Source organism: Papio anubis, chromosome 2 (assembly GCF_008728515.1).
Source record: "Papio anubis isolate 15944 chromosome 2, Panubis1.0, whole genome shotgun sequence".
NCBI classification, from domain to species: domain Eukaryota; kingdom Metazoa; phylum Chordata; class Mammalia; order Primates; family Cercopithecidae; genus Papio; species Papio anubis.
The window spans coordinates 143968142-144112320 of record NC_044977.1 but is presented as its reverse complement, the minus strand read 5'-3'; the positions used below and the strand labels follow the sequence as shown (position 1 = coordinate 144112320).

The 144179-nt window shown below is 36.2% G+C and overlaps 2 long non-coding RNA genes across 3 annotated transcripts; one reads left to right on the top strand and one right to left on the bottom strand.

Moving 5' to 3' along the window:
* Positions 1–27180: 27180 nt before the first annotated feature.
* On the bottom strand, positions 27181–142029 carry LOC103882295. Of its 2 annotated transcripts, XR_001900041.3 has the most exons (7): positions 139436–142029; positions 109924–110014; positions 67838–67977; positions 54863–54954; positions 41205–41332; positions 40247–40307; positions 27181–30935 (listed from the first exon to the last, which is right to left on the bottom strand). It is a non-coding gene; the product is annotated as an uncharacterized LOC103882295 (long non-coding RNA). The 2 variants fall into 2 exon arrangements; XR_004182261.1 differs by having other exon boundaries at positions 27181–40307.
* On the top strand, positions 120088–121602 carry LOC101004862. The gene is made up of 2 exons (XR_160152.5): positions 120088–120217; positions 120638–121602. It is a non-coding gene; the product is annotated as an uncharacterized LOC101004862 (long non-coding RNA).
* Positions 142030–144179: the final 2150 nt, after the last annotated feature.

Sequence of the window (144179 nt, the reverse complement as noted above, 5' to 3'; positions counted from 1 at the left end):
TCCCCACAGCATTAATTCCCCCAGACACACACACATGCACGCGCGCGCGCACACACACGCGCACACACACAATTCAGGATCCCACAACGGCCACCTGCTTTCCATTTTTCTAAATTTACCACTAACAAGATCTGTAAGGTTAGCTATTTTATAAACCCCCTAATATTCCATTTTAAAAGGTTGTAAGCCCCCTACTATTGTATATTAAGTTCTTACCATTTAAAAAAAAATGTAATGTAAACAAACTGCAATAACCACCACTATGTATATACCATCACACAATCATCTAATTACTTACATAGGATAACTAATTTAGCAACATCTAATTATATTACTAAATTGACATCTAGAAAGGTGTCAGTATATAATCTGCACCCACATTGATATGGAAAATGTTAAAGTCCTAACCAGTTTCATAGCTGAAAAATATCTGCTTAAATAGTTCTTAACAGGACTTTTTAGTATTTAAATACTCTTTATATATGATCCTGCCCATCACTACAGTGTCCATGGCTTTATTGTGCATTACAAATTTTTATGTAAATCAACATGTCAATCTTTTCTATAGAAAGTTGTTCCCACCTTAAAATTATAAAAATTATTTCCCAAATTTTCTTTTGTCATATGATCCTTTGCAATTAAATCATCAACTCTTTTGACACTTTTGGTTTATGGTATGAGAAAAAAATACAATGTTTGTAAACTGGAATAAAATGGTCCCAATATCATTTATTCTTTAATTTGTCCTCTCTTCACTCCTAAAGAAATTCAGTTTTATTATATATTAAATACTCATACATGCTTGAATCTGTTTCTGGAGGCTTGAGTGTATTCCATTTTCTTATTATTCCTGAATCAATGACAGTTTAATTAATTATATTCTTATGTCTCTTATACTTGATAGACCAATCTTTCCCATTTTCTTTTATTTTAAATTATTTTCTGGTTATACTCACGCACTTAGTGTTCCAATTAATTTAAAATAATCTTGTACTTTTTTTCTGCAGTTTAATTGGGGAATTAATTAGTATTCATTATATTTATAGGCCCACTTTTAGAAAATTTGTATCTGTACAATACATGATACCATCCAAGAACATGACATGTGACTACACATTCATGTTCTAACTCTTAAATTAAATTTTTGAAGTTTAAGAAATCTGTGCATCTGTACAACTTTTAAAGCTTTACAACTGTAAAACTATACAATTGTATGTTTTATAGAACATCATTACTGCCTGCTTTTATAGATTTATTCCAAAGTGGGGTTTTTCCCATTTTTTTAAAATTTTGTGATATTGCTATTGTGGATAAATTTATTCTTCTAATATATTTACAAAATAATTTTACAAATTAATTTGAAATTCACTATCCTACTGAATTCTTGGTGTTTCTGAATACGTAATTTTTTTTTTAGATTTACCTTGTATCAGATAACTTGTAAATTATACCAAATTCACTCTATCCTTTCAATATATATAAGTTCTATTACAGGATTTGTTTTCTGAAGCAAAATTAAAACTAGTAGTGTTACTATGTAAGCTCATTTGATCCTTGACTTTAATGGGATTGTCTGCTGTAATCTGCTACTGGGCATAAAGTTTGCTATACATACACACACATACACACCCAATGATGAATTTTATAATAAATTGTTTTCTGTAATCAATTGATGTGAGACTTTTTTCAATTCATTGATATGATGAACACCATAGATAACATATTCTCATGTCTCCTATAATAATTATAAAATTCCTGTGCATTCTCTAGAACAATTTTGATCATTTTTTGTCTAACTCAGTGATCTCCAAATTGGGATCATACACTCAGGTAAGTGAGAAAAAATACATTAAAACTGTGAATTCAATTATCTATGTCTTTTTAAAACTACTGCCTCGATTTATGTAGAGCATTACATCTATTTTCATATTAAATAATTTAAAATTTTATTTTAAATTGACTGATATATTAGTCTGTTCTCACACTGCTATAAAGATACTACTGGAGACTGGGTAATTTCTTTTTAAAAAGGAGGTTTAATTGACTCACAATTTGGCATGGCTGGGGATGGGGAAGCAAGATGTGTCTTACATGGTGGCAGGAGAGAGAGAACATGGGAAAACCTGCTACTCTTGAAACCATCAGTTCTTGTAAGAACTCCCTCACTATCACAAGAACAGCATGGGGGAAAACCACCTCCATGATTCAATTACCTTCTACCAGGTCCCTCCCTGGGCATGTGAAGATTACAGTTTGATATGAGATTTGGCAGGCGGGCGGGGCTGAGGGGCGGCAGGGACACATAGCCAAACCATATCAACTAACAACTATAAATATTTAGGTGGTACAATGTGATGATTTGATATATGTTTACATTGTGAAATGTTTTTTAACTAAATAAGCAAATATTAGATTTGCACACTCAATATTTTTATCTTGCACTGGTTCCAGATAAGAAGAGATGTTGAACTTTCACTGTTTTCCTGAACAATGGAGAAATTATCTCCCTTCTTGAAATATTACTTTCTGAGGTCAGTCATCTCAACCTATAGCTGATTTTTACAATTATAATGTTTTTGTTTCAATCACATTGATTACATTGGTGCTATGACATTTGCTACATGAATATCTGTTCATAAAATTGAATTTCATAAGACCTGTAAAGAATAAAAATGCCCATATTTCAACTTAATGTTTTGACATTACATATTTTCTGATATTAATACTGTGTATATTACTTTCATTTTTTAAATTTGCCTGTTTGGGTTTTTTTGTTTGTTTGTTTTTTGAGACAGAGTCTTGCTCTGTCACCCAGGCTGGAGTTCAGTGGCATGCCACCTTGACCGCTGCAGCCTCTGCCTCCAGGTTTCAAGCAATTCTCCTGCCTCAGCCTCTTGAGTAGCTAGGACTGCAGGCACACCCACCCATACCCAGCTATTTTTTGTATTTTTAGTAGACATGGGGTTTCTCCATGTGGCCAGGCTGGTCTCAAACTCCTGATCTCGGGTGATCCGCCAGCCTAGGCCTCCCAAAATACTAAGATTATAGGCATGAGCCACCACACTCAGCTGTCTGTTGTATTTTTTACCCAGTCATTTTTGAGGTACTTTAAGTTCTGCATTATGCTTAACAAAAAAATACTAAACATAATCCCAATATAAGTGTATATACCGTCACAACTATTTTAAATATTATTTGAGAAGAGATACCCAATAATAGAATCAATAAATCTGAACAGGGTAAGGCACAATAATATTTACAGATTTTATGATTTATAAAGTCCATCTTCTCAAATTTGCTTAAGGCCCCAGAGACACTTTTTTCTAAATGTTCCTTTTGTATTTTGGAGTAAGCATTCCAAATATCCTCTTCATTTTTCTTTTATATGTAATGTTGCTTTCTCCCCTTGGGTGATATTTTTCATTGACTCCATGGGCATTTTATTTCCTGCTTCTTCCTCATGGCTATAGTGGATCTGGGCATTTGGCTAGGATTTGGGTGGGTGGACCCTCATTGAACTGCCTCCCTGTTAACCCAGTTCACCCTTAGACTTTCAGCTGGAAGACTGGATGCAGTTTATTATTTGTGTTTAGTCATTTAGCTGTCACATGTGCTGAAGGAACATGTGCTGGGAGGTGGGGCCACTTGAGTAGAACAGCAGCAGGTCATGTTTTCTCTGATCACCCTCCTCTGTCTTTGACTGTGGGATTCCATCTGCACCTATGCCAGGTTAGGATTCTTTCTGACCTCTGTAGTTTGACAAGAACACCTCAGTCTGACTAGAAGCAGTGGGTGCAAAACTTGTGGCTCAAATCCTTTTGTTCATTGTTTCATTTGCTTGCATATTAATGATTTTTTTGTTTTCCCAAAAAAATTGTCTGGGCAAGAAGAAGCTACGTAGTCTATCAATTCTTCTAAAACCTTCTCTTTTAGCAGGATGTGTCTCAATTATTTAATTTTAGCTAGGGGAATTAATTTGAATTAAATTAAATTAATTTTCCTCAAAAAATTGTTTGAGGAAAAGATCTTAGCCTGAAATGACTATAGTCAATACTAAAAAGGTCTCACATACAGTTTCAGCACTTGTTTCCTAGAAAGTATGAGATATGTGGGCTGTCATTGTAAAAAATCTTTTAATACTTGTAAGTTAACCTCAGAAAGCAATAAAGAAGAAAAGAAGAAAGCAATTGAGTAAATAGTTACCTTTACAAATTGTAAATATAAGCCTACATATAAAAAGAATAAGAAAATAGTGACTGTTTTGGGAAGTCAAGGACCTCAAACAGAGGGACCAGCTGAAGCCATGGCAGAAGAACATAAATTGTGAAGATTTCATGGACATTTATTAGTTCCCCAAATTAATACTTTTATAATTTTTATGCCTGTCTTTACTGCAATCTCTGAACATAAATTGTGAAGATTTCATGGACACATATCACTTCCCCAATCAATACTCTTGTGATTTCCTGTTCCTGTATTTACTTTAATCTCTTAATCCCCTCATCTTCTTAAGCTGAGGAGGATGTATGTCACCTCAGGACCCTGTGATGATTGCATTAACTGCACAAATTGTTTGTAAAGCATGTGTGTTTGAACAATATGAAATCTGGGCACCTTGAAAAAAGAACAGGATAACAGCAATGTTCAGGGAACAAGGGAGATAACCTTAAACTCTGACTGCCTGTGAGCCGGGTGAAACAGAGCCGTATTTTTCTTTCAAAAGCAAATAGGAGCAATATTGCTGAATTCTTTTTCTCAGCAAGGAACATCCCTGAGAAAGAGAATGCGCCCCTGAAGGTAGGCCTCTGAAATGGCCGCTTTGGGGGTGGCTTTCTTTTACGGTCAAAGACGAAGGGATGAAATAAGCCCTGATCTCCTGTAGTGCTCTCAGGCTTATTAGAATGAGGAAATTCCTGCCTAATAAGTTTTGGTCAGACAGGTTGTCTGCTCTCAAACTCTGTCTCCTGATAAGATGTTATCAATGACAATGCATGCCGAAACTTCATTAGCAATTATAATTTCACCCCATTCTGTGGTCCTGTGATCTCTCTCTGCCTCTATTTGCTTTGTGATATTTTATTACCTTGTGAAGCATGTGATCTCTGTGACCCAAACCCTATTTGTATACTCCCTCCCCTTTTGAAAATCGCTAATGAAAACTTGCTGATTTTATGGCTCAGGGAGCATCACGGAACCTGACGACATGTGATGTCTCACCTGGACACCCAGGTTTAAAATTTCTCTCCTTTGTACTCTTTCCCTTTATTTCTCAGATCAGCTGATGCTCAGGAAAATAGAAAAGAACCCACATTGAATATTGGGGGTGACGTTTCCCCTGATAAGTGACTACCCTAATGATACTTGAATGGGTTCTAGTAACAAGACAAATTTTCCACTGGTAATAACTTAAATAGATTTAAAATGTTCTGTCTCAATTAAAAAAAATATGGAAGTAGAGATTATATTACTTGGAAAGTAGGCGGCTTAAAACTATTAATAGCTCAGTGATGAAAACATTGTTGATAATGTGAAAAGCTTGAAAATAATTAAGTTAAGATTTTAAAATATTTTTAAGTCACCATTTGCTCATCATTTCTGCATGTATTCATGGAATTAACTCTACAGGGAAATTAAAGTAGACATTCAACATTCTATTCATATATCTAAAAATTTCTGAAATCAAGTTGGCTAGGAATTTTTGAATCTTCTGTTTTGGCTAGGAAAATACAAATGGCTTTGCTGAAATCTCCCTTGAGGACTCTACTTTGTTATTTCTTGAAACAGAGTAAGCAGCCCAGCTTCTAATATTGGTGGAACCCAATGGAAGAGAACAAATGGAGCCCCGCTACCATATATAGTAATTATCTAAATTTATTTTTAAAAATCTGACAATTAAATAAAATATGTTACTGTCATTTTATGTTGAAAATATACCTTCACCCATTGCGATGGCTCATGCCTGTAATCCCAGTACTTTGGGAGGCTGAGGCAGGAAGATCACATGAGTTCAGGAGCTCAAGACTAGTCTGGGCAACATGATGAAATCCAGTCTCCACCAAAAATACAAAACAATTAGCCAGGTATGGTGGCACACCCCTGTACAGGTCCCAGCTACTCAGGCAGCTGAAGTGGGAGGATCGCTTGAGCCCAGGAGGTGGAGGCTGCAGTCAGCCGAGATTGAGCCACTGCGCTTCATCCTAAGTGACAGAGTGAGATCCTGTCTCAAAAAAAAAAAAAAAAAAGCACAAAACCCCACCAAAAATATACCTTCATAAAAACAAAAGTTAAAAAAATACTGCAAAGCAATTGTTTCCATGTGCCTGGAAAGTCAGCAAAACACTAACAAATTATGGTACTTTAATACTGTGCATATTTGAGTGATCCGGTAGCAGGTCAGGAATGTTTAAATGAGTAATAAAATAAAGGCCAGCAAGTTAATAAATTCTTATTGCTCTTATTTCAGCACAATTCCCAGTTACTGTGTTATTATAATTGAGATATTTTATGTAATTGTGTTGTGCGTACAATGTTAAATTTGACAATCTTTCTGAAAGCCTGGGAGGCCCTAGTTTTCATTAATTTTTTAATTTTGTTTTTGACATGGAATCTGGCTCTATTGTCCAGGCTGGCTCTATTGTCCAGGCTGCTCTATCTGGCTCTATTGTCCAGGCTGGAGTGCAGTGGTGAGATCTTAGCTCACTGCAACCTCTGCCTCCTGGGTACAAGTGATTATTTTACCTCAGCTTCAGCCTGCCTAGTAACTGGTATTAAAAGCACATGCCACCATGCCTGGTTTATTTTGTGTATTTAGTAAAGATGGGGTTTCACCATGTTGGCCAGGTGGGTCTTGAACTCCTGACCTCAAGTGACCCACCTGCCTCAGCCTACCAAAGTGCTAGCATTACAGGTATGAGCCAACAGGCCTGGTCTTAATTTTGAAGAAACTTCACTTTGCTAAGCTTTACATACCATGTATTATAGGTTGAATCAAACTATAGTTTGTAGTACTTTGTTACAGCAGCCTTAGCAAACTAATACAGCATGTTTAAGCTCTGTAATGAAGCCACATATAACTTGATTCACTGATAAAATTTAAATGTATTATAATGCTTTCTCCTAATAATTCACTCTATTTATTTCATGCTTTTACCATCTCTTAAAATAAATTCACAAATCATATAATTCTTCCTTAAAATACTTCAATATTGAGATATTTTAAAGTAAATAAAAAATAGTAATGTGCTGTTCAATTCTTTCAAGTTGCCTTTCAAATGAGAAAAAAACTTGATCTAGTGTGGCCAGCAACTTTTGTCTATAGAAATTAAACCTTGGTAAATATTTTAATAAAATAAAGCTATTCACAATTCTAGCATTCAATATCCACACAGCTGCCAATGCAAGGATCTGTATTTAGTTTCAGACATGTTACATATAGACCTACATTTATATAAATATAAGATGAATGTGAGTTTTTTAATATTGTGAACATTTTCTCAGCCACTGGGTGCAACTGTTATAAATACTGCAACTGTATTGTGAATACCTCTGGGTCCAATAATTAGAACATGAAGAAAAGCAAAACAAAAAATTAATGGTTGACATTATTGAGGAGTAAATCTTCATTGAGCACAAAATATTACATTCATACTATGTATGATGAAAGATTGTACTAGTTAACTAATTTGTATTTTTCTCTTCTCTATATGCTTCAACTACAAAAATCTTCCTTGAACTGTGAAGCAGTACCCATCTCTAATGGCACAACCTGCAATTCCTGAAGATGTTCAAATGAATTCAGCGAGAGCTGTGGATGAGAGTTCCCTTGGAGTCTGAATGCTGCTAGCCCCAAGAGCCAGTGGAGTTATTTGATACCAATGCTGAGCTTTGAATTCTTTGTGACTTAGGGACCCATGTGTGTTTTAGTGAATTTACTTTTGTTTGCTTCTGATAGACAAGATATACAAGACCCTTTAAAATGTGGAGCCCAGTACAGGAATCCCTTTTCCCTGAGTTTTTACTGCTCTTTATTGAAGTGGGGATAAGATCCTATAGAGTCTTTCTACTTTTCTCACGATGTTTTTCATGTCCCTTTCTAGGTCCTCACCTCGTCAACATATTTGTAATGGAGCCATTGAGGATTGTTTCACTTGTTATCTTCTAGACACAGAAAGATAAAAGAGAAAAAAGAGGAAAAAAAATCACATAATGAAACTCTATGTGCTCGAATTGTTTTGCTTCAGAGTTTATGTCTGGCACTCATTGCTCAGAGGGTGTGTGTGTGTGTGTGTGTCTGCAATTACTGTCATTTTCAGCTTTTGTTAAAGATGAAATAATGGAGAATACTCTATTTTTAGTTTTATTTATTTATTTATTTTTGAGATGGAGTCTCACTCTGTTGCCCAGGCTGGAATGCAGTGATGTGATCTCAGCTCAATGCAACCTCCACCTCCTGGGTTCAAGTGATCTCCTGCCTCAGCCTCTCGAGTAGCTGGGATGACAGGCATGTGCCACTACACTGGGCTAATTTTTTGTATTTTTAGTAGAGACAGAGTTTCATCATTTTGGCCAGGCTGGTCTCAAACTCTGGACCTCAGGTGATCTACCTGCTTTGGCCTCCCAAAGTGCTGGGATTACAGGCATGAGCCGCCAAGCCTGGCCTATTTTGGTATGTTTTTGAGAGAAGAAAGAGAAAAGCACTCAATCTTTCTGCTGCCTGCTTTAACATTGCTGATAATTTTTAAACCTAGAAATAATTATGGCTACATTTATAAAATTCAGTACGTTCAACATAAAAACACATATTCAAGTACCATAACTGGATTATAAAACTTTACATAATAATGAAAAATAATAATGCATTCAGATTTTTCATGGAAAATTTATTTGAGGTTCCTATGTTTATTTTTTGTATGTTAGATTATGTTCTAAAGCATTTATGTAATTATTAAAAATTAATAATGTAGTTAGAACTAGAGAAAATAAACTGGAAATGAAAGTGCGTATCTTTGTCTATCACCTGGAAAGTCCTACTCAGAAACTGTTCAGATGCAATAATGGCACCATTATGACAGAACACAACAGTGTCATCACACACAGAGTATTTCCTCAGGTTGAGGAGTAATAGTGTGCAAGTGACATATTAACAAAGACAAACTTGTTTCATTTAGGTAGTGTTAATTAGTGCCTCGTGTAATTATCGACATCTGGTCTGGTTTTCACCTGCTTTCCTTTTGCTGATAAATCCCATCTCCATTTAGGTGAAGTCAGCAGATTAGGCTTCAACATAAAGGAAAATGTATCCGGGAAAATATACAGGCTTTAAGGGAAATATCAAAAATAATTGTTAGATACTGAATAGAAACCCAAAAATGAGAATAATTAATGTAGGAAAAAACAATACATGTGTATTTATATCCAGCAAAATCTTTGTAAACCAGTAGTTCAGATAAGATTCTGAAGACTGTACCTACAGATTCATCCTGTTTCAATACAGAAAATATTAATTATAACTTGCTTAATTGGAAACAAAAGAAGTATAACAATACTTGGAAAGCTGATAACAAGTTGATGGAATTTTCTGATTGGTTAAAAATTACTTTGAAATAGATTCTTCTTTCAATACTTATTGGTATTGAAAATGTATTTAGAAAGCCTTCTAAAACATGCAGTTAGTGACTTCCACTCTATTAAATAGCAAGCAAATACTTTCCGAAGATTGAGGATTGTGCAATGCTTCAAAATTATGCTATAAAGTAAAAAATGTGGTACTGTACAGGCATATTCAATGGATTGAAATTTAATCCAGAGGGACTATAGCGCAAACTCCAGAAATTATTCTCTTGCACAAACTCCTCCTTGTTTTGCTGTCATTTACATGTTTTTTTTTTCTAAATGTGGTGCAGACAGTTGAAATATGCATTTTTCTAGTGAGTGATTTTGCTGGTAATTCCATTTTGTTTCACCTTATTAAGAAAATCTCGGCCGGGCGCGGTGGCTCAAGCCTGTAATCCCAGCACTTTGGGAGGCCGAGACGGGCGGATCACGAGGTCAGGAGATCGAGACCATCCTGGCTAACACGATGAAACCCCGTCTCTACTAAAAAATACAAAAAACTAGCCGGGCGAAGTGGCGGGCGCCTGTGGTCCCAGCTACTCGGGAGGCTGAGGCAGGAGAATGGCGTGAACCCGGGAGGCGGAGCTTGCAGTGAGCTGAGATCCGGCCACGGCACTCCAGCCTGGGCGACAGAGCCAGACTCAGTCTCAAAAAAAAAAAAAAAAAAAAAATTAAAAAAAAAAAAAAAATTAAAAAATTAAAAATTAAAGAAAATCTCTCTGACAGTTCTTATTCTGTTTATACAATCATTCATTTTTCCCTCTACTGGGTCATTTCCAGTAATATACAAACATGCTATTATGTCTTTCATTTACAAATATTTTATCTAACTGAATTTTTTGCCAGTTGCTTCTCCAAGTCTCTGAATCTTTTCCACAAGTCACCCTGAAATAATGGTACATATCTGCTGCCTTCTATCTCTTTTCTCCCATTTCCCTTTATTCGCTTTCCAGTCATGCTTTTGTGTCCACTACATGACCAAAACTTAACTTTTCAGGCTCGCATTCATGTTGCTAACTCCAGTAGTTACATTCTCAGTCCTCTTCTTCTAGACCCATATCAGCATCTGTCCAACTGATCCTCGCCATCTCCTTGCTGTGCTTTCTTTCCTTGGTTTTCTGAACACCATACTTTCTTGGTTTTCATCCTGCCTCAGTGCTCACTCTTTCTCAATCGTCCTCTTTTTTTTTTTTTTTGAGATGTAATCTTGCTCTGTTGCCCAGGCTGGAGTGCAGAGGCATGATCTCAGCTCACTGAAACCTCCACCTCCCAGGTTCAAGCGATTCTCCTGTCTCAACCTCCTGAGTATCTGGGATTACAGGCCTGTGCCACCACGTCCAGCTACTTTTTGTATTTTTAGTAGAGATGGGGGTTCACCATGTTGGCCAGGCATGGTTTTGAACTCCTGACCTCATGATCCGCCTGCTTTGGCCTCCCAAAGTGCTGGGATTACAGGCCTGAGACACCACGCCCAGCCAATCTTCTTTTGTTCAATTATTTTCTCCTCTGAAACTCTAAATATTGGGATTTTCCCCTATCTACATTTATTTTCTTGATGACTTCATTCAGACTCAGGATACTAAACAATATTTTTAGGCAAAGAAATTCGAAATATATATCTCCAGTCCGGACCACTCTCCTGAACTCAACATGTACATTCAACTACCTGCTTAGAATCTCCACTAATAGATAGAAACTCTATAGATAACTCAAACTTAATATGTCCAGAATGAATTCCTGGTCTTCCTTTAAAAATCTTACAGCCTTACTTACAACAATGCCTTTCTTTCAGTTTCAAGGGTGGCCAACCATCCTAGTTAACCAGGAACTGAGTAAGTTCTCAAGATGAAGAATTTTCATTGTTAAAACTGGGAAAGAAAATTCTGAGCAAAATACAATAAATTGGTCACCCTACCAGTTGATCATGACAAATATCTTAGTGTCATCCTTGGTCTTTCTCTCACATCTCATATCTGGTATATTAAAACATCCTGTTGTCTTTACCTATTAACTGACTGATTCCCACCACCTCCATTACTAGCATCTGGTCAAACCACCATCTTCTCTCAGCTGAATTACTGAAGAATCCTCCTGATTTTCCTACTTCCTCCCTTCTATCTTTTATCATGAATTCTCAACAGAGCCACCAGAGTAATCTTTTAAAAGTATAAGCCAGGTCATGATATTCCTTATTTTCCAAACCTTATAATCTCCTCGTATTTCAAAGTAAAAACCAAAATATCTACAATGGCATATAAACCCTATATGATGTAACCCTAACTCCTGCTCCATATATAGTCCCACCAAGAGTTGATCATTTACCTCAAGTCCTACAATTATTTTCCTTGCTCACTTTGTTTTGCCACATTAGTTCCCATGATATTTCTTTTTCCTGCACCCAGACTACTGTCTTAGGGCCCTTGCACTGTAAGTTTCTTCTGCTTGAAACACTGTTCAGGTATTTCCATAATTAACACTTTCACCTGCTTCAGATTTTCCCCCAAAATTCACCAACTGTATAACCATCTTACTATTAAAAATTGCACTCCCCTCCATTCCCCTGCTCTCTTTCTGTGCCCTATCTTTCCCTATAATTCTTACAATATTTAACATTCACATAATTAACATATTACCATATTTATTTTTGTTGTCTTTCTACCCATGCTAAAATATAAGCTCCAGCAAAGTAGAGAATTCAAAAAATATTTCTCAGCTGATACACACAAAATTCTTAGAACAATACTTGACACATGAAGCACTCAATAAATATTTACTGAATGAACAAATGTATTTATTTAACTTCACCTTAATAAGTACCTTCTACATTCCCCTCGTATTCCTAGCTCCATACCAGGTGCTTGTGGAAGACTTTAAAGATGAATGAAACATTGTCCTTAAATTTGAGAAACTTACCATCTATTTGGAGAGTTGATATATAATTATTAAGAAAGCAATTAAACATTACAACAAGTAGTAATAGCTACAAGTCTTGTGATTATGAGAAAATTTGAGTTTCCTTATTTGCATAATTAGTTGCTTACTCTTGGGGTTGTCTAATACACTTTCAACTCTAAAATAATAACACTTTAATTCGTAATACGAATGGACAATATGCTATTATTATCCTTCCTTCCTTCCTTCCTTCCTTCCTTCCTTCCTTCCTTCCTTCCTCCCTTCTTCCCTCCCTCCCTCCCTCCTTCCTTCCTTTCCTCTTTCTGAAAGGCCTCATTTCACTGCCCAGACTGCTTTTTAACTCCTGGCTTCAGGCAATCCTCCTGCCTCATTCTACCAAATTGCTGGGATTATAGGCATGAGCCACAATGCCCAGACCTAAGGAGCCTCTTTCTAATAGCTTAGGAAAATTCACTCCTTTATAAATGTGGGGGAAAATGCAGTCTATCTCCAATATAAGTTACTGCTAAAAGAAGTAATACAAGTTAATATGATAATGTTTCAAAAGACAGTAAGAACACATCAGGAAAAAAATGTGGGCTCAAAACAGAAACTCTGGCACAATATTACAAAGTAAGGTACAGAAAATGCTAGATGCTTTGAAATACTGTTTCAGTTAAGAAATTCAAAATCTCAGAGCTTATATGGATAACTGATAAAAAGACAGGAGGGAAGGATTGATAATTATTAAAATTGAATTGGAAAAAGAGAAAAATATTCAGAAATAAAGCTAAAATAAGAATATAAGAGTAAATTCCCAGGCTGACCAACATGATGAAATCCCATATATACTAAAAATACAAAAAATAAAAATAAAAAAATAGCTGGGCGTGGGTGCATGCCTGCAGTTCCAGATACTCCAGAGGCTGAGGGGGGAGAATCACTGTAACCGGGGAGGCAGAGGTTGCAGTGAGCAGAGATCATGCCATTGCACTCCAGTCTGGTCAACAGAGTGAGATTCCATCTCAATAAATAAATAAATAAACAAAATAAAAGGGTAAATTGGCATTAGGAAAAACATTGTAAAGGAAGAGGGATAAATAGTTAACAAATAGAAAATCAAAACCCAACCCGTTAGATTTGAAGAAAGATATTAAAAAGATTTGAAAACCCGACGGAGAACATCTGCAAAGTTGATTAAATATGCATTTAATAGTTGTTCCTCAAGATAGACATGTAAACAATAAAACAGAAAAAAAAATTAAAATCACAATTATCAAAACTTTTCTGGAAAAATAAAAATTGATTCTATTGAAAATTCATATTCTCCTTGTACATGGAGTCGATACCAAGACAGATTAGACTATACAGATAAGGAAAAATTGCCTTCAGAGATTCAGAACCACACATCCTCCATCCTCACTCCACACCACTAACACATATACATAAATCAATTAACTAATTAAAAAAATGAAAGTCATCCCAAATTTCTAAGCAGCAATGTTTTAAGCTACAAAACAATTAAGCAACATTTTTAAAGTATTGAAGGAAACCATATGTGAGCCAAGGTTTTTATACGTGGCCAAACATCCTTCGGTACAAAGGCTATAAAGAGTTATAAACAGGCAATACTTGAAAAAATATCATTTCCATAAACCTTTTCTAGGGAACTTATCACAGAAAGAGATCCAGAAAACTGTTAACATTTGGAAAGCTCTTTCATATGTCTAGTGGCCTGGTAGTAAGCATTTAAGGACCAGAAAATGAAAGATGACAAAATGCAATGTGCATATTATAGTCTCTGATGTTGGAGAACTAATACAACTAATTACTAATTGGGATGGAAAGGGGTAGAGCAAATAGAAAGTAGAATAAACTCGTTGACTGACTTACTCGTATTAGGAAGGGAAAGATAATTTAAAACAGAAAAATTAAGAGCTTGAAGCTTAAATATGTTTTGCTCTACAAACAACACTAAGATTATACTTATAACTAGCAAGAGAGGAAAAGAAGCAGTTTCTGGCTGACAATAGTATTAATAATAGAAAGAAACTGTTTCAGAACAGAGTATGGTTAAATGCATTATAGATAGGTATTAGTGTAAAGCTAACCATTAGAAAGACTTCAAACTTTCCCAAATAGCAAAGGAAATAGTGGGGGAGAAGGGCAAACAACTAAAATAATGGAACATGCACATGCATTCACATTTATATAACATAATACTTTATTATAGAACTGAGACCAAATATATCAGTTGTATCAATGCATGTTAGTGGACTTACATGAAAAAAAAAAGACTTTCAGATTGGCTAAGAAAGCAAAATTCAACTTTATGCTGTATGCAAAAGATATACCTAAAATAAAGTGAATTGAAATGGGTAAAGATAAAAGCATGAACAAAAATACACCAGGCAAAGGCAAGAAAGAAGAAAGCAGGGGCCATGACCTTGATCTAAAACAAGGTAGAATTCAGGCCAAGAAGAATTAAACGATACAAAGTAGGACACTCTATAATGCTAAAGAGTGCGATTCACAGTGAAGATATTAATATCTATTCACCAAATATCAGTAGCAACTTTCATAAAGCAGAAACTACAGGCGATGAAAGGAGAAATAGACACATATTAAAAATAGGAAACTTTAGCACACTAGTCTCAGATCTAGACAGATCAAGGGGAAAAAAATGTTAGTAAGGACATAGAAAGCCTAAAACCCATAAGATAGAGTCTATAAATATATAAGCACTTTATCCTGCTAGCAGAAAATATACCTTTTTTCAAGTATACATAAGCCGCTATTAAAATCAACTATATATTAGGCCCTAAATAACTCAAAAATAGAAATACAAACAACATTAAAGAGCCATAAGTCCTCAATTAGTAATAATAATAACAAAAATGCACTTCTCACCAGGAAACATTTTTAAAGGTAAACTCATATCAAAGAAAAAACTGAAACTAAAATTCTTAAATTCTAGAGAAGAATAATTACGAAAGCATGATGAATTAGAATCTAATAAAAATGAAAAGGCCATAAAACAGCTAGTAGCATCTTACGTTTGGGAAAGTCTTTCTAAGCATAAAGGACTAGAGAGAGCGACCCTTTAAAATCAGTGAGACTGTAATGTGGAGAATGTTTAGAGGGAGAAAGAAAGCTCAGAGATCAGGCAGTTTCGAGTAGCATGGTAGTAGTGGAGATGGAGACAAGTAGGTAGATTTCAGATTTTTTATGCACAATCTAGAGAATTTGAGCAACATTTGCATGAACAGTAATGAAAAGTTAAATGCAAGAAAGAATCACAGTTCATTGTATAGGACCCGGGGAGGGTTGCACGTGCCATTTACCGAGAGAAAAAGACTGAGAGAAGATTTTGGGTGGCGGAGGTGGTGTGGTCTATTTTGTAACTTACAAAATAAATTACAAAATAGATAATTCATAATAGAAGAAATTCAAAAGACCAATAAAATAAGATTAAGTTCAACTTTAGTTTTCATCAAAGAAATGTATTTTTAAACAAACAAAATGTTTAACTTTTTAAATTAACAAATTACTGATGAGAGTGGTGAAATGAACACTTTCCTATCCTGCCAATGTTTTATAAACTTTTAACTTTTCTAATTAGCAATATGGAAACATATGGCCTAGTAATTCTACTTCTTTTCGTTTTCTTTCTTTCTTTTTCTTTTTTTTTTTTTTTTTTTTTTTAATTTGTTATGTGAGACAGGGAGACAGGGTCTCACTCTCTTGCTCAGGATGGAATGCAGTGGAGTGATCTCAACTTACTGCAACATTGAACTCCTGGGCTCAATCCTCCCACCTCAGCCTTCTTAGTACCTAAGGTTACAGACAGGTGCCACGTCACCTAGCTAATTTTTGTTTTTTATTTTATTTTTTGGTGGATACAGAGTTTTGTCATGTTGCCCAAGCTGATCTTGAACTCCTGGGCTCAAGCAATCATGGGATGATAGGTGTGAGCTACCACACCCAGCCTAATTTCATTTCTAGGAATGTATACTGAAGAACTAATTAGTGATTTGCACTAATATCTATGTATAAGAAAGGCAATCACAGTCTTATATATAATAGTAAAAATTATAGCCAATTACTCATTTTCATCATGTAAATTTTAAAAAAAAGAATGTTAAATAAATTAATAGACTAACATAGATAAGCATCTATGTAGTTATTATCAATCATCGTTTTAAAAGCATACTTTGAAAGGCAATTTTGGTTTACATCAATGGAAAGTGCTTTGAAGTTAGCACAACTATCTGCACCAAGCCTCCTTCTAAAATAACTGAACAATTACATTCACATAAAAATAAGCAATAGAAATATATCAAGATAAAGTTCCATACAAAGACACAATAAGAACAATAAGAAGGAATGGCATAAAATTGTTGAAGATAATGCAAGTATGCTATAATGACACACTTTAAAAAATCAAAATTACCAGGACCTGTCGGGGCTGGGGCACAAGGGGAGGGAGAGCATTAGAACAAATACCTAATGCATGCAGGGCTTAAAACCTAGATGACGGGTTGATAGGCGCAGCAAACCACCATGGCACATGTATACCTATGTAACAAACCTGTGCATTCAGCACATGTATCCCAGAACTTAAAGTAAAATAAAACAAATGTGCATATATATGTATATATATTTGAGATGGCGTCTTGCTCTGTCGCCCAGGCTGAAGTGCTGGAGTGCCCTGGCATCATCTTTGCTCACTTCTACCTCACGCCTCCGGATTCAAGCAATTCTCCTATCTTGACCTTCCGAGTATCTGGGACTACCAGGTACATACCACCACGCCCGGCTAATTTTCTTGTATTTTTACTAGAGACGGGGTTTTACCACGTTGGCTAGGCTGGTGTGGGACTTCTGACCTCAAGTGATCCCCCCAGCCCCGCCTCCCAAAGTGCTGGGATTACAGGCGTGAGCCACTGTGCCCAGCCCCATCTTACTAATATTTATATTTTGTGGGCATACATTTCAGTGTAGATCAATGGAGGGCTCTTTGAAGTTAGCAAAGCTCTCTGGATCAAGTACCATTCTTAAAATAAAGATAAGCCAGATTCACATAAAAATATATAACAGAAATATATCAAAATAAAACACCATATGAAGTTGCAATAAGAAAAATAAAAAGGAGTATCATGACATTTTTAAAGGCATGTTATTTTTATTTATGTGGACTTCCAAAAAAACATGAAAAACTGTTACATACTCTTTCAAAATAACTGAAAAGACATTAAGAAAATGATTCAAACTTTAGAGAACAAAATAAACACAAATTGGTAAACTCAGAAATCAGTAACAGATGTTACAGAAAAGTAGAAATATTAGAAAAAAGTTATTTTAGCAATGAAGACTAAGCTGGTAGAAATAGAAGAGTAAATAAAGCAATAAGACATACCTTAAGACAATTAGAAGAAAAAATGATTCTTTTTTAAATCAAAAGGAAATGAGAAAAGAGATCAAAAGAATGTAAAGGAAAGAGACAAATCACCAAGTTAAGCAAATAAATCCAACATATGAATATAGGAGTACCTGAAGACCAGAACCAAAACAAAAAAAAAAACAAGCAACATTAAAAACAATAACTCAAATATTATTCTTGAAATAAATAAACAGATTTGAAACTATATACTGGAAAAGATAACTTTGTACTTGAAAATATTAATCTACGAAGTCCAAAAACAAAACAAATTATTTTAAAGATACTGGACTTAAAAAAAGAAAACTATTTCATGGGTATTTAAGTTGAATAATTGAGACTTGTAAGTAAAATAAAATTAGATTATCTTTAGAACCCTTAATAACAACTTTGTAAACCCCAAAAAAACAGTAACAGTGACATATAAACATAGTCAAAGGAAACAAAATGCAAACTAAATACTTTTTTTTTTCTTTTTTTCTTTTTTTTTTTTGATGTAGCAAAATGTATCTCTAATATAGAGGGCAAGGCAAAAGGTTATCCAAATGGTAGACCTCAGGGAATATTTTCCCCTTGATCTTTACTAAAGAATCTACTACAGGATCAACTTTAGACAAACAAAATTATTAGAGAGACTTCTACATAATAACTAGTGTTGAACATTAAATACATCAGTTTTATAAAACTAGGAATACAGAAATATTAAAAGAAATAGATTATAATATGTAACAATATGATCTGGCAATGTAGATACATTTATAAACCTTACAAATGGGGAGAGAATGGGGAGAGCATGCACAAAATTCTTTTAACTATTCAATAATCATATTTTGCATTAGTAGGTTTGTATTGTGATTCTGAGACTATTCTATGTCTAAAATGATATAAAGTAGTTGGTATAAAACAATAGACATAGAATACTCTAATTCTACTATATCCAGTGTCCTTGACAACCAGAACTCCTAGTGGGGAAGACAGGGGATAATGTTCTTATATAGAAGAGATGAAGTACAACTCTCTAGTCTTGAATTAGAACTGCAACTTTCCAGGTATCTTAGTTTTAAAAAGATGTATATGTAATGTAAATATTTGTTCTCCCAACCAAAGGCCTAGAAGCAATGTCTGATGACCAGCCCAGTAGCAATGAACATCTATAATCTCCAGATACCGGTCTTGAAAGAGTGAAACGTTTTTCTTGTTAGGATATTTTGTTTTTCTTCTTGATGACAAGACTTGACATTTATAAGCAACTTCCTCTCTTTCCTTCCTTCTTTTCCCTTCCCTCCCCTCACCTCTCCTTTCCTCTGTCCCTCCCTAACTTCCTTCCTTCCTTCATTCCTTCCTTCCTTCCTTCCTTTATTCCTTCCTTCCTTTCTTCTTTCCTCTTCCTTTTTCTCTCCCTCATGCTTTCTCTTATCACTCTTTCTCTCTTCCTCTCTCTTTTTTCTCTCTTTCTTTCCGTCTTAGAGAAAGCTTAACAAAGTTTAAACAGCTTAGAATTCTGAATAGACAAATTGTTTCTCTCTTCTTTCCTCTAGACAATCATTTTGAAAAGATGTCTGTCTAAAAAACAAATTCTTTCAAAAATTGACAAATAAGTATTTTTGCCTGCATTGTTGCCAAATTGCTAGAAATAAATAACATTTATTTGTTTAAATTTAATAAATGTAACACAAAACAGGCATTTGAAATAAATTATTTGGTAAAAGGGAAGTCTATGGACTAATTAAAATAATGTTGACAAAATGAAACATTAAGAAATATTACTTCAAAGGAATTTTTAAATATTACATAAATATACCACGTTTTATTCATTATTTATTTAGTATTCAGGGGGGTACAGGTTTGTTATGTGGGTATGTTGTGTGGTGTTGAGGTTTGGGATACAAATGGTCCCATCATTCATGTAGTGAGCATAGTACTCAATGGTTTTTCAGTCCATACCCCTCCCCCTTCCTTCCCCCTCTAGTAGCTCCCAATGTCTACACATTTTTATGTCCATGTGTATTCAGTGTTTAACTCCCACTTATAAGTGAGAACATACAGTATTTGGTTTCCTGTTCTTGTGTTAATTGGCTTAGGATAATGACCTCCAGCTTCATTCATGTTGCTGCAGAGGATATGATTTCATTCTTTTTTATAGCTACATAGTATTACATGATGTATATGTAACACACTTTCTTTATCTAATCCACCATTGATGGGCAGGTTGATTTCATGTCTCTGCTATTGTGAATAGCATTGTAATGAAAATACAAGAACATACAAGTGCATATGTCTTTTTGGTAGAATGATTTATTTTCCTTTGGTGTGTACCCAGTAGTGGGATTGCTGGGTCGAATGATAGTTCTGTTTTAAGTTCTTTTGGGCATCTCCACACTGCTTTCCACAGTGGCTGAACTGATTTATATTCCCACTAACAGTACATAAGTGTTCCCTTTTGTCTGCAGCCTCACCAGCATCTGTTGATTTTTGACTTTTTAATAATCACCATTCTGATTGGTGTGACATGGTATCTCATCGTGGCTTTGATTTTCATTTCTCAGACAAGTAGTGATACTGACCATTTTGTCATGGTTGTTGTCCATTTGCATGCCTTCTTTTGAGAAGTATCTTTTCATGTCATTTGTCCATTATTTAATTGGATTATTTGGTTTTTGCTTCTTTATTTTATTGAGTTCCTTGTAGATCCTGAATATTAGATGTTTGCCAGGTGCATAGTTTATGAATTTTTTTCCATTCTGTAGGCTGTCTGTTTACTTTGTTGATAATTTCTTTTGCTGTGCAGAGGCTCTTCAGTTTTACTAGGTCCCACATATCAATTTTTGTTTCTTTTGCAGTTGTTTTTGGGAAATTAGCCATAAATTATTTGCCAAAGTCAATGTCAAGAAGGGTATTTCTTAGTTTTCTTCTAATATTTTTATAGCTTGAGGTCTTACACTCAAATTTTTAATCCATATTGAATTGCTTTTATATATATAGTGAAATGTAGGAGTACAGTTTTATTCTCCTGTCTATGGCTAGCCACTCATCCTAGCACCATTTATTGAACAGGGAGTCCTTTCTCCATTGCTTATTTTTGTTGACTTTGTTGAAAATCAGATTTTTTTTTGTAGGTGTGCTGCTTTATTTCTGGCTGCTCTACTACATCCCAATGGGCTATGTGTTCTGTTTTTCTATGAGTACTGGGCTGTTTTGATTACTGTGGCCTTATACTATTATTGTTTGAAGTCAAGTAATGTGATGCCTCTCGCTTTGTTCTTTTTGTTTAAGATTCCATTAGCTATTTGGACTCTTTTTTGGTTCCATATGAATTTTAGAATAGTTTTTTCTTCTTATGTAAAAGAAAATGGCACTGATGTTTTAGTGGGGATCACATTGGATCTGTAAATTGCTTTGAGAAGTATGGCAATTTTAACAACATTGATTCCTCCAATCTGTGAGCATGAAATGTTTTTCTATTTACTTGTATCATCTGTGATTTCTTTCAGCAATGTTTTGTAGTTCTCTTTGGAGAGATCATTCACTTCCTTGGATAGACGTATTTCTTTGCTTTGAGGATTCTGAAAACAGGCCCCCAATCTCTTTGGGCTTGTAAGGATTTTGCAGAGAAGTCTCCTGCTAGCCTGATGAGGTTCCCTTTTTAAGTGACTTGACCTTTTTCTCTAGCTGCAATTAAGAGTTTTTCTTTCTGTTGACCTTGGTGAATCTAATGGCTATGTGCCTTGGGGATGGTCATCTTGTGGAGTGTCTCACAGGGGTTCTCTGTGTTTCTAGAGTTTGCATGTCCACCTCTAGAGCAAGATTGGGAAAGTTTTCATGGATTATGTCCTCAAATATGTTTTCCAAGTTGTTTACTCTCTTTCTTTCCCTCTCAGGAATGCCAATAAGTTATAGATTTGGTCTCTTAACGTAATTTCATATTTCTTGAAGGTTTTGTTCATTTTTTGAAATTCTTTTTTAATATTCTGTCTGACTGCTGAGGTGATTTGAAGAACTGGTCTTTGAGCTCTAAGTCTCTCTCTTTGGCTCGGTTTATTTTGCTGTTAATGTTTCTGACTGCATTATGAAATTTTTGTAGCAAATTCTTCTTTCTAGGAGTTCGTTTTGGTTCTTTCTTAAAATGGCTATTTTATCTTTCAACTCTTGCATCATTTTACTGGGTTCCTTGAATTGGGTTTCAACTTTCTCCTGGATCTTGAAACACTTCTTACTATCCAGATTCTGAATTCTATGTCTGTCATTTCAGTCTGGTTAAAAATCATTGCTTGTGGGGGCTGGTGTGTGTGTTTGGAGGTAAGGAGCCATTCTGGCCTTTTGGATGGCCAGAATTATTGCACTGATTCTTTCTCATCTGAGAGGGCTAGTGTTCTTTTAACTGTGATGTAAGATGAGTATAGTCAGTTGACTTCATTTCCAGGTGCTTTCAAATGGCTAAGTTCTGTACAAGATTTTAATTTGTGGCTGATTTTTTGCCTTAAGTTTCACAGGTGCTGTATGCTGGCAAAATATTTTGGGTGTTGTAATTTTGGCTGGAATTCATTAGATGGAAATTAAGAGTGATGACTGGCAGATAGACTTTACTTAGTTGTGTGGCTCTTTTGTATTTCAGCATGTTCTCAGTAGTGCTCTGTGGTCAGGTGGAGAGAGATGATCCTCTCACCAGTTCTCCTGCGTCTTAGGAGAGACTCCTCCAATCACTGGCACTGCACCTGTCTTTCTTTTGTTAGGTATTTCACACCCACAGGGTTCCCTTAGGCAGAGGTTATAGCTGGTAGACAGGCCACACCCTTCTTGGACCAACTCTGTGGAGGGAGGTATGCCCTGCTCCCCTGCCAGCTCATGAATCCAGGTATCTCACCCCTCTCAGTATTCAGAGAGTGCAGGTTTCTCCCCTACTTGGGCTGCACCCATGCTGGTGAGTCTTGCCTAGCTAAGAGCAGCAAATGTGGGAGGAATAGCACAGATCACCATCCATGTGTTTCCTGGGGTAACACAGAGTTATGCCTGGCTGCATAGTTCAGGCAGTGGTGGCACCACTGTGCTAGAGAAAGGAGCCAACCCTTGTCTGGCAAGAAGTGAAGCAGTCTGACTGTTCCCCAGAACCTTGACCACAGCCTCTGTTGGTGTCATGACAGCTTATGCTGAGCTGCTCGTGGATCCAAGGCCTGTGGAGTTCCTTCCAGTCTTGAGTGGTACCTCTGCAAAAACTCTGGTTGACTCCCTTTATCAATTTGGAGGCCTGGGGACCAAGGAGTCAGGGAGGTTCTCCCTTTCCCAATATTACACAGGTCTCTGTGGGAAATGTGGATCCCCTGGGGACTCTTATTCTCTCCCCCTTTCCCCATCTCAGGGAGCTTCTCCTGGCTTTGCACTGGTCCCAGGTGGGCTGCTGTTTACTTTCACTCTTCTCTGTTCTCCATGTGTCTCCCCACTCACTTAAAGGATGCTGACATGATTTCTCAGATGATTCACTTGAAAAGTCAGTATTTACTCACCACTTCATTTCCTTACTGGGAGAGAAGCACACACTAGCTGCTTCTTGAACCCTCTTAACCAGAGGAATATTTTCTATACAAAACATTATTCACAAAAGTTCTTTAGCTTTATCAAATGCTGGTTTTGCTATTTTGAAGAAAATATTATTGATCTGTTCTAAGGCTTTCTGAAGAATAAAAATGATTTTTTGTTTGTTTGTTTTGACTTCTCAAGTGACTTCTTATCTTAGTCCACTTGTGCTGCTACACCAGAACACCTGAGGCTGAGTAACTTGAAAAGAACAGGAATATTTCTCACAGTTTTGAAGGTTGGGAAGTGCAAAATCAAGGCACCAACATTTGTTATCTTTTGAGCCTTCTTGTGCATCCTACTGCGGTGAATCTGGTAAGGCAAGAGAAGTCAAATGCTTAGTAAAGTCTCTTTTATAAGTCCTTCATCCTGTTCATGAAAGAGAAGCACTTCTGGCCTAATCTAAGCCCTTAAAACATCTACCTCTTTAGTATAATATCACATTGGAAACACCTGAATTTGGAAGGCACTACATTTAAACCACACACCTCTAAACATAGGTCAGATTTTCATTTTATTCTTTCTTAACACAGTTTCTAATTCTCTTTTTTGATTATCTTAGCCATCGACTGATTTCCACTTTCAGGCATTATATGCCTACTAAGCATTGCCTACTTTAGTTGAAAGCCTTCATAGAATTGTCAGTGAATATGTCCTTGGCTTTTACCCCTCCTAGGTTCATTTGCAGCTGTTCCAAAAATTCTGAATTTTTTAAATTTCAATATCATTATGTATTGTTGAAGAAACTGATGCATTCCCTGAAAACACATGTAGAATTTACAGTTTTTTTGTTTGTTTGTTTTTGTTTTACTTTAAATTCTGGGATACATATGCAGAATCTGCAGGTTTGTTACATAGTTATACATATGTCATGGTGGTTTGCTGCACCTATCAACCTGTCACCTAGGTTTTAAGCCCTGCATGTATTAGCTACTTGTCCTGATGCTCTCCCTCTCCTCAATGCCCCCCACTCCCCAACAGGCCCTGGTGTGTGTTGTTCCCCTCCCTTTGTCTGTGTGTTCTCATTGCTTAAATCCCACTTATGAGTGAGAACATGAAGTTTTGTTTTTTTATTCCTGCGTTAGTTTGCTGAGAATGATGGCTTCCAGCTTCATCTATATCCCTGCAAAAAAACATGATATCATTCCTTTTTGTGGCTGTGTAGTATTCCACGGTGTATATGTACTACATTTTTTTTTTTCAGTCTATCATTGATGGACATTTGGGTTGGTTTCATGTCTTTACTATTGTGAACAGTGTTGCAATAAACATACATGGGCATGCATCTTTATAATAGAATCATTTCTATTCCTTTTGGTATATACCCAGTAATGGGATTGCTGAGTCAAATGCTATTTCTGGTTCTAGATATTTATTTTATTAAATTAATCTTCAGTGAAAAGTATCAACTCTTTTAAAAATAAATGTAAGTATTTAAAGACAATACTACAATAAAATAATAATAATGATAATGCTTCAAATCCATCTTCTGTGGTTAAAATTTTTTTGTTGCCTCCAGAATGCATGTTGAAATTTAATCCTTAATGCAGCAGTGTTAGAAGGTATGGCATTTGGGAGGTAATTAAGGCATGAGGGCTCCACCTTCGTGAATGGGATTAGTCATAGTTCTAAGAAAGCGTGATAGAGTGAGTTCATCTCTTTTTGTACTTCAGCCTTTTGCCATGTGAGGGCACAGTGTTCCTCCCCTCCAGAGGGCAAAGTGTACAAAACACCATCATGGAAGCAGAAAGTAGCCTTCACCAGACACAAAATCTGCTAGTGCCTTAATCTTGGACTTCAGACCTGAAGAACTGTGGGAAAATAAATGTATGTTCTTCATGAATTATCCAACTGTGGTATTCTGTTACAGTGGCACAAACAGACTAAGACATTATCCTATGGGCTATATGGGTGTGTATTAATAATCCAACATCCTCAATATTTTTATCCATGAGAATGGTCATTTTGTAACATTTTCCACTAGCAATCAAGTCATTCTATGCTACGAAGCCCAGGATTTTATGGAATTTCCCACTGAAAATAATTGTTTCTGGGAATACCAGGGGAGAGGGTTCACATTCTACAGATCCATCCTGGTCATCGCTTGTCAAGTCAGCCAGTCAGCTCACTTTGGATCACTCCAGCAGTTATTATAAATAATCTTGTTTCTTTACAATAGCTTCTCCAGGTATAGGTATAAACAGAATATTTCTTAATTTTCCAAAACACAAGAATATACCATTTGCCTAAACCTCAGTGAAATCTTGGCATAACAAAAGGAAATTACAATGTGAAAAACAAAAACTTCAAATTAGGAACTGGGTTTCTTAGTCTGTTTGGGCTGCTATAACAAAAATACCATAAACTGGGTGCTTTGTAAACAGCAAACACTTATTTCTCGTAATTCTGGAAGCTGACAAGTTCTAATGAGGGCCCACTCATCACAGATCGTGCTGTCTGCTATGTCTTCACATGGTGAAAGAGGTAAACAAGCCTCCTCAGGCCTCGTTTATAAAGGCACTAATTCTATTCATGACTGCTCCATCCTTAGGACCTAATCACTTCCCAAAGATCCCACTTCCTAATACTGTGGCATTAGGGATCAGGTTTCAAAGCATGAATTGGTGTGGGGCAGTGGGAAGGCAAACACTCAGACCACAGCACTGAGCACAACTTTTAGAGACTAACACTAAAACCTTTCTCAAAAGATGCTATCTCCTTAATCTGTCATTTGTCAGCAGTCAAACTACGTCTCTCTAACCAAACTGTCTTTGCCCGTAGATAATCTCTCTCCAATTTTCTCTATCCCAGTGAGAATTCATCAGTTATAAAATAAATTCCGCTCTAACAGTAAACTCCCAAATAACTAATTAATTAATCAAGGTATAGTTCATTTCTCTCATGCAAAAACATTCAGGATGCAGCTTTTCAGAACTGGAATGGGGACTCAGAGGTCGTGTTTTGCTCCTCTGCTATTTTAAATATGCTCCCTTATGGTTCCAAGTTGGATATTTAAACTCCAGTGGCCACTTTCCTAGTCCACACAGAAGGATGGAGAAAAAGGCCTACTCATTCCTTTGGATGAAGATTTTCTTTGGTAGGGCTGTGCAACTTGCCTGCTTACACCTCATTGGTCAGAACTTATTTGAAATGACCCCTTTAACTGCAGGCCATGTGCCTTTCTACATAAATTTCAAGTTGTTTTACTGAAGAGAAGGAAGAAGAATGTTTAGTAGGCCATAAAAAGTATCTTTCAAAGGTAGGATAAAATCAAAATATGTTTCAAATTTGTCTCAAGCCTCTGGCCCACCTCTCCATTATTGTAATCTTATTATAGTCTGAGATACAATGATGACCCCAGGAAAGAAAGATTTCAACATTATTATACAGAAAATTATAGCTCCTCATAATCTCAAATCTTCCATTCATAGTGAGATTTTTTTGTTTCTTTTTTTCTTTTTTGAGATAGCATCTCACTCTGTCACTCAGGCTGTAGTGCAGTGGCACAAACACAGCTCACTGCAGCCTCAACCGCTCGGACTTAAGTGATCCTCCCACCTCACCTCCCAAGTAGCTGGGACCACAGGCATGCACCACCACATTTGGCTGATTTATGATGATGATTATTATTATTCACAGAGATGGGATTTTGCCATATTGTCCAAGCTGGTTACAAACTCCTGGGCTCAAACTCTTTTCCTGCCTCAGCCTCCTAAAATACTAGGATTATGAGCATGAACCACCATGCCTGGCCCATAGTAAGATTTTTATCTGTACATACAAAGAGGTTCATTGAGAGTTGAACCAAACAAAAGAATTGTCTGTCTCCAAAGACAAAATATTTTTTCTCTTTCAAATTTAATAGAGCAAATATGTTGACATCTATCAAAATAGTGTGTGTTTGTATATATATACATATGTATACAAATGAATGTGTTTATATAATATGAATATACATATATATCTATGTCTATATGAGACAATGAGGATATGCAAATATAATTGTTATGCTCCCTGACAGGTGAGATTATGTGTATGTTTTAAGAGTTTTATATTTGTAAAATTTCCTGTGATGAACTTTTATAAATTATAGTAAGAAAAATTATGCTTACAAATCTATATATTGATGTTTAATATATATGTGTTAATGGAATATTTCGGGTTCAGAAAAAGATATCCAGTCGACAAATGGGAACTGTAAATTGTAGGTTTCTGATGAGCAAACAATCATAACTGTAAGTAACAGCAGGGCGGGATTCCTAAATTTTATTTAAAAGTAAAGGATTTACCCTCATTAGTATGCTCGTTTAATAAACCTGCAGCTTAGAGACTTCTTAATTAAGTATGTCCTGGGTGTACTGGGCTCTGTAAGTTAACAAAATATGGAATTCTCCTTTTCTGTATTACATGTTGTTAATGCTAAGATATGTACATTGCAGTGTCTTTGCAAATTTATTTTCAATCTTTTTATAATTGTGTTTCTTTTTTTCTGTGAAAGCAATCTTGCTTTAGAAGATAAAGTAAGATAAATGTATATTTGTATGTTAATATAGATGTATACTTATGTGCATATATAGTACATATCATCCATACATAAAATATATAAACTTTTATATATACGTGTATGTGATTATATATTTATACACATGTATATGTGTTTGTGTGTGTATTCATATAATCTTTAACATTCGTGTGTTTTCCTTCCATGTTTTTCCAAAACCTCATTGAATCCTAATTAAATATGATAGGGATGCTGAAATGGCTGTTGACACGATCATGTCAGTCAGAATATTTAGTTAATGGCTGAGAATAGAACCTCGCAGAAGCCATGGTCTATGTGGTTGCTTGCCTCCACTCAAGTGTGACACTGCAAACATTAAACATTCAGTGTGTCATGGCCACTGAACAATCAGAATAGACATCTATTCAATCAGAGCAAACATCCAACCCTCTTGTATCCCCGCTAAATATCAAACCTTCTCCTAAAGTGTTTGGTTTACATGGTACAAGTCTGATAATATTTTTTTTTACAAAGTTTGGAGTGGTTTTTAACAGTGAAATATAAATTTTGAAGTATTTCTTATCCCATGAGTGACTGAGCCAATTGACAATGAATATCTAGTCTTTCTCTTTACATTCATTCACAGACTGTCCCTAGACATTAACATGAGCTATGTGAGGAATGGGGCAAAAGGAAGACCAGGAAATTCATAGACTTCCAAGCTTATGAAGCTAGTCACACAATAATCAGAAAGTTCTTTTGCTGTTTTGTTTATTTGTTTGTTTTTCCTCTTCCACAGATTTCTTGGCTGGGATTGAATAACCCGAGGAGTATGTTGCAGAATCATTTCTAGGGGCAAATGGAGGCCAAATTGGCAAACATCATGATGACCTATATGGTATTGCCTAACAGAATCTTGGTCATTTCTATTTTAAAAATTTCTTTTGTCTGTAATTTAATCTTTTTAGAACTGTAACCATAGGAGGAGTGAAATTAGTGCTAGGGGCTTGTGAATCAATATTAATAGGTATGTCAGCTATAGACTTTACTTTTTTCTTTCACTTAAAATTAGCATATGGTTATTATAAAATGTAACAAAAATCATCAGGATATAAATAATAATTTTAGTATGTTTATAGGTTTCTTTTAATTTCAAATGATCAGAAAGTTAGAGGCAAATTGTGCCATCCCAAGAATGGCTTCTTTGTTTAACAGGATTAAACAAAGAAGGAAATGGATTGGATCACATAATTTAAAAGTCTGCGGGAAAGACCTGGCTTCACACATAGCTTGATCTGGGGGCACAAAAAGAGTCACAAACAATGTTTCTTTTCACATTTCTACCCTGCTCTCTGGAGTATTGGCTCAATTATCAGCTAGCTTCTCTCCTTAAGATGGCAGTCATCTTTGGTTTAAATCCCCCTAGGGGCCTGGCACAGGCCTATAACCCCAAAGCTTTGGGAGGCCAAGGAGGGAGGATCACTTGAGGAAATGAGTTCAAGACCAGCCTGCCCAACATAGTGAGACCTCATCTCTACAAATTAAAAACTTACCCAGGTGTAGTGGTACTGCCTCTAGTCTTAGTCACTCAGGATGCTGAGCCAAGAGAATCGCTTGAGCCCAGGAGTTCAAGTTTGCAGTGAGCTATGATCACACCACTGTACTCCAGCCACTCTGGGCAACAGAGTGAGAATATGTCTCTAAAAAATAAATGAACAAATAAATCCTCCTAGAATTTGTCTCTTTCCATATTCCCATGAAAAGTTTCACCACATCTTTTTTGGAACTGACAGGACACCTGACTAATCAGGAAATACAATGCTCTAATTGGTCATGTTTGATTCCAACCCATCCCAAGAGTGGCTAAGGGTAGAGTTTATGTCCAGAGAGTATGATCATAGTATTACCATATACCAACTATAAGTCAATAATCAACAATGATACATTTTCTGAGTCACATAGACTAAGAAAATTTACTACTCACAGACCATTATAAAAAGACCTACAGAAGTGTCTAATTCTGCCCGAAGGAAAGTAAACTCAGGAGGAAGGATGGAATACAAGAAATAACAGCAAAAAATGGATGAGGTATTTCAGCAAGTTTAAGAAACTACTCGTGGTAGACAGAATCTTGGCCCCCCAAAAATGTGAAAGTCTTAATTCCCAGAACCTGTGACTATGCTACCTTACACTCAAAAGGAACTTTGCAGATGTGATTAAATTAAGGGTCTTAAAGATGGGATTGTCCTCAACTATTTGTGTGAGCTCAATGATATCCCAAGAACATTTATAAAAGAGACAGAAGAGGTCATGGAGGAGGGAAGGTGCTAGGCCATTGGCTTTGAAGATTGAAATAGGAACCATGAACCTAGGAAAGCAGGTAACCACTAGAATCCAGAAAAGGCAAGGAGATAATTGTCTCCTGAAGTCCCCAGAAGGAATATAGCCTGCCAACATCTTCATTTTAGATTTCTGAGTACCAGAACTGAAAGAGAACAAATTTGTATTGTTTTAAGACACTAAGTTTGTAGTAATTTATTACAGCAGCATTAGGAACCAACACATTGCTGATTGCAAAAACTAAGTTTGCTAGATTGGCAAACAAAAGATGGGATATCCAGCTAAATAATTTTGTTTATATGAAATTCAAGTTAAACTGGGTATTCTATATTTTGGATGGCAACACTGGTAAAACCCAATTTTTTTGTTTAATTTTGTTTTGTTATGATATTAAGAAAATAAGTAAATAACACACGCACACACAAAGTAACAAAAAATAGTACAAAAAATAGTATAAAAAATAGAAAAGGTATTTAATGGGTAGTTTAAATGATGACAGAAGTGTTGGTAGAATTCTTCCATGGCAAAAGTTACATTTTAAACGGGCTCAGGTGGCTTTGTGTAGAAAAGAGATATTCCTGCCTGGAAGAGAAAGGCAGAAAAGGATTATTGGAAATAATGCATAATCTAATGAATGAAGTGTGAGAATGATTTAGAGTTAACATAAGGCAAATTACCTACCCTCTCTTAGTCTTAGTTTTCTCATCTGTAAAATAGAGAGACAAATAGCACTTTCATTCCTCATTGGGGTGGTCTGGGGATTCATGCAATAATGTGTGTATAGTTTTTGAACTAGTATTAAGGAAATAATAATTAGTAAACAAATGTTTGGCTATTATTATCCTGACATCTACCAGTTGTCAGTGTCATCGTTATGTATATATATACACAAAGTACCTTCTTTATTTGGGACACTGATTATTCCAACTGTATTCTAACCAATTATGTTTAACTAATATGTATTTAGATGATATAGACAACTTTCCCTCAGTCTCACTGTTCTTCCCACATTTAAAAAAAAATTTCATTCTAAGATCATCTTGTATTTTAATAGTACTTTTCACACATCTAACATTAATTTCCATTCTTTCCTCCATTTCATCAATGAACATCTAAGTTACCTGTGACCAGGATGTACTACATTGCAGACAACTCTTTATCTTATTTTCAATTTTATTTAAGAGATGTGTTTCCTAGTTTATTGACTAATAAGAGTGAAGAGGCCTGGCCAAACTCAGTGGTAAGTGATAAGTGGCCATGTTTGATGAGAATGTGACCATAACTTACTTTATGATTGAAAATTAATTTTGCACATGTCTCATTCTATCCTTTTATTTCTCCTCTTTGGTGTTTCAACATGACACAACTATTTGAAAAGCAAAATAATTTTATGATTTTGCCAATATATTTCCAAAGGATGAGATTAATGATTTGATTCAAAACTGGAAAGATTAAGCTGAATAGGTGTTAGTATCATAAACTTAGCCTTCAGTTTTCATTTTTTTCTTATAAAATATTCAATTATAATTTTAAGGTGACACTTATAATTTCATTGTAAGTAATATAGTACTTAATATCATGTAATGCAATTTTTAATAATCTGGTAAACTACCTGAGCTTGCACATTTTTCTTGAAGATGCCACTGCTATTTTTTATAATCTTCCATATCCACTCACACACAGTTTTGCGGAAACAAGGCTGCTGAGCTAAATGTTCACAGAAACACAGCTCCTAAAGATTTATCAAGTTATTTTAACAGCACTTTTAACTAGCATAAAATGTATTTGCTGCTAGGAGATTCATTAACTGATATATCACTCTAATAACTAAAAGTATAAATACCTGGAATGTATTTTTAATTCAAAACTTATAGGGATTTTTTTATTTGAGAGTAATTTTAGAGTGAAAGGGGAATTGATAATTGGCCCAGTTCCCCCATTCTGCAGTTAAAGAAACTGAGTCTCAGGTACATGAAGAAATTTTTATCAATGAAAAATGTGACTTTGCTAAGTAATACTTAGGGAGATAGTATCATGATCTACATTATTTCTATATGGCTCGACTTTTCTGTTTTGTAGATGGTTAATTTTTTTCAACAAATTTTGATGTGCTAAAATATCCAGCAAAACATGAATACTATTTTGCTCTTCAATCTCTCTCACATATTATTCATATTACATTTCTGTGATTCCAGATGTAAAAACCAGGAGGTACACCGCAAGACATATACAATGGCATTCCAATTTTCTTAAATATCTGTGAACCTTTCCTCTTCTTAAAATATCTATGCAAGTTTCAATTGGAAAAGAAATAGCAATTCCATAGATTTTTATACACACTTTACAGCCAAAAGAATACTTCTATAGCCTTATCTGGCTTTAACTTTTTAAAACAAAATATCGAGACATTAGCAAACTCTGGAATCAGAAAGCTGTATTACAGTGAATTTGAGCCTGTGACTGTATTAAAGTGCATTAAAGTGAAGTAAGACTGTCTTATCAGTAATGATAATCTAGCATCTACAACCCCTAGGAAATACGTGTGTGTATATACAGTCAACAAATGTAAAATATATATGCACACAGCAAATGCATGTGCCTACACACTTTTTAAAAATGTAATGATCCTGCAGAGCCAAGCTGAAGAAGATAGACTTACCTCATACTAATCCATGTTTTCTAGCTTCATGGGGGTTTAGAAATTTTTCTATTGGGCTTTCTTATCCACTGCATTAAAAGAAAAAAATCAAGGACTCATTTGCTAAGCCACAAAGCCTGGCCCTCCTCAAGCCATTATAAGCTGTGGATATGCTGAATATGAAAGAAAGACATGAATGAAAATGTGAACACTTTCTGTGGGTTATAAAATTCTGAATACAATGTGGAGTCCTTTCTTGAAATGAATACTCTTGTGTGTGTAGGTATATAAGCTTTACACGCAAAAAATGTATAATAACATATATGTCTTAATGTGTGCATTTTAAAACAAATTTTTATAGTCTGACAGTAATTCTTTCTATCATAAACTGTTATTATATTTGAAATAATTATGTTCCTCAAGCACCTGGTTAATCTTTAGCTTAAATTCTGTATCAGCCAGGTGTCCTCTTAGGGATCACATAAAGATTGGACTTCGTTTAAGTGTGAAATAATCCTGTTGCTTCTATCTGAGAGTGAATGAGCCCAGGATTAGATCAGATAAAACACACTCAAGCTAAAGTGCACAAGGTGGATTATGCAAGAAAAGAGGATTTAGTGAAGAACGGATCCACAACTTTTTGTTAACATAGAGAATGGTGGCTTTTGTAAGAAACATTTGTGGAAATTCAACTGGAGCTTTAAAAGCTGTGTCTTTTGTTGTACATTTCTCTGCATACATTTGCTTTGTAGTTGGGAATGCTAACTTTGGAAGCCATGCTGGGCCAGGACTCATGCTCATTTTGCCTAATGAAAGGCTAAGGATGTACTTTTACTCATACATTCTTGTTTTGTCTTCTTTGAAGTTTATTAAGCTCTCCTGAAAGATGTGAAGTTCATTAGGTTGTTATTATCATGACCACAAATTAAATATCTGTTCCCTGGGGAGTGATAAGCTTCAAGAATAAGCTATACTTACTATAATATTTACTTAATTACTAACATACTGCTTCTTGTTCTTAATATAAAAACATAGCACACCTATAAAGGTCTATTCAGATATGTTCAGAATTTAATGATATACTTGTTTAATTATTAACATCCTATTGCACCTTCTCGAAGTTACAAGTTATATATACAGCAGATAGTTACAGAAGCAAGAGATGCTTTAAGCATTATGGTAAGGTTTTGCACTAGAACTTCTAAATATCATAACTCTGTGTTACTCTCTGAGGTAGAGTTTCTCCTGTATTAGGAATGTTCCCTCACCTTTGAACTGCCAGGCACAATGCTGTAATGACACTATCTGTTTGTATGTGACATCTTTAGTTCCAGCATTTCTATTTTAATATAGAAGTCATTCAAAGGGTAAGATAAATAGACTTTTATTGCATCTATTGTTTTTAGTTTGTGATAGAACCAATCAGTGGCAGCTCTAACTTAGAGATTAAATGATTACCATGTCCATTCCACTCATTTATTTCTACCTTACTAAAATTAATTTGTTAAGTATCTATGTATTCTGTGATCAACCAAATGATTATCTATTGGAAGCCAGTGAATACTTCTTATACCTGCTTTTAAAGTGAAGCACCATGTGTTAAAAGCTTAATGTGTGTTTTTTAATGTATGTTTCTTTTAATGTATATTTCTTTTAATGTGGACTTAAAAGTAATAATGAAGTAGATAAGATCAAAAACACAGGTAATTCTTGAGGCCTGGCTATAAAAATCATTATTTACAATAATCAATTTTTGATTGAAAGACTATTTTAATACAACTGAGTTCTCAAAAATAAGAACCATATCTTTTGCAGAATTTTATTTTGCTATAATTTATTCTTAATAATGAAGTATTAAGGCATAGCTACCATTCTATAGAAATATTGCGTATTTGTACACTAGAAGAGAACTAGTCCTACTTTCCCTATAATGGGATGTGATTCCAAATGAGAAAAAAAGTCTGTATACTTCCAAATATCTGTCCCACCAGACCACCAAATATAGGTAATTTTTATCAAGATAATATTTTATTATATATGTATTTGTGGGATTTAACTTAAAATGACCTAAATTTGAGTCATAAATTTAAAAATTAGCACATTAAGCTAGTAAAAGGTGAATGACCATTCAGCATTTATTGTTTATAAATGTAATGTTGTATAATGCAATGAATGAATATAAAAATGGCTCAACTACTGCAGGAAAACATGTGAGGAAATTTCTATCTGTGGGACTTCAATAAGAGATGGGTGTCTGACATCCTCATTTGGATAGTGAATGAGTTGGTAACTATTTTTGCAGATAAATGATGTCATGATTTTGCTTTAGCTCTGAGAAAATTTGAGCCAAATGCATGGTCCGATTGTCTTACTTCTACAGGAATGCTTAGCATGCATTTTTGCATGAAAATTCTCCTCATAGATTATTTTTTCTTAATCATATTTTCCCTTAAATCAGATTCATTTACTTATTTATATCATTATTTAGTATCAAAGATATTTTCATAGGTTTCTTTAAATCCTCTGTAGAATAGAACAGAAAACAGATATATAAACAATGCTATGGAGGATTAATAACTCTTGATTTATTTAATCTTAATTCTTACATTAAAGTTTTTATTATAGTTCACAAAGTGCAATTTGTATGCATACATTTTCTCACTTAGTTTTGAAATACATGGTAGTTTAGCCAGAGTTGAATAAGATTTTATATAGTTTTTATATATTGCTGTAAATATTTTATATATTTATGACTGTGATTCTCAAAGAATGATCAATTAATCAAGTAGTACACAGAGACTTTGTCAGTTTGGAAAGAAGAATTTATACTTTTTTTCATGCAAGTGTTAGAAATTTGGATTTTGAAAAACTAATTATTATTATTATAAAAATCTTGGGACTTGCTTATAATCTTTATTATAGGTTGGGTTACACGTCAAGAATGTTCTTAGCAGTTTATCTCAGCTGTATGACAGCTTACATTAGGTATTTTTTTATATCACTGTATATTATATTTTACATGCATTAAATCTGTATGTTTTATATAATTATTAGGTTGTTAGTTCCCTTTAAAAAAACTTTAATTTCTAATGACTCAAAAGTGGTCCATTGAAGAGCCAAAGTCTTGAAAATTAAGTGATTGTATTCAAAATAATGTCATAGTTTTAGATATTGAACAATTCTCCAATGAAACTATAAAATGTAAATTTATATGTGTTCGAATAAGAGATAACATCATCATGTCTTTGAAGAAAACTGGGACTGCAAATTGTGACATGTAATATCAGAAAACTTGGTTTTATTTGACCAACTAGGGGCCATCCTGATCTTCAGAATATTGTCTGTTATAAAGTATGATCTAATAGCAACACAAAGCTATGAAGACTTTAATGCCATTTTCAAAAATCACAATAACCTCACTTGTAAAATAATCAGATTTTTTTCAGAACAATCAGAAAATTATGATTTTCAGTATGACATTGATGAACTGTTCTGCTAAAATAGAAGATGACCAAAATTTACTATTTTCCGTAGAGCAAAACCATTTGCAAGTCACACATTGTCAGAAGCATATAAAACCATCTGCAAAGAGACAAATACTATGCTCAGAAGCTAACAAGGCAAGCTGTTGGCAAAACCCTTTTATCGAATGACTTTTTTTTCTTGGTTTTGTTTATCAATAGCACACAATAAGAAGAGAAATACATTGTGTGGGCAAGAAAAGAGATTTTTTACTTATATTTGGATGAAATCTCTAGTTAAAAAGTGAGAATCTACTCAATATATGTTCAAGAAATTATACACTCAATGAGTTACTATCATATTAATCTTTGAAGACCTAAATTACAGGAGAAGCATACTTATTTTATGAGCCATGTTGTAGATCGGAGAAAATGCTCCAGGCTCATTTCTGAGTGAACACAAGCAATGTGTGCATTGGGAAAGGTATTGCTGAATGAATTAAAATGGTACTGCCAATCCACACACTGCTTTGCCCACATACTGCTTTATTCACACAGACAGTTGGTGGTTAACATAATGCCTTCTGACTTTGATTTAGTGCTGAAGGAAATGGTGAAAATTGTGGTCGAATGATGCTAAACATTTGAGAAACTGTGTTAAATGTCAGGCTCTTATACTGGCTTACTAGAATTATTGTCAGAACCTTTCTAATTACTTTTTGAAACCATTCTTGTGTCACTCTGATCTAAGGGTTGGCAAACCTACTCTGTAAAGGATTCAATAGTAAACACTTTTAGCTTTACAGGGCATATGGTCTCTGTTGCAACTACTCAACTCTGTCTTTGTAGGAGGAAAGCAGCCATAAACAATATGTAAACAATAAGTGTGGCTGTACTTGGACAACAATTTATTTACACAAAAGCAAGCTGTGGGTTGGATTTGGCCTGTGAACTATAATTTGCTGACTCCTGCTGATCCATATCATACTTACTCCAGAGTGATTAATGTAGAGAGTATAGCACACCTTTACTTAAAAAACCTTCAAGGGTCCTTTATTTTGTCCATTATAAGGCCTAAATTCTTTTGTATGATATTCAGGATCCTTTTTTATTTGAATCATCTCTCCCTTTTCAATCTCATCTTTTCCTGTTCTTCCACATGCCTTTTATTGAATCAATCAAGCTGTTTGTAATATTTTCAATGTGCCATGTTCTTTAGGCCTCTGTGCCTTAAAAGACCTGCATACTCTGAGGCAGTCTTGACCATAAGACTTAACAGTTGCACTGTTATGATTTGTTCATGTCTGGCTCCTGAATTACAGTGTGAGCCCCTTAAGGGAATAAAGAACATTATATTTATTTTTGTATAGATAGTGCTTAGGATAGTGCTTGATCAATCCTAGATGCTCAAAAAATGGTTGTTGAGAAATAGTTGAGCAATTGAAGCTCATCCAACAATGAATGGATTAACTCTGAAAGTAGTAAATCATCTACTTAAGTAAAAATTGAGGCAGAAATCTGAAGACTAACCACATGGAAAAGAAGTGTTAGAGTACACATTAAACTTCAGTAAAGTTATTTACACTTTAAACTGAATTATTTTTAAAAGTCCAGTTGCATTAGAGTTGGTGGTTTCTTAATTCAAATCTAACTCTGATTACTTGACACATGTGCATTTTCTAAACTTTTTTTGCATTTTTAATTAAAATGCTAGTCATCATTTATATAGTGGGATTTATTAAAATGTTCTAATTGTATGTGTTTTTCTTCCATACACAATCATTCAAGAGGTAATTTTTGTAAAGTTCGAAACAGGAAAAAAAATGTGTCTGATTTCTGTTTCTAGTGAGGATAGGATAGCAGGAATTGGATTTACCATTTCACCCAAAATAACCAAAAACTGGACAATATATACATAAAAATGTTTTCAAAACATTGGATATTGGACAACAGGGAACAGTAACTTGTCTCTGAGAAATGAAAAACAAGTAAGTCGAGCATCACGACTTGCTATCTAGAAAATTCTTCCAGATTGCAGTGTGGAAAGGGGGAACACAGAGGGAGTTGGGACTCTCCTTGACTTCACAAGAGCTTGCTGGGAGTCCAGGAATTTCAAAGCTACCTTAGGTGAGAAGAGAGCTGTACATAGAGGGAGCTCCAGATATCTGCTGAGGCCCTTCCTGAGGATTTGACTGAATACTGATCAGTGCTTGTATGTAAAGAAATGACCTGAGGTGAGGGAAAGAATTACCCCAAAGAATTGGAGGAAACAATTCTCAGAGATAACAGAGAAATGGAAATGATGTCCATGCCTATCAGAATTATGGGTGGAAAACTCAAAATTCACAGGGAAATAGGCAGAGTATTGAGAAGAGTTTAGCTTCAATTGTGAGCCTAAACTTAGCCCTAAACTTAACACTGTTCTGGTGTTGCCCATTAAAGTTCAAAGAAAACCTGCAAGAATGAAACTAACTTGACCACTTCTCGGAATCAATCTTAACAAAAGGGTAATATTTACAATGTCTGGCAAATAATAAAAATTATCAGGTATGGAAGAAGCAGATATGACCCATACTCAGGAGAAAAATCAATAAATTAAAATTAATGCAGAATTGACACAGAGAGTAGAATTCGTAGATAAAAACATTAAATCAATTATTATAACTGAATTCTATATATTCAAATTAGTGGATTTAAATGGTTATGTGGAGAGATTGAAGAAATAAAAAATATCTCAATTGATCTCCTAGAGATAAAAACCATAATGTCAGAGATGAAATCTACATTGAATAGGATTAGACATTACAGAGGAAAATATTGAACTTGAAGACATAACCGCAAAAACGACTCAAAAATGAAGCACAAAAAGAAAAAAACAGAACAATAAAACATTTTAAAAAGTTGGTGAGAAGTAACTTCAAGAGTCCTAATATACATATAAATTAAGTGCTTGAAGGAAAGGAGAGGGAAAGAAAAGCAGAAAAAAATAGAGACATTAACGGCAGAAATTTTTCCAAATTTGATGAAAACTGTAAACACATAAGTCCAAAAAGACCAACGAACCTTAAATACAAGAAACAAGAAGAAAACTAAAAGAAACTACATTATAACCAAATTGCTTAAAACTAGCAATAACAAGAAAATTTTAAAAGCAGAGAGTAAAAAGACACATGATATACAAAGGAACAAAGACAGATATGACAGTAGATGCTTTTCCATTGTTTTCTGTCTTACATTGTTTTAACTTGCAACAATGTAAGGCAGAAAACAATGGAGAAACATCTTTAACCTGCTGAAAGGAAAAACACAAAGAAAACAAAATTGTGGACTTAGAATCTTTGCCTAAACTATCTTTCAAAAATAAAGTTGAGTTTAGTGGTATCTCAAAAAGTTAAACATATTTACCAAGACCCAGATATTCCACTGGTGGGTATACACCCCAAATAACTGGGAAATATTATAATTATAATATAATTGGAAACTGGGACTCAAACAGATACTTGTGCAGCAATGTTAATAGCGGCATTATTCAACACAGCCAAAATGTGAAAACAACCCAAGTCTCCTTGAACAAATTAATGGCTCAACAAAATGTGTAATATATATACAGTGGAATATTATTCAGTCATAAAAATGAGTAGAATTCTGGTACCTGCTATAACATGGATGAAACTTGAAAACATTATGATGAGTGAAATAAGTCAGACACAAAAGAACAAATATTATTTAGTTCGATTTATATGAAATATCTAGAATAGGAAAATTCATACAGTTAGAAGTAGATTGAAAATTACCAGAGGCTGAGAAGAAGAGCCTTGGAGAGTTACTGCTCACTGGGTAAAAGGTTTCCATTTGCTGTGATAAAAAAAAATTGGAAATAAATAGTGGTGATAGTTGTATAACATTGTTAATTCAATTAATTCAAATTTAACTTAAAAATAGCTAAGATAGGAAATTTTATCTTATATTTATTACCCTAATAAAAAATATTTTAAATATTTAAAATGTCATTGTTAAATGCCCAAAGTTGTTTAAAACACTGTTTGGCAAACATTATGTATCAAAAAATGAAACAAACTACACCAAGCTGAGATAAAGATTCTATAAGACATACTAAAGCTGAAAGAGACCCTCTCCAGAAAACCTGCACTACAAGAAATGTTAAAGGAAATATGTTAGGCAGAAGGAAAATCATACCAGATAGAAATATGAATCTGGCTGGGCATGGTAGCTCATCTTTGTAAATCCCAGCACTTTGAGAGGCTAAGGTGGGAGGATCGCTTGAGCCCAGAAGTTCAAGACCAGCCTTGGCAACATAGTGACACCCTGTCTCTACAAAAATATATAAATAAATAAATAAATAAGCCAGGCATAGTGGCACACTCCTGTAGTCCCAGATATTCCAGAGGCTGAGGTAGTGAGCTATGATTGCACCTCTGCACTTTAACCTGGGTATCAGAGAGTGACAGAGTGAGACTATGTCTCAAAACAAACAAATGAAAACAAACAAACAAAAAAACAGAAACTGAGAGTGCCAAAATGGTAACTACATGGGTAAATATAAATACTTTTTATCATTATTTAAATTATTTTAAAGATAACTTTAAGTGGCAAGTGGCTGGGCTCAGTGGCTTATGTCTGTAATCCCAACACTTTGGGAGCCCAAGGCTCGCAGATCACTTGAGCCCAGGAGTTGGAGACCAGCCAGGGCAACACAGTGAAATCTGTCTTTACAAAAACTACAAAAGTTACCTGGTTTGGTGACTTTTGCGTGTAATTCCAGCTACTTGAGAGGCTGAGGTAGGAGAATCCTGGGAGGTTAAGCTTCAGTGAGCTGCGATGGCATCACTGCACTCCATCCTGGGCAATAGAGCAAGGCCCTGTCTCCAAAAAAAAAAAAAAAAATTTAAATAATAACTTTAAGGAAAACATAATAAAGTATTTCCAGACTTATAACATATGTAGAAGCAGTACTTATTACAGTAGTGCAAAGTCCACAAGGGAAGAAATGGAGAAATACTGTTGCAAGGTTCTCATATAATACATAAAATGGTATTATATCACTTGAAAATGTACCATAATAATTTAAAGATGTATACTACAAACCCTAAAGTTACTACTAAATAACAAAGTTATAGCTAATGAACTAATGAAAGACATATATAGGAATCATAAAAATAATAAAAAGGAAGCTCCCTCAACAAAGGCAGAAAAATTAAAGAACACATAGCATGAAAAGAAAATAGTAATTTTATCAATAATCTCCACATTAAAGGGCAGAGATTGTCAGATTATGTTAAAAGAGCAAGATACAACTATGTATTGCCTATAAGAAAGTTACTCTAAACACTAAACACAAATAAATTATAAATTAAAAAGATGCTAAAAGATATACCCTGCTAAAAGTAATAAAAATAAAACTAGAGTAATTATATTAAGATCAAACAAGTACATTTTAGAGCAAATAATATTACCAGGGATAAAGAGAAACTTTCATACTGACAAAAGGATCAGTTCTTCACGAGGACGTAACAATCCAAAACGTTAATGTATCTAATAGTGGAGCTCCAGATACATGAAGTAAGTAGACAGAAAATTATGTAGGATATAGAAAACATGAAAAACACTATCGATCAGCTTAACTTAATTGACACTAATACAACACTCCACTCCTACCCCTAAAACACTAATATATCTTTTAAATACAAGTGAAACATTTCCCAAGGTAGATTTAAGTTGTACAAAGTATGCTCTCCTTCTGAATGGAACTAAATTATACATCAGTAATAGGAAGATATCTGGAAAAACTCCCAAACATGTAGAAACTAAAGAGCATACTTTAAAATAAATTACACAACCAAAAAATTAGAAAAATGTTGAACTGAATTAAAATGAAAACACAGTATATCAAAATATTGCAGTGAAGCTAAATGTAGATTTATAGTACTAAACACCTATTATCAAAAATAAGAAATCTCTCAAATCAATAACCTCGACTTCTACCTTGTAAAATAGAAAAAGATCAGATGAAACCAAAAAAAAAGCACAAGAAATGAAAAATATAGATCAAAGAGGAAATCAATGAAATTGATAACAATCAATGGAGATAATAAATAAAACAAAAAACTGCTTTTCTTAGATAATAAAATTTATCAATCCTCCAACTAGTCTGCATCCCCAAAAAGGAGAGAAGATGCAAATTAACAATATCAAGAATGAAAGTGGAGACCTTATCAAAGATTCTAAAGATATTAAAATGATAATAAGAGAATATTATGAACAACCTTAGCCAATAAGTTTGACAATTTAGATTAAATAAATGCCTTCCTTGAAAGAGAAGCTATAAAACTATCAAGGATCACTCAAAAAGTAAATAACCTGATAGCCTTATATCAGTTTTTAAAATTGTAGAAATTGATTACAGTTAAACCTGTTTACAAAGAAAACTCTAAGACCAGATGGATTCACTGGAAAGTTTTCCAAACATTTTAGGAAGAAATAACATCAATTATACACAACTCTTCTAGAAAATTGAAGAGGAGGGAACATTTCCCTACTCGTTTTATGAGACTGACATTTCTCTGGCACTAGAACTAGTAAAACATTTATACGAAAAAAAGTACTTACAATATCCTTTATTGATAGAGATTTTAAAAAATCTTAATACAAGGAAATGGAATTCAACAATGTATAAAAAGACTTACTATACCACACCAATTGGGATTTATTCAAGAAATGGTTGAAGATTCAAAATTCAATCAATATATTTCACTATATTAACAGACAAAACCATAAGAAAACTATATAATCATCTTAATAGGCACACAAAAAGTATTTGACATAATGCAACATTTATTCCATATTAAAAATAAAGACTTCCAGCAAAGCAGAAATTAAAGATGTAGTAGTTCATTTTGCATTGCTATAAAGGAATACCTGAGACTGGGCAATTTACAGAGAAAAGAGGTTTATTTGGCTCATGATTCTGCAGGTTGTACAAGCACGAAACCTGCATCTGCATGGTGTCTAATGAAGCCTCAGGAAGCTATTACTCATGGTGGGAGGCGAAGGGGAAGCAGGAATTTCACACAGCAAGAGAGGGGGCAAGAGAGAGAGATTGAGGTACCAGGCTCTTTTAAACAATTAGTTCTTCTGTGAAGTAAGAGAGAGAGAATTTACAAGCCATTCATGAGGAATCCACCCTCATGACTCAAACCCCTTCCACTAGCCCCCATCTCCAACATTGGGGATCACATTTCAGCCTGAGATTTGGAAGAGACAAACATCCAAACTATACCATTCTGTCCCTGGCCCCCCAAATCTCATGTTCTCACATTGCAAAATGTAATTATTCCTTCCCCATAGTTCCCAAAAGTCTCAACTCATTCTGGTATCAACTCAGAAGCCCAAAGTCCAAAGCCTCATTTGAGACTCAAGGAACTATGAGTCCTCAACTATGAACATGTAAAATCAAACTTAAGTTATTTACTTCTGAGATACAATGGTAGTACAGGCATTGGGTAAGCATTCCCATTCCAAAAGGAAGAAATCAGCCAAAAGAGAGGGGAAATAAGCCCCACACAAGTCCAAAACCCAGCAGGGAAGACGTTAAACCTTAAAGCTTTGGCATAATCCTTATCTCCATGCTCTGCATCCTGGGCACACTGGTGCCAGGGCTGGGCTCCCAAGACTTTGAGCACCTTCACTTCCATTTCTTTTCTGGGTGCAACCCATGTGGCTGCTCTCAAGGATTGGAATCACATTGTTTCCAGGCTAAGGGTGCAAGTTGCAGGTGTCTCTACCATTCTAGGGTCTGGAAGGCGACAGCCCCATTCCCATAGCTCCACTAGGCAGTGCCCTACTGAGGTCTCTGTGAGAAGGCTCCAGCCTCACATTTCCCCTCAGCACTGTTCTAGTAGAAGCTCTTTGTTAGGTCTCCGCTCCTATGGCAAGCTTCTCCTTAGGCACTTAGGCTTTCCCAAACATCTTCTGAAATCGATGTGGAAGCTGTCAAGCCTCCTTTACTCTTGCATTCTGTGCACCTGCAGGCTTAATACTACATGGAAGCCACCAAGGCTTATGGTGGCTTGAGCTCTCCAAAGTGGCAGTACAAGCTATACTTTGGGCCCTTTGAGTCACAGCTGGAGCTGGGGCAGTCCAGACGCAGGGAGCAGATTCTTGAAGTAGCACAGGCCAGTGGCATCCTAGGGCCGGCCTATTCTTTCTTCCTAAGTCTCTGGGCCCATGATGGCAGGGATTGTCCCAGAGGCTTCTGAAATGTCTTTGAAGACTTTTCTCCTTTGTCTTGGATATTAGCACCTGGCTTTCTTTCAGTCATGCAAGTTTCTCTGGAAGGTCTTAGTTCCGCAGCCCATTTGTATTCTTCTGCTGATGATGCCTTTGTCCTTCTCTGCACACAGGATGGCTGCAATTGTTTTAAATTGCTATGCACTGCTTCTCTTTTAATTATATGTTCCAACTTAAGTCATTCCTTTGGTCCCATATCTGTTGAGGGCTGTTAGAGGCAACCATGTTATCTCTTAAACACTTTGTTGCTTAGAAATTTCTTCCACCAGATACTCTAGGTCATCAATCTTAAGTTCAACTTTCCGCAAATCTCTAGGGCATGAATACAATGTAGCCAAGGTTTTTGCTAAGGCATAACAAGGTGACCTTTACTTCATTTTCCCATAACTTCCTCATTTCCGTCTGAGACTACATAAGCCTAGCCTTCATTGTCCATATTTCTATCAGCATTTTGGACATAACCATTTAACCAGCCTCTAAGAAGTTCCAAACTTTCTCTCATCTTCCTATTTTCTTCTGACCCATTCAAACTCTTCCAACCTCTGCCTGCTACCTAGTTCTGAAGATGCTTCCATATTTTCAAGTATCTTTATAGCCATACCAAACTCCTGGTACCAATTTTCTATATTAATCCAATTTCCATTGCTATAAAGGAATATCTGAGACTGAGTAACTTATATAGTAAAGTGGGTTTTTTTTGTTTGTCTGTTTGTTTGTTTGTTTGTTTTTTGGCTCATGGTTCTGCAGGCTGTACAAGCATGAAACCAGCATCTTCTCAGTGTCTGGCGAGGCCTCAGGAAGCTATCATTCATGGTGGAAAGTGAAGAGAGAGCAGGAGTATCACACAGAAAGAGAGAGGGCATGAGAGAGAAAAGGAGGTGCCAGCCTCTTTTCAACAACTAGTTCTTGTGTGAACTAATAGAGTGATTATTCACCCATCACCCAGGGGATGGCACCAAGTCATCTATGTGGAATCTGTCCCCATGGCCCAAACCATTTCCAGTAGGCCTCACCTCCAACATTGGGGATCACATTTCAACATGAGATTTTGAGAGGACAAACATCCAAACTACTTCAGAAGAAAATTCCTCAACCTGATAAAGAAAATCTACACAAAAACCTACATTTAACATTATACTTAATGGTGAAAGGTCAAATGCTTTTTGCCTAAAATAAAGAACAAGTCAAGCATGTCCACTTTTACCAATTTTCTTTACAATTGTACTTGACCCATGGCAATAAGTCAAGAAAAAAAATAAAAAGTACCCAGGTTGGAATAGAAAGAACAAAACTGTCATTATTCATATATTGTATGATCATCTGTGTAGAAACTCTAATCGAATCTATAATAAAAGTTACTGGAAGTAATAAATTAGTATAGCAAGGTTAAAAGATACAAGACAGATATAAAAATTAATTTAACTTCCGCATACTACCAACAAAAGTTGAGATAGAAAGAATATGTCATTTACAATAGCATCAAAAAGTACTCAGGAATATGGCCAGGCGCAGGGCTCACGCCTGTAATCTCAGCACTTTAGGAGGCCGAAGTGGGTGGATCATCGGGTCAGGAGATCAAGACCATCCTGGCTGACACGGTGAAACCCCGTCTCTACTAAAAATACAAATAATTAGCCATGCGTAGTGGTGGGCGCCTGTAGTCCCAGCTACTTGGGAAGCTGAGGCAGGAGAATGGCGTGAACCCAGGAGGTGGCACTTGCAGTGAGCCGAGATCGCCCCACTGCACTCCACCCTGGGGGACAGAGTGAGACTCCATCTCAAACAAACAAACAAACAAAATACTCAGGAATAAATCTAACAAAAACCTCAACAAACCTATGTTTACTGAAAGCCACAAATTATTGCTAATTGTAATTAAAGATAGCTTAAATAAATGAAAAGTTATGTTTATGAAGCAGAATACTCAGTAGTTAACAAGTTACTCTTTTCCATATCTAGATTTAATACAATATCAATGAAAAATCCCAGCATGAATATCTTGAAGAACTTGACAAGCTGATACTAAAATTCATATATAAGTGGAAAAAAATTAGAATAGGCAAAGCAACTGTTTAAAAAAAAGTAAAGTTGAAGTACTAACACTACCTGATTTTGAGGCTTGTTATAAAGCTACAGAAATTAAGCTTTTATGTCAACATTAAAGTAGACGAATATATAAATGGAACAAAAGAGAGAGTCCAAAATATCCCCATGCATGCATGGTCAATTGGTGGTGCAAAAGCAATTCAGTAGAGAAAGGATTAACTTTTAACTAAGCTGAAACAATCAAATTTCCATAAATAAAAATAGAACTCAAATTCATTTTATATAATATGGAAAGTTTAACTCAAAATTACTAACAGACCTGACCTAAATGTATAATCTAAAATTGTAAAACATCTAGGAGAAGAAAACAGAGTACAAGTTGAGTATCTCTTATCTGAAATACTTGGGACCAAAGGTGTTTTGCATTTAAAGTGTTTTCAGATTTTGGATATTTGCATATGCATAATAAGGTGCCTTAGATGAGACCCAAGTCTAAATGTGAAATACATTTATTTTTATTATTTACTTATTTATTTTTCTTAGAGATAGAGCTTTACTCTGTTACCTAGGCTGGAGTTCAATGGTGCAACCTCAGCCTCCTGAGTATCCAGGATTACAGGCATCTGCTATCATGCCTAGAAAATTTATTATTATTATTATTATTATTATTAATTGTAGAGACAGAGTCTCATGTTGACCAGGCTGGTCTCAAACTCCTGTCCTCAAGCAACCTTTTCCTCTTGGCCTCTCAAAATGCTGGCGTTAGAGGCATGAGCCACTGCACCTGACAAAACACATTTGTTTCATATACATCTTATACACATAGCTAGAGTGTAATTTTATACAATATTTTAAATAATTTTTTTGCATAAAACAAAGTTTATGTGCATGAGGTCATGTATGGAATTTTCCACTTGTGTCACTATGTTAGCACCTCAATAAAATAACATTACATGTACATTCACCAGCATGTTTAAAATTAAAGGTATAATCACACCATGTATTGGTGTAGGTGTGGAGAAACTGGAACTCTCATTCACTGCTAACAGGCATATAAAATGACACAACCACTATGTGCCAACCACATCTTGGAAATTTCTTAAAAGCTTAAACATACATCTGCTATACGACCCAACCATTCCATTCACATGTATTTACCTCCTACCCAATGAAAACATGTGTGAATACAAAGACTTGTACATGAATATTCGTATCAGCTTTTCCTGGAGTAACCACACACTGGGAAAAAAGGAGTGTCCACCAACAGGTAAAAGAGCTTGGCAGGTGACAATGTGGTGTGAGGCTATTTGGAAGGCTGAGGTGGGAAAATCACTGGAGCATAGGAGTTTGAGGCAATAACGAGCTATGATCACACCACTGCACTCCAGCTTGCGTGACAGAGAGGAATTTTGTCTCTAAAAGGAAAACAACAACAATAACAACAAAAATACAGGTGAAAGGATAAACAAGTTGGGGCTTATCCATGCAGTGAAATATTTTATAGTAATAAAAAGGAATGAACTGTTGATATCATCAACATGGATGAGTTTCAAAATAATTAAAAACAGGAAATACTGTTCGGTTCCTGTGGAATCCTGATAAGCAAGCAACAGTGAGGAAAGGGTCCCAGGTGGAGGAGGGTCCCAGGTTGGGGAGGGCCCCAAGTGGGGAAGAACAATGAACAGTTGTTCTGAGAAATGGCTAATCACAAACAACTGGCACAACCACTTTGCTCTGCACATAGTCCCAGCAGCATAAACTTGTTCTACATTAACCTCCTCCAGCACAACCCTATAAAACTTTCCTCCAGCCCCCACCTCTTGGCAGACGGGTCCTTCTCTGCTATGCTGTCTATCGCACTCTGTGTATTAGTCTGTTCTCACATTGCTATAAAGAAATAACTGAGACTGGGTAACGCATAAAGGAAAGAGGTTTAATTGACTCACAGTTCCACATGGCTGGGGAAGCATCAGGAAACTTACAATCATGGCAGAAGATGAAGGGGAAGCAAACACCTTCTTCACATGGTGGCAGGGGAGAGAAGAGTGAGCAGGGGAAATGCCAGATGCTTATGAAACCATCAGATCTTGTGAGAACTCACTCACTATCACAAGAACAGCATGGGCAAACTACCCCCATGATTCAGTCAGAGGGTTTAGGTGTCTTCCTCAACACCTGGAGATTATAATTCAAGATGAGATTTACGTGAGGACACAAAGCCTAACCATATCACCCTTGCAACATATTTTCATACTTTCTCTAATAAATCTGTCTTTCTTTACCTAAAACTGACCTAGTGAATTTTTTACCACTGATGAGACCAGGCCCAGCTAGTAGCATTGGTAACATTTTGGTGGCCTGCTAGGGGACCTCTTGCCCACTTTGGTCTCCTCCAACTCCAACCTGTAAGTGGACAGCATCCGAACCTGAAGACAAATAAAGGTACAGGCCACTCCTTGGTGGACCAGAAGGCTCCGGTGGAAAGATGTCTGACGACCACTGCCGCATTGAGTGAGAGTTCAGAATTTGCTTTCATTTTTAGTTTTCCAGTAGACAAACTCTAGTACCCCTTTAGCAATTGTTGGCAACTGGCCAGGGCCACTTGCTAGTGTAGCTTGAAGGCCAGGGGGTGAAAAAGTTTGGCTGCCTTGCCTGGAAGGGAGAAAGGCTCTCTCCTATTCTTTCTAGTCAAAAGTCCCCAGTCCCTAGGTGTAGTGCAATTGGCAGTGAAAGCTTAATCAGGGCAAACCTACACACGTTTTGGAGGACTCAGAACCCCCTTTTCTCACTCTAACTCTCCCATAAAGACAGCCAGCCATCCTGCTCTGGGTGTCTTAAGCCAGGTGATCCCAAACAGCATGAGGATGATGAGTCTTCCCTCAGACTTTTCCCCTCATACCTGGATTGAGCACCCAGCATACTTTGTACCTGAACTGACCAGGGGTCTCTCAACCTCTGCTCATCTAGAGTAAGGTACTTTCCAACAGGTGAGATGTCTCTTTGGAAAGTGCATCTCAAAGTTGCTCAGTGGACTTTTCCTTCAGTTAGAAGCCTTGAGAAAAATTGATAGGGCTAAGGAGAAAGAAAAACAAAAGGGCCAGAGGCAGGCTCAATTGCTGGCTGCTTCACAAATGTCCAGTTTGCTCCAGCTTTCCCTAAAGGCACTCATCCAGGTAACTGCCACAGGTTCAGAAAGACACTGGAAGGCAAACTGTACCAATGGGACAAATGGGAAAAAGCCCCACACAGCTAGCCTTATCTGCCACAAGCTCAGCCACTGGAAACGGAACTGCCCTGAGAACCAAAGGCTCCCTGAGACAGAATCCCAATCCCTGATGGCCTTGAGCTGAAGGGGCTTTCTGCTCTACTGGCTTCCAAATCAAACATTGTCATCAACGTGAGAAAGCCAAGGGTAATACGAGAGGCAACAAGTAAGATTATAAATTTTCCTTTGGTCTCAAGAGATGCCTACTCTGTACTAATTACCTTCTCTGAGTAACTATCCTCCAAATTCTGTCTAATAATGGAGGCAAATGGCATTCCTCCTCTAAAAGAAAAAAATCACATCCTTTTATATTACTTAAGGAACCAAATACCATTCTCCCACCAGTTCCTGGTAATGTCTAAGTACCCCACACACGTTTGGTGCAAAAATATGCCTTCCAAGATGGGTGCCTGCTTAATATTTACCCAACATCTGAATTCATCTTTCCTTCTAATAGCCCTATTTCTCCTGGGAAAGTTACCTAAGTCTTTAATGAATAACTTCAACCTAGATAGTCCTACCTCAAGGGATTAAAATAGCCTCCACTTATTCAGACAAGCCTAGCAATAAATCTGAGCAATGTTTTGATGGGGGATAACTTCTACAGTATGTACATAATTTTATTTGCTTCTGCTTCACAAGAATCACCCAGAAACATGCAATACAAACTTTAACTTCCTAACAAAAGGAAGATAATTTTTGTCTAATTCAAAGGTTATTTTAAAGTTATATATAAAAATAAGGTAAAAGAAACTAGGAAATAAGAGAGACATAAAGAAGATTATAAAGGTAAAGAGCTATTTTTAGAAAGGAAGGTTATATCAAAGATATTTTACATGAGAAAGGATCCTTGTATGGTAAGTTCTTGTCCTAAAGTAAAATAACTAGTTGTTTAAGAAAGAGAGATGTCTAGGACAAGTCAGAAAATCCAAGCATGTCATAGATGGTCTGTGTAAGTAATGAGAAAATTCATGGAAGGAAATTTATAAAAGGAGTATTGTACATGATTAAGGTATAATATTTTCTCTAAAACTGGTTCCACATTCTGTGTCTAATTAAATTCAAACACTTTTTCACCAAGTTACACTTCCAGGTTATCTAAATGGGTTTCCAGTAAGGAAAAATAGTCACAATGCAAAAGGTTTTCTTGGCCTTTTCAGTAACTGGCTTAAGAAACAAAATTTTATTTTCTGTAATTTAGCAGTTTCAATTTCAAATGATGCTGTGAACAGGATATAAGTCTCTTCCCAGTGATGCCTGCTACCTTTACAAATCTCTCCTGGATTCAGCTGGACACCAGTTTTGCCTTGACATGCTCCTCATCTCTGATGAGTCCTTTCCTCCAAGAAGATCCAATATCCTAAGTCCCACAATCTGAGACAATGACCCACAGGACCTCCTGACAGACCAGCACTCCTAGGTAGGGTCAACTGTATGGTCCAGGCCAGCAGGAAGTAGTTGGAAGATGAGACATCTTCCCCAATGCAAAAGATTTGTCATTGTTGTTTTGTCAGAGGAGGAATGTGCTATTTCAATAAGTAACAATGATGAAGGGGCTCCAAGTGAAGAAGGGCTACTGATGGGGGAGGGCTAGAGATGGGGGAAAAAATGAACAATTATTCTGAGAAATGGATAAATCACATACATACCTCTGACATAACTACCTTGCTTGGCATGTAGCCCCCTCCAGCATGACCTTATAAAACTTCCCTCCAGCCCCCACCTCTTAGCAGACAGCCCCTTCTCTGCTGTGCTGCCTATTGCACCCTTGCAATGTATTTTCATACTTTCTCTTAAAAAATCTGCCTTTTTTTTTTTTTTTTACCTACAACTGTCTTGGTAAGTTCCTTTATTAACCACGACACCAGCCCCAGCGAGTTGCACCCACAGCAGTTCCATTTATATAAAAATCTTAAAAATGCAAACTAATTTATAGTAACAGGAAGCCAATCAGTTGCTGCCTGTGTGTCATGGGGGCATGGAAGGGTGGATGGGAGAAATTACCAAAGGACAAGAGAAAATTTTGGGAGGATGAGAGACAAGTTAATTATTTTGATAGTGGTATTGGTTTTATGGGTGTATACATATGATAAAACTTGTCAAAGACTATTATTTAAATATGCACATTTTACCATATGTCCAGTATATCTTTAGAAAGCAATTAAAAGAAAAAAGAAAGACAGTCCTTGCTCTCAATGAGCTTTCTTTTTTTTTTTTCCCAGAGACAACAACTGCTCTGTTGCCCAGGTGGGAAAGCAATGCAAGATCCTAGCTTACTGCACCCTCAAGCTCCTGGACTTAAGGGATACTTCCCACTTCAGCCTCCTGAGTAGCTGCAGCTGCAAACACACACCCCCACACCTAGTTAATAATTTCATTTTTTGTAAAGATGGAGTCTTGCAATGTTGCCCAGCCTGGTCTTGACTTCCTGGCTTCAAGCTTCCCAAAGCACTGGAATAACAGTCACTACTTTTAGCCTCAAGGAGCTTTCACTGTTGACTCTTTTGGGAGGATTACATGGTTCTGCAATGGATTTTTAGCAAATATATTCTAATTTACATACTATTGCATTTTTATAGGGTAAATAAAAACATTTGTCAACTGAACAAGTAGAAATTCATTTTTCTTTACTTATGTACACAATCTGCCAGACTCTTTTGTATTTAGTATTCCTAATGAAAATGTTGTTGGCCTTCTAAGAATCGCAACATGTATAAACATGATGTCTATGAAATAATGCCCTGAGGCAGATTCTAACCTTTCTTCGGTAGACAAAATTCTATATGGCTCATCTTCTATGAATTTCACAGCCAGTATAAGAATTAGCCACTTGAGAATTTACTGCAGAATCAAATGTGACATCATAGTGTGCTTAAATCAGGAAGTAGTTTAGTTTTCAACTTGTAAGTCTTTCCAGTGAAAGATAATTTTTATCTGAGTGTTGTGGCTTTTATATGCTGTGTGGAAAGCTCAAATTTAACCCCATAAAGAATTTCAAGTAGCTAGTTCATTTCACTTCTTTTTTTCCATTCACACATTTATACCATCAGTACTCTCAAAGGAAAGATTGTTGTTCCAATCATACCATCTTCCTTTGCTACTTTTACCCTTGCTGCTCCTTCTGTTTTGGCCCATAAGATGTTCTTTGCTATTTCCTCTCCCTTCGTAATCTGCTTCCGTAACTTTCCCTAACTCATTCCCATGCTCCCTCCTTATTCTCCACCAACCTTATAACTAACCAACTTGGGAATATTTGGGAAAAACTTATTCACACAAAGAGATAACTAGTTGTTATATACATATATTGAACAAACACAATTTCTCACATATTGAAGTACAAGTTTATTTTCATATTTTACAAATATTTTTCATTGAGATTAATATATATCTCCCCAGATAGAAACAGTAAGATTTCATGAATTTTGTTCTCACTATCATATACAAACTTAGTCCAATAATTAGTATCTAGTAGAAGATATTACTCAATACTTCAATTTTCTTCCAAAGTTAAACCTTTCATTTTCTTTACATAAGTTAAAACCTGTAGTTAGTGTTTTCCTGCACCATCATACAAGAATTATGATTCAATTAATTTCCTTTTTTTATAACAACTTCTTCATTTGATCACTGTTTTGTCAGACGATTTTAGGTTCATGTATAGGAGAGGGAGAAAAGGTGAGAGACAGAGCTTTTCTTATAAGGCTGGGTGGTTTTCCACTCTATGGGCCTGACAGATGGTTAAAAGTCAACCCTCAGTGGGTATTTAAGTGTTCTTTTGAGGTTCCTAACAATAGGGTTACTCTCATTAAATTTCTCTGACTCCAGATGGGGACTGTTCTATATTCAGTGGCCCATTGCAAATCATTCTGCAAACCCTAGGATCCAAATACACCTTCAGCTTCATATTGCAACCTTTAGGTCCTCCTTTTGAAAATGATCCAAAGTAGTAGTATATGCATTCTTTGTTCTTAGTGGTCCATTTGGAGTATGCAAAATTCTCATGTATTCCTTGCATCTACAAGGCAAATCTTCCCTGTAAAATCTTTATATAGGCTTTCTTTTAAAACCCAATTTGGAATCCAATATCTGTCATATTGGCTTTTGAGTTGAAACTTCAATTTCGCCCCCTATTCCTTTAATTAGACTTAAAATCTTACATCTCTTATGACCATTTGTACCTTAAAAACGATCACTCCTTAAGACAATCAAAGGAATCTCTATCTGTAGATTTTCAGGTCTTACTGAGACTTTGCATTCTATATGCTCACACATACAAGGTATTTATAGAAACAAAAATTCCTCCTAGAAGTCTAGAAATTATTCCACAAAGGCAGCTGCTATAAGCTTTAGCTGTAATGTTTATCCTAAATTTTAACTAGAAAAAAAAGAAGTTGCAATTGCATTACAGAAGTGAAAAACCTGTTTCCTTCTTTCCCTTTCCCCAGTGCATACTTGGCCTATAGGAATTACACAAAATGGTGGCAAGCTCTGAGTTACCATTCTGTCTTCTTCATGGAAAAGATGGTTGTAAGGCAGAGGCATCACAAGTAGAAACAAAACTCAAATGCCCAACCAGAAGATAGACTGTTTGCATAGTGAGACTATCATAACGCCAAACATACACTAATTTGCCTGTGACTTGAACTAGCCGAGTAGCCTAGATCAAGAGATAAGCCATGTTCAGAGCCATCTAGTGGGCATTGGTCATAACTCTGGGTAGGATCCTGGTGGCTGCAAAAATCAGAAAAATGATGAGCAGTTTAATCTAGGTAGAATATTATGACATTCTTACCTCTCCATATGTAAATACAGAATGCAACGGCTGGAAATGTATCATCAAAAGTGTTGGATCCAGGTGAAGGCAGATATCTAGGAAAGAGGGTGCTGGAGAAATATGAGAGGGAATGGAAGTTTTTAGAAGTTACTCAAAGTTCAAATTTCCTATTTAAACCGTACAACACTGAGAAACTAATAAAAATGTATATTTAGAGTGATACTTCTAATGATAGCTTTTGTCTACATTTCTACTGGTAGAGAGAAAGCTCTCAAAATTTCCGTCACTACTTTGGACCAAGGGGTAAGTTTATCAGTTTATTCACAACAAATTCAAGAAAGATTATTTTCTTGTATTCTTAGTCAGAATGATTTTTTAAACATCCCTTTAAATTCTCTTGGATTACATTTATTTTTATTATATCTTGTTGAAGATGAGAATGACTTTTAGCCCATGAAAAGCTGACAAAATATTGGCACAAATCTGCAGGTCTGAACTCTAGTATGTAAGACAGTACTGATATTCAAATTCCTACATACTTTAATAATACTCAACTATTACGCCTGAGTCATCTATTTATGAATAAAAACGAGTAGAGAAATTGCAGAAAAATTGTGTCTACATAGAAGTATCTGCTTATTTTTCTCTAATTAACCTAAGTGGAAGAGTTCTTGTTCTGACTGGTGCTATTTCACAGGAATTGACTTAATCTTTTGGAAAAATGAAGATGGAGGAGAAAAATGTGGAAAAGGGCCTTTATCTTGCAATACTGTAGACCTCACTTATTGAGAAAGCCTTTAACACTTTGCCAAAGTTTATGTTATTTGTTTTCTTTTGTTCTGACTAAAAACTAACTATCCTATGTACCTGGATAAAGCATCTTATTTCCTTACCTGTTCTTATGCTCAACTCAGGGATAGAAGTGCGCCAAATATACTATTGAGAAAGAGTTTGCTAAGTCTTTGAGAAGCTTCAGAATAAAAAATATTAAATTACAAATACACATATTACTAAAATATCAAGCTTCAAATCTGTGGTCCTCTCCTTCCCCAGTCATCACCTCCACCACCCATTTCCCCTATAGCATTTCAAATCAAGAGCACCCAGTCAAAGAGTCATGGAAAATGTATTAAGGCAAACTGAGTTATAGGACCTCTGCTATACACCCTGTTTCCTCTAAAAATTTATGGCTTGAATTCTTTGGTATAAATAATGCATATTTTATGTGATAGATGAAATTTTGAAGCTTAGGAGTGATATACTTATCATAAGACAGTCAAAGTGTAAAAATGTTTTTGTGGTTTCAAGTTACTGATTTGTGTGTTCTGCATAGTATAAGATCATAATTGGCCATCTCCCTATATGTGCATCATATTTCTAAATGTGTGTAAAATATGAATCTGCGTCTCCTCCCAGGATTAAAACTTTTTAAAAAAGCTTTTCTGTAACACCTATTTTCAATCAGATCTGACACATATATTTATTGTAAATATTTCCGTAAAATGAATTTAATATTTAAAATGCATTTTTAAAGGTTAAAAGCAAGTCACTGGATATTCAATAACATATCCAAAATGATCTTAAGAATACATATACTTAGGCACCACATTTTAATTTAAACTCCTTTTATTACAGTAACTAGTCACAAAATGGCTCCCTATTTATGCAATATGTTAGCTGTAATGTTGCTTAAATTGAACAGACGAGTGCCTTCTAATAATGTATGTTTACTTTATGAACTTGTGGGCAATTACATTATAATTATGTCTTTGTAGGTGCTTTTTACTGACATATAGAGCGCCAGTGCATTTTAAGTGTAATTGCAGTTCTCTGTACCATTTAGCAAAGCTGAAAATTGTTAAAGGTTTGTAAATTACCTACATTTAGACCATAGGCAACTAGGCAAATTAAGTGACACTGTCAGTAATATTACAACATAAATTGGCACCAAGTATAAATTCAAGGTAGACTTTCTTTGCTAAATTAGAATGTTGTTTATAGAATGTATCCTAAAAAACATAAGCAAAAAATAAAGAAAGTACATGTGGCTCATTGACAAAATAGGTCAGCCTTTTAAGACACACAAAAAACAATGACTGGTCTAAAATATTATAATTAAAATTGTAAAGCTGTTTAAAATTAGGAATTAGAGTTGGTTGTATGGTACCCACAGGAAATGAGATATTTGCCTTCTGATGCCCATGATGGCTCTGGAGAAGATGACACTATGTACACTTTTCATGAACCTATGCAGAAAAGTGGGAAAAACCCAGTGTTCAGAGTTGAACAGAATTCCGTCGCTTTTAATTTCCATGGCCTGGTTCAAGCCACTTAATTCTTGAGCCTCAGGTTTTTAATCTTAAAAATGGGAAGAATAATAGCCAGCTTCAAAAGGTTACTGTGAGGATAAGGACAAAATAATTTTTGTGGACCCTCAAAAAATATGAGTTCCCTTAGGCTTATCTTCTGATAGATGATTTGGTCTGCTATGTTTTTGTTGTTGTTGTTAATTATTTTTTCTTTATCTTTGCAAAATATAGGCCTCTCTGAAACTGTGTTGATTCAGCCACAGAACTACAACATTTACACAGATTTACTTCACCCTATGGGATTAAAGAAATCTAGCTACAATTGTATATTGAAAAATGTTCACTTTTGCTTCTGGAGCAATGTCCCATAGAGGAGACCAGTCTCCAAAGAACAGCAATGTCAGTTAAGGAAATTAATTTTGAAAGTGTTACTCTGTCACTTTGTGCCTTCAGGCCAGTTACTTATTGATGGCAAGGGTTTACATTCGGATAAAACCATTTCACCCATGCAAGCCCTCTCCATTAAACGAGAAACAAGCATCTAGGCTTGACAGCTCAGAGGGCTCGACTGTGCAGAAAGCCATTCTTAGAAGGTCATTTTACTTAAGCGTAAGATGAGAGAGAGTTGGTGCAAGATCATTTTCTTAAAGTACAAATAATGAATTAATAACACGATAAAATTACATGCATTTTTAAATCCCATATTCATATGATATGTACATGATTAAAATTAATGTTTTAAAAGCCTGTAGCTGTATACAGAGGCACTGAACAAGTGTCAGATGATTGACGCTTAACAGAGGGTTTATTTCTCACCAAGTAACCACAGGAATGTCAATTAGCATTCTGAGTTACAATCTCCTTTTTAAAAAAGTAGTAACTAACAGCTGCCCTTCTTCCTCACAGTTTTAAGTTTATGAATGAGAAAAAGTGTGGGAAAAAATCTTTATCAAGTACGGTTGCTACACAGTAAAATATTTTATTATGTACTGATTGTTCTTAGACATTTGGCATAGAAACTTACAATGTTGATATGATAATTCTCTTTCCCGTATTCTTATTATTACATTTTTCCATCTTGTCTAGAGATACAATTGATCATTGGTCTTTGTAGCAGAAAGATCAAAGAAAAAGTCACCACCACCTTCATACAAGCAAAGAAAGTGACATGTCAGCCTGTACTGTGTGACACAGCTGAAACCAATAAAAGTCTCTTCATAGATAGAAATAAGCCAAACTTAGTTGTCATTCAAGGGGCAGTAGTGTCCTGTGGAGGGAGGCAAGTTGAGTTAAAGTTGGGAGGTAGAGGGAGCTTCTTGGGAAGCAGAGGAGCTATTTAGAGTAGATTTCGAATTTCACAGAGCTCAGAAGAAAGAGTCTACCACATCAGGGATCATCCACCAGCATGAGGTTGACAAAATGTCAGCAGAAAGTTTACTGGAGAAGCTTGAGGCTAAGTGCGATGGGGATTAATGACTCCATGAAAAAACTGGCCTCAAAATTCCTGGCCAGTGAGAAGGCCTCAGGCATTTACAGGGGCCAAGTGAGGCCAGAAATCTGTGTCCTTGTCTGAAAAATATCTTTTGATCTTTTGCCCAAAATGCAACACTGGTACAAGGTACTGGAGAAACCTCTGTCCAGGTGTTTAGTGGAGAGATTCAATTTTTCTGAAAATGAAATGGAAACAGAAAACCAAATACCACACGTTCTCACTTATAAGTGAGTGCTAAGTGATGAGAACTCGTGTAACACAAAGAAGGAAACAACAGACACTAGGGTTTACCTGAAGGGGAGAGTAGCAGAAAAGGTAACTATTGGGTAGTGGGCTTAATACCTGGTTGATGAAATAATGTGTACAAGAAGCCTCCGTGACACATGTTTTTCTATGTACTCAACCTTCACATGTACCCCAAACCCAAAATAAAAGTTCAAAAAAATAATGACAACAAAAAAGAAATGGAAAATTTCCATGAAAGTGTGACTCTAACAGAAGGCCTCCGATGCTGAAGAAATAACATACTTGGAAGGACAGACGCAGCCTATCAAGAAGTTCGTCAGAGAACAGATGACTGTGCACTCAGGGAATTCAGACAGAGATGGCGTTCCTGCACACATATAGCTACTTCCCATCGCCTCCCATCCCCCACCACAGTAGGCTTTGTTAGATAAACTGTGAGAATGGAAGTGATTTTGTTGTAAGTGTACTCTGCTGTATGTGAAGGGTAGACAATAGAGGTGATGATGTCAGTGATGAAAACAAAATCCATTTGAACAGTGCTTTAAACTTTGTAAACCACGCAAATATATCTGTTCCTCTGAACTTTGTGGTAGTGAGATAGATTCTGCATGAATTTGGACCCACATTTTTCAGAAGGGTAAATCAAGACTGAGAAAGGATGAGTGACTAGAAAATGGGCACAGATAGTTGGGGAGTATTGGGAGATGTCCACCCTTCATGTTCCCACATCTCAGTGTTGAATATCCTGAACCTTCGTGCAGTGGTGAGCCCAAGCAACCCTCGTGGCTTTGAGGTGGCCAGCACAAGCAAAGATACAGAGAGAATCCTGAAAGAACAAGGCCATTAAACCTGGAAGAATCAACACATGAAGTAGAAAACAGGGTTTTTTTTTCTTTGAATTTTTAAAATTTTTTATTTTTTGAAATAGGATCTCACTATGTTGCCCAGACTGGAGTGCAGTGGCATACTCTTGACTCACTGCAGCCTCAACCTCCAGGGCTCAAGTGATCCTCTGATTTCAGCCTCCCAAGTAGCTGGGAGTGCAGGCATGTGCCACCACACCTCACTAAGCAAAAAACACAGTTTCAACGATGAAATAAGAGACTTTTTTTCCTTTCTCTTTTCTTATTATAGACAATATTATTCCATATGGTTTGTCATACTAGTGCTCTTTATTGAATAACACATTTTTCCCCTACTGAACCAAATAGAAACCAGCTAATTTCAGAATAATGATAATACTAAAGTTTGTTGAACATTTGTATTCTATAGTATTTTATTTTATTTTATTTTATTTTTTAAACAAGGTCACTCTGTTGCCCAGGCTGGAGTGCAATGGCACAAACACAATTTAGCACAGTCCCATCCTCCTGGGATCAAGTGATCCTCCCGCCTCAGCCTCCCAAAGTGTTGGGATTACAGGCATGAGCTACCACACCCCACCTTAAATTCTTTATATGCATCAACTTATTAAATACTCAAATGAAAAAAGTGTTATTCTATTTTTTTATATGAGTAAACTGAGGCATACAGAGTTTGAGCAATTTGTCCGTGGTCATACAGCTGATATTCAGAAAAGGCAGGACTCAAACCCATGTGGTACAATTGTGGAGCCCGTACTCTTAACCAAAATGTGGTAAAAATAGAAACAACAAAAATAAGCAATCCATTTACCAAGAAAATTACAGTTTTATCTAAATAAAACAATAAAATCTGATGGATGGGCCTAAAGAAATGTTAAACATTAGAAGTGCATATCATCTTATTAGGAGGGATTTCTTCATGAGGTTTATGGAGTCCTCAAGGTTCACTGGAGAGCCATTACAGCCTTTCACCCAAAGCAGTAATAGTTTGTGGTAGGATGCTGATCATGATTGGTTCCGGTCTTATCTTTTTAAGCATTGGTAAAGATTACTCACTAGTTGAAATCTGGAAATATCTCTTGTATCCATGCCTTCTCATCTCTTTTCACTTGTACAGTGTGATTCAGACTCTTGCCACCTTGTTTCTGGGTTACTGTCGTGGTCTTTTGGCTAATCTCTTCAGGTAAAGGCTTTTCTCCAATTTCTTTCATGCTGTACCCAAAATCTTCAAAGTGACTTGCATGGATACATTTTCAATAGCTCCCTACTTTCTATCGTATTAAATCCAGTCTTTCCTGTGAGACTTGCCAGCCTCCTATCATTTTCTCCTATTATATGAACTGCCTAACTATATTCCTGACTTAAAAAAAATCAATTATATTGTATTATATAAAGTATGTCATCTTAATTCTCAACTTGATGGTTTTACTCTCTCTAAATTCCTTGACATTTTCTTTCTCTATGCAAATCTATCCATTACTTATGGGTTAGCTCATGTCCTGAGTTTCCTCTCCTTTGAACTCCTATATAATATATTTTCTGTAGTGTGAAATTAAATAGGGGTTTAATTATACATTATTATATCATGTTTACTATTGTTTCAAGATAGAAGTCTTATTTACCTAACTCAATTATAGCTCCCTGAGGACAAAGAAGTTTTCTTTACTCTTGCCCAAAGGCATAGGTTAATCACAGTCCTGTCTCTTGTCAGACCATTGGCTATCATTAGTAACTGTGTTTCACTGCAAGTAGTAGAGATTCAACTATGGTGACTTCAACACTTAAGGGTTTATTATAATCTTTTACATGTAATGACAAATCTGGAAGGAGAGGACAGCTGGCATCAGTTCAGTGGCTCAAGAGTATGCAATTTGAGCTCTTTGCAATTCTTCCTGGTCTTTCCCCCATAGGCTAAAATGTGTCCTGGAACTCTAGCCATCATCTCTGAGCTCCAAGAAGGAAAAGAAGGAGAGGCAAGTGAGTCACACTTTAAAGAGCTTTCCCTAAAGCATCACCTAGCTTATGCTTCTGTCTCATTGATCACCTCTCTCTTCACGGAAAGCCTCTTTCAAAAAGAGGACCAGTTATTAAAGAAAGAGAAGATGCTAGTAATAGATATCTAAAAGCAACCATCAGTTTCATCCACACTCTACTTCTACTTGACTCAAGATATTTTCCTTTCATCCAACTATAACACAACATTGCCATACATATTCTCTTTATGCATGGCTTTTTTCTTTCAAATCCAGATAGAACTCCCAGTGTATTGCTACATTATTTGGAAAACCTGAGCCTGAATTTTAATGCTCTTTCTTATTTGGCCCGGATATATCTGTCCTAATTGTAGCTACAAATACCTTTTTACATATAGGTTTTCCTTTTTCATTGTCTCTCTCATTTCTACTCCTGAGTCTGCCCTGAGGTACTGTTCTTTCTACTTGAAATGTTTTAATATTTGACCGTTTCATCTTTCCTGTGATGGACACTTATTGTGCCACCTTGTGGGAACCTAGAAGTTATTCTCCCAGATGCTGTGAGTGCTGCTGGCAAACAGCCTTTAGATCTTAGCTCCATTCAGAGATTGCCTTAGCTAAAGAAAGAAAACTAGCCCAAAGCTGTTCCTCCTTCTCAGGACAATCCACACTCAATAATGGAAGTGAAGACATAAGGGTCTGGCCTTCTAGGCCCAGTTGGTACATCTGTAAAGGGCTGCTCCATTTGCAGTGCATCTCGTAGACTCACAGTGAGACTGTCTTACCTCTCAGCTTGGATTCACCTTCTCCCACTTTTGTTTCCTTCTCTTCTTCTTCTTTTTTATTTCCCCAGATAATTGATTCCAAAAGCATATCATAGTAAACTTCCTGACCACATATCTCCTTCTCAGATTCTACATCCTAGGAAATTCAACTCACAACCTTTCTCTTTTCTGCTCCTCTAAAAACTGCCACATTCAGCAGGGTGTGGTGGCTCATGCCTGTACTGCCAGTGTTATAGGATTCCTTTGGTGCCACTTCACCAGTCAGAAATCTCTGTGGCCACCATGACCTCTGCCTGGGGCCTCATTTGGACCATCAGGCTTGCTCCAGCCAGTCAGCCCAGCAGGCTGCACTGGTCTCATGCCCTGTCCTGCATCCTGTGTCTGATCAGGGACTCCATGCCCAGCTTCTGGCTGGACCAGGCTTGTAGTGGGTGGTTTTCACATTGGGCACCAGAGTCTAGATGGGGGGAACATGGTGCCACCTGAAAACTCAGAGATATCAGCAAAGAGTTCCAAGGGGTATTACACCTCTTGCCTGGAGAGTCCTGAGGTCTGAGCCTCTAAGAAATGCTGCTCTTTTTGTAGTTCAGTGAGCCAGCCAGGAGGGAACGGTTCCTCACTGCTTCACTTCTTTGTGCCCACAGCTAGGTAAACATGAGAGTCCACCATCCACACCTTGGCAGACAGTAACGTGTTACAACTCTCCCTGCTACCTGCAGTTCTGTGAATGGGGCGTGGTTTGCAAGGGGTGAGGTACAGCTCATTCATTCCTGCCACCCAGCAATTTTTATTTTTTACTCCCATAGCTCAGTGAGCAAGAGTGTGTGTTATAGCTCTTTTTGCACCCACCGTTCAGTGGGTTCTTGGTTCTTGTCCGTGACCAAGAAGAATGAGGTATGTGGATACAGGAGAGTGAGCAAGGCAGAGAATAATTTTATTGAGTGACAGAAAAGCTCTCTACACTAGAGGGGACCCAAAATGGGTAGCCCTCTGTGTGAGAAGGGGCCCAAAAGTAGGCAGCTGTCTGTGAGGCTGAGTCTGGGGTTTTTATGGACCCAGAATGGGGGACTGTGTTCTAATTGTTCCATGGGTGGGCCTGGAGGAAGCACCATTTGATTGACTAAAAGGCATCAAGGAAGTTCTCACTCTGGTTGTAGACTCCACCCAGAACTGACAGCTCTATTTTCAGACTTCAGACTGTCTTTGGCTTGAAGGTCAGGTTTCACCTGGGGCCTGTCCCTGTCTGCCTAGGAATTTGTCTTCTTTCACTATCAATCCCCCCTCTGAACAGGTACAGCTTACTGCTGTTAGGATAGGGAGGGTGACTGCTCTAACTGCTTCATGCTGACAAGAGATTTTGTTTTGGGAAAATGGCAGTCAGATTTCTCTCAGAGGCCTATCTATGGGTCCCCAGTAAAAGGGAGTCATTTTCCAAGTCTCCATTTGCATGACTATTTGGAGTTTGATGGTCTCTAGACAAGAAGAAACAAATCTTACAAGGAAGTTAAGTATGCATGGACCAAATATGACTATTATTCAAAAAGGAACTAAAATGAAAAAACCTAGTGTCAAAGATAACAGAAATAAAAAGTAAAATACACTAATCATTCTGAAAACAATGTTGTGGCCAGAACTGTTTCACCTTGATGGAAGAAATTAAGTCTTGTATGGGGAAGAGCAGTTAAACTTTAGAAAAAAGATAACTGTTTAGGGGAGTAGATAATCCTGTGAGTGTTCAGGATCAAGGTGTCCATGGCAAACATACCTTATGGTGAGGAACAGAAGAAGGCAAGAACAGCAAGCATAGGCAAGACTACAAAGAGAATATCCATGGAAGATTAATTATTGACACTTATCTTTTGTTATTTTTAGCTTGAGGTCTCCTATTTCTTCACACTGGTGCTTTGGGGGCTCTTTTGGGTCAACAGAGGTAATTCCATCAGTTTCTCAGGCCTTTATGTAACTATAATGAGATCAAGAATCAATTCTAGTGACCTTTAATGCTGAAGGAGTAGAAAGAAGTACAGTGTAAGGTTCCTTTCAGTTCAGGCCTAGAGAAGGAAAAAGGGAAGGAAGACCATTTACAAATACTAAGTGCCCTGATTTGAATAGAGGTGGCCCTAGTTCATGGGGTTGGGCCACACAGTTATTCCAGCTCCTGTTGGAAATGGGCCAAAGAAATTACATATTTAATCACATCAGAGGTTTCTTGGTCTAGCAAGTAATCATTGATGAGAAAACACCATTCATCCATCATTTTGAAGGGACTTAAGCCCAGCTTTGAAGGGGTATTTCTAACACATAGTAGGGCCATAAGAAGAAGTATAATCCAGGAGAGATGAGTCTCTTGAGACAGTGTTCTTCATTGCCTTTTGATAATATCATTTGTCTTTTCTACCTTTCCCGAGGATTGTGGTCTCCAAACAGAATGAAGATGGCACTATATGCCTAGTGTCTTTGAGACTCCCTGGGTGACAGCTGCCTTGAATGAAGGGCTATTATCATATCACTCTGGAGGTACTTAGCAAGTTCAAAAATGAGGAATGACCTTATTAATTAGTACTTTTATCACCTGAGAGGCTTTCTCTGTTCAACATGGAAATACTACCCAGTTAGTGAAGGTAAACCAGAATAATACCAGAAGATACTGGATGCCCCGTATCTTTGACATATAGGTGAAATACATCCGCCAGTCTTCCCCCAGGTAGCTTCCCATTCTTTGGGTTCTAGTGGGGAGAAGTCATTAATTGAGGGGATTATTTTTTAAGTCAAGTCTCACAAGCATTAATGACCTGTTTGACTTTTTTAGCAAATTTTTACCTGAGAACAACTTTTGGGACATTTGATAGGTTTTATCCTTACCTAGATGGAAGCCTTGGTGAAAGATTTTAAGAACTTTCCATGGCCTGGAAGCTGGTAGATGAAACTTGCCATCCTCCAATTGTAGCCATATTGAGGGCTGAAAGGTATATCCCTGAGAGGTGGCCCATTCTATTTCCACAGAAAAATATTGAGGTTTTATTTCTCTTACGAAGCCCTCCCAGATTAGAGGGTCCTCAAGTGAATCAGAAATCTGCAGCCTTCTCACTGCTGATTTAGCTGCTTGGTCTGCTAAATAATATCCCTTGGCTATTTCATCCGTCCCCTTTGGGTGGCGTTTAAAAGGCATTACTGTCATTTCTCATGGAAAGAAGACTGAGGATAATAGTCTATTAATTTCCTGATGACATTTAATGAGCAACTCATTAGCTGTGAGAAAGTCTGTTTTCAGACAGTGGCATTGGCATGGAGGACTAGGAAAACATACTTAGAATCAGTATAAATGTTGACTGCTTTCCCTTTGCTTAATTCACACACCCTTGTGATGGCAATTAGCTCAGCTAGTTGAGCACTTGTGCCTGAGAAGAGAGATGTGCTCTCAATAATGTCATTCAGGGTAATTATTGCATACCCTGCTTTATGAAACTCTTGTTCTACAGAAGAACTTCCATCCATAGAGAGAGTCCAGGCTGGGTTCTCTAAGGGGGTTAGTTTGAAGTCCTCTCTGACCACCTAAGTTTGCACTACTATGTAGTTGCGGTCATGTTCAAATTCCACAGCTTCCTCTGGGAGGAAGGTGGCTGGGTTTAGGGAGGGATAGGTTCTTAACTGGACTGCAGATTCCTCTAATAACAAAGCTTGATATTGCAGGATGTAGTTTTACAATAGTCAGAGACTCCCCTTAGAAGACAGCAGTCCTGCCACATTAGGTGGGGCATAAACAGTTTAAGTTATTACCCATGGTTAACTTAGTAGCCTCTGATACCACCAGGGCTACTGCTGCAACTGCCTAGAGGCAGGCCAGCCATTCTTTAGCTACTAAATCAAGCTTCTTTCTCAGGTAGCCGACAGGCTTCTGGGCTGGACCTTGGACCTGGGTTAGAACTCCCAGGGTCATTTTCTTCCTTTATGCTACATAAAGATTGAACATCTTCCCTGTGGGAAGACTGAGGGCTGGTGCCTCAAGCAAGGCTTGTTTCAATTGGTCAAATGGCCTTTTAGCCTCTGGTTCCCAAATTAGGGAGTGAGTCTTATCTGCCTGAGTTTCCTTTATTAGGTGATATAAGGGATGAGCTATCTCACTGTACCAAGGTATCCATAATCTGCAGAATCCTGTAATGCTTAAGAATCCCCTCAGTTGCTTGAGGGTTTGGGGGATGGGAAAGGAGGAGCTGGGCTTAATTTTTTCTTTGCCTAGTATCCTGGTCCTCTCTAACAAGACTGGACCTAGATGCTTGACTGAAGCCTGACAGAGCTGAGTCTTAGATTTTGAGACCTTATATCCTCTATTAGCCAGAAAATTAAGAAGATTCTTACTGCCCTCCTGAGAGACTCAGTTGGAGCACAAAGGAGAATGTCATCTACATAGTGTAAAATTTTAACCTGAGGATAAAGGAACTCAGATCTTTTGACAGCACCTGCCCAAAGAGTTTGGGACTATCTTGGAATCCCTGAGGTTAACACTGTCCAGGTTAGCGAAGTGGTTTGGTTGGAGGGATCTTCAAATGCAAACAAATATTGGGAGTTGGGGTGTAGTGGTATGCAGAAAAAAGACATTCTTTAAGTCCAGGACTGTTAACCATTTAGTTCCCTCAGGTATTTGATTTAGCAGGACATAGGGATTCAGAAACACTGAATGAATTGGAACCACAGCCTCATTAATGAGGTACAGATCCTGGATGAGTCTCCATTCCCTGTCGAGTTTCTGTACCTCCAATATTTGAGTATTATAAGGGCTGTTGCAGTTTGATTCAAAAGTAACATAATGTCCTTGCAGACAATTCTAGAAAGAGTCAATATTCATGCCTGGGTCATCTTTGAAAAAAATTCACCTTAATTTCCCTTAAGTCTGGTAGGGAAAAGGGGACCTGGACCTTAATGGATCCATATTCACCAGGCATCTCTTGTAGGGATAGGAGTGAGACTGGGAGTTGCCTAAAACAAAGACTTCTAGGATAGGACAAGCTTGAGAGAGAACTTTGATAGGGAGAATGGGGTGCACTAGGAGAAGCAGGACCAGAGGGAGCTGACTCCCCTGGTGGAGGCACCTGGGGGGTTCGCTTTCCTATTCTCTTGGAATTGCCTTTTTCAGCCTCTCCTGAGATGGCCACAAGGAGGCCTGAATCAATTCTGCAGTGTCAGCAAAGGTTTGGATTACCCTGCAAGGCAAAGAAAGCCTGCACATATGGGACCTCAGACCATTTGCCCTGGTATTTAAAGAAAAAGTCCAACTACAGGATAGTATTGAAATTAATGCTTCCCTTTAGAGACCAGGCTTGTACTTACTGCAAATCACAATCTGGCCAAATCCTCATGCAAAGAAATTTAAGGCATTTTTTTTTTTCTGCAGAATGTAATGGTCAAAGGAGTCCCAGCGATTCAAGGTTCACTTGAGGAGTGCAGGCTGAAGATGGTTTGTTACCCATCTGAAAGAGAGGGGAAAAGGCATCTCTTAGTTCCTGTCTCTCTTTCAGCAAAAACCTGGGGTATCTGAGGGGGAGAATAAAAGGTGTCATATTTTTCTTACCCCCTTCCCTTCCTCAAGTCCTGGCAGCCAGTAGGAAGCCACTCATGGATGTGTGTGCAGCCTCCACCCATGAATTGGGAAGGCCTAGTTAGTAGGGTAAGTCATACTTAGCTATGCTGTATCCTAGCCTTCTGCTGTCAGCAACCTTTGTGTTCCACAGACCTCTTCTATGCCCTGAATGCAAACAAGTTCTTCACCAATGAAGCAGGAAGGCCTAGTCATCAGGAATAGTCATGCTTACCTGTGTTGTACCCTAGCCTTCTACTATTGACTGACTCTGGGTCCCTCAGATATAGTTTTCTTTTTAGAGTTCCAAAATGAGGCTTGGAAAATACATTAGAATAATGCTAAGGTGAAACTGTGGAACCAGGTTCTCCTCAAACAAAAAAAGAAAGGGAGTCCTGGGAACTGGGAACCTGTCCTAATAAGATGCCTCCCATGAGGAAAAAATTACTCCCTTGCATGGAAAATCTCCCTGTATTCTCAGGACTGTGTTGACTCCTGTCATGGTGGGAAAAAAGCAAACAACTTAAATGCAGGGGAGAGAAGGTACCTGGAGGAAATAGCCTCTTGCCCTATGCTAATAGGTTCCTTCAACAGGGGAAAGAAAATTTTCTTAATCATTATATCCTACGTGCTTCTTAGACAGAAACCACATTGTTCCAAATTACCCTCCTGATGACTGAGCCAAGTGTTCATTCTATCCAGTTATATTACCTTTGTGGTTTACAACAGCACCCTTAATATTGTATATAAAGAAGAGATAGAAGCCATAACAGCTGTGAAAGAAAGAAAGAAAGTACCATAGGAAAAACTGGAGGTCCTAGTGCCAACGCCCTAGTGGACTGTGGGGGACTGTCAGTCCAGGGGCCTTTGATCAACAACAAGATGTAGCCTCAGACAGATACCCTCATTTACCCAAGAACCTTCTAGTCCCACACAACAGCTAGACCTCCATAAAAGGAAACTAGATTGGAACAAATCTAACATTCCCAACACCCGAGGGTGATGGAGGAGTTGACAAAGTCCTCCCCAGCAAGCCTGTCCTTTGCAGCCGTGCTATCTGAGAGGTAGGTCCACATTTACTCACCATTCTGATGATCCCAGTCAAGCCCCCAGAAATGTTACAGGATTCCTTTAGTGCCACTTTACCAGTCAGAAATGTCTGCAGTTGCTGTGACCTCTGGTTGGGGCCTCCCTTAGGCCTGCCAGACTCACTCTGCCCACTTGGCCCAGTAGGCTGCACTAGGCTCACTCCCCAGCCCAGAAACTATGCCTGAACAGGGACTCTCCCCCACCTGTGGCTAAACTGGGTATGCCATGGTGGTTTTTGTCTTGGGCACCAGAGTCTAGGTGAGAAGAACATGGTGACACCCAAAAAGTCAGAGATGCCAGCAGCCATGAAACCCCAAGAGGTGTTACAGCTCTTGCTTGGAGAATCCTGAGGTCTGAGCCCTCAAGAACTGTTGTGGCTTTTGTAGTTTGGTGAGTCAGTCAGGAAGGAATGGCACCAGACTGCTTCACTTCTTTGTGCCCACAGCTCGACATATGGAACGTGTTACAGCTCTACTCACTGCATACCACTCAGGAATGGAGGTGTGCTATAGCTCTCCCCCTGGCCTGTAGTTCAGTGGATGGGGCATGTTATAGCTCTCCCTGCCAACTGAAGCTTGGTGTACAGGAGTGTGTTACAGCTCATTCATTCCAGCTGCCCACAGCTCAACAAATGGGGGCATGTGGCACCCAGTGGTTTTTTTCCCCTCCCATAGCTCTGTGAGTAGGAGCACATGTTACAGTTCTTTCTGTACCCATGTTTCAGCAGGTTCCAGGTTCTTGTTCCACAACCAAGAGGAATAAGGCATGCAGACACCAGAGTGAGCAAGGCAGTGAGGAATTTTATTGAGCCACACAAAAGCTCTTGACATGAGAGTGGACCCGAAGTGGGTAGCCCTCTGTGTGGGGACAGGGGGCCCAAAAGCATGTAGCCATCTGTGAGGATGAGTCTGGGGTTAACATGGGCCCAGAATGGGGGAGTGCATGATGATTGGTCCATGGGTGGGTCTGGAAAAAGCACCATTAGGTTGGCTAAAAGGTATCGATGAAGTTCTCACTCTGGTCGTGAGCCGCACCTGGAACTGGCAGCTCTGTTTTCAGACTTCAGTCTGTCTTTGGCTTGAAGGTCAGGTTTCAACAGGAACCCATCCCTGTCTACCTAGGAATTTGTCTGCATCCTCTTGCTATTACCAGCACGTTGGGAGGCTGAGGCTGGCAAATTGCTTAAGGCCAGGAGTTTGAAACCAGACTGGGCAACATGACAAAATCCTATTTCTACAAAAAATACAAAAATTAGCCGGGTGTGGTGGCAAGTGCCTGTGGTCTTAGCTACTCAGGAGGGTGAAGTGGGAGGATAGCTTGAGCCTGAGAGTTTGAGGCTGCAGTGAGCCAAGATCACACCATTGCACTGCAGCCTGGGTGACAGAGTGAGACCCTGTCTCAAAAACAGAAACAAAAGCAAACGAACAAAAAACCCTGCAACTTTCTCTTCTCTTATGCCTATCCTCTGAGAAACTCCTATCAAGACTGGGTGAAACACCATTTCTCACACAAAGCCCTCTCTGCTACTTTAGGTGACAAAATTTCCTCCAAAACTGAAGTTTTAGTGTCTTTTTCCTAATGATGATGATGATAATCAGGGAAAAGAGGAGGTAATTACAATTATTAGTATTATATAACTTAGTGGCTATTTGGTCCATTATTATTAACATTTATGGTTTTATCTCTATAAAATACATGTAGATGGTTGATATAGTACGTAGTAGGTACTGAAACCACATCAGGGAATATGATATTCTTTTTTTTTTTTCCAAAGAAAAAAATACTATGCTATCTACATTGTAGGAAAAGCACTTGCTGATTAATAGGGAAACTGAAAAACCATTGGCTATTGAGTTTTGAATCTGAAACATCCTGCATTCATCAGGCTTCTCTGCATGTGGGACAGTAGTCACTAAACTTGATGAAGAAGATAAACTCTCTGAGCTTGGTAAACTACTGAATCCCATTGCTATTCTTCTTTGTCCTTAATCTGTCTCTCTCCATTCCTGAAAATTTGCTCTTCCAGCCTTTCTTGAGGTTGTGTAAGCTCTAATTCTCTATTCTAAATCCTTCATAATTGGCATTTCTAAAGTGGCTTCTGAGTTTGTTTTTACTGAATCCTGACTAATGCAGAAGTTAAATAACCAGTGTACACAACACTTGCCTTCATGATCATCTTTATCACACAGAAAGTTCGTAATCCCAGTTGTTTCCTTTTAAGTCTGCTACTATTTCAACATTGGCAAACATTTCTTATCGACTATAAAAACAAACAAAAAAAATTGGACTCCACAGTTCAACACATTTTTTTTTGAGAAAAAATATTGGAAAAAATGCATTAATGGCTACAAAGCAAAAAATTAAAGGCAATGGTGTTTAAATGTTGAGATCTACTTTTTCATGTAGATACAGAACAAAGAATAACCTACATTATAACTGCTCATAAAAAATGCTGCGCAGCAACATGGGTTTCCAACAAATTTGATAACCTGTTTCTGTCTCCCCCTTCCTCCATTAAATTGAACTCTTTGAATTATTCATGAAGGCTATTTTAATAGGATAATTTTTTCTTGCAAACGCTGACACTAATACCAAAGAATTTCTCTAGGTATTCATCTTGGATAAATAAGGCTCCTGGTAACTAGTTTTCTTGATGCTTCACCTTATTCAAGTGAACATATATGGAAGTAACTAATGTAAACCATTTTTTAACACTTAATATTTTCAATATGTTTCTCTCCATGTATGTAGAGTCAAACATATGTTTACACAGGAATTAGCCAGGAGGTTGAATTAAATGAAAGTAAAGCAGAAAGTTAAGGAATTCTCAGGTGAACTTGGGCAGGACATTAAGAGGAAATTTAAAGGCCACACTTTCCAGCTGTGATGACAGTTCAGAATTACTGTGGGAATAGCCCATCCCTCCATAGTACTTTGGCCATAGTCAGAACCAATCATTCACTTGAATGTGTTGCATTAAGGTTCTTAGCTCAGTTTAGTAGGATTTTAGGGAGTTGATGAATCCTTTGAAATGGAATATCAAATTTTCTGTGTATTATTTTTCTTCTGAAAATAAAGTTTATGACATTCATCAGCTTCATGGAGGTGTTCTTGACTACTCCACCACTGCCACTACTTCTAAATGGCAAGAATTCTTATTTCACACAGAAAAGACCTTCAGCAGCCAGGATTCTCTAGATTTCGGTGTTCATGTGTGTGTCAGAGGGATGGAGTGGGGAATGACTGTTTATTTGTCCCTCATTAAATACAGTATTATAAAAATTGACATGCAAACCTTTCAAGACTTGGAAAAAATTGTACTTTGTGGGTTAATTATATATCATTACATTTATTACAGTTTAATTTTTACCATTATCTTTGAGTTTTTCCCCTTAGGTATCTACAAGTCTACTCATATTTATCTTTCTTTAAATATTACCCCCAATAATTTTGTGATTTTTATGCTAACACACAATAAGAACTTAAGTTAAATATTGGAATGATCATCTTTAACCTATTCTATTAGAAAGTATGGTGCTGACTACATAGATTGCTTGAAGAGGCAATAGTACAAAAAATGACGCCACTGTATAACAATGTTGAAGATGCCGCAGCTCCTGAAGCAATACAAATTTTATTTTAATCACAATGTAAAATGAGGATCTATATTACCTTTAAAGAAGCAAAATTCACAGAAAATACTCATTTCTTTTCTCCCAATACAGCTTTCCAACATTTCTAATCATTCCGTAATAAATCTGGCAAGATTTTTTAAGACACTGAGGTGACTGGCACTGCTGGAATGTGTCCTGGAGGCTCTTTCTGTCAGAGGAGATGACAGTTACTCTTCCCATGCAGATTAAGCTGGTGTTTACAGATTTGCCCTGGGAGTGCATTTTTATCCCGCTGTGATCAAGTAACACCACCTGACGAGTGCCAGACAGATCTCTGGATAAGAAAGTCTTCCCTATGCCCTCAGTTTGCACAAGATGCAGCCCTAATCTGGAGCCCCTGAAAAGAGTCTGTTTCTTATTCTCTTTCTCAGTGATACTGTTTTGTACACTTTATTTTAGGTGAAGCATTAGGAATGAATCTGCAAATGGTTCAACAGTGATTTCTGTGCTGAAACTTAGATCATGAATTGAAATCAATGTACAATACATTTTTCTAAAAAGACCAGCATTAGGGTTTCTGGAGATATGAGAGAAGGCCTGTGTGACCAAGTAGAAAACATCTAAAATTTTTGAGTCGTTTATGGTAATTTCAAAAGTTCTGTGCATTTTCACACTGCAGAGTTTTCACAGACAAAACTAGTGAGATAAATCTTATTCTGGGCAAAAGCTAATCAGGCTCCAGATGCTGTGAGTGCAAAATCAGGGATGGTGGAGCTAAAGCTGCCAGCAAGCAAACACCACCACTCAGCCCCCAGGTCCTTTGACCTTTTCACCATTTTGGTCTTAAAGCAAGCATTTTTAATATCCATGAAACAAAACTGGCTGTTTTAATCAGATACTGAAACTCAGCTCTCCATATTTCGATTTCTAACTTCATTTCAATAAAAACACTCCGTAAGGAAATGTTTGGCTTTGAAGGGAATGTCTTCTTTGTAAGTGTACTTCAGAGGAGATGCCTTATGCTGAGTTGAAAAAATAACAAAATGTCACACTAACGATGAAAAGATTTAAGACTGTAAGCCTCAAATTCCTGGATCTGCCATTGTTTAGCTTTGAGATCTTCAGCAAGTTACTTACTTACTGTCTATAAGCTTGAATTTCCTTATCTGGAAAACAAGGGCAATAAAATCTTTCTGTCTCTCATGACCCACTCACAGTCACCTATAGAGTAATTTACAAAGTGCAACAGTAAAAAAGATTTTATGTAGTGCTCTATAGTGTTTAACACACACCTACCAATCCTAAGAAGCAACCAATCAATTTTTATTTCATTGTTAATTTTAAAAAGTATACAATTTTAGTATGGTTAGTTCCAAAGAAGCTGATGTAGTATTTTGGACTTTTAAATCTATATAAGACTTTGAAATAGATGTAAGATTTCCCATTACAACCAAAATACTTGTGGCTAAAGCCCTCTCCCAGCAAATCATGCTGTTAAATAGATTTATGTTTATCATTTACTCTTTCAAATTAAGTTTTTGATCTGCACCTTTAAAATTATTAATTTTGACAATAATGTCACACACACTAAGGATATAGAAGTACAGTGTCTTTATATAATATTTTATAATATTTTTCTTTATTACTAAATATAATTTAGCCATTAAGCAAATTAAAAATTCTACTAAATGTGATAAATTTCTGTGACTCCCAAATATTAAGAAAAATTTCTAAGAAATAAAGATGCAATCCTAATATTTCTGAAAATACCTACAGTCAAACGTCATCTCTGAAGGCCTGATAGTCTAGTCATTGATACAGTTTTTGTGTTAGACTCATCAACTTCCAAAAAGGAGTCCAAACCAGGACACAAATAGAGTATAACAAATTAAACTAACAGGAAGGGAACCCATGACTATCATATCACATCAGTGTAGCCATAGCCAACTCTCAGCACTTATTTTTCTTTACATAAATTATCTCAGTTAATCCTCAAAACAACCCTGATGAGCTTGTCACTACCATCTTCATTTAACAGGTGAGGAGGCTGCCTACACGTCCCAGGCCACACAACTATTAAAGGAGGCGGGGTCATGAATCCAGGATTCCAAAGCCTGTATGTGTGTGTGTTTTTACTGTGCTTCATCCTTCGGAGATGCAAAGGCCAAAAGATTACAGTATTTATTTTCAGATGTGATATTTTTGGAAGCAACACCTATTTTAATAATGTTGTATATAATGTGTGTGTGTGTATGTGTGCGTGTAAGAATTAAGTTATTGATTTTACCGAGCTGAAATTTTTTCCTAAGTAATTAATTTACTCAAGTTAATTCATTCTCTCTCACCTTCCCTCCCTCCCTCCCGTCCTTTCTTCCTTTTACTTTTTTCTTTTTTAAAAACGTATGCACTATCTGGTACTGGGTTCCTCCGGATTCGGACCTTGCAACAAGGATTTGAGTATAAGTAATTTATTTGGAAAGTGATTGCAGAAAGCATTTGTGAGGTTGTAGCGATATAACATAGGTAAGAGAAGGAGGTAATACCAGGTGCATTAATGAACAATTTTCGACTGTGAGTCCCTGGTGAAAAGACAGAATAGAACTTGTCCCAGAGTTGTCCCATCCGAAGTGGGAGAGAGCTGTGCTATTCATCTATCACCTCTTAAACATCCTTGCTGACAACTTCTCCCAGGGGCTCTTACCCCTTCCCCAATGCTGCCTGATCCATACCAGCTGCACATGCTCCTGACACCAGAGAAAGCCCCAGGGAGAGAATTGCAGGTATTTGCAGTAAGAAGCCATCAATATATTCAGGAGAGGCAAGTGTCCAGGCAATCTGGGGGGAACACCTACAGTGACTGCTGCCAACATTTTCTTAGATTCCGTTCTACGGTGAGAGGAGACCATTATCTGTTCTACGTTGTTTCGACAGATTTAGTTTAACAATGAAAATGAACAACAAATATGCTGCAGTCAGAGAACATCTGACCCTTCTCTGTAGAGAAAAATAAATGCCCAGTAGGCGGACAAAGAATAATGGGCCTGGCTTGACCTAGATTGGTAGAAATTTAGAAGTTTGTCCCCTGGGAAAAGAGGTCTTACAGTGCTCAGAGTAGCTAGGATGAACTGAGAAAGCTTTTTACCCCTTTAAAGAACAATGTAAAATGGACTGTAGCCTTTGAAAAGTACCTGTGAGGCCAGAGTTAGCAAGATTTTTAAAAGACCCATGTTATGAGGCAAATGATTAGCTAACTAGAGTTTGTAACAATTAGGAACTAAGAATGAAATTCAATTTGTGTTAGAAGTTTATTTTGCATTAAGCTCTCCTTCTACCTAGGGTTTTAAACCACACAGAAAGCAAAATTTAAGCTTACACTTGTTAGGTGGTAGGGAACTATTTTTTATGAAAGTGAAAAAAAAGTTGCATACATTGATATAAGTAATTCATCTTTGAATAAGCTCAAATTTGGGTTCATGTTTTCCTGATCCTTATATCTCTTATTTGAGACCTTACCTAATGAGGAACATGATATTTAGAGGGAATTAATTCACCAAAAGTCACATTTCATGCCCTGTTTTGATCAGTAATGGAAAAGTCACACTCCATCTATTTGGATAGGGTTTTGGAGTATACAGATCAATATGATTCAAAAAGTAATGCATAACTAAATGTAACAAAATATCAGTGCATGAACTAATAAATATTTGACAAGAGAATTCAAACCCAATCTCACAGGTGTTTGTTAAACCTTGGCTTGAGTCTGGTCTGCTAATATCCCATTGGCCAAAGCGAGAATGAGCCAAGCCAAGAATCTAAAGAAGGGGGAACCACTGCCCATAGAAGTAAGGGAAAAGATGATGACTATTTTGAGCAACAATCAGCCACAGAGGACGATGGAGAAGATATGTAACTGTTTTTTTGTTGCCTTTTAAGGAAATAAATTTTGTCTATTAAGGGAATGTCTATGCCTCCTTTTTCTTTCTTTCCTTTGAAATGGTCATTAATTTTATAATAAATTAATTGTGATTAACTAATTATTAATTTAAATCCTTTTCCACTGCAAGGTCTATTATAAAAAGAAATTCAGAGAGTAGACCTGGGATTCTAGTTGATATGTATTTGTTATCCTTGTTCTCCAAAATGTTAAAGGAGGGTGGTAGCATATAATCATAACTAATAATATTCAGAACATAAGAATCTGAAAATTAATATTGAGGGGGATCAATTATGCCCATGGCATTTTATTTTCTTAGTTTGAATAAATGAAAGATGTGACAGGTATGGATGAATCTGCAAATCTTCTATAAGCTCCTCAACATGTCTCAGCTTCCCTGCAGTTAGGCAGGCTATGACTTACTCTAGCCAATGAAATGACTGTAGAAGTGGTATCTCTCTGACATTACATCAGTGGAAGAAAGAGTGTCACTCGTGGTTACCTTAGAAGAGACTTATATACATAATGAAGTTGTAGCTCTAGGGAAAGAGGTAGGAAAACAGAACATTAACAGTGAATGTTGATGGTTTGGGGGCTGTGTTTATCAAGTGTTACAAGAAAGAAATGAGCTCAAGGAAGAGTTGGCTGAATTTCAAATAGAAGTGAAGGAATCTCATTTTGAGAGAGTCTGTAAGTTAAAGGCCTCGCAGGTTTAGAGAACACAACTGCACCTTGACTTTGGTAAAAATTATCTGGAAAAATAATTTAGTTAAAATGAATGGGCAAATATGCAATCTGGAGGTCTTCACAGAAGCCCAGAGGGAAAAATAAAAAGTTATATAGGTTAGTCAAAATACACAGAAATATAAATTAATTAAAAAAAAAGGGCTTGTGAGTTTTTTCTTTTATTCTTGCCGAAAACATCGTTACTTTTGAGCATATCATTATTGGCACGCAGAATTTCTTGGAATAAACAGGTAAAAGCCTATTTCGTTTTGAAAAAATTTGGCTCTCGAAAACCATGACCCTGACAATTTCAGAATGCAGGAATTCCTCAGTACTTAGTTCCAGGTCCTCTTTTCTTTTATCTTCCTACTTGATCTCCTGCTCTCATTCATTTTCATAGTTTTCAATACTATCTACTGGCCCATTTGTATCAAATTTATTCTTCTCTCCAGACCTCAACTAAGCTTTAAAATTTTAACTCCTACTGTGTATGTGATATTTCCAGTAAGATATCTCACAAGGGCCTTAAATTATTGTCTTTTGCCCAATTCTTAGCGATAGCCTCCTAACTGGTCTTTCCACTTTGACTCTTACTCCCTTCAATTTATTCTTTATACAGCAATGAGAATGATCGTTTTTAAAATGTGAATTGGATCATGTCACTACCCTGTTTAAACTTCTTTAGAAGAATTCTCATTGAACTTAGACATGACAAATTCCTAAAAGAGCCTACATGGCCTGCAGGACCTGGCCTTTGCCTTCTCTTCAACTCACCCGTATGTTTGTTCTCCTCCAGGTGCACTGGACTTCACTTTTTTTCTTGAATGCCTCACCCATTCACATGTCTCAGAGCCTTTGAACTTGCTGTTCTCTCTGCCTGTAACTCCCCAGTCTCACCCTGACAAATCCTCGTGCACCTTCAGATCTCAGTCACAATGACCACAGCTCAAAGAGCATTTTTAAAAGCATCCCTTCTTCCCAAGTAAATTAGGTCTGGCCTAGCTAGCATTCTCTGTCAAGGAACTCTATTTACCTTTACAGTACTTAACTATTATTTGTAATTTTACATGTATATATGTGTTTGGATTATCCACTACAACGTAACCTCCTGTGAAGGGAGCTTGCTGACTACGGGCAGCTAGCAATCCACATCTATCCCTGCACCCTCTAGTTGCCGCCCTGAATTGCAGTGGTAGAAAGTTAACAGGCTTATTTACATGTAGACTTTTGTATGTGAATTATGCTCTGCCTATGAAATACACCTTGTGAAATTTTAAAATGAGATGGAGTTCATCTTTCTGCTGCTTTAGGCAGTTTTCCGCTCTCAAGCAAGGTAAAGGAGACATGGGTTTTTCTGCAGCGATGTCCAGTCTCCAGCCTCGTGGGTATTCAGAAGCAGGTGCAGTAGAGGTGGGGCCTGGATTCCACTCATCATTTCATAGAAGTTAAGAAGTAGTTGTGGCAGAGTTGCCAGTGGCTTCTTGCCTCCAATTCACAGTGACCATGAGGAATTGTTGATCTCAATCATTCCTGGGTGGACTCCTCATGCCTCACCTTTCTCAATTGTAATTGTAACCGTCCTCACAGGGTTAACAAGAATTACCTGCTGGGCTCTGGGAAGAAATATACTTATAATTAAGCATTAAACAGGCTGGATTTTGGCCCACTTCTTAGTATCCAAAAGTTGTGTTGCTGTAGATGCTGAATGTTTGCATACCCATTGTTTTTATAGATAGAATTTCTGACATTGGAATCAGAAGACTCATTTAAGAATTGCTTAAAGCGTTCTTTAGATTGTATGAAGTCATCATCTCTTCTCTAAGCACATGTATAGGTCATAAAATAAATCAAATCAGTATGCCTTACAACTTGTCAAAAATGCACTCTTTTGCTAAATGTGTGACTCTGCAATTTTATAATATGCATGTTTGTTCAATAGGCATGTGTCAGGACCGAAGGCACATGAGTGCAGAGTCTCTGTAAACCAGACAGAGCCAGTCCATGGTCAGTGGTCTTTTTATTGGGAGAAAGTTATTGAAATTAGTCTCTTGTCCAGTCAAATTTGTAATTATTGCTTGTGGAACAGGCATTCAGTTAGTCAGCATTTACGAGCTGGATGAGTTGTAATTGTTTTAATACTGCTTATTTAGGGCCTGTGCTTGTTTAGTTGCTAGAGAAAAAGAAAAACTTTGTGGCAGTTAAAACATAGTTTATTCTTAAGTGCAGGGGTGCGTGACGTAACACTTGCCCAGCATGGCTTTAGGTCCTGTTTATTATTTGGTTTCTTATTGCCACAGAGTCTGCTCTGACAGTCTTATGGTCTGTATTTTAACATTAATGCTGACCAGTTGTTGTGCCTAAACCCCAAAAGGGAGTGGGTAAAATGAGGTGTGTCTGACCTCCTGTCCTAGCATGACCGGGAACTGAGTTTTAAGGTTTTTCTGGGGTTCCTTTGGCCACAGGGAGGTCTGTTCAGTCAGTGGAGGCTTAGGATTTTATTTTTTGTCTACATAGAGGAGAAAAAAATCATTTTCTCTCTACCCTTTATAGTTTTCAGTTGGGACAGATGTCTATAACAGATTAACAAGAGAAGAACAAAAATTAGTTTATTAACGTGTATATGGTTCATGTATATGTTGGGGGCTCAGAAAATGATACACCAAAGTGTGGTGCTTTGACATGCTGAGTGTTTTGAACTAAAGAAGCAGCCGCAGAACCAAGATCTCTCTGACCCTTCTCCTCCCCTTGCCAATCTTGCCCCTTTGTCTTTCCTGAAGCACAGGGAGGGGCTTTCTCTGAAGTTCACTTCTCTGACTAAGGGAAGCTCCCACAGAAGGAATTTAATCATGTTGAGCCTCCTCCCTGTAATCTCACCAATCAGGGAAGATTAAACTCCAAGAAAAGAAGACTAGAATTGACACCATACCCAGAGCCTCAGGAGAACTATGTCCCAGGCCATTTTCTGTTCTGCCCTATTCTTCTCCTCTAAAATTATCTGTTCTTCCTCTAAATCTGCCTATATCCCCCACTTCCCTCTCCCTTGTGAAAGAGACTGTATAAGCTTCTACATCTCATTGGGCTGTTCGTTACTCACCTTCCTTTAATGCTCCCTGCATGTAATAAATGTATATGCCTCTTCTCCTGTTAATTAGTCAATTGTTCATTTCTTAGATTCTCTCTTTTGTTACCGAATCTCACTCTCTCTCTCTCTCTCTCTCTCTTTCTCTCTCTCAAGACAGGGTCTTACTCTGTTGTCCCAAGCTAGAGTACAGTGGCACAATCATCATCCTTGACCCTCTGAGCTCAAGCAATCTTCCCACCACAGTCTCCCAAGTAGCTGGGACTACAGGCGTGCACCACCATATCTGGCTAATTTTTTCTTTTTTTTTTTTTTTTTTTTTTTTTTTGTAGAGATGAGGTCTCACTACGTTACGCAGTCTAGTCTCAAACTCCTGGTCTCTAGCAATCCTTCTGCCTCAGTCTCCCAAAGTGCTGGGATTACAGGTGTGAGGCATTATAGTCATCCTCAAATATCAGATCTCAACAAAGGAGAGAGAGGATTCTTTCACTCCAACAAATAAATGGGAGTTACCCAAAGAATAACAGGTCAATCTTTAATAGGTGGCTTTGAGTTCAGGCTTGAATACCATTATTTGCTGAAACAAATAAAGAAGTGTGCTGAGGAAGGTCAGTTAAGAGGAGATGCCCAGGAAAAGCACAGTGAATAAGAATGAGTTTTGTTCAACAGTATTAAGTCAGTGCTGTCCATTGATGAGAATCTCCAGTGAGCTACTGTTTCTTCTCTTCCTGCTACACAGAGGAAGACACCCATACAAATGGAGATTTTCTTTATAGATGTACATTTCCCTTAAAAAAGGATAATTTTTACTGTTTTCAGAGCTTCTCCCGTGTTTGTAGTTTCTAAAAATAGACAGCTCGAAATAATCCTTAATCCAAAGAGACACATTTTGGGGTAGACATATTCTGGTCTACTACAAGCCATATTTTCGGGTGGCATATTCTCATCTCCTACTTGTTCAATTCAGTGTTATTAAGTGAGGGAGTGAATTATTATTATTTGGACTTAACCTCTCATCTAAAACATGTCAAAAGGACCTTATTAATATAGATTTTTTGAATCTAGTGGTGAATCTCGAGCATAAATTGCTGTTCCTGTGATGAACAGCCAGAATCTGACCAAATAAACCATCACTATATTCCATTTTAAAACAAACTTGTATCTTTTTCATGAAAAAGAAGTCACAGCATGTAGCACTACTCTTAAGTAAAAGTTAAATAAAATAGTTCAGCTGGTTAGAAAATACGCTTCAAGTTTAAAACCACATATCGTTGTTTATACAGATGATTATTTGGGACAGACTTCAATAGAATCATACGTTGCTAGCAAGGAAGGCAATTTTGGCAGTAGCACACAGTGATCAGCAAGAATGACTCATATTTTCCAACTGAGATCAATGGACCCTAATCCATTAACACAGACCTAAATATTACCTGATAGGAAGGGATGACAGTGGAAGTGCGAGTCAGAAAGGTATGGCATATTCAGATTTAAAGTTTTTTTTTCATGTTATAATCCCTTTTTGTACTCTACAGGAAAGCAGCATAATTTTAGATTTTCAATTAGTTTACCCTAGGTATTAAATGAAAAATGTCTTTTTGAGTAATGTAAATTATTTTTGTTCACCTACTTCAAGCTGCTCTTTGCAGGATTTGATTTTAAAAGTCCTTGGCAGCATTTTACCAATAAATCATTTTAAAATGTCAACAAATAGTTTCATTTGGGGGTGGATTATAAGCCTTTCAATAAACCAGATGCTGCTAGATATTTAAATATTAAAAGGCCAACCAGTGAATTGACCACAAAACAATCAATAATTAGCTATGTTAAACTAAAACAATTCAAGTACGTAAAAAAATATCTAAGACATGATAGTATCTTTAGTTTAAAAATGAGGCTCAGAATTTGTTCTTTCCCTGTTCGTCACAGTATTTTTAGGTATGCATTTGTGAATAGAATTATTTTTATATTTAAATTTATTTACATAGTTCTTAACAAATTATAAATTATGTTGCATTGATGCAGATGTGAAAAGAATATGGGAGTTACATTTGGGTCCATAACATGCAATCTGTGATTTCTTTTTATTTTCCTTCTTCCCTCTTTCTTGATTATATTTTTCTTATATGTTCTTACTTTTTGAGTTTATTTATTTCTTCTTTCCACTTACTCTATTTTAGATTTATAAGTCTTTTGGGGATTGAAATTACATTTTATTTTTCTTGGCATCTCAGGCCTCCAAGTGTGAATTAGGTCCAAAATCAGTATTTCTTGAATTATTGAATTAATGATGATGAATGAAAGACTGACAGTCAGGGAAATAAGATAATTTCACATCTAACATGAAAAACTGGATGAACTTTAACTTAGAGCATAATTAGTCAAAATAGATGAAATTGGCATATTTTATATATATATATATATATATATATATATATTTTTTTTTTTTTTTTTTTTGAGGTGGAGTCTCACTCTGTTGCCCAGGCTGGAGTGCAGTGGCGCAATCTCGGCTCACTGCAAGCTCCGCCTCCCAGGTTCATGCCATTCTCCTGCCTCAGCCTCCCAAGTAGCTGGGACTACAGGTGCCCACCACCATGCCTGGTTAAGTTTTTGTATTTTTAGTAGAGATGGGGTTTCACTGTGTTAGCCAGGATGGTCTCAATCTCCTGACCTTGTGGTCCACCTGCCTCCTTACTTTTGGATTTTAAAATACATACAGATCTATAGTCAATATTTTTCTATTCTTCCAACTATAATAAGACATTTAGTGTGCCTTAACAATTCCCATTAAGCAACATGTACTTACCTCCCCATCATATATTATTGTTGTGTATAATTCCAGTTTTACTTTCTTTTAATCAAACAAACAATGCCTTAAAGTTAGCTTTAGAAGTTAGTACCTAATAAGCTTGAGGCATATTTTATCAATGATAATATACCATAATCTCATGTTTAATACTTTTTATCTGTGTTTACTTTTATTTTTTCAGAAATACATTTTTTAATATCCTTTGAGTGGCAGCCTACAGATATGTAATCACCTGACAGGTTCTTCCTACCTGCTGCAGACAAAATCAGTTCACTGAGACCTCAGCACTGTAGTAGAGAAAGAGTTTAATTGGCATGAGGCCAGCCCATGCAAGAAAACTGAAGTTATCACTCAAGTCAGTCTCCCTGAAGGCTTGGAGGTTAAGGTTTTCATAAACAATTTGTGGGGCAGGGGCTAGGGAATGGGTGCTGCTGATTGGCTGGGGATGAAATCACAGGGGTGTGGGAAATGGTCCTCATGCACTGAGTCAGCCTCTAGATGGGCCACAGGATCAGTTGAGCCGTGGGTCATGAGTCCAGGTGGGGTCAATCTGAAAGATATCTTTAAAAAAATTCTTAGGTTTTACATAGTGATGTTATCTATAGGAGCAATCAGGAAAGTCACAAATCTTGCAACCTCTGGCCACATGACCCCTGAGGAATAAGGGATTATAGAAACTATGCCGATGTTATCAGAATTCAGGCCCTTCTCATAATCCCAACCTTGTGGCTTTTCATCAGGTTTACAAAGGTCATTTAGTTTGAGGAAGGGCTATTATCATCTTCGCTTTAAGGTTAAACTATAATCTAAATTCCTCCTAAAGTTAGCTTGGTATATACCCAGGAAAGGGTAAGGACAGATTGGAGGTCAGAAGCAAGATGGAGTCAACTATGTCAGATTTCTCTTACTGCAATAATTTTGCAAAGGCAGTTTCAGATGAGCTTCTTTATATATTTTTATAAGTTTGCAAATATCAATTTTTCTTTATTTTTAAAGGAGAATGTGGTTGAGAATAAAATTCTATTTTGACAGATTTTTTTGTTCTATTATTTAAGACACAATTTTACTAATTTCTGGCATAAATTGATACCAAGTAATTCTGGCAAAAAATTGCTATTAGTTTAAATGACATTCCTTTGCAGGCAACACATATTTTTTCATCTGACTGTTTTTTAGATGATTTGTTTATAGTTGATGATCTGAGATACAATTGTAATGAATCCAAATAATAATAATTATTTTTCAATTCTGCTCATATGCGAAGCCTAATTTTAATTCTGAAATGTTGTCAGTAATTACCTCTCCAAATATGGACTCTTCTGCCATTCCTTCCAGTCTGTTATTCTGGTGCTCTTATTAAATCAATATCAGAGCATTTCAATTTAATCTGTGATGTTTCTTAACTGGTCTCCACATCTTTATATCTTTAATATATTATGGTGGCTGGACATGGTGGCTCATGCCTGTAATCCCTGCACTTTGGGAGGCTGAGGCAAGTGGATCACGAGGTCAGGAGTTCGAGACCAAGTTGACCAACATGGTGAAACCCCGTCTCTACTAAAAATACAAAAATTAGCCAGGAGTGGTGGCACGCACCTGTAATCCCAGCTACTCAGGAGGCTGAGGCAGGAGAATCACTTGAACCCGGGAGGCAGACGTTGCAGTGAGCTGAGATCGTGCCACTGTACTCCAGCCTAGGTGACAGAGTGTGACTCTGACTCCATCTCAAAAAATATATATATATATTTAATATGTAATATAGTATATATTTAATATATTATATATTTAATGTATATTACATATATTATGATACCATTCTAATTGACTCATTTTCTTTCTGATCATATCCAGTCTTACATTTATCCCACATATTATTTTTCATTTTAATGATTTTTTTTATTTTCAAGATTTTATACTTATTTTTTCTCATCTTCATTTTTTGTATTCTTTTTAAGTTTTTTGTTTTATAAATTATCTTTCTTTTTAAGGAAAGCAATATATTTTTACATTTCTTTTGAAATCAATAGCATATTTAAATTTTTTTCAGACTATTCTACAGGATCTGAACTTCTCTGAAATAAATTTTTCTTCTAAAAGTTTATCTTGATTTGTCCTTCTTAGCATTTGATATTTTGTGTGTGCTTTGGCATTTAGAGTTGCAGATTAATTTATTTATGTATGTATATTTCATACCTAGTCATGCAGATTAATTTTAATTTGGAAAGATTTTTATATTTTTTCTCTCCATTAATTCTCATTTTTGCCTACCCTTCCCTGCCCTTGTAAGTTTTACACTTGCTTGTAAGTTTTGCCCTTGTAAGTTTTACACTACTCAGCCCACTGGGCCCCTAATCTAGAACCAGGTTTTTAAAGGTCATTCAGAGTGCACAATGACATTAAGGGTTTGCAGATCCAGCCTCTTATTCAACAAACAGTTTGCTTCAGCTCCAGATTGGAGGCTATGCCTGTTTCCTCCACATCTTTAGGCCTACTGCTTCCCCTAAACGAAAACCCTAGACAGTAAGTGATAGTTGGTAGAAGAAATTTTCAGCCTTCTTTAAAACCAAAAGGGCTGTGCTGAGTTCTTGACCACACACAGTGAGTTTGATTCCAGATGCCTGTGACAGGTGAGCACTTTTGCTTCTTTTGTTCCATAGGGAACCATTGCCTGTCCACCACTTCCTCCTGCTGCACCCTGAGCCCAGCAAGCACCATTTGAGGCTCAAGTCAAACATTATGATCCATTTCTTGTTTGAGAAAATGTTTGCCTTTATTCAAGCCAACTATGTCTTTAAAATTTTCTTTTCCTCCCTCTTTTAAAATATTATATCCATCACTTTGTTTTGGGAAAAGATTTTTGAGCTAGAATGTGTCACTCTTTCTTTAAATAACCCTGTTAGGCAGATAGGTAGGGCTGAGAAAGTCAGAGATTGGTAGATGCCTCCTTTTGTTAATTTTACAGATAAGATATTGTAGCGACCAGGTCAGGTGGCTCACACTTGTAATCCCAGCATTTTAGGAGGCCAAGGCAGGAGGATCACTTGAGGCCAGGAGTTTGAGACCAAGTTGTGTAACATAGCAAGATTTCATCTCTATAAAAAAAAAATATTTAAAAATAGCTGGGCATGGTGGCTCTCACCGGTAGTTCCAGCCACCTTGGCAGCTAAAGACAGGATCACTTGAGGCCAGGAGTTCGGGGCTGCAGTGATCTATAATCACACCACTGCATTCCAGGCTGGGCGACAGCAAGACTCTGTCTCAAAAAGAAAAAAGAAAGATGTTACGGAAATGCAAGTAGCTTTCCAATATTTCAGAATGAGTTGACAAAACAGAGTTAGTCTCAGAGCTTTAGATTCCTATTCCAAAGCCTGTTTCTCTAGAGCATTTTTTTTAGTCTTACCCTCTTCTATTAAAAAATTTTTGAAGTAAATGTTTATTTAAAAATAAATGTAATATTTAAACTTTAAGAATATTTTAATTTTAATTATTTTGTTTTACTTTATTTTTATTTTATTTATTTATTGTTTTAGAGACAATGTCTCACTCTGTCACTGCACTCTATCAGTATAGTGGCATGATCATAGCTCACTGCAGTCCGAACTCCTGGACTCAATCAATCCACCCGCCTCAGTGTCCAGAATAACTTGGCAGTCAGGTGCCACCATGCCTGGCCTTTTTATTTTATTTTATTTTTTGTAGTGACAGGATCTCACTTTGTTGCCCAGGCTTGTCTTGAACTCCTGGCTTTAACCTATCATTCTGCGTTGGCCTCCCCAAGTGGTGGGACTACAGGCATGAGCCACTGAGCCTGGCCAGTGAGTATTTCCAATGACTACTTTCCAAGATAGCCTATACTACTGCCTGATAGCTTAGATGATTGCGGATCCTTTTCCTCAGAGTCTCAGGGCCAGCCCTAATGAAGAGGTAAAACCCACCACTTCGGATGGACCAGTGGCTCAAGCCTATAATCCCAGCACTGTGGGAGGCCGAGGCCGGTGGATTGCTTCAGCCCAGGAGTTTGAGTCCAGCCTGGGCAACATGCCAAAACTCTATCTCTACAAAAATGGCAAAAGATTATCCAGGCATGGTGGTGCTCGCCTGTGGTCCCAGTTACTCAGGAGGTTGAGGTGGGAGGATCACTTGAGCTGGGGAGGCAGATGTTGCAGTGAGCCAAGATCACTCCACTACACTCCATCCTGGATGACTGAGTGAGACCTTGTCTCAAAACAAACAAACAAACAAACAAACAAACAAAACATAAAACCTAAAACCCACCACTTCACAGTTTCTATCTCTTGGATTGCTATTTGAATGAACCCAGAATGACTTCTTGACCTTTGTCATCCCTTAGATGACAAGCATATGATGGGCTACAGTCTTACTCATTTATTCCTTTATTCAGTGAGTAATGAATGTCTGCTCTGTGGCTATCTTTAGTTTGCCAGGAGGACCCAGTGCTCTGTTCAATGTAGCAGTTGTCTCAGACAAAAACATTCCAGTTGGAATGATCAATTGTATAGTCTCCCTAATCATGTTGCCTGATCATGGATCTGGCTGCTCAAGTGCACAGACAAAATCTCTTGCTTTTCCCTGTTGTGCACGGCTACCTTAACTCCACATGAAAGCTCACGCACTAGAAATGGAGAGGTCAGAGGGCTCCTGGGTAAGAGTTGTTTATACTTTCCCTCTTCTGAGAGTTTAACAGGCATCTAGAGGCTAATAGATTGTGTACAGGAACATAAACTACATTTCCTCTGTGAAAGGAAAGGAATCAAGGGCCTGAGTGATGGGACTGTTTGCCCTGGTGATGTCAATCCTTCCTCTAACTCCTTTTCTGCTTCTCTCCTTGGTCTCTTATTTCTTTTTACTAGGCCCGTTAAAAGTTAAAAGAGATTTAAAAAAAAAAAAACCCACAGTGATCATATTTTGGTGGGTTTGTGAACATGGAGAGAGATATAATTTCTGAGTCAAAGTGTAGAAAATCAGGCATTACATATTTAAGGTATTACAGTCTCAAAGCTTGATAAGTATTAGGGCCTTTCTAGCTCTAAGGCCTCCAGAAGGGTAAAAAGTAAAGAAATGCCAAGATAAAATTTGAAATACTGTGATCTCTGATCTCTTAAATGCAAAAATTACAGAGTGAATTACCTCTCACCAAACTCTTTTGTGCTTGTCTTGACTTCTCTATTTACATTTCTTTAATTATTTTGCTTTATCAAAAGTCCAAATGTGAGGAACTTTGGGCCCTGGGCTTTCTCTAAAGACACAGACACACACACACACACACACACACACACCCAAAGTCTCTGCCTATAATCACATATTTTAGCAATATGCATTATTTTGTTTTCATTGTCTCCTTTTCTTAAAGCACCTAAATTTTACAGCAACATCTTTATTGAAGCCTTTAGGCTGATTCAGAGTATGAAAATATTCATATATAAATATCCATATATAAAGAAAGGTGTGGCATTTTATAGGCAAAGTTGTTCATTAACCACTGGACTATGGTATTCAAATTTCTAGCCAAGGAGGGAAATAAGTATATGTGACAAGAAGAGATGTGATTATCTTAGAAAAATAAGAAACTAGAAAAGGCTAGTTGCAAAAGGTTCTTTGTCAGAAAATTCAGAAAACAGTGCTCTCTCAGGTAGGTACAGACACAGGCAGAAGAATGTGTCTTTTTCCACTGTGCATTCCAACCTTTCATTAAAGGACAAACCTAGGTTCATTGCTATGGGAGCCACACCAATTACAAGTGTATCTGTATCATGTCTGCCACTTCATTTCCTAGCACAATCATTGTGAAAATGCATTGCCTGAAAAAAAGTTGCCATGCATGCCTACTGACTTTGTAATCTGAAACAGCTAACAAATCTTGGAAATGATTCAGAATTGCCCTGGTAATAGTCATATTATTAGTTTATTTTCTCTCTTACTTGTTTCTTTATGATTCATGCCATCAACTTGGCAGAAAATCTTAACCAGAAATACAATTACAAGCTGTTTTTCTTTTTGCTTTTAGATTTCACAACATGTTTGGTTTGATTCTAGGGAAATGGGTAGAGAAGGAAGAAACTAAGAAATGTTGCATTTATATTTACTTTCTGAGGACTAACTGGTGAACAAGTGAAATAGCTTATAATGACATCCTCTCTTTATTTACGAGACAACTGTGCCTACACCTGATTCTTACTAAGAGCATCCAGACAATTAGGGGCTAGGCTGCCCAATACTTTAAAAATATATTACCGAAATCAAAGTGTAGTCTTGGTTTAAACAACACCGCACAGGAATCAGTTGCATTAATCAACTTTATAATCAAGACTGATAGAATGCAATTATATTAGGGTGGTGGCTAAAAGTAAAAGTTTAAAATACAGCATTGATAGGTGTGGGATGTCACATGGAATGATCTTAAGGACCTCTTAAAATATACCTTTTACTGTGATTGCACCTGAAAAAGATCTGTTTCTACGTTCAACCACTATTACACATTGTGCCCGCCACTCAAGTTTCTCAGAGATTTCTGGTTATCTCCTCACACATATGTCTCATATCACTAATTGGGTCTATAACACAAATTCCTAACATGAAAATGTGCTATGTTATGTGTTTAATGTTTGTCACTATTTTACCTCCAGAATAGAGGGCAGCTGAGAACCTAGATGATCAAAGAAGTTTAGATTTTATCAAGACCTCAGACATCATTTAGTCAGTTGTACTTCAAACCTTTTGTTTAAATATCTGAACATATTCTTACAAAGAAGCCTAATGTGTAAAGGAGATGTAAAAAAGGAGCTAGGAGGGCAGAATCTAGTGGACTGGACTTCCTCAGATCTCCAATTTCCCAGGCTGCTTCTCTACCCTAACCACTTTTTAAGAACCCTGTAGGTCCCCTTGAAGTAGGGTCTAAAAGGCACTAATCTCTTTAATTTAAAGATGAAAGAATTATGAGAGGTGTTGTCTTCAAAATTTTCAGATCACATATTTTATCAGTAAAAACATTTTGAAGGTATCCTCATATACCATATATAGTAACATAGTATGCTGCTTATAAAACATACAGAAAAAATGAAATATATACAAAATAAAATATACAAATAATGATTTGAAAATATGGAAGTTATGTTTCTCTCTCATACCCCAATATGTCACCTTGTATGCCCTATATTCTCTATATGAAGAACACAGCCTATAGATGTAGGCTGACATCTCCAAGCCTCATGATTGATTGTACTAAAACTAGGATGCAAAATGTGGCCATCTACTTAGTAGTGCAGTGCTCTACTTTGCGAATAAATGTTCACTCCAGTTTAGAGCTTAATGTTTTGAGAAATGTACAACTTTTAAAAAATGAACAGAGTATGAATGTATTAGCTTTCTGGTTCTTATACAATAGTAAAACCATAGATGAATTTGCAAATCAAATATGTTATAAACTACAAAATTAATAAAGACTAAAACTGCCAGAATGAATTGGTTGTGATGGACTATTTGTTTTGATGAAATTAAATTTCCAGTTGTATCATCCAGGAATGATTCCACATGCATATAACAGCAAACAAGATTTTAAAAAGTTTAGAGAAATAGTAATTTATTGTTAACGCATGGTGTTGTGGTCTGAATGTGTTCCTCCGAACTTCATGTGGAAACCTAATTCCTATTGTTGTGGTATTAAGAGATGAGGCCTTTGTGGAAGTGGTTAAGTCCTGAGGGTTCTCCCTTCATGAATGGCACCAGTGTCCTTATCAAAAGGGTTGAAGGGAGCTACCTTTCCCCTTCCACCATGTAAGAACCCTTCCACCATGTGAGGATACAGCATTTGCCCCTTCCATCATATGAGAGTGCAGAGAGAAAATGCTATCTTTGAAGCAGAGAGTAAGCCCTTATCAAATACCAAATCTGCCAGTGCTTTGATCTTGGACTTTCCAACCTCCAAGACTGTAAGAAATAAATTTCTATTGCTTATTAATAGCCAATCTAAAGTATTTTGTTATAACTAAAAAACCAAGACAGATCTAGTAACAAATATGTAGATAGGCAATTACTGGCATTAGTTTAGGGGTTCAACAATGTTCAAGGCTGCTATAGCTGGAAATCTTGTTGGCATTTTCTTCACTGTTGTAAAGTAACTTTTAGTTACTTTTATTTTTAACAACACGTTTCAACCATTGACTGGTTAATGAGCAACTCAATATAAGAGTGTACAATAATATACAAAATCAAAACAAAATGTAAGTTATGTTTAACAAAAAGTTATTTTCTTATAGCTACCTTACCTGATAATTAATTGAATCAAGCTCATGTATACTAGTCACCCCACAACTAATATTCTTGTTATTTCAAACTGATGACCAAATTTATCATTAATTCAAGACTGGGCAGCCTGAGGAATAGCACTTTTTAGAGTAAACATAGGAAACATTGAATACACACTTCTCCAGATTAGAATTCATTATTTTTAAGTGTGTTTTCAGGGCCAATATACACCTGGTGCTATCTTCATATGTTAGTAGCAAATTAAATAAATATTTAGGAACCAATGCATAATTGTATATGGATGGGTTGGACTGTCACTGGAAAAGAAGGAAGGACACAGATTCAAGGAAGAACATGTGCAAGCACCTGAGGGCACCAACATAAGTGAGAAATGAGAAGGAAAGGCCGTGGAGATGGTCAGGGGAACAATTACGTGAAGCCCTTGAACAATTTTATTAAGACTTTGAATTTTATTCTCAGTGGAAAGAAGAACTTTTAAAGGATTTTAGATAGGATAGTGACATGAACTGAAATAGATTCGGAAAAATTAAGTAAATTCTCCAAGGTCAAACTGCTAATTACTGGTGAAGTTTTGATCAAACCTCACCTCAGTAGGTGCGTTTTACTCCAAAGACTGAGCGTCTAACAATCTATACTTCCAAGTATTGCCTTACTTCTGATATTACCCAAATCAAATTCTAAACTCAAACTTTTTATCAAAGTTTATTTTTACTTAAAGAGAGTCTGTTATATCAATAATAACATATTTTGACTCTCTGAAATACATTATGAAATACGAAGGCACAGAAAATAAGATACAATGAAAAAATCTATTAAAAAATTGAAAAACTTTACTATATTGAAAACATTTAAGCAAAATAGCATGACAGAATAATTTAGACAGTAATTTATGTTAGCTGCACTTATAAACTATAAAATATAATGTGAATTGGTACATAAAAGTAAATACTTTTATTTCAAAATGTTTGTATAAAATAAAAACTAAGTTGAGCATACTATGTACGTGAGTTCTTTATGAATTTTTCATCTGTTCCTTCTCTTCCAGATTGCCAACAAGTATATGATTAGATATGTTGAAATCCACGAGAAAGTCTCATGTTATATTTTTCTTCTGATTGGAAGAAAACTCATGAGAAAAACTATTCTCTATTCCTGCACAATTTGCAGTCTCAAGAAGATTGGATATTTCAAAGCAAAGCCTCATTCTATTTTGAAATTCTTCAATTATTTATTTATTCTGAAGTCATATTATTGAATTCTTCCTTTTCCCTTTCTTCTGAGGGGGCCAAGACAGGACACTTTTATGGAGGAAAGTAACTACCTTACAACAAAATTGTACATTTATTTATTCAGTCAAATTGTTTGTTGTATTGATGATCTCTAATCTCCTGTGCTGTTTCATTTTTCTATGGAGCAATGAAAACAAAACTTCCAAAGTAGATCAGCTGGTACATCAGAGCTGCATAGACTATTAATTTATTTTATGTTGCACTTTTTTAAAAAACTGACAAATTAGCTTGATAACTGTCAAATTTATTCTCTCTTCCTATCTAGACCTACATTTGGTCAATGCTTTATGTAAGTGGATACATTTTGTCATGAGTTCCATGCCAGTCTGTGGTTTTATTGTCAAATGCTGTCTTCATTTACTGTATTGAGGACAATTCTTCATGCCAATGAAAATACTTCTGCAAAATTATCATTATTAACAACTTCGAAACATTGTACTGTATAAATGTACTAAAATCAATTTAAACAAACCACTATTGTATCTTTAGGATATTTTTTATTTTTTTGTTACTATTAAAGTTACTTTGAAAAACAAAATTATAATTAATCTCATTCATTTAACAAGTATTCTACAATTTATATCCCAGCACACAATAATTTATTGTAAATTTTAAAATAACGAAAAGAATGGAATTGGAATGTTCCTAACACAAATAAATAAATGTTTGAGGTGATGGATATCTCATTTGACCTGATGTGTCCTATGTACACATTGTATACCTATATTAGAACACCACATGTACCCAATAAATATATACACCTACTATGTACCAATAAAACGACATACTGTTTTTTAAAAAAACCTCTTTTAAAGGCATTCACATGTCCTTTTCCCATGAAATGCGCCATAGTTGTTACATGTTTATATAATTTTTAATTTACCTCCACAACTAAACTGTACTTTCTTGTCATCATTGTATATCCAACACCTAGCACATTGACACAAGTACATGCATAGTATGTCTGTGTGTGTGTGTATGTAAATATTTATCAAGTGCATATTATGTGCCATTTACTATGTTAATTAATGTATCCATATGAATTTTATTATGTTCTTAGAATACATGTCTAGAAGTGGAAACAATTGAGTCAAAGGTATACACATTTTTATGTCTTTAATGCACATGATCAATTTGCTTTCAAGAAATGTGGAACTTATTTAAAATCCCAAAAGCAGTGTATAAGGGTGACAATCTTTTTTCTTGAACCCTCCAAAATACTTATTATCATCATCAGGTCTTATTTTCAGTCTTTTTTTTTTCCTAGTGAGAAATAATAATTATGTTTATTGATCATTTGTACTTCTTATTTTACTAATTATCAGGTTAAAACCCTTCAGCGATATTGTACAAACAAAGATTCATAGATGCCTGAGGTTCCAAAAACGTATTCTTAGAGATCTGGAATATTTTTTAAATATTGTGTTTTCATTTGAATAAAATGATACTAAAGAAATTAATATAGGTATATTCTGGCTAGCTGGAGAACCACTATAAAGTCAAGACCTACTAACTGATTTTAATACCAATGTTTTCAATATGATAAAAAAGGAACTACATAACACAACTTCACTCATCAATAATGAAAAAAAGAATGCAGGCAGACCTTATAATAAAGCTATATTTTCATACCAACTGAAGGCCAAAGGATGCTGTGGTGATGTGCTCTATGAATATTAATGCCATCATAATTTAAAAGCAGAGAGTTCCTGGGAAAACTCCAACAACCTGCATAAGTACTATAGTCATATTCTGAAAAGAGATTTACATTCCACACAAAAAAATAATTTTTCATTTTAAATCATTATCGTTATTTTAGATTGTATGGGTTTTGTAGGGATTTGGGACATTTGATTTAAAAATCTGGTTTTGTTATAGAAGATAATAAGACTTTAATATTGGGTTTCATGTTTGTTCCTAATTACCTATGTATAATTAATTTTAATCAACATAAGGAGTCCTTAAGAACATTTCTTTTAAAAAATGGCTTTGAATTAGAGCTGGGCGCGGTGGCTCATGCCTGTAATCCCAGCACTTTGGGAGGCTGAGGCGGGTGGATCACGAGGTCAGGAGATCGAGATCATCCTGGCTAACATGGTGAAACCCTGTCTCTACTAAAAATACAAAAAATTAGCCAGGCGTAGCGGCATGTGCCTGTAACCCTAGCTACTCGGGAGGCTGAGGCAGGAGAATTGTTTGAACCCAGGAGGCGGAAGTTGCAGTGATCCGAGATTGCGCCACTGCACTCCAGCCTGGTCGATAGAGCAAAACTCCTTCTCAAAAAAAAAAAAAAAAAAAAAAAAAAAAAGGCTTTGAATTACTCAACTGTGTGAGACAAAATCATAGGCCAACATAGTGTCAATTAAGACCAATAGATGGTACTAACATAGTGAACTGTGAAGGAGAAGTATCTACTACTCAGAAGATAACCATAAAATTTGTTGTTTAAACCCTCAGCACACTTTAGAGAGTGCAAGAGAGTGTTAATAATTATGCTGGGTGCTATTAATAATTATACCAGGACAGCAGGTGTAAACCTGAATAGTCCTGTGCAAACTGTATTGTTTGGTGACCTAGATATATATTTGGCTTTGTAGTAACTTTTGTCATATAGCAAACAGGGCAGGGAGAAATGGAGATTAGCTAGTTCAGTAGTTCGGTAACCTGGACCTCATACAATAATTTCTTTATTTTGGTCCTTGAAATTTGACTCACTGAACTTAAAAAAGAGAAGCAATAGGAGTATTTTACAGAAGGGCTATATCTAGAGGTAAGTAGAAGTATAAAATGAGTCATTATGTTCAAAACCAAGTCAGCTGAGAAAAGAGCAGACAAAACTTGGTGTTAATTTTTTTTAATACCTCAGACAACAAGCACAACTGGCCAATTCCATTTATTTCTCTACAAAGAGTAATTATACCTGGAATACACAGTAGACTTATGCAATGTAACTTCAATTTGGCTTTAAATGTCACTGACGATTTCTGATGACTTCCAAATTCATATCAGCAGTACCAGCTCTCCCCCGACTCTAGAATCATGTATCCAACTTCTTGCTTGATGTATAGAAGACATCTCAAAATTAACATATGCTGTATTAGTATGCTTAGGCTACTATAACAAAATACCATTGATTGAGTGGCTTAAGCAACAGAAATTTATTTTCTCACAGCTCTGGAGGCTGAGTAGCCCAAGATCAAGGCTGATTCAGTTCCTGGAAAGGGCTCTCTTGGTGGCTTGCACAGTCACCGACTTGTGTCCTCCCACAGGGGAGTGGGAATGTGAACATGCAAGCTCTCTAGTTTCTCCTTGAATCAGGGCAAAAATCCTATCATGATGTCCCCACCGTTATTACCTCAACTAACCTTAATTACCTCCCAAAGGCTCTATGTTCAAATAAAATCAAATTAAGAGTATGGTTTCCACACAAATTGGGAGAAGACACAAACATTTGGGCTTTAACATATGTCAAAAATGTTTATAGTACCCACAACCTCAACCGGCTTCTCTCCTAGGCTTCTGGCTTCCTCATTTTAGTAAGGGGCACTCCATTCCAAACTGTTCAGGCCAAACATTTGGAGTCATTCTTTTTTTTTTTTTTTTTTTTTTTTTTTTTTTTTTTTTGAGACAGGGTCTCACTCGCTCTGTAAGTTCTGTCATCCAGACTGGGGTGCAATGGTGCAATCGCAGCTCACTGCAGCCTCAACCTCTCGAGCTCAAGTGATCCTCCCACCTCAGCCTCCCAAGTAGCTGGGACTACAGGTGCTTGCCACCTCACCCAGCTCATTTTGTGTATGTGTGTGTGTTTTGGAAATGGGTTTTCACCATGTTTCCCAGGCTGTTCTCCAACTCTTGGGCTCAAGCGATCCACCTGCCTTGGCCTCCCAAAAATCTCAATTACAGCACTGCATCCAGCCTGGAGTCATTCTTGATTCCTCTTTTGTGCCTATCTCTAATAATCTAAAAATTATTTTAGTTCCTACAGCAAAATATTGCCTTCCCTGGATGACAGTGCCTTGTATGATCTGGGATCTGACTAACTCTCTGAAATTCTCATCATTTCTGGCTAGGCTTTCTTGGTTAAGATTAATTACATTTTATCCTATAACCAAAATTTCCCCAATTGCTTAGCTTTATTTCTATATTTTAGTGAATTCAACATTCATTTCCAAATGTTTTTTCTTGTTTTCTCTAGTAATATATCAAATGACCAAATTTCATCATCCTGATGGTATTATCGTGCTATGAGTTCTTGCATATTTGAAACTGCATGCTTTTTGCCTTTATTTTTGAGCAATGACTTGACTTAATATAAAATTCTTGAATCATATTTTCATTGCTGAATATTTGTTTAACACTGTTTTACCATCTTCTGGTATTGAATGTTGATACTGAGAAATCCAAGAGCAGCTTAATTTTTAGGCTTAGTAGGCAGATTTTTTTAAATGGGATTTTTTTAACCCTTGAATTCCAGTAATTTTAAAAATACATAACTGTATTATTCTGCATCAATTATTTCTCAGGTATAATGTACCCTTTGGTATTCAGATTCTGTTGCAGCAAATATTTTCAGTACCAATTAGTTTTGTATTCTTCTTCAGTTATAACATATAAGTGTCTCTCATCCCCTGTATCTGTCCTCCATACCTATTCTTTTTTTCTAATCACTTTAAACTTTTATAAATTTGGTACCTAATTTTGCTCCATTAACTTGTCTCTTTTTCATGCCCCCAACTGTGTTTTCAGTAGTGTCTATTTCAATTTTGGGTTTTATTTTTAATAACATAGGTATTAAAGTCTGACTGTTTACTATCATCTCTTTATTTTTTCTTACATATATATGTCTTTGGCCTCACTTTTCAAATAAACCATGTCTTTAGTTAGTTCTCTCAGATCATGAGTATGTCCTTGTTAAATTGCCTGGTGTTGTTATTTTGATGCAGAGATTTTTTTCTCCTGCCTTTATATATTAACTTCTCTTCTACCTCTTCCCTTTCTCCTTCTCCCTTCTTCTTCTCTTACTTTTTATTCCTTTTTGGTTAGTTCCATGCCTGTTTTCATCTAGTTATTACTCATCTTTAAATGTGGTCAATTCTATCTGAATCAGCTTATTGTTTAAGAAAAGATGGAGGAGTAAAAAAATGATTGAGCAGGAAAGTCAGGCAAATTTATTCTAGATATGGCATCTCTGAACCTTCCTGTTAAATATTCCAGGACCTTTACTTTGGGAATATGTCTTTACTCGCTCTTCTGAAGAGCCGTTCAGAGAAAGTAGAGCGTTTGTGAGGATCGCAGCAAAATCTCCAGTGTCACTCATTTTTGTGCAATGTTTTGACATTCAATCATTTATTTTTAGTTGCCTATGATCAGCACCAATGGTATGTCTCTGCTGTTTCTCCTTCATCTCCATTTTATAAGGTGTACTGGATTCAGAGACACTCCCTCAGATCACCCCTCCCCAAATCTTGCTGTACCAATTACATGGACACTGATTTTTTAGGAGAGGATCCCTTCTACATTAGGGGAATTTAAAAATTCACTATATCTTAGAAATATGTTTCCTACTTGGCATTCTACCTCTAGTTGATCTGGACTTCAAATTTCAATAGTTGTAATTGCGAGGAGTGGCTTTTCCTAGTTTTTTGAAGAAGGAGTTTATAACTATTTTGGTTCTTTGTAATGTTTGGTTAGTTTTAGAAAAAAGGAGGAATACAAATGACTCAACTCCTCCTCCATTAACTGATGTTAAAGTTTGGGTCACACCTTTAACTGGTGTTAAAGTTTGGATTAAAGGATTCATAAATGAAAATATGAGCCCAGTCCTCAAGACACTCATAGTCTAGTAAGAGGAAATAATCTTTAAATGAACAATTCCTGTTTTATGTGCTATATGGTATAATATTCAGTAGCTGCCTTATTGTAATACCTTCATCAGCTCTTATCATAAAACAACTTTCAAGTGAACATCTATATGTAAGTAAAACTTACAATTTCATATGACATCAAGCAGATGATTTACATCTAATTTCTATTAATAGGAATTTTAGAATTTTTAAATAAAATAATGTGATATTGGCTGGGTGCAGCGGCTCACTCCTGTGATCTCAGTACTTCAGGAGGCCGAGGTTGGTGAATCACTTGAGATCAGTAGTTTGAGACCAGTCTGGCCAACGTGATGAACCCCCAGTCTCTACTAAAAAAAAAAAAAATACAAAAATAACCTGGGTGTGGTGGCAGTTGCCTGTAATCCCAGCTACTTGGGAGACTGAGGCAGGAGAACACCTTGAACCCAGGAGGCAGAGATTGCAGTGAGCCAAGATCATGCCACTGCGCTCCAGCCTCAGCAACACTGTCAGACTCCATCTCAAATAATAATAATAAAATAATGTGGTATTATTAAACATTTATTATGTTAGCAAAATTTTAAAATTTGACAGTACTAGGCTTTAATGAGAATGTACAGGAAAAGGAATTTTCTTATACCATTGGAGGCATCAATGCTACTCCTAATATAGAGTTCAAAAAAGTATTGTATGTATGAAGATGAAACACAGGATTTTCATTCGAGCATTAGGAGTAATAGCAAAACTTTGAAACCCAACTAAATGTTCCGTAATAGGAAAAAGGATAAATTGTAATAAATAAAACATTAGCATATTACATATCAGTTGAAAGGAATGAACTGAAACTATGTTAACATGAAAAAAATGTATAGAAGTTTGCCATTTGTGTAAAGTTTAAAATCATACAAAACAATGCTTATTATTTCTATCAGTTGGTATCTGATTAGAAAATCAGAAGCCGCTTTATATTTCAAGTATGAACTTTCATACGAGAGATTAGAGCCATGTGCAATAATTAAAATGCTGGGAAAGTATAATAAGTAAGGGAATTTACTAGTGATAATCTTAATTGTAGCAATAGAGCTGGAAGTTTTCAAAAGGTTCTTGAGAAAGCACTGAACCTAATATTATTTCAGCTAGTAGCCCTGGCTCTCAAGAAGTGATTACTTGCTACCTCAACTGCCTACAGCACTAAAGCAGGTGAGCTTGCCAGAAAGCTCTTGTGATCTTGTTTGCAATCTGGCCGGGTCTGCCTGAAAGTACCTCCAGAACATCGTAACCTTCCTTTCGTTTCTGCCTTCCAATATCACGGTGAGTACCTCTCACTGGCAAACTCTAACCTAGAACCATGTAGAAAAAGGGACTGAAATGTCATTGAGTAGGAGATCTTAAAAGGGATGGTAGCAATGTCATATTGACCACAATCCAACCAAATATTCTTTCTGAAATAAGTTTTTCCAGACAAAAGCATTTCTAATAAATGTTTACAAATAAGCTTGGAAATGATCATCGCCACACACGTAATTGTGATTACTTCTGAGAAGAGAGATATTCAAAGTAAAAGCAATACGATGGTAAGAGGAACAACTACGAAAGTTTTAAAATTGAATTTGTGATATGATTGCAACCCCTAGTGAATAGAGTTGTTAACTGAACCAACCATTATTTCAAGCATATGTGTAAATATCAGAACTTGACTGGATCACTTATTATTTAAGCCTAATTGAATTTGTTTTGTGCCTTGAGTTTAGCCAAGTAAAAAAAGTTTTCAAATTATCCAAATTCTCTTTTAAAGACTGTATAATTATGGCTGAGTGTGGTGGCTAACGCCTGTAATCCCAGCACTTTGGGAGACTGAGGCAGGCAGATCACCTGAGGTCAGGAGTTCAAGACCAGCCTGGTCAACAAGGTGAAACCCCATCTCTACTAAAAATACAAAAATTAGCCGGGCATGGTGGCAGGCCCCTATAATACCAGCTACTCGGGAGGCTGAAGCAGGAGAATCGCTTGAATCTGAGAGGCGGAGGTTGCAGTGAGCTGAGATTGTACCATTGCACTCCAGCCTGGGGGACAAAAATGTATAATTATCTATGATCTGAAGGACTTCACAACACTGACTCTATCAACCTCATGGAGGTTCAACTAATTCTGTGGAAGATGAGGAGAGTAAACACACAACTAAAAGGCTAGAGTGTGTGCACAAGGTGAGTAGCACTTGGGGAAGCTGTAGACAGACACATTCGACCTTAGGTTGTATTTAAACAGGAATGCCTGGCAATTTCCTACTTAAAAGTGATCAAGGGACAAAATTGATTCACTGTTTCATGTTTCCTGTGTATATAGAGTACTTACCTTATCTTATAGAAAGTTAAAAGAAAGAAAAAAAAGAAAGAAAGAAGAAAGAAAGAAAGAAAAGAAAGAAAGAAAGAAAAAAGAAAGAAAGAAGGAAAGAAAGAAAGAGAGAGAAAGAAAGAAGAAAGAAAGAAAGAAAGAAAGAAAGAAAGAAAGAAAGAAAGAAAGAAAGAAAGAAAGAAAGAAAGAAAGAAAGAAAGAAAGAAAAAGAGAAAGAAAGAAAGGAAAGAAGGAAGGAAGGAAAGGAAGGAAAGAAGGAAGGAAGGAAGGAAGGAAGGAAGGAAGGAAGGAAGGAAGGAAGGAAGGAAGGAAGGAAGGAAGGAAGGAAGGAAGGAAGGAAAGAAGAAAGGAAATGTAAGGAGCAATGTGGTGCCATTAGCCTGTGTGAAAATCTTATGAGGACCTTTTTTTCAATCACAAGGGAATATATTTTATATTTTTCTATCAGAGGTTGTCTTTGTTCTCCATAATTATTATCACAGCTCCATTACATCTGGGTCTCGGATGTGAAGTACTTTCTTTCAAAAGAATAATTCTTATCTTTCTATAACTTTAAAAACATATTGTTGTATTTTAAACATTTTAAAGACATTGGCATGTTTTAACATGATTAAAAACACACAAGTGAAATGTTTATGATGTAAACAGGTATTTTCATTTATTCATCTAAAGTAGTTTTGTACTCTAAGAATTTATTCATTAACCTGTAAGATCCCAAGAGTAAGTTATAACACATATAACATATAGTGTTCAGAAATGAAAATGTAGTAATGTTACAACTGTTTCTGTTGTACCAATGTGAATGTTCCAATAGATTCTGATGCAAAAAAAAAAATGTTCAAAAGAAAGACGTCATGTAAATACCAAGACGGGTTGAAAATCAGTAATCTTTAACAGAAGGCAAGAGTAGTGAATCATTTCAGTTTTATGTGAAATTGTTTTAGTTACAGATGCCAACAGAAAAGCAAATGACTGGAAAACAGTGAGAGAAGGATTCCTACTGTTGTTTAACAGACATGTGCCAGTTCTTCCTCTATTAGACAAAACAGTCACAGAAACTATGGAGCTGGGATGGTAGCCATATTTTTTCAAAAAGTCTGTGGTTGTAGTTTGCAGTAAGAGAGAGGCTGAATGAAAAAATAGATCTGGCTGAAGATTTTTACTCAGAGGTGACAGTTAATATCTGAAGAAATAAAGAGATAAAGAGAAGTAAGCCAGTTTATCTAATTAAAGCTTTTGATAACTTGTATGGCTCACTTAGTAATAACTAACCTGGGATTTACAGCTTGTGAAGTGTTTCACATTAAAATATTTCTAAAGAAAGTGCTTGAACATGAACACTCAGTTAGAATATTGTATCGAGCCCTTAAAATTTACCATGTGTGTTTATTCTAAAGCATGTTCTCTCCATTTCATTAAAAATGAAACAAAAAAAACAACACATAACATGACAACAACAGAAAACCTCACAGTAAAAAACTGACTTTTAGTAACTGATAGAGAAAGAGACTCTAGGCCCAGTTGGACCAAACAGACTGACCATGAGAGCAATTATATTTTAAGACTGTAAGCTTAAATCCAAGGACCTTAAAGTTGGATTTGTTCAACTTCACAAAATGTCCCAACTGCCTCAGTGTACCCATATAATTCCAGTATTCCGTAGCAATCGACAAAAGGAGATAAGCAGTAAAATAGTCAATTATAGCCATTTCCTTTTGCTGTATTAGGCAATTAACCATACATTTGATGTTGTGTTTTGATATTTAAACTGGTCTCTCTACCAGTTATGAAGATAAAGAAAACTCAGTAGGTGGGCTCAAGAAATATACCTCTAATAGTTCTGAAGGTGCCAGAATCAGCAGAAGGTGCCAGCGGATTCTGAAGGTGTCCAGTGAGGACATACTTCCTGGTTTGCAGGCAACTATCTTCTTGTACCATCACATGGCTGAGAGAAAAATCATCTTCCTCATGCTTCTTCTTATCAGTGCATTAATCCCATCAAGAGGAGTCCATCTTTATGACCTCCTACCTCCCAAAGTCCCCACCTCCTAAAACCGTCACCTTGGAGTTAGGATTTCGGCATATGACTTTTGGGAGGACACAGACATTAGGTTCACAGCACAGGGGATTTGGGAGAAACACTCGCTGCCAACTTCAACCTTTAGTAGCCATAGCACATTAATTCCAACTTTGCTTCAGGAATGTCATGGAAATTTTACTTATAACTACGGACTGTTGTTTGTAGAGATCATAAAGTTGAAGTTATTTATATAAGAAATACATACATATCTATTTATATGTTATTTCCTGTAGAGCATCTAAGATGTGGGAAAGGGTGTATGAAAACAGATTTTAAAGACTACGTTGGGACAGTTGAGAGCATATCTCATAAATTTATCTTCCATATTAAGAAGAAAATGCCTGTCAAGTCAGGGCTAAGATGGGCAGGGGACCCCATTCACAAAGAAGATGCCTTTTTTGGGAGGCTGACATGAGAAGCTGTGACTTCTCATGTCACAGCAAGACACCCCAAGAGGCAGAGCTGCACAAACCGCTTTTATGTTAAAGTTCTGTGAGAATGGCATCTTTACTCCTGGCTGATTTGCTCAACATTTCAGAAAATCCAGGACCTGTTCTCCAACCTACATACACCTTCCTCCACAAAAATTAAGGCAGAAACTTTTGGAGGGGGACAGAATGAACCAGCCAACCGTACTCTTTACTTTATTTATTTTTTGATACAGAGTCTCACTCTGTTACCCAGGCTGGAGTGCAGTGGCCCGATCTTGGCTCACTATAACCTCTGCCTCCTGGATTCAAGTGATTCTCCTGCCTCATCCTCTTGAGTAGCTGGGGTTACAGGCACCTGCCACCATGCCTGGCTAATTTTTGTATTTTTAGTAGAGACAGGGTTTCACCATGTTGGCTAGGCTGGTCTCAAACTCCTGACCTCATGTGATCCACCCGCCTCGGCCTCCCAAAGTGCTGGGATTACAGGTGTGAGCCTCCATGCCCAGCCATACTCCTTACTTTTCCTCTGCTTGCTGTCTCCTGCTTGTTATCTATGTGGAAAGGGACAAGAGAAATAAACACAGAAAGTGGCTTAGAGATAACTTAGATTTTTCTAACTGCCCTAGAGTTAAAGCAATTTACTAAAGATTAAAACTAAGAAACCTTAATTAAGGCTTTGAAATTCATACCTAATGCATATATAAAATGGGTAGATTTTTAGTAAGGTATGATGCTGAGGATTTTCTTATTGTCTAAGGAGAACCAAGTTCCTGTGAATCAAGCTAAGACCAAACAAAATTCTATTAATACCCTAGCTTAAAATATTAAAATATTCATAAAAGTTTCCCCAAAGAACAACATAGTTGGGGTAGGTCACAGATCTCATGAGTTTTATAAAGGATACTCAAGGTTTTTTAACAGCTTGAAACATTGTACCGCTTGATAAAAATCTTAAAAAGCAGAGAATTTTTATTTTACTTTTGTTGGTCCCATGATACTGTTTTGAAAATCAACAGCAACCAATTTATTTTATGAGTCAGGATAGGCCTATATTACAAACCGGTAATTTGAGTAATTTTTGCAAGTCAACCAAAAATTATGAAAATAAATTCCTTCTTAACCAAAAGATACATTTGTTTCAATCATCTGTATATTTTAAACTGAACCTCTGAAATGGAAAGTTCTAAAAAAGCAACCTGAAAATTTGATGGTGCATTTGTTGTTGCTATATAAAAACCTACCCCCAAATTAAGTAGCTTAAAACAATCATTTTATTTACTTCATATTTCTATGTGTCATTAATTTAGCTGGGCTCAGTTGTATAATTCTTTTGTTGGTCTTGGCTGCTGTCAAGCAACTGAGGCCACTTAATGGGTCAACTGGTGGATAGAAGATGTGTTTAGCTGGGTCAGCTGCTCTTGTGGTCTCTGATCATCCAGTAGGCAAACTTGAGCTCTCCACATAGAGTCTCTCATGGTTATAAAATGCAGTGAGAAGTGCAAGCTCCAATGCACCATAACTTTCAAGTCTCTACTTGTATCTTATTTGCTACATTCCACTGGCAAAGCAAGTCACAAAGCCAAGTACAGATTTAATTTTTAAAATTTTTAAATATATGTATATACATATATATGTGGGGGGGGGTATATGTGTGTGTATGTATATATATGTGTGTGTGTGTATATATATCTTTATCTATATCTATATCTATATCTATATCTATATCTATATATCTTTTTGGGTGGCAGTCTCCAGAATCACAGCAGATTCGGAGAGACTCCCCCAAGTACAGATTTAAGAATGGAGAGATAGGTTTCACCTACTGGAGAAGGAGCTGGGAGCTGGAAAATAACGCTACCTTTAAAAATTTTTTTTTTCAGTTTACAATAAAAAACTTCATTTAACGAAAACTAGATTGAAAGCGGGATATGTGTAAGACACTTCTATACAAAACAAAAAAATTGAATAAGACATCTTTGTCCTCAGGAAATCTGCAGGCTAGGAAAAGAGACGCATATCTAAACACTTAATCATACAACGAGACTGAAAATTTATTTAGTGCTATATCTAAGTACAAGCTATATTTTGTGGTAGCCCAAAGCCTCATTTATTCTGACTGTGGTAATTAAAGAAAATTTTGTGTAAGAAGTAACAAATTACTAGGCCTAACTAGATGACATTTTTGCTAAGGAAGTAAAGAAAAGGCATTTAAGACAGCAGATATTCAACATACAAAATCATAAATGCATGAATGGTATATGGTGATTATTGAATTCATGTTTCCCACTATTTTTCAACCCTTCACCAGGTTGATTTCTTTCTTATCTGTATTAGTTAAAAATAGATCTGGCTGCAAGTAAGGAAATAATTATAGTGGCTTAAACAAAAAGAGACTTCTTTAACCCCAAAATATCTGGAAGGAGGTTGGTTTGGATTTTTTCTTTCTGCCTCACCGCTTTCAGAATACTGACATTTTCAACCAGGAACGGTGGCTCACGCCTGTAATCCCAACACTTTGGGATGCTGAGACGGGCAGCTCTCCTGGCTCAGGAGTTCGAGCAGAGCCTGGCCAACGTGGTGAAACTCCGTCTCTACTAAAAATAAAAAAAAAAAAAAAAAAAAATCACCAGGTGCGGTGGCATGCATGTGTAGTCCCAGCTACTCTGGAGGCTGAGGCAGGAGAATTGCTTGAACCCGGGAGGCAGAGGTTGCAGTGAACTGAGATCACACCACTGGACTCCAGCCTAAGAACAGAGATACAAAAGAAAAAAAAAAAAAGAAAGACAAAAAAGAATATTGACTTTTTCTTTCCAAGCTTCTTGTCTCGTGGTTGAAGGTAGCTATTATACCTTCAGAGACTGTTTATATTTAAGGCAGAAAAAAGGAGAAAGGTGAAGCTAGCCACATTTGTTCCTTTACATTAGGAAAGCAATAACTTGCCGAAAACTTTGCCAAAAGATTTCATTTATCTCATTAGCTATTTGGGTCACATGGACTCTCCTCCCCATGCAGAAAGCCAGGAAATTAGATAACAAAATTTTGGTGTTTGGCTTGAAACAATGATTACTTATCCCCTAAGCTTGGCAAATGGCTGTGCTCAACAGCAGCAAAGAGATACTTTTAGTGAAAAAGGGGAAGTAACATTTGTGATATTATCCTATCATATCCTTGGTCCTGTCTCTATATCTATTTCTAAGTTATTTCTCTAGAATGGAATATCTTTCCTTTTTTCCATCACTTTTTAAAGACTGACCAATGTACCAACTCTTTTGGGAGTCCTTCCTATATAGTCCTTCCTAATAGAATGTTACTCTTTATTAGCCATATCACTTAAAGTAGCCATTAATTACCTTCTGTCTTAAGCTGTTTGCTAATTGTTGTGTGCGTAAAATTTCTGTCCTCGATAAAACTGTAAGTCTTGTGAAGAGAAACTATAAATTATACTTTTATATTCCCTTTAATGCTCAGAATACTACTGGGCACATATAATATATGGCCAACTGATCAAAAAATAATTGCTACTTCAGTTATATTACTCTATATCAATTTTGCTTCATAAATGTTTAGTGTTTTTGTTTGTTTGTTTTTTGAGATGGAGTCTCGCTATGTCTCCCAGGCTGTAATGCAGTGGTGCAATCTTGCCTCACTTCAACCTCCACCTCCCAGGTTCAAGCGATTCTCCTAACTCAGCCTCCCCAGTAGCTGGGATTACAGGTATGCACCACCACACCATGATAATTTTTGTATTTTTAGTAGAGACGGTGTTTTGCCACATTGACCAGGCTGGTGTGGAGCTCCTGACCTCAGATAATCCACCCACTTCAGCTTCCCAAGGTGCTGGGATTACAGACGTGAGCCAACACATCCGGCCTAAATTCTTAAAGGTGCTGAGAGCTGATAAACCCATCCTTTCTCCACTTCCCTTATGTAATAACAAAGTTCATTGAATTTAAAAAAGGAGCTTTTATCGATGTGGTGGACATTTATTGCCCGTTCCATATTCTTAATCACAGGAAAGCCATCTTTCTCTTACCCATGTTTGGATGGTATTTTCTCCCTCTACCTGATTTCTGGAACTGACATAGATAGTTCCAAATCATGGACAATCATCTTTTGACTTCAATTATTTCTTTAATTTGTATTTTTAATTAAAAGTAATATTGTATATATTTGTGTTCATGGACAATCATCTCTTGACCTCTATTATTTCTTTAATTTTTATTTTTAATTTAAAATAATCTTGTATACATTTGGGTGGTATAATGTGATGTTTTAATATATCATACATTGTGGAATGATAATATCAAGCTAATTAAAACTTCCATCCCCTTATGTACTTTAAAAAATTTATTATTTATCCATGTATTATTTTAAAGATGGGAGTCTCCCGCTCTGTTGCCCAGGCTGGAGTGCAATGGTGCAATCATGCCCACTGCAGTCTCAGAATCCTGGGCTCAGCCTCCCAAGTAGCTGGGATTACATGTGTGAGCCACTGCACCTGGCAAAAAGCTACTCTTCTAGCAATTTTGATTTTTCTTTTTCTTTACCATTCTTAGTAGGTAAGAATGAAGCCATTCCGGACTGTAGAAACAAGAGAGAAAAAGAAAAAAATTAAATCCTAACAATACCATTTGAATCCCAGGATCTAGTCATCCCCTAAATCTGAATATTTCAATGAAACAATAAACTTCCTTTTGACAACTAATTCCCATTTGACAATTTATGGTTTAACATAGCCTGATAGAATGAAAACAACATTGTCCTCAGAGTTGAAAACCTACTCTAGCTTTGGTCCTTCTGCTTTCTTGGTACGTGGTTTTAGACCAACACATTGAACTGTGTATTGTCAACTTGGCACTTCTATTCCTATGCAAGGATGGGAATTACATTTTCCAGAATCCCTTTCCCTGCATGGTTCTGAGTTAGAGTTGCCCAAGAAAGGAATTTAGGTGAGCTTTGGAAGGTAGAAGTGAGGAAGCCATTACTCTTGGAAGGCCATCTCAGATAGTTTAAGGCACAGATACAAAAGTCACCAGTGAGCCCCAATTCATCATTGCTCTACTGTTGCTCCATGTCCAATATGTCTTTCTGATTTCAGACCCTGCCAACTCATCGTGCCCTCAGGCCCAACATTACAGGCTTGGCTATGAGATTATAGGTATGTCAGGGCTTAGAACAAAATACTTAAATTATCTGACTTACCTCACCTGAAAGTAGGTAATAAGACCCTCATTCCAGATATGTCCTGTCCTGTCCCAGAGGCCAAAAAGGATCTAAACAGATAGACCTTGCTGCGTGCCCCCCCACACATGCCAATTTATTACCATTAGATCATACTTTTTGTTCAATCATGCTTTTACATAACTGTCTATTCTTCATTGTACCTAAGCATAAAAATACAGTTTTCCTCTGGTCTTTGTGTCTTCATTTCTGAAGGATTCCATGTCACATAAAACTTCAAAAAGGTTCATATGTCAAATAAAACTTTGATAAATAAATTTGTTATGTTTTTCCTCTTGTTAATCTGTCTTTTGTTGTAGGAGTGCCAGCCGTGACCCTAGTAATGGATAAAGAAAAAGTACTACTTTTTCTCCCCTACAGAAGCAACATATTCTCCAGAAAGGATAGTTTCCACAGACATCTCCACACATCATAGTGCAACTTTGCTATCAAATGAGCACAGTTTCTCATATTTTCCTACAAACCCTCACTTGTTCTCCTGGGTCACTGCTTCATGTAAATCTGGCATTGACTGTATCTCTGATTCCCCACTGCCTTCTTCCAGACTGTCACTTAAACAGCTCCCACCAACATTCATAGAAGATCTAATTCTTATACTAAATTTTTTATTGCCAAAGTATTTGTGTTAGTCTTGTTTTCTTTATGTACCTCAACTAATAAGACCAGTTACTTACTGTCTTAAGCCCTTTCCTCCTTGTCTATAAAAAATGAGTTGTCCTGCTTGATTCACACAGCTGTGATGAGAGTCCGGCGATAATGGGTCTGGTGTGTAAAATGTAAGTGGATGACCTTTTTGGAAACTGAATGTTGGTCCTCTAGAGCAAATGCCTTTGCTTTAGCATAAAGGACATTACTACTTTTTATTCTTATATAAGTAAACCATCAAAAGTCAAAAAAGGGTTTCTAACCTAAAGAAAATGAGTGTACATATGCTTTAGAAGTAAAAAACTAAAAGGCAAGCTCAGTTGAAATTTTATTTCAAGAATGTGCCTATTTCTTGATCCTTTAATTTTCTTTCTTTTCATTCCTAGAGAGAATATTGAAGTTTCATCATTAATCACTGACTCACCTTAAAATATAGCTTTTCCCTCATTATTCCCAAGGAGATCCCACAACTTCACCTTCTTCCATTTCAAATCTTTTTGACTCCAAGTCTATTTCTTTGCATGAAAGATACAAAAGGAATGAATTGTCAAAACTTCAGTTAGATGGGATTCAATCTTATTGTTTTTATCTACACAAAACTTCTCTATATAGTTAATTGAAGATTACACACACACACACACACACAGAGACACACAGACACACACATATATATTTAAAGCTACTACCCAGTTTTATGTCTTAAAAGAACTCTCTCGTTAGGGGAGAAATATTAAACTGAACAGAAATGTTATGGAGAAAAATGCATTTTAACTTGAGCTCTTGCTCAGTATAGAGAATTACTGTCTTAATTGTTCTGATGCAAGCACCTCTTTTTGTTTGTAATAAAGTATATAATGGCTATTCTACAGTGAATGCATCCTTCCTACACAGTGGTTTCCATCAATGTATAATTAAAAGTGGATTTCCTTTTCCTTTTTGGATGGTGGGAGGGAGGGGCTGGTAAACCTGGTTAAAGAAGGGAGAACAAAGAGAACTTTCATGAGTTCCTCTGCAAACAGTCTATCAGTTACAATTCATAGTGTTCGAATAGCAGCACCATTCTAAAGAAGTTCTGGAATAAAAAAAAAAAAAAGTCAAGCAGGGGGTCCAAGGAAAATTCAGCCCGCATGCCAACTAAGGGAAAGAAAGAAAAAGGCGGGGGGAAAACCCTATCTTTTGTTGTAAAAAGAACTAATGAAGCTGCTGTTAGAACTGTCCACAGTGACACAACAAGGGTGTACACCCACACACATTGTTAAAATGCCAGTCATCCCTGGTAATGGGAAAAGGAAATGCTGCGATTTAAAGGAGGTGGTGGCACACACTGCTTTTAGAGTTTAACTTTGGAAATCTTAGTGAGGGCACACTTTGGCCAGTGTTGACTGCCAGAAGTTAGTACAAAGATGCATAAAGTTGTCTACTTCTGTCTTAAAGAAGAGATGGACTAGTGGAGGGTAAAATCCCATTGTCATTATAAATTGCTAATTAAATAATTATCAATTAGTTGGGCAGACAGAACTCATTCCAGTGTATTCCTTAGAGAGCTGTCACTAAAGAAAAACAGTAATTTTGGTTTTTTTCTTTTTACAATATTCTTGCCTAGAGGTGCTAAATAGAGATAATATATATTATATTCTATGTTAGGTGTTGCACACAGGCTATAATGCATTATTGATCAAAGATGAATACCAATTACAGCCAGCAATCATTAATTTTTGTTATTCTAGTTGTATGGAGTTATTTCAGCATAACAACTAATTGGGCCATTTTTCAATGAACAACACAATATAGTATTTATCTTCCAGTAAGAAAAAAAGTCCCAATACTACATAAAATACTACAGAAAAATATTTTAGGAAACAAAAATATCAACCAGTATTTTTTTTAAAATCAAACTGTGTCTGCATTCCTAATTCAAACTTTTAGTTATGTACATTCACTAACATGACATTATAGATCATTTAAAAACAGCCAGTCATTTTAAAAGTTATTAGGAGAAAGCAGAAACATTCAGAAGTAAATAAATATATATAATGTAAATACATATATGCATATATTTATATATAATACATAAAGTAAATATGTAAATGTTTATATATTATATTATATATTTACATAAAATATATATTCATATACAGTCTCTATTGTGAATTGAGGATTTTTAAGACTTAAAGATAAGTGTTGGTAAGATCTTTAAATTTTCCAAGTGTTAAAAGTTTTCAAAAGTGTTTGGTTTTCAGGGGATGAGATTTCTTTTGAAGCCCAGATCAGGGACTTGTGAATAAACAAAGCCCAAAGAATATAAAATCTGGAAAGATGGAAATTGAATTCCTAAGAAATCCAGTTGCATTTAAATATGAATGGGTTTGTTGAAGTCCTGTTATACATGTAGATCATTTCTGCCTTTGTGGAGAAATATGGAGGTCTGAACCTCTGCACTTGTCTTCTTTATTAAGTATGAATTTGAAAAAGATTGTAAGTTTAGTAACAACTTCAGAAAATTAGAATGCTATAGAAAACAAGTAGTAAGTACAATCAATTTATGTTAGTAGCTAGTGAGAAAAAGATTTTTCTTTCTGTTAAGACATTTTCTACTGCGAGTCTGCATAATGTTCAATTTTGTTATGAAAATAATAAAATTTTTAAATTTGAATTTAAAACCACTTATGTACATAACAGCCATCTTGAATACACAAACCCAGCACTCCTTATTATATGCGATTAACTACTTCACGACAGATAAAAAGGTGTCTCTTGTAATAGCCTGATGCCCCTTCTAGACAGTAGTTTATTTTTGGGGACGTGGAATCAACTGGCATCTCAAAAATCTTAAAAGAGCTTCATTACTGCAAAGTTCTTAATTTGATTTACTTTAAGGAATACTTAATGGTTAAAGGTCTTTACTGTGTTGTTTTATTGAATTCTTGTCCATGGTTCAGGATTGATCCACTTCAACCTTTCAGCAGGGAGTAGTTTTCCAGGGAGGCCCAGCAGGACTCCAAATCAATAAGGTTAATAGACATGGGGCCATGCAGTCAGAGGTGATATGGCTGGCATTTCTGATGCCAATGAAGACAAGTTCTGGTGTCACTTTTCTGCTGGCAACAATGTTACCCTGATTACCTGGAGCATAGAGTTGTTAAGTGTTAGCAAGACTGTGAATGGCCCATTAATCCGAATTATTTTAACAGAACTAGTTCAATTTTGCTCTTCTTTAAATTATTGGTCTCCATTATTTTTGAAATATCAACTGCCCCCTTGCTGTAGAAAACAGTTGTGTTCAGTTCTTTTCGTCCAAGTGCCCCCAGTAGCAGACTGTGACCATAAAATATTAGCCAAAAAAACTAGAAGCCATTTTGTCTGAAAAAAAGAAAGTATTTTATGAAAGGAACCCCATGTAAAGAAGAGGTTTTTAAATAACAAAATATGAACTCATTCTAGAAAACCTTGTTTATTTAGTAGTCTATATAAAGCAACATGAAATATAAGCTAGTTAAAGAAAGAATGGATAGTCAAGTTTCCTTGCTACTGTAGATTAATAATTTGTCTTCTCTTTAAGAAACCAAAGTTAGCAATGCCTTCCAAAGTCTATGGAAGTGTACCACTTATAGTCATACCCCAGTGACTAAAGCACTGACTCCAAAGAAAACAGATTCATCTCTTTCAGTACTTCACATGAATAAGTGTATGTAAATAAATAAATAAATGTAATATGGATATATTAGTAAGTAGTAGTTTGGAAAACCTGCATTCATCCTTGAAAAAGGCTTGACAGTGAATATTATTTCAAGTAATTAATGCTGATTTTACTGTGCAAGTTAAAGAAACATCCATGCCATGATATCATTTAGAGAAGGATCTGTTTGACTACATCCTACTTTTACGAACTCTTAGTTATATTTTAAAGAAAACAAAAATCAATGAAAAATCTAAAGTTTTAACACTGTAAGAATTTTCTTGACAAACTCTGTGGTGTTTATATATCCATCCTGGGTGTATTCAACCTTTTTTTACCATTGGCTGATTTGCCATATTCTTAAAATAAAGATTGATGATTGCTGAAAACGTAGGTCCATCAGACAATAATCATTATTCTCCTTAGACAAATTTTGTCAGTGAAGACAGAATGTACATTAGCAAAGTAAAGTAGCAGATTGAATTATGGCATTCTTTTTATTGTCTCTCATATTCAGTAACCTATTAAATAGTAAAACATATTAGGTTAGCTTGAAAATGCTTCAAGTTGGAAGGAAACTGAATTTTTAAAATCACACTGGGAGAGTCACTGTTAATTGAGTTGTAATCATTATTGGTCATTAGCTTTTTATTTTATGATAAGGATCTTAATGATGATGGTGGTAATGACTAGGTAATGTGCACACAAAATGATGAAAATGTGTTCTATTAATCTGAATAGAATTCATTTTTATACCAAATGATGTACATAGGTTTACATGATGGCCTTGCAACAACCACGAAGAAAGTAAGAGCAAACATTCGACTTTTAACACCTAAAAGAGGGATTTTCTTTAATCTTAAATTACCTTTCTTATTTTTATATTTGAAATGCTAGCGAACCTTGTTCTGAAATTGAAATTATTTGCTCACAATAAATATCATTTTTTTAAAGTGTCTATTTTACTTATCATTCAGGAGGAAAGCAGTTCTTTTGCCAGTTGCACATTTTTTTTAAAAAGCCTAATTTGAATAAATTAACATATTGTCTACAAAAATTAATTCTAAAAAGGAATGATAACTAGAAAAGCAATTTAAATTGTGTATTTTATAAGAAGAGTGAAAAAAAAACTTTGTCATTCACAGGGCAGCTCAGTTAATTTGATGTGCTTTGATGTAAATTTAGGGGTTGTTTTAATTTCAAAACATATTTTTTCAGTTAATAAAGGAGACAAAAGAAACTTTCCACCAGAATCTCCAGTTTGTTATATTGGAATGTTTTGGCTTCTCAAATGTGAGAACATGATTGTTTTTATTTCCAGGAGGAGATAATAACACTGAAGCAATAAAAAAGAGTCAAGGCAGCTTGCACAGCACAGGAAGTTCACAGCCAGAGACTTAATTTCTCACACAATGTACTGTGCAATGGGCCCATTAACATAGATGAATAGGCTCTTTAGAGGTTTTTTTTTTTCTTCTTCTTCTTCTTCTTCCAGATATGCAGCTGCCGCTGAATGGTGATATGTTAATAAGGTACTCACTTGCCTATTCTTCAGGTACTCTGGCATTCTCTACCTAGGTAATCTCCATATAGGAAAAGCTATTAGGGGGTTGTATCTGCTACCACACCTTCAATTATATTAACACCTGCACTGATAATCCACGTAAGGTAAGCTAGTAGGGGGCCTATGGCCTTAGTCCACCCCTTTTTCCCCCCACAATGTTACATCTGAGGTTGGGGAGAAAGTAAGAAGCAGAAGAAAAAAAAGGAAAGTCACTTTTATTACACATCAGTGGGAACCTTCTGAAAAAGCTTTCATGCCTAGGAAATTGTTATTTCTTCAAACAGCTGACAGCCTGCAGAGGAAACTCTTAATGGAAACCCAGCTCCTGCATTGTTATGCATGGCCCTCATGTAGATTCAGGGGGGTGGATTAAGTTAGCTTCCAAAGGATCTATTGTGTGTAGCATTAATTTGCAGGGCTCTTGATATTTGAGTTGGAAGGTTTATAACCTCAGTGTTTACTTAGATGAACTACATCCTAGGTTTGTTTATTTCCGTCTGCAGTCTCTTATTTCCTAGTAAATGTTACATTTATATTTGTTAACAGCAAGAATGTTGTTATAAATCTGAAAGAAATAATTACACGTGCTTACAATCATTCACGCTAAAGCCTTGATCCTGGTTCTACAGGGTCACCCTTCCTGTTAGGTCTATAGAAGATTACATAGGTAAATTCACTTCTCAAGAATATTTATGCCATCCAGTTAAACATGTTTAATAATAGCCTATCCCAAGTGTTAACTTTCTGTGAAATATGTATTTGCCCCTGTTTCTTTCACATAGCAATATTATAAACACATGCCCCCCTCTAGACCTGTGCCTTTCACTGCCAGATGAACAAACTATAGAACTGAGCATTGCTTTCTTTTATTATTGTTTGAATGGTTACTTGCAAAGAGTCAGTTGCAATTTTTTAGTAGTGAATTTTTTAAAAAAAGTATCCAAATTGTTATTGGCAAACAACTCTGTGTGGTGTTGTAGATACAGGAACTCCTAAAAAATCTCATCTTCTGAGATTAACTTGCAAATTTTCATTCAGAAACTTTTTCAGCACCACCCCTCTCCCTATTCTCTCCTTTTCCTCCCCGGATTGTATAGGCAGTTGCTAACATGAATTTAAAATTCAATATGAATGGCTGGCGGCAGGAGGGTGTTGAGGGGGACATGCCCATTGGAACCAACTCTGGTTTTAATCTGGATTTAGGGGCTCAATTGAATAGAAGTACATTATGCTTGAACAACTGAAATTTCTATTATTTTGAAAGCTTTTTTTTTAATAGAAAACAACACAAACAGCATGTTGAGTATTTGATTGCACATTTTCTGCTTTTGGTTAGTATTTTTGAATGTCTTGCAGATAATTTTAAATGTAGCTATTCATGGATTTATCTACATTGGTATTTTTATTTAATAGGTTTTGTGATATAGTGGTGAGAATATTGATTATATATCTGTACCCTTAATACTTAATACAGTGCCTGGCATATGATAGGTACTCAAGAAATGTTTGCTGAATCAATCAATTAAATTATATCTTTAGATGGCTTGCTTTTCAGGATACATAGGGACAGCCTGGAGAAATGCATGATAAAAACAAAAAGAGCAAACAATCCAATGATAATAAGATCCTTCTTTTCAATTTCTCGTCAGGCTGTGAGTAATCAGATCTTGAAAGTTTATCTGAAGTTTTCACTACTGTGACCAAGTATGTTTTCAATTGGATGTGTCAGAGTTTTCCTAACAACAGTTTTTCAAATCAACAGTTTTTCCTTGAAATAAAATTTAAAAGAGTGAATAGTAGGTGAAAAAATAGTGACAGTTATAGTCAACTGTAATAAATAGACAGCCCTTGCAATTATACAAAGTTTGGGAAATCTGATTATTAGGAGTAGAGGTAGTCCAGGTATACCAGCTTTATTGGGAGTTCTCTAAAAAAGAAAGTGTATTTAGATAAGAATCATAGACCTTTATTGCTTAGAGACATTAGAAATCAGACTGTCCCTCTAACTTTTACAGATGAAAAAGTAAAGTATATATTTACAGATATATATATACATATGTATGTATGCTGCATACACACACACACACACACACACACACACACACATACATAAAACAAATGGTTCCTGCCCATCGTAGTTAGCTTAATTTGGGGGCAGTCCCTATCATACAGTAGACATGTGATACATGAATAAAAGCATATATGTATGTACAGGTACATGAATGAAGCATACATTTAATGAATTTATGGTTTGCATTGGGCCAACACAATATATGGGTTCAATTCAGCTAGTTGTAACAGTAATTTATTGAACATCTTTTATGTGGCATTGTGTAGGCATTGAGCTTAGTCCTAGAAACTTTCTGCTACATGTGCTGAAGAGTTGATTCATGTATATTTCACTTGGTAGAGATTTATGTTGATCTTAAAATTATTACAGGAGTTGAATATAATAGCCATTATAGTGTGATGAGTACAACCAAAACAGGAAAATACTAGAACCATAAATGCTACTCATAAGATGCATAAAAGTCTCTATGGCTCAGTACATCATGACAAAAGAAGGAAAGAAAGAGAAATTCATTTTTAATTACTGCATAGATGATAATAGCAACAATGATAACCATTGTCTTTTATACTTGACTTAGTAAATACCGTTCTGTCTTGGATGCTTTATATTTATTAACTGGTAAGTTTTCCCCAAACCCTTTGAGGTGGGCATTATCTCCATTTAAACAAAGAAATACTAGAAGAATATTTCTTATTAGAAGAATTAGGTAACTTGCCCAGGTCACAAAGGTGGCAAATTATAAGAGCTGAAATTTGAAGTCAAGATTTCCTTACTCCTCAGTCTCTCCTTTTAGTCACTGCATTACTGTTATCCTATCCTTGAGGTCAAAGTTCTCTAGCTATTTTAGGCCTGCTAGTTGTTAACTTTGTTCTTCCGTAATTCCTTAAGAGACTGTTGGGTACAAGCATTAATTGCAGCTTAATACAAGAGCAACTTTCAGGACTGCAATCCGTCAAAGAAAATTTTGTTAAGCTCTTTTCCAAAGTCTAGAAATACAACTTCTTTCACAGAAATAGCTGCAACAATTTTAGAGACTTCTAATAGAATATCAAATATACATCTGCTTCTCAAAAGTAAATATGTCTCTGTGTGTATATATGTACACATAATCACACACATATATATGTATTATCATTGCCATAATAAGGTGAAGAAAATGGTAATGATTAAACAGTGGGTTTATGAAACTTGCGAAGTGTCCTGTTTAGAGAATGACACCTGCATGTCATCATCATAGCAAGAAGAATAAGAGTTTTTAAACCTGAACAAGGAACATAAGGGAACATATAATTTTCTTACTTTCCCAAAAGGCAAATTTAATACAATGAGGGAAGGATGAGGAAAAGCAGCTGCAGGCAGACTGGGATTAGACGTCTGATTCGCTACATTGACAACTGTAAAAACATATTTGATTACTGATGTCATTACTGGAAAGGCTGATATAGTGTTGTGAGGTTTGCAGACAACACAGGCTATTTATTATTCCAGTATTGTCTTTTCTTGTTTATTGTACTAGTAGAAACTTATTATTACAATTCTTGTACGTTTACAACCATATATTAGCAGATTGGTATGAATGCGAAGGAAAATTGAACCTACTCTTAGTCTCAAAAATTTTGTTCAAGATAGTAACTTGAGTTTAGAGGTTTCTTTGATCACAAATAAAACTAAAGTTGGTAAATGTTATCAAAAGGAAGGTTTAAGGAGTAATTTATATTGAATCATTTCAGGTACACGTGCATACTAAGACTGAAATGAGTATATATCTGTGAGGTTTAACAAGTGAGTATATTTTCCCCAATGCATAAGAAAATTTCAAAACCTAATTCTGATTTTGAGCCTCAATATGGTTTAGTTGAAAGAGGGGGTGATTTGGTGTCAGATAGCTCTGGGGACAAATCAGTGCTGTCATAGTTATTGTGTGGTCCTCAGACAGTACTTTAATCATTGGGCCTTTGTCTCCTCTTGTGTCAAATGAGAATGATAATGTCTACCTTTCCAGTTTGCAGTAACAATTCAAGAGAATAGATACGAAGCATTGAGCGTAGTGCTTATACTAAGTGTTGAAAAAATGGTGGTCATGTTTTAGTAATGAAGAGATGCCTAGTAAATCAAGACATCAAGGGAAGAATTAAAAGAGAAGACTATTAATGATGGAAAAGGCAATGCAATAGATGAAAAGATAATTTAAAATGGTCAGAACTGGGAAAGAGAATAAGACGTCAAAAAAACAAAATATTAAGATAAGGACACTCAATAGAAAAGTTTGTCCATGTAGTACCATTCTGAGTTTTGGAATTATGTTTTCACAAATAAACACAATGCCCTAACATAAAAGAAAAAAAACTAATCATATAAAACTATAAGGGAAATGAAACAAAAACAAGAAAATTAGATTAAATATGGAATTTTTGTCAAAGAGCAATTGAACAATGCAAAGAGAACAATATGATAAAACAAAAACCATGGGAAGTCTTGAGAAGAAGACAAAAGGAAAACAAAGAAACATGGGAAAGACAGAAAAAAAAGCAAACACAAGCAGAGACTAAAGGATATATCTAAATGTTCAAGCCAGTAGAATGAACACAACTCTGCTTTTAATTTTGACAGCAAAAGGATATCTGAATCAAGAAAGGGCATTCAAAATGTTAGAAAGCAATGGTTTTTAAAATTCTTAAATTTAAACAGAATGCTTTGTTTAAGCATGATGTATGTGTTTGTGTTTTCAAATGCAAAAGTGTTGGAAGTTTTTGCATGAAGAAATCATTTGATTTCATGATAAATTTACCCATTTGAGTGCTAGAAATGAAAACCTTGATTGTTTACTCAACTACCCAATCAAAGAAAGAAAATTTTCAAATTACATTTATATCAACAGATACAGCAGAGATCTTAGCTAGTAAAAACATCCTTAAGCATTATTTTGCTGAAAACAACAAACATATTTCCAGCCACATACCAAGCCACCTACAAATTCTTTGGGGATCAATTTCTTCCTTTCTATAGCAAAGTAACATGTGCCTATCTACTACAAATCTTAAGGCAAATAGTCCTGTTCCTATTCACTTGTCATTGCAATGAAGCATCTGCTGCTCACTATTTTTTGTTATTTTTTTTTCCTGATTACTGAATTCAAAAACATCATCCTACCACTTCTTTTAGTTGTTAAATATCCCTGTGTTTGTGGCTACATTTCTCTGCACTGGAGAAATGATCTCATTAACAAACTAGTTCTGTGCGTCCTTAACACTGAGGCCCCTCGCCTGCAGCTGGAGGCAGCTCTCTGTTCAGCCCCAGTGCAGAGTGACACAGACAGGCGACAGCATCGCTGAGCACTAACTTCTATTCCACGGAGGCAGACAGCGAAAACCATTTCAGAACCACGCCAAGGCATGAGAGAAGCACAGGTAATCCTGTTTCTGTATTCAGTTTTTGCAGGAATCAAATATATTCATCTGGAAGAGACAACTGGGCAAAAAAAGGAGTTGGGGTGGGGGAGGTTCTGTGTTAGAAGTGCTAAGCCAGGAAATAAAGTCACAAATTAGGAAACAGAGTGTAAACACAAAAAGAAAAAAGCCTCTGAGATATATGCATATATATATATATATATATATATGCACATACATATGTTTGCACATGCATACATTTATAGTATATAAAAAGGGGATATGTTGGTGAAGGTTTTGTTACATGGGAAGTAAGCTGTAGCCTAATATCTAGAAGCAAGAAGAGTAGTTTTTGTCCTGAAATCTCCAAGTTGGAAAGGACTTTAGAAAAAAATCTAGTGTGTCATGAATGACCACATCTAATCTTTTCTTTTTTTAAAGGGTAGCTGCAAAGTTTTGGACAAGACCTCTGCAACAACTGGAAGCACAGTGTACCCAAGTGGTGGGTCTCGTCTGTGGCAATATAATTTTCTATCTGTCCAATTGAATATGGCTGTAAAGGGAATAAAACCCCATGTAATCTCCAGCAGTGACAATTTAATCAGTTGTGTAAGGGGGAAAAAGCAGCGTCCCCTCATTTTCATATTTGCATATTTGATTTTTGCATTGGGGAATAGAGGTTTTGTTTTTCTATTACTTTGCATTCAATTTTAATATTTAATCTTTTTATGAGCAAATTTTTACAGTGGTATGTAATACTGAGTCAGACAGGTCTAAAATAGAAAGGAAAGATTCCATTTCTGAAATCAAGCCCCTGATCCAATATGCTTTGTGTAACATTTTTCCTTGTAAAGAATCTATGTGCCTAACACGGCTTGCATGCTCCCAGCTTCGGCACGTGACGCGTCTGCTATTAACATTCAGAGATTCACCCTGAAAACGAAGGCAACTGTTTGGAGAACAATGCAAAATGATGAGAATAGACCATCCTATGACCCCCTTTTTATATTAATATTTCTTAAAATAGTAAATCTTATTGATTGCATCTATTTCTAAGGAAGTAGGGTTCCTTAAATGCTTTATATACACAGGAGCCAGTTTTTATGAGGTTATAAAGGAGCAGTAAATACAGTAAGATTAATAAAATTTCATTGTTTTCACAATTGACAGAATGATATTATTGCCTATAGGCTAATAACAGCTTATGGGATTGATTTTAAGATAAATAAGACGCAAATAATTTGAACTTATCATCAATTACCCTTGTGTTACACCTATGAGTATGTTAAAGTATCTAGTCAAAATGGTGTTGGATTTGAATTACTGGGACATAGATAGTTGTTTCTTTATGCATCAATGCATTCTAGCCTCCACTTGTGAAAACCCCAAAAGTATGTTGGGTAATTAAAAAAAAATAAGGATAATACTCTACTTGCTTAATGATTTAGAATTTTTTTATAAAAAGTGAACTCTGAAGCCAATATTTCACTAGAGAGGGAAAGAACAATGATTTTAATTCTATGTAATTTTTTTAAAGCTTAAAAACAAGTTTTGAAATATTTTATGTACTAAATTTAATCTATGTACATATTTACACACACACACATATATATACATGTGTATATATGTGCCTACATATATGTGTGTATGTGTGATGTGTGTGTATATAAATATGGCCTAAATATTACTAACCAAATTTTATGAGAAATAATTAAATTTTGAATTTTGAAAATATGAGCCATAGGATTTTATTCAAAAACAGAGCAGAGAGTCTTTTTAATGTACATCTGTGAAAAGCATACCAGCAGCAGTATACAGGCATCATTAGATGACAGATACAAAATCCTTTGGGCAAGCACTGATTCACATTAAATTCAAGCACATAATATGTCAAATTTTGAGTATGTTCTTGTTTATTTAAATCTGCATTCTGATGATCTTTTCAAAGAGATTGCATATATATGAATATGTGATCTAGTGTTTACATATTCAAATTAACCTGTTTCTTTGAATATGGTCTAATGATTGAATGATCTCCCAAACATGGCAGCTCCTCAGGGAAATATGCTGATGCCTCAGCACATTTTCTCAAGGCCTGGAGAGTACTAGATATGCCAAGGAGTGCCTTGAAGCGTGGAAGTCCTGCTCTACCTAAACGAAAGTCCTAGGCTTTAATCACAAAGGCTAGGTTCACACTAATGCAATTAACCATATGATTGCTTTCGAAGGAGCCTAACCTCATCAGTATCTTTCCTTTAGGCAAACTGACAATGCTGGATCTAGTCAATGACTCAAGAAAATCTGATTAGCTAAGAGGTACAAGGCTCTGCATATGCAGTCACAAATGCACAGTAGGAATATTCATCTCCAACCTATTTTCTAGGAGTTATCATTTCACAATCAACTTTAAATTTAAGCAATTAAGGTAAAATAATTGTTCCATGAAATGATTAAGAGTTGACAATTATCGAGATGAAGGTGAAGACTACATCCAAATGATAATGATCTGTTTTATAGTTTGTTTATTTATTGTGTTGTATGTTTGTTTTGCTTTGTTTGAGGAAGGATGGGAGAGGGCCAGGATAGTTAAAACTAAAACTAAGATTTACTTGGAGAACTGGTTAGGCTCAGTGGCTCACACCTGTAATCCCTGCACTTTGAGAGGGCAAGGTGGGTGGATCACCTGAGGTAAGGAGTTCGAGACCGGCCTGGCCAACATGATGAGACCCTGTCTCTACTAAAAATACAAAAAATTAGCCAGGTATGGTGGTGGGTGCCTGTAATCCTAGCTACTCTGGAGACTGAGGCAGGAGAATAACTTGAACCTGAGAGGTGAACGTTGCAGTGAGCTGAGATCACACCAATGCACTCCAGCCTGGGCAACAAGTGCAAAACTTGGTCTCAAAAAAAAAAGAAAAGAAAAGAAAAAAGGTTTACTTGGAGAACTGAAAGAGGTAAACATGCCTAAGGAATATAATTTGTAGTTGAATAGGTAACTTTAGAAATGTGTGTGTATGTGTTTGTGTGTGTGTACATACAGATACACCTATGTGTATATGTGTGTGTACTTTTTTAACCTTACTTAACCTTGCGACTTTACAAATCATTGCTGGACTTGATAACATATTGTAGGGGCAAAAAGGGTGTGATATCTTTCCTCCCCATCATAAGGATCACAGCTGATCCTCCTATCACAAAAGACAGGTTAACGACAGAAAAGCGTAACACATTTATTTAATCAAAGTTTTATATGTCATGAGAGCCTTCAGAAATGAAGCCCAATCTCCCAAGGGAAAACTGTCCATTTTTATGCTTAAATTCAATGATGAGTGAACATCTATGTAAAAATATGATTGAACAAAGAGAGAAATGATCTAATAGCAAGACACTGAGTGGGAAAAGCCAGCAAGGCCTGTTTGGATTCTACTTGGCCTGTCTGTTGTGGCATTTTTTTCCTCCTGGATATAGGGCAGGACTCCTTCCAGAATAAGGTTCTTCTCATCTACTTTGAGACAAGTGAGGTCATATAATTTCTTACGGACAAGTTTTTACACAAAAAGGCAGAGGAAAGTTAGGGTAATGATTCTAGGTTTTAAGGCTTGGTTTGGGGAGAAAGAGTTCTAGTTTCTATGACTCACTTGTAAGAGGAATTCTGGTTTCTGTGACTCACTTTGGGGAAGAATGAGTGGCAAGAGACAGGAGGGCAGGAGAAGGTCAGAGACATACATTAGTCCTGATGCTGCTTCGGAGGCCTTCCAATGTGCTTTAGTTCTAAGTAGTTGGCATGTCAAAGTGCTGTACTTTGGGGTATCTTTTTCTGACCCCCGCAAAATCAAATGTGAACTAGAAGCTTTCTAGCGTCTTCTTCTTAATGAATCCTAATAAAGACGTTTCTACTGGCATATTGATATAATTTTTGGTTACTATCTATTAAAATTATTTCTCCAGGCCAGGAGCAGTGGCTCACACCTGTAATCCCAACACACTGGAAGGCCGAAGTGGGCAGTTCACTTGAGCCCAAAAGCTAGAGACCAGCCTGGGCAACATGGAGAAAACCCATCTCTACCAAAAATGACACACACAAAAATTAGCAAGGCGTGGTGGTGAACACCTGGAGTCCTAGCTACTGGGAAGGCTGAAGTGGGAGGATGGCTTCAGCCAGGAAGGTGGAGGTTACAGTGAGCCATGATCACACCACTGCCCTCCAGACTGGGGGACTGAGCAAGACTCTTCAAAAATACACATATTTCTCCAAAAGTGAGCAATTAAAGAATTTTCAATGTTTGCAAAGTTTAAAAGCCTAGTATGAATGCAAAATCTAGGTAATAGAAATTTTGCATGGGAATTATCATTTCTCAGCACTTTCTTAATATTCCTCAAATGCAATTTAAAAGCAATAGATAAAAACTGACATATCCCTTCAAATGCTAAGATATTTATGTTTCCAGAATGTATTGTCTAAAAATTTGAGAGACTGTGTGAGTCTTATAAGCTGGGCCGTATCCCATTCTGGAATGTCAATGTACACATTGCTGTGAAAAACTTACTGAAATAATGAAATTGGCTCTCAAACAGATTTCCATGATTTGGAATCCAACATTTACTTTTATCATCTTCAATGAAAGAAATTGCACCAATGATATTTTAATCTTGATGATGTTGGGAGCCCCTGTATAAATAAAGCACTTGCACAATTAAAATGGAGGCTTTATTTTTATTTATTATTATTTTTGGGACAGAGTCTCACTCGTTGCCCAGGCTGGAGTGCAATGGCACCATCTTTGCTCACTGCAACCTCCGCCTTCCGGGTTCAAGAGCTTCTCCTGTCTCAGCCTGCCAAGTAGCTGAGATTACAGGCATGCGCCACCACGCCAGGCTAATTTTTGTATTTTCAGTAGAGGTGGGTTTTCCCCATGTTGGCTAGGCTGATCTCGAGCGCCTGCATCCAGTGATCCGTCCGCCTCGGCCTTCCAAAGTGCTGGGATTCCAGGCGTAAGCCACCGCGCCCGGTGGAAAGTTTTATTTTTAAAGGTGTTAGAATGATTGGTTTTTAATCAGAGACTACTCACGAAGTTGGCCGAAATATTACTCTGAAACCTTTTTTTTTTTTTTTAATGCATCAGAATCCGGGGCTTTTGGCAGGGCACAGTGGCTCACGCCTGTATCCCAGCACTTTTGGAGGCTGAGGTGGGCAGCTGCTCGGAAAGCTAAGGCAGGAGAATCTCTTGAACCTGGGAGGCAGAGGTTGCAGTGAACCGAGATCGCGCCACTGCACTCCAGCCTAGCGACAGAGCTAGACTCCGTTTCAAAAAAATAAAAATAATAATCCAGTTTTTTTTTTTTTAATGTTCAAATATTCAGACGAATGACAAAACAGTTTATCCAGTGATTTGGCAAACGGTGTTTCAACCAAAATTCACAATCATCTCAACTCCTCATGTTCAAAGTAGAAGGTTCTGAGAATCCATATCTCCTAAGAGTGTCTGTGACATAGGAAGCAAGGCACCTAGGAACCTGAGTGGAAAAATAATGCTGAGGGGACCAAATTCTCTCACTATCACTGACAGAACAAACCTGGTGGAGAGCAAAACATGTTTGTCCTCCTATTCTACAGAGCTGATCTATCCTTCTTTCTTTCTTTCTTTCTTTTTTTTTCACTCTTAAAGAAAAGTAGACACATATAAATATATATAGAGCCAGTAGTTACAAAGAAAACTTTTGATACTATGGAGTATAACTGCAGCCTGTTGGAGGAATAGTAAAAAGATAAACGTGCCTGTACCATCCTCCCAGTCGCTGCTGGTTGCAGTAGATGAGCCTGTGTCTCCCCACAGCCCTATGCTTGCAGCTCACTCTCCTCCTCCAGTCTATTCTTGGCTGTGGATTCCCCTGTGCTCTTTGTGCACTTTAAGTTTAATTTTGCATTTAAAAACTCAATTGGCTCATCTGTTAAGCATTAAGCAGCTCCCTTTTGAGCCACAGGGGGAGCCCTGGGAAAACCCACAGCTGCTGGAACATGGAAAATGGGTTTAAAAAAACAAAACCATTTTGAAACTTTAAAGCATTTTAGCAGCCATGGATTTCCCAATCCTTACCCCCCAAATGGTTCATCTGTTTAACTTTTATCTGGTATTGGAAAACGCAAACCAGAGCATTAAATAGCCCTCAAATGACTTTTTGTTTAATACAAAATGAAAGTAAAAGCTAAGCAAGCCATGTGGGAAGATCTTTGAGAGAGCTATGGCCTGGAATACCTGCAAGCATATTCTCTCTCTAGTTACAGAAACAATTCTGAAATCTAGTCATGCTTGCTAGAAGCACAACTTTTCCCCTCTTTACTTCTTGCCCTCTTTCCCCCCTAAAACAACGGAGAAAACCAGTCCAAACAAGTTCAAATCCCAGTTTATAAAATGACAATAAAAGCAATGAAAAAGTTAATAGGCAGAGGATATTAATCAAATGCTCACTCAAGGTTTTAAGTATCAAAATAATTTGTCATTGACTAAAAACTCATGTTTGATTACAGTTAGATAGGCTCTAGAAAATTTAAATTATTCTTTTTTTCCCATGTTTCCCAAATATTCCCCTAACTAGCCTGAAGCCTCTCTGTGGTAGGGCTCTCAGTCTCATTTTTAGATAGCAATTCCTTTGAATAATGGTAAGACACTTCTATTGAAACAAAAAATATCTGTTGGAAGGGTGACAATTGTAAGCCTATTGTTTATTATTAATATCTAATAGAGGCACAAGTCCCACATGGTAAATCAAAATACCCTAACACCTAGTAAATAGGGTACATGAGACAGAGATATTTGAATTTTAGGATCCTGCCCAGGGTAATTTCTTTGGCCTTGGTAGAGTTTACAATGGTGGAGTTTACAGTGAGAAGCTCGGTGTAGCAAAGGGATAGAGGCACTAGAACGTGGAAGTAAAGAAAAAACCTAACACGTACTGAGTCTCTACTAAGAGCTATCCTGGTTGAAGACAGGAAAGAGAAACCTATGTGACTGAAGAGTGAGTTGAAAAGACACAAAATAAATTCTTAACTTCTTTGCATGGTTTTGCCCTGATGAGACTCACTGGATTCTCATATAGAATTTAAATTATTTTTAATGCACAGGCACTATAATAGTCCAAATCAGATGAATAAACAAAGTCCAAAATATGGTTTATCCAATATCATTCATTGTACTGGTCAATGTCAGATTCAGGAGTAAAATTAAAATTCTTGACTCCAGTTAAATTTTAATCTTGGGATACCTTCTCTGAAATGGTAACATCTCTGAGATGTTAATTGCGGTGGGGGATAGAATGGTTAGTTTGTGAAAAACACATTCATGAAAAGTTTTGCACTATGTGCTTTTAAATAAACATTGTAGTTTCAAAGCACTCAATCTGAATTTTATTTCATTTTATTTCTATCCCTCTCATTCTCTCTGTCTATTTCTGTCTTCATTATATCTATGAATTTATACTTAAAGAGAAATGGCATTAGAGTGGGGTTAATATATTCTGTAGGTTACTCAAACTTCATCATGTGGTACAACAGGATTCTAAATAATTAAAATAGACTAGGTATTAAAAAATAGTGAAATAAAACAATAATGGACAAGTAGTTACATAATATATCTCAAGCCAGATACATACACTGACAAATTCTAAAATTATGAAGAAAGAGTTTAAGTAGCATCTAAACTTTTAAAAGGCCAGAAAAGGTGTCAATTTTCCCTGTCATTAAACATAAATATTAACGTTTCCAACTGAGATAAAGACTAATGATGATAACATATCTGTTTATATATTGGAGATATAGGTTTAAATAAAACATTTAAAATGTCTCAAATATTGGAATACATTGAACAAAATTTTCCAATAAATTGGAGATTTAAGGAAATTGAAATAAAATTATATTTTATCTGTCCGTAACCAGGTTTTCATCATTTTATTTATTTTTATTTTTATTTTATTTTATTTATTTATTTTTTTATTTTTTTGAGAGATGTCTCGGTCTGTCGCCCAGGCTGGAGTGCAGTGGCCGGATCTCAGCTCACTGCAAGCTCCGCCTCCCAGGTTCACGCCATTCTCCTGCCTCAGCCTCCCGAGTAGCTGGGACTACAGGCGCCCGCCACCTCGCCCGGCTAGTTTTTTTTTAATTCTTTAGTAGAGACGGGTTTTCCCCGTGTTAGCCAGGATGGTCTCTATCTCCTGACCTCGTGATCCGCCCGTCTCGGCCTCCCAAAGTGCTGGGATTACAGGCTTGAGCCACTGCGCCCAGCCCATCATTTTATTTTTAACATTTTCACATTTAATTTTGAGATGTATTGTTGATTATTTTTTTAGATGTACTCATTTATTAACAAACGTATATTTAATTCTGCAATGTGTGTTTGTGGTGGAGTGAGCTGCCTTGTTGCTGTTGCTGACTATCTAGTATTTATGCCCTTTCCTTATGTTAGGGAAAACACCTACTGTGTAGATTAACAAGGCGCAAAAACCTGCTTCTTGTTATGAAAGATAAAGAGCAGTTTTCTCCATTCACATATTAGATTTTTTTTAAAAAATCTAGTTTTCTGAATGTAGAGTAGGAACATGTGTCATAGTCTTGTCCATTAAAAAATTTATTTCTAAAACACAATGAGTCAACTTTGCATCCTTACTCAAGTACTTTTGGAATAGTATGTATGCTAGCTCTTTGAGATCTTTCTTAGGATCTACAATGAATAGAAAATAACACTGGATAATTTCAACAGAAAGGGAATATAGTGTCATTGAATGGCCAAAAGGCTCAAGAACCAGACTCTGACAATGAGTGGAAAAAAAGCAAATCCACACTTCTAAGAATACAGCCAATGTCTCAGTATCACATCAGTCTGATTAGAACATTACTGCTCTCCATGTGCCATTGACAGCACCACCAGCCATACTTCATCACCACCATGCCACTTACCACCAAGAATATTCTTTTTGCATTCTTGCCCTCAATTTTCTCTCTTCTTTTTCTGGAAAACCTTTTAGTCATATGATCATCTTTGTCCTTTTTTCTTTGGGCTTCATTGTTACTGGAGTCTACAATTTTGGGACAATTCTACAGTTTTGTTTTGTAATCATTCAGTTGCAGTTTTGTAAAGTCATAGTTTCAGTATCCAAGAACTTTCTCATTCTACATTCCCTTTTCATAGCATCCTGGTCTTGCTTTGTGCATATAAAATTATCTCAAATTTTGCTGAAGATACTAGTTAGCACACTATTTGTTCCAAATTATTTACTTGCTCTATGGCTGCTAGTATCTATTGTTTTGTTTATTTTATGTTGCAGGCTTTCCTTTAGGTGGCAGGTAATCCGTGGTTGCTGATTCATATTTAAATACAAGACAAGAGAAAGTCTAATTGAAAGCACGTTTTGAGTGCATGGGTGGGACTTTGCAATGAGTGCTATTTATTTTTGGGTGAGTGGGCTGAGACCTAGCAATTATGCCGTAGGACTGCTAAATCTCTTAGTTCACCTCAGATATTTTATTCAATTCCTTTACAAAGGAGTTCTGAAATTTCCTTTTTTGGGGTAAGCATCTTATTGTTGAAGGGGAAAGATTACTAGGCATGCAGACTTCCCTGCTTTCAGCCTTGTTTCTCACACCCTCACTAGGTGCTAGATTTCTTTGAGCCTGATGCCCCTTTGGAATTGTATCAGGCCGATGGGCTCATTCTTGGTAATAGCCCCGACACATGTATTTTGTACTGTGTTTTGCTCTGATCTGGCTAATTAATTGGTAAACAACCCACCAACTGCCCACTTTCCAACAATTAATTAAAGGTTCTTCTACACTCTTTTCTTATATTCCATAGTTGTTTAATTCCTTCCTCTTATTTATATTGTTTTTAACATAATTAGATTCTCACAAATAGGTTCCTAAAGAAGAATATTTTCAAATGTTTAAAACATAAATTTTAAAATCTTAAAAAAATCATGTATACAATTTACATGGCTTTAATGCAACTATTATTATCTTGTGATTTTTGGAAGATAATTATTACTTTGTATTTATGACTTAAATCTAAGACTAGCCGCGCGCGGTGGCTCAAGCCTGTAATCCCAGCACTTTGGGAGGCCGAGACGGGTGGATCACGAGGTCGAGACCATCCTGGCAAACACGGTGAAACCCCGTCTCTACTAAAAAATACAAAAAACTAGCCGGGCGAGATGGCGGGCGCCTGTAGTCCCAGTTACTTGGGAGGCTGAGGCAGGAGAATGGCGTAAGCCCGGGAGGCGGAGCTTGCAGTGAGCTGAGATCCGGCCACTGCACTCCAGCCCGGGCGACAGAGCGAGACTCCGTCTCAAAAAAAAAAAAAAAAAAAATCTAAGACTAAAATTATGTTTTAAGCACATATTTTTCATTTAATTAATTTTTTAGCATGAAATGTGGTAAACCTACAGGCAACAACAGAGAATAAGAAAACAAACACCCATGTATCATCCACGCAATGCTACCAAATTCAAATATTGGAAAAAAATGTCTTTCAAATTATTTTTCAAAATAAAACAGTGTATATCTTGCTGAATCCCCAATTGAATTTCTACTCTAAACTCCCTCCTTCTCTAGAGATAACCGCTTGTTTGAATCTGATGTTTACCATTCCCATCTATGTTTTTCTACAATTACTGAAAAGAGATCATAATAATGACATTACAAATTAAATATATAATCATAATGTGTGTCATTTTAACATTTGCTTTCATTTGAAATTATGGTTTCTTATATTCGCCATGTGTCTCTAGTTAATTTATTTAAACTTTTGTAGTATTTTATTGTATAAGTAAACAAAAATATAATTTTAAAAAATTCATTTTATTTTTCTGATGCATATTCAGATAGTTTCCAGTTTTCACTGTTATATAAACCTGGCAGTGAGTTTTTGTGCTTTTATATGAGAGTTTTTCTAGAGTAAATATGTAGAAAAGGAATTTCTTAGTGAACTTTACAAATTTTCTAGGAAATAGTTCAGCAATTAAAAAAAACAAAAACTAAAGATACATTTATTTTAAAAAGCAACAATTGCACTCCTAGGCATTTATTCCAGACAACTGAAAATTATATCCATACAAAAGCCTGTATATGAATGTTTGTAATAACCAAAATTTGGAAACAACCAAAATGTCTCTCTATAGGTAAATGGTTACACAAACTGTAATAATATATCCATGCTATAGAATACTACCCAGCAATAAAAAGGAACAAACTGTTGGCACATGTAACAACTTGAATGAATTTCAAAGACATTGTGCCGAGTGAAAAAGTCAATCTCAAAAGATCACATACACATAATTTTATTTACATAATGTTATCAAAATGGCAGAATTATAGAGACAAAAAATCGATTACAAATTTCCAGGGATTAGAGATGGTAGATAGGAGGCAAGGTGTGATTGTGAATATAGGATCACAGGAGATCTTTGTGACAGTGGAATAGCTCTGTGTCTTCATTTCAGTGGTGGTTACACAAACCTACACATGTGATAAAATAGTATAGAACTGAACACACATTATATTAATGTCAGTTTCCTGGTTTTGATATTGTACTACAGTTTGTAAAATGTAGTCATTTGGGGGAAACTCGGTGAAAGATACAGGGAATTTCTCTGTACTATCTGCAATTTTCTGTGAGTCTATAATTATTTCAAAATAAAAAAGCTTAAAAAATAACATGGTGAGTGTTCTTGTGATGATATATGAGAGTTTCTCTAGAGCAAATATATAGAAAAGGAATTGTTTGGTCAGCTTTACAAATTCTCCAAAGTAACCACGTCATTTCATACTACCATCAGCAATGACTGATAAATTGCGTTTCCACAAATTCTTGTCAAAACTTAACCTTGTCAAACTTTTTAAATTTCTGGCAATCTGGCACGTATATAATTATATATTTAATTATATTTCATTATTGTTTTACTCATGTTTTCTTAAGTGCTACTGAGTATGATCATATTTTCACATGTCTATTAGCCATCTTAATTCTTAATTAATTTTCATGCCCTTTAACCAATTTTGTAATGGATTATTTGCTTTTTTTTAATTGATGTGTACTAGTCTTTTGTTGTTGTTTTGTTTTGTTTTGAGATAGAGTCTCACTCTGTTGCCCAGGCTGGAGTGCAGTGGCATGATCTGGGCTCTCTGCAACCTCTGCCTCCCAGGTTCAAGAGATTCTCCTGCCTCAGCTTCCTGAGTACCTGGTTTTACAGGCGAGTGCCACCACGCCTGACTAATTTTTGTATTATTAGTACAGATGAGATTTCACCATGTTGGCCAGGCTGGTCTCAAACTCCTGACCTCATGTGATCCACCCACCTCCGCCTCCCAAAGTGCTGGAATTACAGGTGTGAGCCACCGTGCCTGGCCTCTTTTTTTTGTTTTTATGTGGCAAAAATATATTTTCCATTCTGTGGCATTGTTTTAAAACATTTTATAGTTTTTGAACATGAGTTTATATTCATATAAGTGAGTTTATCATTTTTACCTGTTTCTTTTAATATGAATATGTTTCTAAAATTCATTGTGTTTATTTTTGTTCTTTATTATAGGTGGTTAATTATTTGTGTATGCTGTGATTGTGATTTAGATATTTATATCTAACTATGTCTATTATTCATCCAGTTGTCCCAGCAACCCGTTTTTTATGAATACATATTTTCTCCTTTGATTTGTCATCTATAAAGTCCTTTATCACGTGTAAATCTTTGTATGTTCAAATGTGCATTACTATATTCTCTGTTTTTTTCCCCTTGACTTGGTTGTCAGCCCTGTGCATGAATATCACACTATATTAGCTGCATATTGGTAGCTAAGTAGGCAAGTCCTCCACTTTTTATTCTCAGATTTTTTGTCTCTTTTTTGTCCCCTGATTTGCCAATATTACTATATGTTTGTCAAATTTCCTAATCTGTGTTAGAATTTTGATTGGACTTGTATCATATTTACAGATTACTTTTTGTAATACTTTGCCATCATGAAAGAACTAAACTTCTGCATTTTATTTTGCTATTAGGAAATGTTAGCAACTTTTATTTCTAGATAATTATAAAAGTAGTAATACACTAAGATGCATATAAAATATCATAAAACATAGTAATAATGTTTGGTTGTGTCCCCACCCAAATCTCACCTTGAAATGTAGTTCCCATAATCCCTACATGTAGTGGGAGGGACCTGGTGGGAGGTAATTGGATCATGGGAGTGTTACTTCCATGCTGTTCTCATGATAGCAAGTAAGTTCTCAGGAGATCTGATGATTTTATAAAGGGCTTTCCCCCCTTTTGCTCATTCTTCTCCTTTCTGCCACCATTTAAGAAGGATGTTTGCTTCACTTTTTACCATAATTGTAAGTTTCCTGTGTCAAACTGTGAGTCAATGAAACCTTTTTCCTTTATAAACTACCCAGTCTCAAGTACGTCTTTATTAGTAGCATGATAACGAACTAATACAGATAGTGCTGATTTTGTTGTGTTGTTGTACAAATATCATAGAGCAGATTAAAATACAATAATAATTTTGAAGATTTGGTAAGTTTTATGTAACTCTGCATCACAGGTGATTTAAGATAAATGCAATCCACTGATAATTAATATCTTCTAACACACCTATAAATGTAAATTCATTTAAATGATTAAAAGTCAGCTCTGTAATAAAACAATTTGACAAAAGGGGTTTGAACTCCTTAAGAAAATCAGAAGACACATTAGAGTATATCTGTTATTTATGAGAAAGAGTGAGAAATAGTTATCAAAGCTTATTTGAATGATTCACCTTAGTTGAAATAATTTGCTTCATAAGTTTACTTTAATTGAAGATGAATCTTTTATTATAGGAATATTTATATTTTCGATTTAATATTTCCTTTTTCAATGAGGGGACTTGTACTATTGTTTCCATAGCATCTTTCTGATAATGAGTCTTCTCATCCATGAACATGGTATATACTTGCAAATATTCACTGCTTCTTTTATGTCTTTCAATAATATCTTGAAGTTTCTTCATAAGAGAATTGCACATTTGTTTAGGTTTATTTATAGGTAAGATTTGTTTTGTTTTTGTTCCTATAGAACGTTAAATCTATGCCTTTTCTAATTGGCAATCATTAGTATAGGAATAACATTGATTTTTGTACATAAGTCTTTCATCTAGAAAATTTGATGAATTAGTTTATTAGCATTAATAGTATGTATGCTCTCTGGAGTTATCTTGGCAGGCAATTAAGTAGTTTCCAAGTAGGGAGAGTGGTGTAAATGTTTCATAGTTTGTTTCTTATGAAGGATTATTTTAATATTATCTTGAAGCTTTAATTATAAGCATATCATCTTATTACATTTATATCTTCTCAGTATACTTTTACTTTTGTTGTTATGAAGTTTCCTTTTCATCCTTTCATCCTTTCATTCATTGTTTCTGAGGCAACAGTCATCATATACTAACTTCTTATCAGACATTGTTCTAAGTTCTACAAATGTACAAAACCGCTTAATTCTCACACAGACCCATTAGACAAATACTATTATTATCCTATGTTTATTAAAAAGAACAATGGGGCTGGGTGTGTTGGCTCATGCCTGTAATCCGAATACTTTGGGAGGCCAAGGCAGGTGTATCACCTGAGGTCAGGAGTTCTTGAGCAGTCTGGCCAACATGCTGAAATCTCGCCTCTAGTAAAAATACCAAAATTAGCCAGGCATGGTGGCTGGTGCCTGTAATCCCAGCTACTCAGTAGACTGAGGCAGGAGAATTGCTTGAACCTGAACCTGGGAGGCAGAGGTTGCAGTGAGTGAAGTTTGTACCACAGAACTCCAGTCTGGGTGACAGAGTGAGACTCTGTCTCAAAGACAATGGAAGCACAAAAGAGAGATTAAGTAATGCTGCTCGAATCGACACCACTAACATCTACTTGGGGCTGAGGTTCAAAGTCAGGAAATCTTATTTCAGCATCTGTGCCAGTATACTTGATATTAATATTGCTACAAAGAGTTTCTTTTGAATAGCATGTCAATGATATTTATTCTTTCATTTTTTAATTTTCTGTGTGACTTTGGAACAATGTCATTGTGATCACACATTTTTAGAACTGCACCAACCACCTCGAACTTTTAAGGGGATGCATTGCCAAATGCTGAAGTATGGAAATCACGTATATAATGATGAATGAGCCATTCTTGAAACTGTACATTTTTACTTCTTGTTATATGTGGTAACTTCCTCATTGCTAAGCTACTTTGGTTAGTTGTTCTGTTAGTTCTAGCTGTAATTATTCTAACTGGAGAGAGGTTTATAAACTATTTTCTCTTAATGGTTGATCTAAGGTAAGTCCACGGCTTGTGGAGAAACTCAGTAGATTGGGGCAGCATTGAGGGTGATAAGTGACCCTAGAAGAGGATATGTTTTAGGTGGAGGAGAAAGATCTGCAATAGAAACTATGAATTCTCTTTTGACTTGGCAATACTGTTTATACATCTAAGTGAGAATATCACAAAGGAAGCAGATAACTGAGTCTACTATTCAGAGGTGGTATCAGAGTTGAAGACATATATTTAGAAGTAATTTGCATATAATGGATACATATTGATGTGGGAATGGATGCATTTATCTGAAGAGAAAGTCAAGCCACTGCGAATATTTTCAAAATTCCTCAATTATTTCCTTGTAAGTGTGTCAACAACTTTGAAGATATACAATTATCCAGCTAATATTAACCATTTAATAAAAATTCTCACTCTGTTCCATTTTCATCAGAGTCCACCTGCCCCAATGTCTTTTTCTTAAAACATATCAGTGGTTTTCTACCTTACTTAGAGAAAAAAAGTTTAAAAGATAACACTGTGCTGTTCACAAAGAACGTTTCTGATTTTATTCTCCTTCCTATCTACCTACTTAATACTGTACTAGCATTATTATATAATTGCCACTCTTTTCTTCTGTAATAGTCTCCCTACTTTGTCCTCTTTGTTGTTTTTCTTCCCTTTCTACCAATTCTACGTCTCAAAATTCTAAAGAATGGTATACCAGAAGAGTCTAGGATTTCTCCATTTGGGGAGAGAACAATGAGAGAGGAGAGGAAGAACATAGGAGAGGTTGGGAGGGTGAGATCTTCAGGGATGATGATGATGTTAGTCATTTTTTTTTTTTGCCCCTTCATGTAGAATTATGATGTCTAGTATCAGAATGTTTTAAAGAAAGAAGGTGGGTCCTTCTCAGTTCACTGCTGCTGAGAAGGGCATTGAAAAATGGACTTCTGATTTGATGACTTCAGCAAGAGCTATTTCAGTAGCATGATGCTGATAGAAGCAGACTGTGTGGGCTAAGAAAGGAAGGTGAGGAAATGGAGGGAGAAGGATAGGTCACCCACTAAAGAAGTTTGGCTTTCTGGGAAAGAAGAGAGTTAGGCCAGTGCTGTGGGTGCCTTGGAGATAGGACAAGATTGGTGATTGTTTTGAAATGGGTGATACTAGTGTTTGCTTAAAAGCTGAAAAGAATCTACTTTGACTATGCAAAAGGAAAAAGGAGAAAATTGGCTGGGCGCAATGGCTCACACCTGTAATCGCAGCATTTTGGGAAGGCTGAGGCGGGTGCCTCACCTGAGGTCAAGAGATTGATACCATCCTGGCTAACATGGTGAAATCCCGTCTCTACTAAAAATACAAAAATTAGCTGGGAGTGGTGGCATGTGCCTGTAGTCCCAGCTACTTGGGAGTCTGCGGCAGGAGAATCGCTTGAACCTGGGAGGCAGAGGTTGCAGTGAGCCTAGATCGTGCCACTGCACTCCAGTCTGGCAACAGAGCGAGACTCCATCTCAGAAAAAAAAAAAAAAAAAAAAAAAGAAAGAAAGAAAGAAAAGAAAAGAAAAGAAAGAAAAAAGGAGACAATCCTCAGAGCATGTTTCCAGATGAAGCAGCAGGGAATAGAATCTAAAACACAGGAGAAGAGACTGCCTTAGATACATTCTGGATCAAAATATTTAACAAAGAAAGAGAGGAGCATGTACAAAGATGATGTGTTTCTGTTCCCCACATTTTAGAAATTTAAGCACATTACAATTAATTTTGATTACTATGTTCCTATTATTTTTTCCCTTATATCCCTTCTTATATATTAGAAAATCCTTTAAAATTGCAATATATGATTAAAAAGAAGGGACTGTAATTCCAATGTTTTTATATGACATGGAAAATAATAGTTCAACTAACTATTTGCTGTAATAATAAAGACCAGAAGCAAAAACCAAAGGCCAGGATCCTAGAGTCTTTCATGTTGACCTCTGTTCTATTATGAACTTCAAAATCTGTTTTACATCAGACTCTGCAGGAAATAGAATAGGAGAACATGAGAAAGGAATATATCCTGCTAAGGTTGCCTAGATCCAAGGGGACTGGTGATGTTACTAAAGAGAAACAAATAGCAATTGTTTAAAAACAGGGTTTTCAATATGAGTAAAAACGCTTTGATGTCAGTTGATTTTTTTAAAAGAGAGAAAGATGCAGATTTTAGCAAGAAAATATCAAAAGAAAACCCAGAGTGACCAAGATAATGTCCAAGAAGGAAAACTGCAAGGAAGTGAGTATGGATAAAGCCACAGAGCATAAAAGCATCAGTCTTCTATTAGAATTTATGTTGATTATTTAAAAAATTTCTTTAGTCATATAAAAACTTTAACATCTTTTTAAAAAAAAAAATAGAACATGTGTTAAATTTAGGAGAATAAGGTTTACGTATGATAAATTATTCAGAATCTTTTGCGTGGATAGCATATATTTTATTAATTTTTCAAATAAAAAGTATATTGTCATAGTGTTTCTTGTTTTTATCCTCCCTTTTACCTCAGCATTGATTTCAAGACTGGTATTAGTGTGATGTTATTTACCCTTTCCTGACAAGGTTAAAAGCATTATTAACTGACCTGAGTTTCACTGGATGCAGTATGGTAATAATCACAGTAATAAGTAAACAACCGTACAACTACAAGTACCATGTCCACAGAATCTATCTGGATGAATCAACAATTTACATGCTCTAGAGAAAATTATTTCTTCATATGATACTGCACTCAACATAAGGGTCATGTCAGGGAGTCCAAAGCACACGCTTAAAATAATTTACTCCATATAATATATAGTTTTTCATTTAATGTAATTCAATTACTCCCTCTTTAACTTGCAGGGATAAAGTTAGTGAGAAGGAGCACAAAATACATACAATCTTATTTTCTACCTGGTAAATATTGCCCCATCATTTAAGATTCAAATCTCATGCATTCTATGTGTCTTTCTGAAAGTACTTCTCCCTAGTAAAACTAGTATCTCTCTCTCTCTCTCTCTTGCACTTCTAACCTGGGGAGAGGAAATAGAATAAATGCAAACTACTCTATTCTTAATGCAATTATTTGTTATATGTATGTATGATTTTAAAATATTTGTATTTTTACTTTTTGGCAGGATAAGACTCACTTGTTTGCATTGCAATGATATACTAATTAATGTTGCATTTGGAAGGATATAGAAAACTCGATAATCAAAACCTGAATACAGTCTGACTGTATATTTTAAACTTGTGAATAAGACAGAATTGAAATCAAGATAAAATAGACCTGAACATCTTTTAATAACTCAAAAATTAGCTTGATATGAATATCAAAAAAGTATACATTGGTTTCATTTTCTTGAAATAATTCTAAATCTTCTACTCAGAGAAAAATAGGAAGAAGAAAAAATATTCTTAAGAAATTATTTCTTTAAACATATTTAAATCTTTAAAAAATTCTGATGCTGAGCTGATTATGAAAACTCATCATCTTTCATATTAGAAAAGTTTAAATTGCTAGTTTAAGCTTGCTAAAAATATTTTTATTGCATTCTCGGTAATTTCCCTTGAAAGCATTTCTAAAGGCTCAGGAAAACATTTACAATTTTATAAAACCTTTCAAATTAATTTATAAGTTAACTAGGAGCTTCTTTTTGGGAGACTCAAAACAGTGGGTGACCTTATATCCATAATGTGTATATTTAAATGTTTTATTACAACCAAGTGAATTAGAATTGAATTACTTAACTTTAGATACCCCATTTCATTTAACTGCAATCTGTTTGGCCTTTTAGTTAAACCAATTTAATTCCACTTTAAACAATTGCAAATTCACTTTTGTATGTTCTGTTTTACTTAATTTTCAACTGTAGCGTGGCTTTGAGTAGGCAACATGAGAAAATACTGACCAAATTTGGTGTGTTCACTGGTGTTTTATCCCATCAGATGCTTAGGAAAATCAATATTTCCGTGTCATCTTGATCAGTGAGATATAATGTCTTGAGCCCCTTGTGTCCCTAGTGTTGCATTCCCTTGGTTCACCTGTAAAAATAAAATAAAACTCACTGTTGCTATGGCAACCAACTGTGTGCAGGTGTAGTCTAACAGCGCATTGCCTCAGCCATATCTTTTATCTTCTGTCCCAGGGTGTCTTTACTTTTATATTTGTTCTATTTGTTTTTTAATAAATGCTTTAAGGACTATACATTTCCCTCTGTGTAGCACGTCAATCACATTCACATGATGAGCTAGTGTTCTCATTGTTGATTTCTAATTAGAATTTAATTTTAGCGTTGGTCTCTCAAATTTACCCAAGGGTTGCTTTAAAAAGTCTTCTTAATATCTGAGTGAACATTTGTCTTTATTTCAAAAGTTTATTGCCTGAAAATGTGGCCTGAGTGATTTCTGAATCTGCGGTTTTCATTGAGATTTTCATTGTACAAAAGATAACATGATCCTTTTTATGGAATGCCCATGGATACTAAACACTTTTATGTAACAGGATGTTACATTGAAACTCTTTCTATGTCGGGTTTGGCTGAGGTCACAAAAAATTAATGGTAAGTATTTTCACATTCCACTGTAAGGGACTATATACCAAGTCAGACAGCTCTTGCAAAGAAAATCCTAAAAATCACTTTCAAAAACATCTTGTACATGTAAATTGCAGCCCTAGACTTCAGTCAGAGATAAATTAATAAATCAAGAGAAAGAGGCCTTTTCTGGAAAGAATTACTGATGGACATTAAATACTACCCACCCCTCTGTGTCAGAATGAGATATCCATTAAATTCACTTCAAGTATCTTATGGGAAAGACTGTACTGAGAATACTCAGAGAGATTGATCAGACACACTCTTGAGAAATTTAAAGAATGTAAAGTGTATGAAGCTCCTGTGGCATCAGAGTAGAGGGCTACAGTGAGAGCATTTCCGCTGACAGTGGGTCCAAGATGTGCATTTCCCGATGTTAAGGCTACATTGGTGGGGAGTGGTCTAAGCTTGACATTCACTCCACTGATTCTGTCACATGTGAAAGCTGATCAAAGGCAAGCTTTCCAAACTACTCACACTTTGTATCGGATTATAAACTGAAAAAGAGATTACATGTGAAATTATCCAGTCAGTTCCAACTAAATGTTCTTTATATAATACTACACACGTATTATTTGGGGTAGTGGTAAAGTTCCTTTAAAGGGATGCTTCTCTTCCCAGCAGCAGTATAAATCATCATCATAGACGGAGTCCAGTACAATGACTATTGTCAGAGTCAGGTCTGTAGTGTCTAGCCAGATTCTTCAAGTGTTAGGAGAACAGAAGAGAAGCTGAGACCCTGCAGTGGGAGAAAGTGCCTTTGAACTATGAATCTTAAGGCTTTCCTTATCTATAGCAAGAAACCCCTTTTCTGTGATTTATTCTCCAGGTGTGTGATTCCTTTTTGAACGTTTCCTATGATTGGCTATGTGTAAATTAACTAATCCTAAAGTTTTAATCCCAGATAATATTAGCACACAGATGTTCATTCTGCTGTCCCACTTGTATTATGAAAGGTTTCATAGATTTGCAAAGTAAACAAGCCTCATTTATTGATGCAAAGAGAATACTGTGGCCATAATTGGGGTTTAGCATCACAATTCATGTACTTATACTCTTTAAGCTCAGTGACTACGTGTTACTCATACGCAGAGATCAGCAGGGGTCATTTTAGAAACATCTCAAGATGGCTATCTGGGGTGAGGGGAAGGCAACCTCTGTGAAAAGAGGAAAAAGTCATCTCTGGACCTGAGCTACCAACAACAGGATATTTTTTTAAATGCCTCAAGGGAACCAATTTTTAGATGTCTCCAAAGGAACCCATATACTCCTCAAAGAAAGAATAAGTTTTAACATCTGCCATGGCTATAATTATATCAGTATCAATCAAGAAAGCCATTTTGTCCCTTACTTTCCCTCCCTTCCCTGCTGTGGCATTGGAAGAGCCCGGGGAGTAGGAGGGAGAAGCAATAGACTCATAAGCAAGGAAAGTATTGCAGAAGTGGCCTATGCTCCCCTCCTTTCCTTCCCACTGAAGGCTTCCTATCAAGACGGGAAATAGGGTGCCTGGGGTGAGGCAGAAGCTCTAATGTAGAATAAGGCTCAGAGTTTCAACTATCGCAAGGAGCTGGATATTTTAGCTACTGAATTAGGTGTGCATTGTGAGTCAAAGTGATTGAAGAATTTTTTTAGTTTCTTAAAGTGATTATAAAAATCATAGATTTCACCCAAGGAGAGGGAAAGAGTAGCTCCACAGTGTATTGATTTGGGGTGGAAGTAGTTGATTTCATAAGTCCCATTTCTTTAATGATTGCCTTGTATATTTATGATCAGTTTTTTTGTGTGTGTTTTGTTATTTAAATTATCTGTATCAGAGGTTAGCAAAGTACAGTGACAGGCCACATATCATCTATCATCTATAACTGTAAACCAAGTTTTACTGAAACGCAGCTACATCATATATATATATATATATACACACACACACACACACACTTCTTTTTTTTTTTTTTTTTTGAGACAGAGTCTCACTGTGTTACCCAGGCTGGAGTGCAGTGGCGCAGTCTCAGCTCACTGCAACCACTGCCTCCTGGGTTCAAGCGATTCTCCTGCCTCAGTCGCCCAAGTAGCTGGTACTACAGGCGCGTGCCACCACACCTGACTAATTTTTATATTTTTAGTAGAGACGGGGTTTCGCCATGTTGTTCAGGCTGGTCTCGAACGCCTGACCTCAGGGGATCTGCCTGCCTGGGCCTTCCAAAGTGCTGGGCCTACATCACATGTTAATGGTTGCTTTCACATTACAATAACAGAGTTCAGTTGTGTGGCAGAGACACATGGCCTTCAAGTCTAAAATGTTTCATATCTGGCTCTTTGCAGAAAAAGTTTGTTACCTTTGACTTACATCTTTCTTAACTTTTACTCAATCACTTTCTAAAAGGGTTGTGTAAATGTCTACCACTGTGAAATTCTCAACTGGTGAATTAAACACTCACCTGGTATTTACATCAGCTTTTACTTTAAAAGTTTCTAAAGCCATGTTGCAGTTTCATGACTGCTGTATCTTATTAGCCTATAATGTTATCACCATCCATTATCCTTTTTCCCCTTTGAATGTACTTCACCTTGAATTCTCTTTTGTCCATTCTCAGTATTGATATATCTGTTTTCTTTGAGTTACCATTTACCTAGTACTTAATCACCATTACTTAATATTCAGTCTTTCTATAACATTACTTTTATGGTACTTATCTTTAAATGAAAGATAACTATATTTTTTATTCAAACCTTAGACTTGGGGAATTTAATCCATTTATGTTTTGTGAATTATAAAATGCATTAATATTTCCTTTCCATATTACTTTGTTTATCACTGATACTCTTCTGCTCTGTTACTGTGCTTTTCTAATCTGCTTTTAATTTGATTCATCAAGATTACTTGTTACTGGTTTTCTTTTTCCATTTATGGGTTGAAGTTACAAATTATGTTTCTCCTTGCCTAGTGTATATCCTTCAAATCTTAACATACATATTTCAACATATTTTTCAGTTGTTATGAAGGTTTAGCCATATCAATTTACTCTCTACCATAGATGGGAACCTTGCCCAGGTCTCTTCATTTTTCTTACCTGTCACCACTGTCCTTTTGTAGTAAGTGAAATTTGTAAGAAATGTTATGAGCATATTATTTTTATTAGTGTCATCAATTATTCAGATTCAGTTATTCATTTTATAGAATTATTTTTCTCTACTCTCTTGTTTCTTACATTTTTCCTTTTTGAGACTATTGCTTTGCTAATGTACATACTCCACTTTTTTCAGGGAGTGGCGTGGAAATAAACCTGAAGTCTTTGCATATGTGAAAATATTTAGTTTAATCTCTCACTTGAAGGCTTCCCCATCTCAACCATGTTTCTTTAAACCTGCTAACTATTCTGTAAATAACCTACTAAACTTTCTTTAGTGAAAAAGTGTGTCGATTGTTTTCTGTCAAGATCCTGAATGTGACAGATTTTATATATTGAAAACCAAAGAAACTACAATGCAATTCATCTCCTGTTATCACTTTAACAAATGTAAAAAAGGCTATGTGTATATATACATATATATATACACACACACATATATACACACAAATAATAGGTATATGAAATATAGCTAAATATATGTTTTACACACAGACTAAGAAAAGCCCCCAAACATGCAACAACTTGTTAGTACTTATGATAATTAACAAAATCTGTAACTTTCCTAAGAAATAACCATGAAAAGAGAAAAACTTAGATGAAGAAAAGTATAACATTCCATAAATAAATAAACACATAAATGAATTTTATTGGTGGATAAGAATCATGACCTTGAAAAAACACACACACACACTCCTGAATGGTACATCAGTTAGGATGCATTTGGTTGCAAGGAAGGAAAAATGAAACTCAAACTAGCTGAAACAATGCTGGGCTCTGCTTCTCACAATGTGGTCAGTGGGAAACACCATTTGGGATCTTGTTAGAGACGAAAATTACATATGGGTGCTTCCTTATGGAAGTAAGGAAATTTGTTTCTCAGAAGCCCACAATCACTTTCTTGTTGTCTCATTGCCCAAATCGGGTCATAGGAC